At 47.7% G+C, this 136,278-nt stretch overlaps 2 protein-coding genes, 1 long non-coding RNA gene and 1 other non-coding gene across 9 annotated transcripts; 1 reads left to right on the top strand and 3 right to left on the bottom strand.

The window, feature by feature from the left end:
• Positions 1 to 19,739: 19,739 nt before the first annotated feature.
• LEMD1 (LEM domain containing 1) lies at positions 19,740 to 80,822 on the bottom strand. 6 transcript variants are annotated; one of them, XM_054522120.2, is made up of 8 exons: positions 61,818 to 61,970; positions 60,506 to 60,625; positions 59,274 to 59,396; positions 56,274 to 56,338; positions 31,026 to 31,102; positions 28,485 to 28,621; positions 23,877 to 23,925; positions 19,740 to 21,777 (listed from the first exon to the last, which is right to left on the bottom strand). In XM_054522120.2, exons 2-8 carry the CDS (start codon positions 60,585 to 60,587, stop codon positions 21,720 to 21,722), a joined length of 591 nt encoding a protein of 196 aa, XP_054378095.1. In that variant the 5' UTR covers positions 60,588 to 60,625; positions 61,818 to 61,970; the 3' UTR covers positions 19,740 to 21,719. The 6 variants fall into 6 exon arrangements, with proteins under 6 accessions (XP_054378095.1, XP_002809603.2, XP_054378103.1 ...); XM_002809557.4 differs by lacking the exon at positions 61,818 to 61,970 and adding an exon at positions 62,039 to 62,170 and having other exon boundaries at positions 19,741 to 21,777; XM_054522105.2 differs by lacking the exons at positions 19,740 to 21,777; positions 23,877 to 23,925; positions 61,818 to 61,970 and adding an exon at positions 80,651 to 80,822 and having other exon boundaries at positions 28,140 to 28,621.
• A 180-nt stretch (positions 80,823 to 81,002) lies between these two features.
• BLACAT1 (BLACAT1 overlapping LEMD1 locus) lies at positions 81,003 to 81,104 on the bottom strand. The gene has a single exon (XM_054522135.1). It carries the CDS (start codon positions 81,102 to 81,104, stop codon positions 81,003 to 81,005), a length of 102 nt encoding a protein of 33 aa, XP_054378110.1.
• A 10,716-nt stretch (positions 81,105 to 91,820) lies between these two features.
• Positions 91,821 to 96,084, bottom strand: LOC129048205 (uncharacterized). The gene is made up of 2 exons (XR_008510376.1): positions 95,995 to 96,084; positions 91,821 to 95,728 (listed from the first exon to the last, which is right to left on the bottom strand). It is a non-coding gene; the product is annotated as an uncharacterized LOC129048205 (long non-coding RNA).
• Positions 96,085 to 114,317: 18,233 nt separating this feature from the next.
• TRNAK-UUU (transfer RNA lysine (anticodon UUU)) lies at positions 114,318 to 114,390 on the top strand. The gene has a single exon. It is a non-coding gene; the product is annotated as a tRNA-Lys (tRNA).
• The last annotated feature ends 21,888 nt before the right edge of the window (positions 114,391 to 136,278 follow it).

Raw genomic sequence — 136,278 nt, 5'->3', positions numbered from 1 at the left:
TCTATGGCAGCTTTCCCACTACAACAGCAGAGTGGAGTAGTTGCAACAGAGAGCGCATGGCCCGCAAAGCATGAAATGTTTACTCTCTGGCCCTTTACAGAAAATGTTTGTGCCCTCCCCCGCACCTTAGGCTGTTTTAAGGGAACAAGGGGAATGCCACCTTATTCTTTTTGTTTTTTGTTTTCTTGTTTGTGTGATACAAGGTCTCACTCTGTCACCCAGGCTGGAGTGCAGTGGCACCATCGTGGCTCACTGCAGCCTCCCGGGCCCAGTCAATCCTCCCGCCTCAGCTTCCTGAGTAGCTGGGACTAGAGACACGCACCACTTCCAGCTTGCCACCTTATTCTTGACAACGTGCTTCGCACCACCGTGGCATGTTAAGTTGACACGGCAATATCTAGTGGCAATAAAAGGAAACGAACATTTTGAGGGCCCTTCTTGTATACCAGGGACATTTACTCTGTTTATCACATAATCTCTACAACAACCTTGAGAGAAACAAGCACTAAGAGGTCTATTTACATAAGGAAGGAATGGGGGAGATTAGGAAACTCACCAAAGCTGTTAGAGTTAGGCAGAACAGGATCCTGGATTCAAACTCAGATCTGCCTAACCCCACAGCCCACATCCTCTCCAGGCCACCATGATTCTAAGATGACCACCAGCAGCCCAGCGAGGACCCACCCAAATGGCTGCTGGTTTGGGCTACCCCCATGAGCAGGCAGGGCAATTGGGACTTAGGCTTTAGGGACCCAGGCCCCACCTCAGCTCCCTCCACCTCAGAGCCTGGTCCTGAGGATGGGCCACAGACAAGTCAACAACAGTGACAGCTCCACATCAGTGCCATCTCCCTTTTCTTGCCTCTTTCCTCAACCTTTGCTATCTATTTTCATCACCTTTTAGCTTTCTTTGGAAAGATTAAATTTGCATTTAAATAGAAAACCTCTTGAATGACTCTGATGTAACTTTAGGTACTAATTACAAATTCATTCCTCTTTAAATATTAAGGCACTTCAGTTCATCTCAGGGGTGACGGACAGCAGCAGAAATGCTTGGTATTGGTGTGTAATGAATATTGAGCTGTTTATTGCAAAGCGCTTACAATCCCTCACCAGCAGAGGGCAGACAGGAGATGTTCTCAAGACCTATATGGGAGATGTCTTGGGAGCCTAAAATCTGCTAAAAATAAATATCTGTAAGCAATAATCGTTGAGAGAAACTGGAAGATGGCCAGTGGGATGGAAGCTGCTGGGGATAGGGTGGGAGCACCCAGAAGTCCTCAGGTTGCCAGTTTCCTCAGTTGCTTATAAGTGTCTCAAGGCAGGTGCATTTATCACTCTTTCCCATCACCAAAACTAATGCCTGGCATTCAGTGGGGACCCAAGGAATATTTGCTGAATGAATGAGGGAATGAATGAATGAATGGATGAATAAGGCAATTAATCATGATGAGCGAGATCATTCATTCAACTACTATAATGAGTCAGGCATTGCACTTGATAATTTACGTAAGTCTCTTTGTTAAATGATTGATTCCTTTGGATTTTTCCCAGAGTCATGCAGATGACACACAAATTCTCCTTTCTTCTGAAGAATTGCACTTGGTATTTTACCTACTGATTTCATAGGTGACAAAACAAACTCAGAGAGGTGAAGCGATTAGCCTCAGAGCACCCAGTTCAATCTGAAGCTCAGCCAGGACCCAAACGCTGGTCTCAGGCTCTGAGCCTGGCTCTCTGTAAAGTGTATCACTCCCTCTCATCCTGGTGCTAGGCTGGTTATTCCAGTGTTCACAGTGTCACACCCTAATCTTGGCCCTTGTCCTCAAGATGCTGGGTGCCCAAAGTCCAGTCCAGCCTCTCAGCCAGGCTTAATGCCTGGGCTCCAGCCAAACCACTCTATTGCCTGATGCCCAATAGGCCTTTCATTTCCTGCCTCCATACTTGGCTTTGTGCTCTCTGCTTCATATGCTCCTTCCTGCTTGTTGATATCCTATTCATCCTTCAGGGCTTGGCCTGAATGCCACCTCCTCCATGCCTTGCATGATCCCTGTAGGCAAGAGTCATTTTTCCCGTTTCTATAGAACTCCATCTGTAACTGTGTTAGCATGGTAATGACCACCACTCATTATTCTCAACACCACACTACATTCTTTACATATTTTGTATAATTTGAACCTCATAAAAAGTCAATAATAATAACAATAATAATAATCGTTAACAAGTATGTGGTGCTCAATATACATCATGAACTGATCAGAGTTTGATGTGTGTGTGAGTTGTGTGTGTGTATAATTTAGCCTATAAACTAGGTACTATTATTATTGTCATTTTACAAAGGTGAAAACTGAGACTTAGAGAGGTTAAATGTCTTGCCCAAGGTCACACAGCCAGAACGGGGATGGGACATCTAGCTTGCCTGGCCCCAGAATCCCCATACCTGTCTATGTAGATATTCTTTCTTACCAGTTGGTAAGCATCGGAAGGCAGGAACCATGTTATGTGCCATTGTTGTTAAAGCACAATCCCTTCGGAGCCAAGCCCAGCAATGTGTATGTACATAGTAGATAGTCCATAAGTTTTAAAAATCTTAATTTTAGACCCAGGGGGCATGTGCGCAGGTTTGTCACAAGGGTGTATTTCGTGATGCTGCGGTTTGGGTTTCTATTGATCTCGTCACCTGGGTAGTGAACATAGTAACCTAATAGGAAGTTTTTCAGCCCTTGTCCCCCTCCCTCCCTCCCTCCCTCCCTCCTTTTTGAGTCCCCAGTGTCTATTGTTCCCATCTTGATGTCCATCTGCATCCAGGGTTTACCTCCTACGTTTGTAAGTGAGAATATGCAATATTTGGTTTTCTGTTTGATATTCCATAAAGTTGAGCTGAATTCGGATCAGAAGCCAGAAGTTCTGGAGGTTGGCTGTATGTTGGTCAGTCTGTGCCCTGGACAGCAATCTTTGGAGTTAATTAGCTGGGTTAAAACCAGATAGGAAGGAACCTTTAACTTCAAATCTAGAGAGGCCCAGCTGAGGAGAAAAGGCCCTTGGAGACCCTTGCCCCTCCTGACCCCCATGCCAACCTGTCTGACCTGGACAGCCCTCCTTTCACAGACACCACTGCCTGTCTCCCCACCAGCAGGCACTCAGAATGCCAAGACATCACTCTGCATAGATGGATTGAAATAAAACTTACCTGACTAGGGGGAAAAGGAGGACACCCGGCGATCATCTGCAAAAGACAAAGAAGGGGAGGGGCCGGGAGAGGGTCGAGCAGGTGTTGGCTCTGAGGCTCGTCCTAGGAGCCGGCTAGGAATAGAGTCGGCAAGGTCCCCAGGGTCCCCAGGGCTTCCTCCACAATTGATGAGTCCACTGCTGCTGCCTCTGGCTGATCGACTGGGATGCAGCCAGGCCCCTATGCACAGGGCATGGGGCCAGCCCCGCCCTGAATGCACAGAAACTTGGGGTCCCTGAGTTCCAGGAGGCGTGACCCCCCTACTGAGAGGGCCTCAGCCAGCTCGTCAGAGCCCCACTGTCTCCGCGCCTCTCCCTCCACCCAGTCTCAGCTGCAAAGGCCCGCTCTGCGAGGAGAGCGGGTGAGGGGGCGGACACGCTCACACACACAGACAATAACTGCCATGGAAACTAACCAACAAAAAGAAGATTTAGGGAGCCGGACTCCTCTGCCAGATGGGAGAGAATGGAGGGAAGAGAGAAAGGGGCTGTCCTTTGCAACGCTGCCAGTTATGCAAAGGGCAAATGTGCACCTCAGCCCTAATCCAACAATTGCAGATTTTTCCCTCCTCTGGGGTGGGGCTGTGGGTAAAAGGCAGAGAGGTGGGTTGACCTTTTTATATGAAGGTCCCAAACAGCCACCCCATACCTTTGCCTTTCCATGCACAGAGGAGGCATCAGTGTGGTCCAGCTTGGGTTCGAGATTCCTGAGGAAATGCTCAGCACTGCTGGCAAAGCGAAACTCGTTCCACAAAGCAACGTGTTTTACCAGGTCAAGCTGAACCTCAGGGGAATTTGATCACTTTACTTGGGCAGATGGCTTGAAGGACTTTCTTAGATGAAAAGCCCAGTGTTTAATGGGTAGCAAAACAAGGCTTTTCTTCAAGCCTAACCTTTCTATCCATGATGTTAAAGCTGACTGCCCATAGTTTAAAGAAAGCTGGGAATGGAGTGGGGGCTAGCATCGATATGGCTTTCCTTCCGATGGCGTTTAGTTTTGTTTGGGGAGATTTTTCTCTCTGGGATAAAAGAAAATCTAATGAGGGAACTTAAAAAAATTCTCTGGAGGTACTGTAAGGGAAATAAGGTAATCTGAGCACCAGAAATCCTGCTCTTTTTAGCTGTGTGACCTTGGGCAAGTTTCTTCGTCTGTAAAATGGGACCAATGGGGTTGTAGAGAGGATTAAATGAGGTAATATGTGTAACGTGCTTAGAACTGTACCTGGCTCATAGTATTTGCCATTATTATTGCTATTGTTGTTAATCTTTCTGATCCTCCCGTTCCTCAGCTGTAAAATTGAGCCAGTGACACCAATCTCTCATGGATTAAGTATGAGGATTAATCATGCCATTATAACTGATGGAGTGGTGGTTATAAGGGTGTATACATTTGTCAAAAACCATCAAACTGTGGGTTTTATTGTGTGTAATTTATAACCTCAATTTTTTAAAGTATAGGTTTATATCACCAGGTAAAGCAGCCATGAGTGTCTAGAACACAGGAAATATTTATTCCCTTCTTCCTCCCTAGCCATCTTTTCAGGAAGAGAGGAAAGAGAAAGTGAACGTTAGAAGTAAGAAGTAAAATAGAGAATTGCTGGGTGCAGTCGCTCATGCCCATAATCCCAGCACTTTGGGAGGCCAAGGTGGGAGGATCACTTGAGACTAGTCTGGGCAACATGGCAAAACCCCACCTCTACAGGAAATACAACAATTAGCTGGGTATGGTGGTGTTTACCTGTGGTCCCAGCTACTTGGGAGGCTGAGGTGGGAGCATCATTTGAGCCTGAGGAAGTCAAGGCTGCAGTGAACTGAGATCATGCCACTGCATGCCAGCCTGGGTGACAGAGTAAGACCTTGTCTCAAAAAAAAAAAAAAAAAAAAGTAAAAAGGAGCATTGCATAAGAAAGAGGCCATATTGATTTTGTAGGTAATGGGCCACCTATTGAGACTCAGTTATTCTGGCTATTTCCTGAGTCTTCAATATCAATCTGTCAGCTGCAAAGGCAACACCTGGGTAACTGAGTTGCCTTTCTTAACCCTGTCCTATTTTCATATCCTAGTATAAGAAAGTGAACTGCACTGCAGGGTGCTTCCTACATCTGTTCTGGAAGCCTTTTCATCACTATTACTTCTCCACCACAACTATCCCTTTGTCTCCCAGACTCCCTGCTGGGCTGCACTTTGGTTCCTGAACAAGGCGGCCTGGGGACCATTGGCTGCAGGGTGTCACACCTAATGAAGTGTTGGCCAGGGCAGACAGCTGTCCATCAGAACAGCCCACGATGAACTGAGTTAGACATACCTGGAAGAGACTGCTACAACCTAATTAAAGAGGAATTGTGTGCGTGTGTGTTTGTGTGTGTATGTGTGTGTGTGTGTGTGTGTGTGAAGGGACTGGGAGGATGGAGAATAGTATGTAATCAAGAATCAAGTAAAAGTCATCCCTGGAGATAGACTACAGACCTCAAGCTAACAGCTTGCCTGAACCATAACTGCTTGGGTGATAGTGGAGATTGGAGTCATGCTGCCAAGTGGTCCCAAACCAAAGGGAAGCTTGCTGTTTGTCTCTGTTTGTTCTATGTGGTGAAGTCTATAAATAAATAAATTAGATAATTCACATCCAAGAACAATTTAAACTCAATTTGTAAATATCCATTCTAAGCAAGTATGGATGGGCGATGGCTCTTCTATTTTGTTTGGGGTTACAAGACTGGAAAAGAGGCAACTGTGGCCGGGCGCGGTGGCTCAAGCCTGTAATCCCAGCACTTTGGGAGGCCGAGGTGGGCGGATCACAAGGTCAGGAGATCAAGACCATCCTGGCTAACACAGTGAAACCCCGTCTCTACTAAAGATACAAAAAAAAAAAAAAAATTAGCCGGGCATAGTGGCGGGCGCCTGTAGTCCCAGCTGCTCGGGAGGCTGAGGCAGGAGAACGATGTGAACCCGGGAGGCGGAGCTTGCAGTGAGCCGAGATCACGCCACTGCACTCCAGCCTGGGCGACAGAGCGAGACTCTGTCTCAAAAAGAAAGAAAAAGAGGCAAATGCAAAGATGGTGATGAAGAGGCTTCAAAGATGAAATCCTTTCAGGATCATGGCTCTCATCCCTCCAGAAATGTTTATATCTAGGGACAGGGAAGAAAGGAGGATGAGTTCAGATTGTGATAACTAAGATAATCACTAAGATGATTGTAGCCCTACATTACAATTCTGAATGTCAAACCCTGGAGATGAAGAGGTCTAACATTTAGCTCAGAACCTTTCCAGTGATGAAAACAAACAATGACTCTTTTGGCATTGGTCTGATATTCAGTGACAGAATAAAGTTTGTTCCAGCCGAAATTAGCAGGCTAGGGTCCAGGTTAAAATGCAAACAAAGAAAGCAGCCCAGAGGCAGCTGGGATTCTGGGACACAGATAAGTCACAAAGCTGGGTTTATCTGCAGGGTTCAGGATTGATCAGCTCAGTGTATATTTCTAAGGCTCTTCTCTACTCAGCCACCCCTCCCCACTCAAAAAACAAGAGGCCTACACCGAAATGTAAAAAGGTGCTTGATCTAAAATCCTGCCTAATTTAAGCTCTGCTCACAAAGGAGGCCAGAGAGCAGAGGGAGGGGTGGAAATCAAATAAGTAAATGTCAGCCCTGCAGTTGGGTAGAAGCCATTAGCCAGGCAGAGCATCCAATTAGAAGCCATTGAATTAGAGCAGTGAAAGAAGGGCCTCACGTCAGAGGGCACTGCGGGGAGGGCCGGCACAAGTGGCCAGGAAGGAACGCGGGGTGGCGATCAATGGAGGATTACCGGAAGATGTGCAAATGGCAGGAACAGATGCCTTCCAAATGACAGGGCACCCGGTCCAGATACTCTACATAAAATGCCCACATGGTTCCTTTGTCCTCCCCCAAATCCTGTCTGAGGGAGTCCAGCCATCTCATGGGCTATTTTGGAAAACACTGCTCCCTTTTGCCTCAACCCAGAGATAAAATGGGCAGCTCTCAGCCACTCTCGGATTAATCTGAACAGACAAAGAAGGGGAGCAAATCCCTTGGCAAATGGTGCCTGGGAGATTTCATTTTTCCACTTTGCAGTACAAAACTACTCAAATAGATGCTAAAATACAAAGCGAAGTTTGTTCACATGGAGATGTTTTCATTTAAAACTATAATATTATTTTATTTTGTAATCAGTAATTGTCAATGCTCAATCTTTTTTTTTTTTTAACAAATTCTTATTTCCTTGTTTAGAGAAGAAAAAGATTCACATTTCCTTCCTTTCCCCTAAATTAGAAGATTTCAGATTCAGTCTCTTAGAAGTCATGTAATTTGCCTGTGATGCCCATGTGCCACTGAGCCTAGAACTTTAGGGAGAAAAGTCCACTCTGAAAATAAAAATAGAAAGTAGTTCTGATTTAGGACAATCGAGTCTTACGTATTCATTTAACAACCAGCTAATGGCACCTCCTGAGTACGCAGCATGAGCTGGCAGAGCACATTGGTCTGGTGCTCAGGAAGCTTCCAGGCTCAGGCGGGGTTTAAGACACAGGGCTCGCCTCCGCAGAGTGGAAGGAGGCATGTGTTACGGGACACACGATGGGTCCGCTCTTTGCACTTTGGGAGTGGAGAGGAAGAAGTAATCATAACTATCAGAGAATGCCAGAGAAGACCTTGTGGGAGAAATGGTCTTTGAGCGGGGCCTTTGAAGAGGTGTCAGATTTGGGCCAAATTGAGCTGGGGGCATTCCAAGCAGATACGGTGCATCCATGTTGCAGACTGGAATGTGGTTGAGACTAACTGTAGGGCTGCCAGATACAACACAGGATGCCCAGTTAAATTTGAATATTTAGGATATACCAAAACATGACTTGTTGTTTAAAATTCAGATTTAAGTGAGTATCTCTTACCCACTGTCTATTTTTTACCCCCTGTCTATTATTCCTAGACATTTCTTTTTGTTTTTGGTAGAGTTGGGATCTCACTTTGTGGCCTAGGCTGGTCTTGAACTCCTGGACTCGATTGAACCTCCCACCTCAGCCTTCCAAAGTGCTGGGATTAGAAGCATGAGCCACCATGCCTGGCCCAACATTTTTATTTCCTGAATCTGGCAACCTCATGACAAGAGCAAATGACCACTCTCATACTTGGAGTCTCCTGCAGCCTGCCCAACTCCAAAGCTGCCTTGTGAGTTCTGAAAGGAACTGGGAATGGCAGCCCTTGCTTGGATGTCATGTTAGAGGACTAGGCACTGTGGTTGACACCTGTAATCCCAGCTACTTGGGAGACTGAGGCAGGAAAATGCTTGAAGCCAGGAGTTTTAGACAAGCCTGGGCACCATAGTGAGACACCTGCAACACCTCCCACCCCCAATCTCTATCAAAAAAAATTAGCCAGGGACAGTTCAATGTGCGTGTAGTCCTAGCTGCTCAGGAGGCTGAGGCAGGAGGATCACTTGAGCCCAGGAGTTCAAGGCTGCAGTGAGCTATGATCACACATCATTGCATTCTAACCTGGGTGATAGAGTGAGACCATGTCTCTTAAAAAAAAAAAAAAAAAAGAGCAGAGCTTCTCAGAAGGCAGTAGAGAGTCCTTGAAAGTTTTTGAGCCAAGAAGTGAAATGATCAGAGCAGTGTTTGGAATATTAATCTGGCAGCAGCATAAACAGTGTTTAGTCCAGGAGAAGAGTTTCGTGATAAGGAGACCACATAGTCTTCCTTTGTGATTATTTGTGGGGCACCTACTATGTGCCAGACACAATGCTAAACACCAATGGCATGATGGTGAAAAAGAAATTAACAGTTCCTGTCCTAGTGAAGCTTATGACTGAATAAATTAACAAGCAATTGATTTCAATAAAAGGAGGTGCATTTCATCAGAGAAGAACTTGGCCTACTTAGAAGATTATCAAAATAGCCTACTGGTGAGAAGATGAGGACCTAAATTAGGGTCATGGAAATGGGAATGTATGATGTTTTTGCAAAGCGAGATTTTAGAATATATTCAGGATATGATCACGTGATTTGACTCTTAATTACAAGCATAGTTGGAGCAGGAGAAAAACAGATCATTAAAATCCAGAGATAACCCCAAATTCCAATTACTCAGGCGTTTCATGCTTCTCTCTCATCCATGGGTTATGACTGTGTTTGTGTCTTTATGCACACACAAAACAGTAAAGCATAGTGGTTTCGAGAAAGAGCTTCAAAGACCTAAATATAAGAGCTAAAACTATACAACTCTCGGGAGAAAATATAAGCAGAAATCTTAATGACCTTGGAGTAGGCAATGGTTTCTTAGATATGACAGGAAAGCACAAGCAACAACAGGAAAAAATAGATACATTGTAGCATGTATCAGTACTTTCTTTTTTGCCTAACAATATTTCATTGTATGAATATTCCATATTTTATTTATCTATTCATCAGTTGACAGGATTTCTTTTAGGGCTGATAAAATGTTCTAAAATTGATTGTGGTGAGGGTTGCACAAATCCATTTGGCAAAAGCCATTGAATTGTACACTCTAAATGGCTGAATTGTATGGTGTGTGAATTATTTCTCAACAAAGCTGTTTTTCTTTTTAAAGAGCAAAGGCTTGAGCATCAGATAGATATGGGTTCATATCCTAGTTCTCTGCTCGACCTTGAATAAATCAACTCTCTGAGTCTCAGTTTCTTCATCTGTGAAATCGGATTATTATAGTACCTATTTCACAGGACTGTTGAGAGGATTAAATGAAATAATGTGTGTAAAATACTTAGCACAATTCCAGGCATATAAGCTTTATTATTTGTTTTATGTTGCCTAGGCTGGTCTCAATCTCCTGGGCTCCAGTGATCCTCCTGCCTTAGCCTCCCAAAGTGCTGAGATTACAGGCGTGAGCCAGTGCACCCAGCCTATAATAAGCTTTTAATTAATGTGACTTATACTAGTAAGGTTGGATGAGTAGCAACTTTAGTGTGTGACCACAGACCATCCTTAATTCTAGCACCTTAAGTTATACAAGGGTGTTCCCTGGAAACTTCATGGGACTAGGTATACATTTAGGGAAGTAACAGCTGTGCAATCCCACATATCATTTCAAAGCCAAAAAATAGAGTTCTCAGTTGTTAAAACACAATCCTCAGAATTAAAAACCAAAACTAGACGACACTCAGAGTTAAACCAATTCTGGCTTTGATAGCCAAACTCAGTAGGGGGTATTTATATTAACTTCACATCCTTTGAATGGAATTCTGTGAAGATAGGTAGATATGTGATTGACTAAAAGATGGTATAACCAGGAACAGAGCAGTAAGAAAAAGTTCTGTCATAATTTTCATAGCTTCCACATATGTTTGTTTTCCATCATCTAAATGTGAACTGTAAAAATTAAATACTTGTATTTACACATACAAGTTATACTGTGAAAGCACAGCTGCCTGTGAACATATGAAAAGATTTGTTAACTAGTTTGATTGGAAAATAATGTAAAAAAAAATCTTAAGTAGCAACTTTCACAGTTTAAATTTCTTTTATTAATCCTCTTGTCCAACTTAAGTGAGGAAAGGCTTACAAGTAAAGAGAAGATAAACAACCAAAGGAGACTGAATCTAGATAAGAAAGTATCACCTGCATTAATAATAACTACTGAGGTAATAACTGCATATTATTATTATTATTATCATTTTTGAGACAGAGTTTTGCTCTTGTTGCCCAGGCTGGAGGGCAATGGTGCAATCTCGGCTCACTGCAACCTCTGCCTCCTGGGTTCAAGCGATTCTCCTGCCTCAGCCTCCCAAGTAGCTGGGATTACAGGTGTGCACCACCACACCAGGTTAATTTTGTATTTTTAATAGAGACACAGTTTCACCATGTTGGCCAGGCTGGTCTTGAACTCCTGACCTCAAGTGATCTACTCACCATAGCCTCCCAAAGTGCTGGGATTACAGACTTGAGCCACTGCACTCGGCACATATTATTATTATTATTTGACTAGTCCCCTTTTTTTTTGAGACGGATACTCACTCTGTTGCCAAGGCCAGGCTGGAGTGCAGTGGCGTAATCTCAGCTCACTGCAACCTCCACTTCCTAGATTCAAGGGATTGTCCTACCTCAGCCTCCTGAATAGCTGGGATTACAGGCATGAGCCACCATACTTGGCTTATTTTTGTATTTTTAGTAGAGACAGGGTTTCACCATGTTGGTCATGCTGGTTTCAAATTCCTGACCTCAAGTGATCCACCCACCTCAGCCTCCCAAAGTGCTGGGATTAAAGGCATGAGCCACCATGTCTGGCCTATTTGACTAGTTATTACAAGATGTTTTCTATATATTATTTACTGCCCAAAACTTATGCAAGGGATATATATATATATATATATATATATATATTTATTTATTTTTATTTTTATTTTTATTTTTTGAGATGGAGTCTCACTCTGTCACCCAGGCTGGATTGCAGTGGCACGATCTCGGCTCACTGTAATCTCTGCCTCCTGAGTTCAAGCAATTCTCTGCCTCAGCCTCCTGAGTAGCTGGGATTACAGGCACCCGCCACAATGCCCTGCTAATTTTTGTATTTTTAGTAGAGACCGGGGATTCACCATCTTGGCCAGGCTGATCTTGAACTCCTGACCTCATGATCCACCCACCTTGGCCTCCCAAAGGGCTGGGATTACAGGCATGAGCCACCATGCCCGGCCGCAAGGGATATATTTTAATCCCCATTTTATGTACTTAGTTTTTGAGATGGGGTCTCACTCTGTTGCCCAGGCTGAAGTGCAGTGGCATGATCTCAGTTCATGCAGGCTTGACCTCCCGAGCTCAAGTGATCCTCCTGCCTCAGCCTCCCCAGTAGCTGGGACTACAGGCATGCACCATCATGCCCGGCTAGTTAAAAAAAACAAAAATTTTTTTTGAGATAGGGTCTTACTATGTTGCCCAGGCTGACCTCGAACTCTTAGCTCAAGTGATCCTCCTGACTTGGCCTCCCAAAATGTTGGGATTACAAGTGTGAGCCATGTCTGGTCCCCCCCCATTTTATATAGATAAGAAAGTGGAAGCCTAGAGGTAGTTTTCCAAAATCATAGAGGTATTAAGTGGCAGCACCAGACCCTGAGGCCCCTGAGTCTGATTCCATATAGAAGCTTCTCCTTCTACTACACCACACCAGGCCCCAGTAATTCTTGGCCTGATTTGCCAATGACGAAGAATCTTAAAGTCATACTCTCACTTTTTGTCTGAGCAAAACTCAGTTGAAAATGTTTAACCTTCTCTAAAGTGGTCTTCATCAAGGCACACTGATGCCTGTGTCTCTCTCCTGGAGATGCTGATGTAATTGGTCAGGGCTGCAGCCTGGGCATCGGAGAGCATTAAAAGGTCCCCAGAAGATTCTGATGGGCAGCAAGGTTGAGAACCATTCACTTAGGGGAATCTGTGCAGTAATGATTCCATGCCTTTAGTCCAAACCTGCATCATGAAGGACTCCGAGGAAGCGCCCTGATTCCACTTAGCTTTGGCCAGATCAGATTCACTAGTGAGATGCTGGGTCTTTCAGATAAAGAAGGAAAATGTTCCCTTACCATATCTAAGGCATCCTAGCCGACTCTCCTGTCGTAGGCTCCTGTTAGATAAGAAACCCAAACCCCGGGCTCCAAGCCAGCAATCCCAGGGTCAGGCGATTGTTTAACCAGTTTAATTGTTGTGTGAACAAAATGTACCACTGCAGCAGTTTCTGGAATTTGATCTCAGAGGGACCGGCTCTCCTCTCACCTCTGCCTGGTGGCCTGAACAGTAAAGACAGCTGATTAAGCATCCTAGTGCTCTTTCCTCTGGCTCCTGTCTGGTCCTCCAAGAGCAAGGGATGGCTAAGCTCCAAAACAGGCTGGGAGAATCGGTGTCATTTCAGGAAATAGACAAGAAAGACATCAAAGGAGAATGAGGGGAGTATGATTAGGAGCTGCAGGAGACAAACACCCACGTGGCTTTTCCTCTGGGGTTCTCTATTGTTTGCAAAAACCACAATATTAAGACACTCTGCCCATTGTGGGGATCATGGAAAAGAAAAGAATTTTAATATTCTGAGTTTTAGTCTTCATGTTAACATAAATCAAAATAAAAAATCCATCCTCCCTTTTTCCTTTCAGTATCCACGTATTTTTTGTTGTTGTTGTTGTTTTTTTGCGACGGAGTCTCATTCTGTCACACAGGCTAGAGTGCAGTGGTGCAGTCTCAGCTCACTGCAACCTCTGCCTCCTGGATTCAAGTTCTTCTCGTGTCTCAGACTCCCAAGTAGCTGGGACTACAGGCACAAGCCACCATGCCCAGCTAATTTTTTGTATTTTTAGTAGAGATGGGGTTTTACCATGTTGGCCAGGCTGGTCTTGAACTCCTGACCTCAGGTGATCCACTGACCTCAGCCTCCCAAAGTGCTGAGCCACCAGACCTGGCCCCACATATGTATTAATACCTATTTTTAATCTCAAAATAACTGACCCAGAAGCCTCAACCATCCAGAACTAAAATTTATGAACTTTGACTCATGCAGCAAACATTTAGGCCCTCATTTTGAGTCTCTCAGATTTCTTTCTGTTTTTTTGGAGTGGGGGCGAGGGGCAGGGTCTCACTCTGTCACCTTGGCTGGAGTTCAGTGGCATGTGAATAGCTGGGTCTACTGGCATAAGCCACCATGTCCGGCTAATTCTTTTATTTTATTTGTTGGTAGAGATAGGGTCTCACCTCACCATGTTGCCCAGGCTGGTCTCAAACTCCTGGGCTCATGCAATCCTCTGGTATCTGCCTCTCAAAGTGCTGGGATTACAGGCGTGAGCCACTGCACCCGGCCTATTTCATTTTAATTCTTATTAAAATTATATTTTCAAATGTATCCCAAATATCCTTTATTGATCTCTATTATCTGCCGGCCCTGGGCTGGGCATTTAAGAGATTGATAGATAATTAAGACATCATCCTCATGCCCTAAGAGCTCACAATCTAGTTGAAAGCTACACATCTGCAATTTACCACGTGACAAGTCAGGCTAGGCCAAGAGACAATAATGACAATAAAAACCCAATCGATTCTCCTAAGTCTGGTTAGAGGATTTCTCCAACCAATAGCAGATTAGAGTCAGAAAATTCACATGCAGGGAAAAACTGTTTGAGATGGCTGACCGCCTGGAAGCAGGGGAAGAAACAAACAAAACCAACAACTCAGAAACACAACAGCCTGGCACCGGCTAGTGTAGAGGCAAGTGTCTTACAGGCTTCTGTAGTCCCCTGAAGACATCCCTATTTTAGTATGGTTGTAAAATAACATCTGTAATAATTACAGCAAGAGTTATTGCTAGGTGCTGTACTAAGTGCTTCAGGATAGACTATATCCTTTAGTCCTCACAACCACCCTATGAGATTGATGTTGCTTCTCCACTCCAGATGAAAGATCTGTAGCTCAGCAAGGGCCCTCAGTTGCTAGGTGTGGGGTCAGAATTCGAACCCAGGTCTGTCTCCCTTTTCCACTGCGTCCCTGAAATGATGCTCATGGTTATAACTTCAAAAACACATAAGAGTTGGCAAGGACTGAGCAAGGTGATTCATGCCTGTAATTCCAATACTTGGAGTCCAAGGAGGGAGGATCACTTGAAGCCAGGGGTTTACAACCAGCCTGAGCAACATAGGGAGAACCCAGCTCTACAAAAAATTTAAAATTAGCTGGGTGTGTTGGTGCATGTCTGTAGTCCTAGCTACTCCAGGAAGCTGAGGTGGGTGGATTGCTTGGGTCTGGGAGGTCAAGGCTGCAGTGAGCCATGATCGTGCCACTGCACTCCAGCCTGGGTGACAGAGCGAGAACTTGTCTCAAAAAAAAAAAAAAAAAAAAAAGAGTTGGTAGGAATATCATCTAATTCAATGTCCTCAAAGAAAGGTATAAATTTCAGGAAGATTTCCACCAAATATTGCCCCCATAACACTGTCATGTGTAGGGTTTTGTAGAAGCAGAGCCTCAGACAGGGATCCAGGCATATGATTTATTGCAGTAGTCTCTCCAGAAAGACCTATAAGGGGAAGGAGCCAAACAGACCTGTGGTCCCAGGTAAAGTCTAGCCCTGGCCTGATTCACAGTGGATGGGTGGGGTCTTCTGGAGCATAAATAATATTGCAGAATTATCCTCTCCCCACCTTAATGCTGATTTATTTATTTATTTATTTATTTATTGGAGACAGAGTCTCGCTCTGTCCTCCAGCCTGGAGTGCAATGGCACGATCTTGGCTCACTGCAACCTCTGCCTCCCAGGCTCAAGCGATTTTCCTGCCTCAGCCACCAGAGTATCTGGGATTACAGGCATCTGCCACCATGCCCAGCTGATTTTTGTATTTTTGGTAGAGAGGGTTTGGTAGAGAGGTTTCACCATGTTGGCCAGGCTGGTCTTGAACTCCTGACCTCAGACAATCCACCTGCCTCGGCCTCCCAAAGTGCTGGGATTACAGACATGAGCCACTGCGCCCAGCCAATGCTCCCCCTTTTAAAAATCAGGGTCTCACTCTGTCACCCAGGCTGGAGGGCAGTGACACAATCTTGGCTTACTGCAGCCTCAACTTCCTGGGCTCAAGCAATCTTCCCACCTCAGCCTCTCGAGGAGCTGGGACTACAGGTGTGTACCACCATGCCTGGCTGATTTTTTTTTTATTTTTTGTAGAGATGAGGTCTCCCTAGGTTGCCCAGGCTAGTCTTGAACTCCTGGCCTCAAGTGATCCTCCTGCCTTGGCCTCTGAAAGTGCTGAGATTACAGGCATGAGCCACTGTGCCCAGGCCACATCAGTCCATCCTTTGGCTGTGGGCTGCCAAAGGGTATAAGGGAGTGGGTGGGTATAAGGGAGTAGGAGAGGCAGCATCCATCATCTGAGGACAACTCTCAGGAGGAGAGGGGCACCCATGAGCCATTAGCAGCCAACCCCCATGCCGCCGAGGTGGGTATGCTGAGCCAGGGAAGGGGATCTGGGTAGAGCACCAAAACTGCAACCATCCAAACACTCAGGACAGGTTATAATCATCTGTTTATGGCTCTGCTTCCCCCACTATTTGGTGAGCTTCTTGAGGGAGGGGAGAGTGTCTTACTTGTTGTTATATCCCAGCTCCTAGCACAGTGCGCAGCACATAGTAGGCTCTCTATACTTGCCAGCAGAATGATAAACAGGAGAAAAATTGTCATGGCTCTCAAACAGATAAACTGTAATTGTCTCGGGAAAAGTGCTGATCAAAAGAGGCATTGCTGGGCATAGGGCCACACTGAACCACATGGGTGGTTGGGCAGAAAGGCTCACTGAATACAGAGCCTACAGCCTTCCCATAGCCAGCAGAGCAGAATTTCCTGAGAATGCAGATCTGTTTATCTAAGCAGTACTTCTGCTTCCCTACTTAGGGAGAGCATAGCACATCCAAAAGAACCTTTTGATGGCTTCTTACAAGCAAGTGACATCTGCGCTGTCACTGAGAATTAATTGTAGAAAGTCTAGCCTAAGGAAATGCTCAAGTTTCTCCTTTTTGCTACCAGATTTGGTATAAGCAGGCATCGAACTGGCAGATGATTAGTGATATGTTCCCCACACTTCTCCAAATGGCCTACTTTTGCTTTTGCAAGCAACGTGCCACCTTTAAATGAAGCTGCTAGCAAATGCAGAATGCTGCCTATGTTGTTGTGCCAAGTTGCAGTATCAGGCTTATAAGTGAAATACAGTACAGGCGACCTCTAGAATCTGCATGGCTGCTACTCCTCCCATAAAGTGTAAAACCCTTGTACTCTAGAAGCTTACATATTGGGATGTATTTTCCACACTTGTCAAAAATCAAGAAAGATGCATGATATCATCTGACTTCTTCTTTTTTTTTTTTTTTTTTTTTGAGACAGGGCCTTGCTCTTTCGCCCAGGCTGGAGTGCAGTGGCACAATCTCAGCTCACTGCAACCTCTACCTCCCGGGTTCAAGCAATTCTTCTGTCTCAGCCTCCAAAGTAGCTGGGATTACAGGCATGTGCCACCACACCTGGCTAATTTTTGTGGTTTTTTTGGTAGAGACGGGGTTTCACCATGTTGGCTAGGCTGGTCTCAAACTCCTGACCTCAAGTGATCCGCCTACCTCTCTGCCTTCCAAAGTGCTGAGATTACAGGCCTGCACCCGGCCTCATCTGACTTCTGAATATGGTAGTGAGTGTGGACATCAGATGTAGTAAGGAAGCTGGTTTTACACCAGAAATTAAGAGAGCAAAGGCATAGAGTGTGATGGGAGAGGAGGTGAGAACTGTTTCACTAGGTCTCCATTGAGAAAACTAAGAAAATAATGATAAGAATTAGTAGAATTCTTGAGGTAAAAGTGAGTTTGGGGCTAGAAAATGCACATGTGTACCCCAGATCTCTGATAGGCTCTGCCAGAATGATGGCAGTGTTGATGCCATTGCACCTGCCTATAGGTGAGTGTACCCTGCCTATGCTGGCATATTCTGTCTGGGCTCCCATAGGCACACAATGTAGAAGGTCAATAGACTTATCCAGATAGTTTGTCTTGGCCAGAACCTGTTATTAAGGGAGATGTGTGGGGGTGGGAATGCTGGCAAACGAAGAAAAAATGAAAAGTAGATGATACAGACTGGTTACCTATAGAGAGGTAGAAAACAGAATCTCATCTGCAGATGTATTTTGTTTGCCCACAGTTTGTTGCTTTTTAAAATTTTGAATTAGTTGCCAATTTAAATAATTAAGACATTTCACATAAATATCCAGAATATTCCCTTCCTCTTGAAAAGTCTAATCACATTCCTGCATGGCATGGCTTGGCTGGGCTGGGAGCTACTACCTCCTCTGTACGCTAGGCAAGACTGTGGGCTCACTCATACAAATGACCCGACCCCCATGGGTGCTTGAATTTGAGACTCCTGATACTTTGAGTGAATGTTGTGTATAGTTGCTTAGTTTATTTTATAATATATATTGTGAAAGGCCAGGCACGGTGGCTCATGCCTATAATCCCAGCACTTTGGGAGGCTGAGGCAGGCGGATCACCTGAAGTCGGGAGGTCGAGACCAGCCTGGCCAACGTGGAGAAACCCCATCTCTACTAAAAATACAAAATTAGCCGGGCATGGTGGTGCATGCCTGTAATCCCAGCTACTCAGGACTAGCTGAGACAGGAGAATCGCTTGAACCCGGTAGGCGGAGGTTGCGATGAGCTGAGATCACGCCATTGCACTCCAGCCTGGGCAATAACAGCAAAACTCTGTCTCAAAAAAATAGTGGTAAAATATACATAACAAAATTTACCATTGTAACCATTTTTAAGGGTACAGTTCAGTGGCACTAAGCACATCCATGCTGCTATTCAGCCATCACCACCATCCATCTTAGAACTTTTTTCATTCTCCAAAATGGATATTCTGTACCCATTAAACAGTAACTCCCCATTCCCCACAGTCTCCAGCCCCGGCAACACCATTCTGCTTTCTATCTCTGTGAATCCAACTACTCCAGGTAACTCATGTAAATGGAATCAGATAGTATTTGTCCTTTTCTGACTGGCTTATTTCACTTAACGTAATGTCTTTAAGCTTCCCCATTGCATAGTTTCTGGCTCAGATCATTCTGGTGCTCATCTTACAGATGAGGAAGCTGAGGCCCCACAGGAGCCTTCCAGGGCAGAGGTAGAATTGGATCCTGGATCTTCTGCTCAGGACACTCTCCCCAATGTTGCCCCGTTGAGGTAAACTGAGGAATGGAGAGACCAATATGGCAGAACAGGAGGATATTTATTTTAAGGCATGCACCGGCTCAGTGGATTCACATCCAAAAAGCTGAGCTTTGAAAAAGACAGAGCGGGGTTTTTATAAGCGGGCTTACAAAAGGAATACAAAGGCAGTTAACCATATAGTGCATAACTTGTGGCCTTGCATAGCTGGTGGCCTTGTAGCTGAGTCAAAAGAAAAACAAGAACTAGCTAAATACAGACATTTGTAAAACACAGTTATGCTTAAGAAGCCAGGGAAAGGAGTAACAGTAAAGGAATTTGTCTTTCTCTCTTTTTTTTCCTTTCAACCTTGCTCTGGAGGAAAGAGTGGGTGTCTGGAACCCATTCCTTTGGCCTTGGCTTTTCGGACAGCGTTATCTTATAACTGTCCCTGAAGTGAGCTGCTAAGCAGAGGAAAACTTGCTTCTTTTCTTTTTAACCCTTGCCTTGCTTGTTACTTTTCTTGGAGTGAATGAATGCATATTTATTTTCAAATTTCTGCCTCAGCCCTTCTTAGACCAGATCTCACCTTTCTTTTCTAGTAATGCAAGTGAGAGCAACGTGTTCTTCACAGCAGCAAAGCCATCCCTGTTCATACATGTGGAGTTGCCCTTCTCTCTGTTTGCCAATTTGAAGGGTTGCCCAACATTAATCTGGGAAGGGAAAAAGAGCTGCCTCCTAATCAGAACAGTAATGAACATTAATAATCCATTCTCCTTCAAGGGACAAATTTTAAAAAACCCAGTAGCAATAAACTAAAAAAAAAAAAAAAAAAAAAAGGACAAACTCATCCTTTCGCCTCCACATATTTTTAGCTAACTCTTGAACCCAAGGAGGATTTTACCAATGGCTCTCCAGGAATTAGAGTTGTCACACCAGTCTCCTGTTGCCAGGAAATGAGGAGAGCTGTCCTCATCCACATCTGCAGTACCTAGAATAGCCCCCTCTGGCTCTCCAGAGATTGATTCATTAGGCAGGGTTGTGTTTAGGTGACGCCCACACACGAGAACATTCATAGAAGCCATCATTTCTCAGTGAATGCGGTCCTGTAAATGCTGGCGATCTTGTAGCAGTGCTGATTAGCGAGTTGCTGCAACACCTCCGCATATTTTTTTCCTGCTCCTCACTCACCTGCTTTGTCAAAATGAACAAGAAGGAAGCATGATTGGGCTGTGCACCGAGGCGGCAAGGAAGCCCTGGATGACCCTCTTAACAGGTTCATTTCTTCTTGAGCAAGCTTGTTAAAAGTTAGCATTGCTTAACACAGGCTAATTGGCTTCCCTTTCATTTTCTTCCATCCAAGTTTCTATCGGGAATCTTCCTCAGAATAAAATGCCAAGTTGGTTAGGCACTTTCTTATTTTAGTCTTGAGATTACGTTCTTGCTTCAGGAAAGAGTCAAGTTTAATTTTACTTCCAAATCAGCCCCTTCTTGTTACTCTAATCAACAAGACTTTTCTTGGCTGGGAGGTAGGGTTAGGGGAGGAAAGGAAGGGAGGAAAAAAAGCAAGAAAAACAATCTCCTAAACATCAACAATCATTTTTCTTGCATGTAAGATTAGCAACTACTATAGATATAAACATTGTAGTCTAGCACTTCTTTATTTATGACTGTGGCAATGAAAATAACTTGGTACTTAACCAATTATTTTTAAGAGGTGGTAGCACAGTATTTCTTTGAATGTCGAAGAACAGAAATAGAGCCTTTAAGAATTTCTTCCATCTGCCACCCTGAATATTGACTGGGTAGAGATTTAAACAACATGCATGTGACAGAATTGGCCTCATTGCCCCATCTGTAGAACACAAGCCTGTGAAATCCAGTGTGTCTGTGTGACATGCAAGTAGCTCAATCCTGTTTCTCCAGCCAGGGCTCCACTTCATTGTTTGGCCATGGGATGGAGAACACCTTTGCTGGGTGGCAGGATTGACCCTGCTGTAAATAGAGACATTTATAGGAATGAGCACTTTGGATGCCATGGGAATGACAGCGTGTTAGAAGGCTAAACACTGCATAATGAGGTTGATTGGGAATGCCTTTCAAAAGCAGTTTGCTCATTTTAGGGACCTCTCATCACAGGGATAAACAGGAGGCAAAATCTGGGGTATTGGTTTTGTGGTTTCAAATGTCTATTTGAGTTGGAAACTGCTCAAAATGGAAATGGGCTCTTTCTGGAGGTAGCACAGACATCACTTCAAGAGGAGATCCAGAGATGATTAAGATACAGTCTTCCACACAAGGAGCTCCAGGATTTGTAGGGGAGGCAGACGAGTCATTGAAATTGAAAAAATAAAACACCTCACTGGCTAGGAGTTTGCTCTTGACAAGAAGAAATCAATCTCTAGACTGATTCTCTTCCTATTGCTGAGACTAGAGCCCTGCCTTGGAATTTGATTTGGCCCAAGGTCAAGAAAATCTCAAGATCACGGGTCCTTGGATAGCTGGGATGGGGGTGGGTCAATGACTCTGCTGTTGGAGAAGGCACTGAGGTAAGGCCAGTTTTTTATGTACCAGGTCCCCAGCTGTGCTCTAGAAACTGCAGAAACAGAACGAAGCATAAGATTTGAAAACAAACAAATACACTCCACACGTTGGAAGCAGGAGAAATCTTGGCATAGTATGCTGTTGTGGAGTGAGGGAGATTTTTCTCTGTCTTTATATAGATTCAGGCAGGATTGTGTCTGAGACCAGCACTACGTCTGAATCATTGTGGGCCGCTGGGAGGGAGGTATGGCTGTGCCCTGTATGGGGGTCTCAGGGTGGAGAATCACTCTGAAGGATTAAAGGTGAGGCCCTTGGAAAAGGATGAATTCTGAAACAGAAAGCAAAGCTAGCTGCTTCAAAGCACTTTTAATGGGATTAGCACTTTTTATTTTCCTAGGATTCTGGGAATGATTCATTTAGCATTCGGTGTTAAGGTTCTTCCCTCCCCACATTTCAATTTCATATACATTTTCCCTTCCATCTAAAATGTCAGAAAAGCCTGTTACATGTAACACAGCCTGTGTCACTGTATTGTGGAGAATGTAGGGACAGGGCAGCAGTGGGAGAATTGGCCTGGCCTGCATCAGCTGTCTGCGGAGGTCAGCTTGATGGCAGTGATCCTAGGACGTCAGTCAGTCCCCACTCCCTGGACCTATTTTCCCCAAATTACCAGGGACAGGGGAGCCTTAAAGAGAAGATCATGGACTGGGTGCAGCGGCTCACACCTGTAATCCCAGCACTTTGGGAGGCCGAGGCGGGTGGATCACCTGAGGTCAAGAGTTCAAGACCAGCCAGGGCAACATGGTGAAACCATATCTCTACTAAAAATACAAAAATCAGCTGGGTGCGGCGATGAGTTCCTGTAATCCCAGCTACTTGGGAGGCTGAGGCAGGAGAATCACTTCAACCCAGGAGGCGGAAGTTGCAGTGAGCTGAGATCGTGCAACTGCACTCCAGCCTGGGTGACAGAGTGAGATTCTGTTTCAAAAAAACAAACAAACAAAAAAAGGATCATAAAACACTTGGGTCACATCACAAATACTCAAAAAACAGGGCAAGTGCATTCTTAGAGTTTTCTAAGCAGAGAGGTTTTAACTGTTCCTCTTCACTCCCGATTCCCCTGTCCTATCTATTTGCACTGAGCAATTGCAGCCACAATTCTGTTCTCCCTGGGAGCCCCACAAAGCTATCTCAGCCACCGGCCAGCAGCTCATTATTCCTTGTCTGCTGCTTTTGCTCCAGTAGCATTGACCCATTCACTGCCTGTATCAAAGGCACCCACGTTGGGCTGCCCACATCTGTTGCTGCCAATACACTGCAAACTGACCTGTCTCTCCCCTGTCCCAAGTCCCTCAAGGGATTCAGCACACAGCTCCTTGGTTTGGCCCCTCCTTAGAAGCCTGCCTCTCCAGCTCTCAGGCAGGGGACTGTGGCAACTGACACAGAAGACGTTCAGGGAGGCAGACACTGTTAGTCCTTAGAAGAGTTCCTTTTCTTATGCATTGGCTTCCATTAAAGCTCAAACTTTAACATGGACCATATTTTCCTTCCTATGGTCCCAAGACCCTCCATGATCTGAATCCCACCTTCTTTTCCAGCCGCATCTCTCCCCACCCGCTACACTCTCTTGTGGCTCCCTAAACCTGCCATGCGTCTCTCACACACCAGTCTTTGTAAATACTGCTCCCTCGCCTGGCAGGCTTTTCCTTTAGCCTCGCCCACTTTTCCCTTATTTGGACTGAGTCCTACTCATCCTTCTGGCTTCAGCTGTGATACCACTTTTTCTAGGAAGCTACCCCTGTCTACTCCCAATATAGGAGAAGGTTGCTCTTTTGTGCTTCCAGGGTACCCTATGCCACCATCAAAAGGATGTCACTTAACACCGTAACATCTGTTGACTTTTCCATCTCTCCTGTCAGACTGTGTGTTCCTTAAGGGCAGGAACTATATCTTATACTGATTTAAAAAAATTTTTTTAGAGACAGAGTCTTGCTCTGTCACCTAGGGGGAGTGCAGTGGCACAATAATAGCTCACTGCAGCCTCCTCGAAATCCTGGGCCCAAGTGATCCTCTGGGCTCAGCCTCCTGAGTAGCTAATTTTTCTTTTTTTCTTCTTCTTCTTCTTTTTTTTTTTTTGTAGAGACAGAGTCTTGCTATGTTGCTTAGGTTGGTCTTCAACTCCCAGCCTCAAGTGATCCTCCCACCTCTGCCTACCAAAGCGCTAGGATTACAGATGTGAGTCACTATGCCTGGCTGGTTTTATTTGTCATTTTATTGCAAGAGAACAAGAGTTGCTAATCGATTGTTGAATGGATGGTGCACATTGCCTGGGACCAAACTTGTATGCCTTGAGTCTCTTCTTTTAAGACAAGTTTTTCTCCAAGAAGGAACACGTCCCCATTGCACTTAGGTTCCTGATAGACTTACCTCATTGGTCCTCTGGCCTGAGTTTTAGAGACTCCTCCTGTATATGGATCTATTAGAGATAAGAAAAAAACAAAAGTGTTTTTTTGTTTATTTGTTTGTTTTTGGGTTTTTCTGTTGTTGTTGTTTTGTTTTTTTGAGACACGGTCTCACTTTGTCACCCAGGCTGGAGTGTAGTATCGAAACCATGGCTCACTATATCCTCAACCTCCAGGGTTCAACGATCCTCCCACCTCAGTCACCCAAGTAGCTGAGGCTACAGGCATGCACCACCACACATGGATAATTTTTGTATTTTTTGTAGAGACAGGGTTTTGCCATGTTGCTTAGGCTGGTCTCAAACTCCTGAGCTCAAGCAATCTGCTCGCCTCAGCCTCCCAAAGTGTTGGGATTATAGATGTGAGCCACCATGCCCGGCCAACCAAAGTGTTTTCTCCTACTCCCACCCACCACAACACTTCTGACACCAGATGTGTGGGTTTTCTCCCCACACACTAAGCAATTCTGACACCAAATTCTCCATCAAACACCAACTGGATGCCCTATAATTTAATTCAATTCCAACACCGTCTGCCTAGGCCTACAGCATCAGATCCCACAGGTTCGGGGCTCAGTCTCAGAAGACTGCCCCCCACTTCCAACGCCAGTTACGAGCCCTACGTTGTGACCTGTGCTTCTGAACAACCGGCTATAAATCAAGGTTCCTAGGACCCTCTCCTTGGGTTAATTTGCTAGGGTGGTTCACAAAACTAAGGGAAGCACTTTCCTTACATGTATTGGTTTAATAATAAAGGGTGCAGATGAGCAGCCAGATGGAAGAGACACGCAGGGCGAAGCATGTGGGAAGGGGCGCAGAGCTCCATGCTCTCTCCAGCACTCCACCCTCCAGGCATCTCCATAGGTTCAGCTACCCAGAACCTGCTTCTGAACCCAGTCCTTTTGGGTTTTTATAGAGGCTTCGTTATGGAGGCAAGATTGATTAAATCATTGGCCACTGGTGATTGACTTAACCTTCAGTTCATCTCCCTTTCCTGGAGGTTGGGGGGATAGGACTGAAAGTTCTTACCCTAGAATCCTGCTTTGGTCTTTCTGGTGACCTGTCCCCATCCTGAAGCTATCTAATGGTCCCCAGCCACCAGTCATCTCAAATAGCATACAAAAGACACTCTTACCACTTGGGAGATTCCAAGGGTTTTAGGAACTCTGTGCCGGGAACCAGGGGCAGAGACAAAATATAAATGTTTTATTATATCACTATATCACAGCATCTGATAGGGATGGACCACCATAATGCTTCCCAAACTTTAATTTGGGTAGGAATCACCTGGGATCCTGTTGAAATGCAGATTCTGGCTCAATAGTTGGGATGGAGCCTGAGATGCTGATACTGCTGGTTGGGAACTCACACCTTGAATGGTCAGACACAAAAGTAATTGTCTTGTGCAGTCTCTTTAAACTGATTCCAGAATTCTAACATAAAAGAACTGGGAAAAGTTGAAAAGAATGGAGGAAACTTTCTAGGAGTTTTATTTTTTATAATGTTTGGTTTTATTAAGAACAGATGTTTTGGTGGAGCGCAGTGGCTCACACCTGTAAACCCAGCACTTTGGGAGGATCACATGAGCCCAGGAGTTCGGAACCAGCCTGGGCAACATGGTGAAACCCCATCTCTATAAAAAATACAAAAAAATTAGCCAGGTATGGTGGCGCGGGCCTGTAGCCCCAGCTACTCGGGAGGCTGAGTTGGGAGGTTCGCTTGAGCCCGGGAGGTGGAGGTTGCGGTGATCCACCACACTCCAGCCTGGGTAGTAGAGTGAGACTCTGTCTCAAAACAAACAAACAAAACAACACAACGGAAGTTTTCTCTTTTCAGTGCATGTGGCCACCACTGTAGGTTGGCTGTGCTTACTCCTAAGACCAATCCTCTTCTCTCTCGTCTGTCTAACACAGAGGCTGCCAAGGCTCCAAAGCCCACTTTCTCAGCCTCCCTTGCTGCTCAGGATGAAATATGTAGAGCTGGAGAAGAGACATGGTTAGTCCTTATGTCCTGCTTTAAATGGTGATGTGATGGCCATTATCTGGATCCTTCATGGAATTTCAGCCGTTCCAAGGTGTCAGGCCAGTGTCTGGGATTCTCTCAACCTTTCGCTTTTACAAAACCCTGGGAGTCGGACAGCTGCTGCAGCTCAGTCAGACCAAACCTCTCTGAATACCACCAAGAACCGGGTCAGTTTCACATCTCCTTGATCATAACTTTTTCTGCAGTTGGTTTGTTTGAATCAGAATTATATTACATTTTTGGTCATTTTAAACAATATTGGACATCTTAAACTCTAGACTTTTTTTTTTTTTTGAGGTGGAGTTTCACTCTTCTTGCCCAGGCTGTAGTGCAATGGCATGATCTTGGCTCACCACAACCTCCACCTCTCGGGTTCAAGTGATTCTCCTGCCTCAGCCTCCTGAGTAGCTGGAATTACAGGCACGTGCCACCACACCCGGCTAATTTTGTATTTTTAGTAGAGACACAGTTTGTCCATGTTGGTCAGGCTGGTCTTGAACTTCCGACCTCAGGTGATCCGCCCACCTAGGCCTCCCAAAGTGCTGGAATTACAGGGTTGAGCCACAGCACCTGGCCCTAGATTTCTTTTTATGAGATAAAAATAAATCTCTTACTAGAGTTTTATGATCCTTGCATTCAAACTGTAATACAGTATGCAGTTTTTCAAAAATTTCTTCTTGTTTTTTTGTTTTACAGGCAGGGTCTTGCTATGTTGTCCAGGCTGGTCTCAAATCCCTGGCCTCAAGCGATCCGCCCACCTCAGCCTCCCAAAGTGCTGGGATTGCAAGCATGAGCCACCACATCCAGACGGAATGCAATTTTTAAAAATTAATATTTATATTGTCTCATTAGCAAACTGATACACACTGTTTACGGAAATCTCTAAAAATATTTAAAAAGTAGAAATGGGGGAAAAATTAGAGCTCCAGTCACTGAAGTACTCTTAACATTTTGACATATTTTCTTCCAGTGTTGTGCAGTTGTGATAATATGGTACAACAAATTTGTGTCCTTTTTTGTTTACCATTAAAATGAGCACCTTAAGGATTTCTTTTTGGAATGATGAAAATATTCTAAAATTTATTGCGGGAATGATTGCATAACTCCATGAATATACTAAAAATCATTGAACTGTAACTCTCAGTAGGTGAATTATATGGCATATAAATTATTTATCTCTCTCTCTCTATATATATATTTTAAGAGACAGGGCCCAGGCTGGAGTGAAGTAGTGTGATCACAACTCGCTGCAGCCTTGAACTCCTGGACTCAAGCAATTCCCCTATCTCAGCCTTCCACAATAAAGCTATTTTTAAAAAAATTTTTAAATAAGCATTTTCAGGCTGGGCGTGGTGGCTCACGCCTGTAATCCCAGCACTTTGGGAGGCCGAGGCGGGTGGATCATGAGCCTGGGCTATTGCCCAGGCTGGAGTGCAGTGACACGATCTCTGCTCACTGCAACCTCTGCCTCCTGGGTTCAAGTGATTCTCCTGCCTCAGCCTCCCGAGTAGCTGGGACTACAGGCGTGCACCACCACAGCCGGCTAACTTTTTGTATTTTTAGTAGCGACAGGGTTTTACCATGTTGGCCAGGCTGGGCTTGAACTCCCGACCTCAAGTGATCCACCCACTTCGGCCTCCCAAAGTGCTGGGATTACAGGCGTGAGCCACCATGCCCAGCCTTTGGTGCTTTTTTGTACCTAGAATTAGCTCCTCCCATATTGTGCCAAAGTGTAACATTGCTTAAGCATTTATTGAGTGCTTGCTACAAGTCAGGTGTGGACCACACTAAGTCCACTACTCACATTATTTCCTCAAATTCTTCAGCACCCTAAGAGGCCTATTCTACCCCTATTTTTGAAAGCTGAAATTGAAACTCCAGGAGGACAACTAACTCACCCAAGGTCACGGGGCCGATAAAGAGAGGAGCCGGGTGCCTACACAGCTCTGCCTGGTCCCTGAGGCCATGGTTATTACATTCCTTTTTCAGATGGTAATTTTTTAGAACCTTGCTAAGTTTCAAAGGCAAAAATGCTATCCTGTTCTAAATTGTTTTCATGGTGTTGGACATTTCTTTGTGTTTACTAAACTAGACACGTTCTTCTGCTGTAAATTAGCTGTTTCCCAGAGTTAGCTATACAACTGGAAGAGTGAATAAAATGCGACCTATGGCTTGTCACCATAGTTAGAAAGAAAAACGCCAGACAGTTTCCTTGTTTGACACCTGCTCAAATATGGAAGCACTTTTAATGAGAGCTGACATGACTTGGGGGATTTCCTAACCATCATGCTTTTAACACAGGTGCCTGGTTCTCCCATTGGTTCCTTTCACCTGGCTGAGACCAGATACTGATCTGTGAGAGCAGCACAGTACAAGGGAAGGCTCCCTGCAAGGGAGGGCTGCAGGCTAGGCTGGCCCTTCAGGGTAGTGTTTTGGTTCTTTCCCGAAGCAGGAGGCCTCGCTTGGAGCATTGCTTTGCTCCTAAATTACTTAACCAAACAGCGACTTATTTTCCACAGTCAGGTAGACAAACACCACAATGATGAAAATACCAAGCACAGCAAGCTTCAAGCCCACTGGGAAACCTTCTTCTCTCCAGCTCTCGATAGTCTTGTCTTCCTCGCAGTAGTCTCTCTCTTTGGTGATAGTCCCATGTGTGATTCTGGTGCTTGGTGCTCTTGCAGCCCACCTGTGAAAACATCAGTGGCTCTTAGGATTGTGGACAGCTCTGGTGCACCTGAGCACCCCCTTAAAGTGAAGCCCAAGGGTGCAGTCATGGTGGGGCTTTAGAGGTAGCCTCTCCTCACTAAAAACCTATCCTAATTTTTTTTTTTTTTTTTTTAAGACAGGATCTTGTTCTGTTGTCCAGGCTGGAGTGCAGTGGTACAATCACAGCTCACTGCAGCCACAACCTCCTGGGCTCAAGACATCCTCCCACGTCCGCCTCTCGAGTAGCTTGGACCACAGGTACATGCTACCACACCCAGCTAATTAAAAAAAAAAATTTTGTAGGCCAGGTGTGGTGGTTCACACCTGTAATTCCAGCACTTTGGGAGGCCAAGGCAGGCAGACTGCTTGAGCCCAGGAGTTTGAAACCCTGTCTCTACAAAAAATATAAAAATTAGCTGGGAATGGAGGCTGAGATGAGAGAATCAGTTGAGCCTAGGAGTTCGAGGCTGCAGTGTGCTATGATTGTGCCACTGCACTCCAGCCTGGGTGACAGAATGAGACCGTGTCTCCAAAAAAATTAAAAAATAAATTTTTTTGTAGAGACAAGGTCTCACCATGTTGCCCAGGCTGGTCTCAAACTCCTGGGCTCAAGGGATCCTCCCACCTCAGCCTCCCAAAGTGCTGGGATTACAGGCATGAGCCACTGTGCCCAGTCTCTAATTTCAACAAGTGATATTAACAGCATATTGGGGGATATGAGGTCTCTCTTCTTCATTGTTTCCACCCACTTGTGTACCACTTCTTAATGCCGGCATAAAGCCTGACTTGGCACAGGCCTTGCAGATCCCCAAGTCCCCGCTGGGAAATTGTATAAGTGGATGGGAAGCCTCAGTACTCAGGCCCCCTCCTTCCTCCCTTCTCAGGTACAAACACCACCTTTCAGGGTGGAGAGGAGAAGCGCCTTTGCAATCTGCTTATTTTGCACTTAAAAGGGCAAGAGTACTTTCTGAAATTTTTTTGGGAGAGCCTTATGTTTCCACTAGTCTAATTCTGCAAAACCTGCTGAAGTTTATTCAGAAGTTAGGAAACTCTCCAGAAAGCTTTACTTTCTGACTAATACAATTGCCTGTCTTGAGCTTTTATTTGAACTACCTACTCTTTTTATTCGTTTTTAAAAATTGATACATAATAGATTTACATATTTGGAGGTATATGTAATTTCATATTACATACCTATTTTTTTGAGACAGGGTCTCACTCTGTCGCCCAGGCTGGAATGCAGTGGCGTGATCATAGCTCACTGCATTGCAGCCTTGAACTCCTGGGCTCAACTAATGCTTCCGTGTCAGCCTCCCAGGTAAGTGGGACTGTAGGCACATACCACCACGCCTGGCTAATTTTTAAATTTTTCTGTAGAGACAGGGTCTCACTATTTTGCTTAGGCTGATCTCAAACTCCTGGCATCAAGTGATCCTCCTACTTCAGCCTCCCAAAATGCTGGGATTACAGGCATAAGCCACTGTGCCCAGCCAACATGTGCTATTCTGATACCTTCATATAATGTGTAAAGATCAAATCAGGGTAATTGGGATATCCACCACCTTAAATATTTGTCTTCTCTTTATGCTAGGAATGTTTAAATTATTCTCTTCTAGCTATTTTGTAAGTGTTCAATAGGTTATTGTTAACTAAAGCCACTCTACTGACCTACTGAACCCTAGGTCTTATTTATCCTATTTAACGGTGTATTTATATCCTTTTTTTTTCTTTTTTTTTTTTTTGAGGCAGAGTCTCGCTCTGTCGCCCAGGCTGGAGTGCAGTGGCATGATCTCGGCTCACAGCAAGCTCCGCCTCCCTGGTTCAAGCAATTCCCCTGCCTCAGCCTCCCGAGTAGCTGGGATTACAGGCGCATGCCACCACGTCTGGCTAATTTTTTTGTGTGTTTAGTAGAGATGGAGTTTCACCATGTTGACCAGACTGGTCTCGAACTCCTGACCTCAGGCAATCCATCTGCCTCGGCCTCCCAAAGTGCTGGGATTACAGGCAAGAGCCACTGCACCCAGCCTTATATCGTTTAAATTTTTTTTTTTTTTTTTTTTTTTGCCTCTTGCCCATATTCCAAGACACAAATAGAAAGAAATGTTTCCAAATGGCTACACATCAGGAGACTTGGGCTGTGATCTCAGTCCACTGTGTCTTTTGCCCTGTCCTCCCAATTCTCCCGGGCCTATTTCCTTATCTCTAAATATGAGCAATGAACTAGAAACTTTGGCTTTGAAATTGTTGGATATTACAAATCTTTCTCCTTTCTCAACAGATTATTTTCAGGCTAAACCCTTAACAGAAATCTGAATAATTAGTTTTTTCCAGAGCTACAGAATACAATAATATCAATTTCCACATATGCTAAAAAACATCATTACCTTCTTCCCTTGGAAGGCTTATAATCCAAGCAATAGGTATCTACAGCTTTGGGTTTAGTGGTGGAAGCCTCAGGCCACTGATAAACAGAAAGAAAATGTCAAGAGGAATTTGTTTCCAATGTCTTGTACAGATAACCTTGGTTTTTATTCTAGAAAAAGTCACATAATGTGCCAAAAGTTTTTGGCACATTAGGTAGTTTGGTACTTTATAATACAGACTTGTTTGTCTTTATTCAAGAATTAGCAAAAACATCCAAGTTCTATGGAGTAATATTTTACTTCAGTGACTCGTGTGAGAACAATACACGTACAAGGGACTAGGGCCACGTGATGAGAACAGCACTCTGTTCTTAAATATCAGCTCTATTTTGCTGCTTTATTTGTACTTTATTGCTTGGAGCTCTTTTTTATGAGCATGCATCATTTTCTACAAAGAATAAAGTAATTTTAACAAAACAAGTTGACTATGAACAAGGACTAGAAAATAATTTAGGAAAATGAAATGTTGCTTTGTAAGAGAAGTAGGACCAATTGTAGGGGACTCCTGGGAATGTGAAGATGGGGTGTCAGATGATGTTGCTAATTCTATTGATCAAGCGCTAAGCCCCATTTACCCATTAACTCACTGAGGCCTTCCAGTGAGCACCACCTGCGAGGGAGCACTCCACCCCTATCTAGTAAGCACTATTCTGTTTTGGAAATGAGTCTGAGACACAGAAAGGTTAAGTAACTTGCTAGAGGCTACACAGTATTATCAGTGGAGAACTATGTGCTTGGACTACTCCACTAGACTTCTCTCTACCCTTCAGTTTCTAAAAATAATTTCCCCCTATAGGAAATCTTGATTACTCTCATCCACTCAGATCACTCTTCTATGCTATATTTCTTCAGCCCTAATATACACATTTTGTACTGTAGTGTTTTGTTTGTTTGTTTGTTTTTGGAGACAGAGTCACCCAGGCTAGAGTGTAGTGGCACGATCTTGGCTCACTATAACCTCTGCCTCCTGGGTTCAAGCAATTCTCCTGCCTCAGCCTTCTAAGTAGCTGAGATTACAGGCACACTTCACCATGCCAGGCTAATTTTTGTATAATATTTTTAGCAGAGACAGGGTTTTGTCATGTTGGCTAGGCTGGTCTCAAACACCTGGCCTCAAGCAATCCACCCGCCTCAGCCTCCCAAAGTGCTGGGATTACAGGTGTGAGCCACTGTGCCCAGCCCTTATGTTTTATTTATTCATTTAACAATTATTTGTTGCGTGCTGCTGAGTGCCAGGCCTGACGCCGGCTGTGAAGATTTCAGAAGGGCCTGCCAAACCGTCCCTGTCCAAAACAGCTCACTACCAAGCATGGTTATTTTGTAAGTGTTCTGCACTGGCTTCCTTCTTCCCTAATCAGACCATCTGTTGGATCTCATGGAGCTGTCTCCTGTTTCTCTGTAATCAAGCCACAGTATCTAACATTTGGGGCCACTGGTAACTTGCCGTCTACTCCCATGCTGGAAGCCCAGGACCCTTGAACATAAGAGGCGCTTTCTGACACCTGCTGTGCTGTCAGAGCCTGCAGGCTGCAGACAGTGAGTCGGGAACTGGGGAATTCCCAGGAGTGGTAGAAGGAGCTGGGACTCGCGTCAGACAGGGAAAGGACTGACCGAGACCAGGACAGAACAAGAAGCACAAGGAAAGTCAAGAGGAGAGTAATGACCGCAATCCCAAGGTAGACTGGACTGGAGTGTCTGGAGGGTCCGACAGGAGAGGGGCATTTGTGTTCATCACGGAGCTACCAGGAGAAAGGAGAGCCTGGGTCTTAGCAAGGATGTGCTCAGGACACAACAATAGAGTGGACCCCTCCAGTGAGTGTGGACTATGACCTACGGCAGTCCCAAGGGTCCCAGTGCAGGGTGGGCTGGGGAGGGCACGGCTTGCTGTAGCATCACGCACTGCTAGTCACCATCTACCCAGTACAGGTCACCAATGATGGAACAGCTACAGCCTCCTCCCCTTCTCCTGTACTCCCTGTGCCCCCTTCTTTTTTTTTTTTTTTTTTTTTTTTTGAGACGGAGTCTCGCTCTGTCGTCCAGGCTGGAGTGCAGTGGCGCGATCTCGGCTCACTGCAAACTCCGCCTCCCGGGTTCACGCCATTCTCCTGCCTCAGCCTCTCGAGTAGCTGGGACTACAGGCACCTGCCACGATGCCCGGCTAATTTTTTGTATTTTTTAGTAGAGATGGGGTTTCACTGTGTTAGCCAGGATGGTCTCAATCTCCTGACCTTGTGATCCACCCGCCTCAGCCTCCCGAAGTGCTGGGATTACAGGCCTGAGCCACCGCACCCGGCCCCTGTGCCCCACTTCTTAAACATGTTCTCAACAGTGGTTTAGCGATACTCAAGCAAGGCCTTTGCATATGTGGGAAGTTGTGCACCATGCAAGAGTGCCACATGCAAACAGCACATCTCCCCGTGTAGACACTATAGATTTACATACCCTTACCACATACCCTTCCAGGAACAGGGAAGCAAAGGCTCTTGAGGAAGAGATACTTCAATTTCCCACAAAGGTGCTATGTGGGTTAGTGTTGGCATGCTCACCAAGAGATATTTCAAGCTATTTCCAAGGGTATTGGAAAAAATCATTTATAAGCAAATTCTTTTTTTACTTATGGAAAATTTTAAGCATATACAAAAATAGACAACAGTATCATGAACCTCTACATATCCATCACATGCAACTTCTTTTTAATTCTCTTAAATTTAAAAATAGATACGTGAAATAAAGCATTTGGGGTAGAAGTTCATTGCAAAATCAAATGATAGAATTTCACAGCTCCTAGGCAATCAAGTACTCCCCTTGTGCCATAAGGAGATTTACGCCTTTTATTTCCTTTTCTTTTACAATTTGTTTTCTTTGTTATCATTCATATGTAGAGTTCTCCTGCAGTATGTAGAAGGTGGACATTGTCATTTTCAAAAATGGAGTAATTATGGCCTATCTACCTCACTGTGCAGCTATCAATAATGATTACTATTATAAAGACCATATAACAGGGAAAAGGGTTATTGATTAGTGTTAATAAACAGGGTATAAATTGTACATAAACAGTGATGTCTACTGTGTAAACATATACTAGATATGCATGTAAACAAAAACTAGAGGTAAACTGAAAAAATAAAATCAGTTTTTGCATCAAGTGGTGTGTTTGCAGTTGATTTATATTTCGTCTTTTAAAAAATTCCATTAATGCTGTTATAATATGATTTTCACTATAAACAACATTTACAGTGGAGCTAAAAAATATTGATGTTTATTAAAGCAGTGGCTCAGCGAGGGTAAATGGCATCCAGGAGACACATAATATCTTTGCTCTCTTCTCCTTAGGCCCAGAGCTAGAATCTGCAAAGACGGCTGTTTTAGCAAAGCATTTGGAGCCCAGAGCTGGGGAATATGTGACCCTCTCTGCTTTTCCACCCTCTTCGTTATACCTCGGCATTCAAGTCTGAAAATTGCACCACACTCCCAAGGCCTGAAGCATATTGCTGGCCACAGCTGTAGTTAGTTATAAAAGTAGTAAGTCAGAGATATGCCAATACAACAAACTGTGACTGTCTCACTACAACACTAGCTAACACGTATATGGCATTCCCTGTGCACCAGGCACCATTCTAAGCATTTTACATCAGTAAACTAATTTCATTCTCAAAACCACCCTATGTGAAAGGTGCTTTTATTGTGCCCATTTTACAGATGAGAACGCTGAGGCATAGAGCATTTAAGTAGCTTGCCCATGCTCACACAGCTGGTGAGGCAGTGGAGCCAAGAGCCCCACAGTCCCTGCCCATAATCACCACATGGTACTGCAGCATGATAGTGGAGGGAATTAGAAATACCATGTTCTGAACATCTATTATCTTGGGCATTTAACGTACTTCAATTAACTTAATCTTTCTTTCTTTCCTTTTTTTTTTTTTGTGACAGAGTCTTGCTCTGTTGCCAGGATGGCGTGCAGTGGCGTGATCTCGGCTCACTGCAATCACCGCCTCCCGGGTTCAAGTGATTCTCCTGCCTCAGCCTCCTGAGTAGCTGGCATTACAGGCGCGAGCCACAACACCCAGATAATTCTTTTGTATTTTTAGTAGAGACGGGGTTTCACCAGGATGGCCTTGATCTCCTGACCTTGTGATCCACCTGCATCAGCCTCCCAAAGTGCAGGGATTACAAGTGTGAGCCACCATGCCTGGCCAATTCACTTAATCTTTCTAACAACTCTAGGAGGTAATTATTGCAGTCACCATTTTACAGAGGAGGAAGTAGAGGCTTAGGGAGCTGAGTTATTTGCCCTAGATAACACAATTCATAAAAGGCACAGCTATAATTTAAACCCAGATATTCTGGCTCCAGTGCTGTAAAAAATATATGTCTATTATTATAGAAGAACTCATCATTGAAAATATGTCAAAACATGTTTTTAAAAACTTTTCATTAATTAATAAATTATCAAAATCATTAATTTCCTATGGAAGTAACATTTTTAGCCAGTAGTTCCATTCTTAATTATCTCGGATGAATTGACATTTTCATAAGGATGTTTTTTTCCAGGTGGACTATTTTGTGCTAATTCTGGCCTACTTAGGTATATCATAGTCAGTCTGAAATAATATTGCGTATGATATTTTATGTCATACTGTATCACATTATAGTTAACTACAAAACACTGGGCTAACATCCAGAGCCAGAAAGAACAATAATCATTTTGTATTCTCATTAAAATCATCAAAAAGTACATTTGCTTTTTTTTTTTTTTTGAGATAGAGTCTTGCTGTGTCGCCCAGGCTGGAGTGCAGTGCCACAATCTCGGCTCACTGCAACCTCCGCCACCCGGGTTCAAGCAATTCTCCTGCAACCTCCGCCACCCGGGTTCAAGCAATTCTCCTGCCTCAGCCTTCTGAGTAGCTGAGACTACAGGTCCATGCCACCATGCCTGGCTAATTTTTGTATTTTTAGTAGAGATGGGGATTCACTATGTTGGCCAGGCTGGTCTTGAACTCCTGACCTTAAGTGATCCACCCACCTCAGCCTCCCAAAGTGCTGGGATTACAGGCGTGAGCCACCGTGCCCAGCCTACATTTGGTTTTTTAAAAATAATCTACCTTGACTAAAGCCATCACTAACTGTCCATAATGAAATACAAGTTTCTTTGCATTTCCACAAGACATATATTTACCGTGTAGGCTTGAAGCTGGCCAAAATTTCACAGGCTGACACCTACAATTAAGGGTAGTCAAGAAAAGGATGCTGAGAGCCCAGTTTCCTACCCTTTCTTTCGCTTGTTCTCCCAAGACTCCTTACTGCTGGACTTGGAGAAGTCAGAAGGCAGGGATGTCCCTGAAGCTTAGAGATGGCATTCTCTCCAAACTGAAACATAATTCATTCTCCAATTGCTCTAATTCAATAATGCAATTACTTCTTAAAGGCCTATATGTAGAATTGGACACTTTTACAAATGACATAGCAAACTGGAAGTTCTGACCTGCTTACAGGCAGAAAAAAAGAAAAACTTCCTTTTGATTTACAGACCTTTAAAACTGAGTTAACTCCAAATCCCTTTATTGACTAAAAATTATTAAGTTAGTAAAAGATCTATAATCATAGCAGATTTTACTTCATTGTTTTTGCCTGAATCCTGATATGATAAAGCTTTTATTTAAAACGTTGTGTTCTCTTTTTTTTTTTTAACGTTGTGTTCTCTTAACCCAAGTAATGATTTTGAATTAACTAAAAGGCTTTAAAAATTATCTGCACCACATTAACAAAAGAAAGGTTAAAAACCTTATGATCATCTCCATTCCTGGTTTTTAAAAAATCTTCTAGTAACCAGGGGAGGTGGCTCACGCCTGTAATCCCAGAACTTTGGGAGGATGAGTCAGGTGGATCACTTGAGGCCAGGAGTTCAAGACCAGCCTGGCCAACATGGTGAAACTCCACCTCTACTAAAAACACAAAAATTAGCCGGGCATGGTGGTGTGCACCTGTAATCCCAGCTACTTGGGAGGCTGGGGCGGGAGAATCGCTTGAACCCGGGAGGTGGAGGTTGCAGTGAGCTGAAATCACGCCACTGCACTTCAGCCTGGGTGACAGAGCTACACTCTCTCTCTCAAGAAAAAAAAAAAAAAAACTTTTGGCAAACCAGGAATAGGAACTTCCTTAACTTGATAAAAGACATGTTCGAAAACCTACACCGTAAGTCATACTCAAAGGTAAAATATTAGAAGTATTTCCTTTAAAATCAGGACCAAGGAAAGAATGTCCACTGTCATCGCTCTTCACTAGTATAATAAAAAGTCTTACCCAGCACAGTAAAACAAAAAGAAATTAAAGACATACAAACCAGGCTACAAAATAATCTGCAGAAAAAGTATTATAATTGCAAAGAGTTTATTGTCGTAAAATCAATATACAGAAGTCAACTTCATTTCTATACACCAGTAACAATTTAAAATATGCTTTAAAAGAGGTCCTATTCCCAATGGAGCAAAAATTAAAAGCCTACCTACTAATAAAGCTAACAAAAGATGAGCATATCCTTTACTAAGAAAATTATACAATCTTACTGAAGGACATTAAAGGAAGTTTCAATAAATGTAAAGACATTAAAATACCCATTTAAATACACAGGACACAAAGATGGAAACAATAAGCAGGGGATTCCAAAAGGGGGAGCGAGGAAGGCAAGGGTTGAAAACATAGTATGGGGTACTATGTTTACTACCTGGGCGATGGGATCATTAGAAGCCCAACTCTCAGCACCACACAATATACCTGTGTAACAAACCTGCGCATGTACCCCCTGAATCTAAAATTTTAAAGTAAATAAATAATCCATTAAAAAATACCGATGTATATATGGAAACTTGATATATGACAAGAACTAACATTGCAGCTCAGAAGAAAAAAAAATGGACCATTGGAAAACAGTATTGGGAACAAATAGGGGTGGATGTACTTCTCTCAATTTATTCTGCTAAGTACAGCCAATCCCCCTGGACATTATACCTATAACAAGCCTATGAAGACTCTGAAAGATATAGAGAGAAGGTCCACAGGCCAGGGAGGTTGAGACTCAGAGAAGACAAGGTGGCGAGTTCCCGGGTTTTTTTTTTTTACCTTATATATCCCGGACTGAGGGCTGAAGGAGCTGACAACCTGGAAACACCAGGGATGCAGGTGAAAAAAAGCTCCCGGAAAAGCCAAAAGACAAGGAAAAGGGCAGCCTAGTAAGACAAAAAACTTTTTGACGTTAACTGCCCTGTGGCAGCCAAACTGCCCATCTCCACCCCTACTAGCCAAGATGCATGAGAAGCCTGGACTTTCACCCCCATGTGGCAAACCCTCCTGCTCCCCGCCTGGGTGGTGTCAATGGAGCCCACATGGGAGCCCTCCCAGCAGCCCAGAAGTAAGGAGGCATCCCCCGCCTCCACGCACACCCCAAGGTGTCCCCAGTGGGAGCCTGGACTTTTACCTCCACCTGGCAGCAAAGAGGCAGTGCCCCTCTTTTCCCACCAGCATAGAGTCAGAGAAGGTCTGCTAAAACAAGATTTAAAAGCCACCCAGAAGGCTGGGTGTGGTGGCTCATTCTTGTAATCCCAGCACTTTGGGAGGCCAAGGCAGGTGGATCACTTGAGGTTAGGAGTTAGAGACCAGCCTGGCCAACATGGTGAAACCTCGTCTCTACCGAAAAAAAAAAAAAAAATAGCCAGGCATAGTGACAGGCACCTGTAATCCCAGCTACTCAGGAGGCTGAGGCAGGAGGATTGCTTGAACCGGGAGACGGAGGTTGAAATGAGCCAAGATCGCACCACTGCATTCCAGCCTGGGCAACAGAGCGAGACTCTGTCTCAAAAAAACAAAAAACAAAAAACGAAAACCATCCAGGGTCTCATGAGGGGAGACCATAATAGACACTGACATCAAGATGACACAAATGTTGGAATTATCTTACCAAGATTTTAAAGCAGCTGTCATAAAATGTTTCAATGAACAATATGAACATGTTTGAAACAAACGAAAAAATATAAACTCTTTGCAGAGAAGTAGAATATATAAAGAAGAACCAAGTGTAAATTTTAGAACTGACAGCCTGTGCAGAAAAGCGAGATCCCATCTCTAAAAATAAAAGATAAAAAAAATTAGCCAGGCATGATGGTGTGTGCCTGTAGTCCCAGCTACTCGGGAGGCTGAGGCAGGAGGATCGTTTGAGTCCAGGAGTTTGAGGTTAGAGTGAACCATGATTGTGCCACTGTACTCCAGCCTGGGTGACAGAGTGAAATCCTGCCTTAAAAAAAAAACAAATTAGAACTGAAAAAAATACAACCAAAATATGGACTCGATGGCAGAATAGAGAAGACAGAGAAAAGAATCAATGAATTTGAAGATAGAACAATTTAAATCACCCAAGCTGAATGACAGAGAGAAAATAGAAAAAAAAATAAACAGTGTCTCAGGGTCTCATGAGGCTGTAATGAAAGACCTAACATTTGTGTCATCAGAGTCCCTAAAGGAGAGAAGAATGAGGTGGAGCTAAAAAAATTTTTTCAGAAATAATGGCTGAAAATGTCCCAAATTTGGCAAAAGACATAAATCCACAGATCAAGAAGCTGCACGAACCCAAATCAGATAAACCTAAAGAAATCCATGCCAAGACACATCATAATCAAACTTCTGAAAACTTTTGTGCAATAAAGGACATTATCAAGAAAGTAGCCGGGTGTGGTGGTGCATGAGAATAGTCCCAGCTATTCAGGAGGCTGAGGCAGGTGGACTACTTGAGCCCAGGAGTTTGAAACTACCCTGGGCAACATAGTTAAAAAGACAATGTATAGACTGGAAAAAAAACTTGCACATCATATATCTGGGGTCTATTATCTAGAATATATAAAGAATTCTTACAACTCAAAAAGAAAAAGAAAACCCAGTCTAAAGATGGGCAAATGACTTAAACAGACATTTCTTCAAAGAAGATATAGAAGTGGCCAATAAGCACATAAGATTCCTTACAATAAGATAATGACATATCTTGATATAATGATGTCATAAGATAATGACATCATTAGTCATTAGGGAAATGCAAATCAAAACTACAATGAGATACCACTTTATACCTAGTAGAATGGCTACTGAAAAAAAAAAAAAGGCCAGCATGGTGGCTCACACCTGTAATCCCAGCACTTCGGGAGGCCGAGGTGGATGGATCACTTCAGGTTAGGAGTTTGAGACCAGCCTGGCCAACATAGTGAAACACCATCTGTACTAAAAATGCAAAAATTAGCCAGGCATGGTGGCAGGCACCTGTAATCCCAGCTGCTTGCAGGGCTGAGGCAGGAGAATCCCTTGAACCCAAGAGGCAGAGGTTGCAGCGAGCCGAGATCGTGCCACTGCACTCCAGACTGGGTGGCAGAGCAAGATTCTGTCTTAAAAAAAAAAAGGAAAATAGCAAGTGTTGGCAAGGATGTGTAGAAATTGCAACCCTCATACATTGCTAGTGGTAATGTAAAATGGCCCAGCCACTGCGGAACACAATTTGGCACTTTCTCTGAAAGTCAGACGTAGAATTATTATATGACCCAGCAATTCCACTCCTAGGTACCTAGCCAAAAAAATGGAAATCAGGTACTCAAATACCTGAACATGAATGTTCATAGTGGCACTGTTCACAACAGCCAAAAGATAGAAACAACCCAAATGTCCACCAATGGATGAATGAATAAATAAATTGTGGTATATACATATAATGGAATATAATTCAGCCATAAAAAGGAATGAAGTGCTGACGCAAATACGTGGACAACATAGATGAACCTCAAAAACCTTATACAAAGCAAAAGAAGCGAAACACAAAACATCACACATTGAATGATTCCATTTATGTGAAATCTCCAGAAGAAGTAAATCCATTAAAACAGCAGATTAATAGCTGCTGCAGGGGTAGGGTGGGGTGGGGGTAGAGCTACTGGGGGGTAACTGCTTAATGGGTATTTTATTTTAGAGTGACAAAAATGTTTTGGAACTAAAATAGAGGTGGTGGTTTCACAGCATTTTTAATGTACTAAATGCCACTGGATTGTGAACTGTATTATTTGTTTGTTTATTTATTTATTTATTATTATTATTTTTTTGAGACGGAGTTTCCCTCTTGTCGCCCAGGCTGGGGTGTAATGATGCAATCTCGGCTCACCACAACCTCCACCTCCAGAGTTCAAGCAATTCTCATGCCTCAGCTTCCCAAGTAGCTGGGATTACAGGCGCCCACCACCACACCCAGCTAATTTTTGTATTTTTAGTAGAGGCGAGGTTTCACCATGCTGGCCGGGCTGGACTTGAACTTCTGACCTCAGGTGATCCACCTGCCTTGGCCTCCCAAAGTGCTGGGATTACAGGCATGAGCCACCAAGTCCAGCCTATTTATTTATTTATTTTATTTTGAGACACAGTCTCGCTCATGCCTGTAATCCCAGCACTTTGGGAGGCCGAGGCGGGCAGATCACGAGGTCAGGAGTTTGAGACCAGCCTGATCAACGCGGTGAAACCCCGCCTCTACTAAAAATACAAAAATTAGCAGGGCGTGGTGACGCGCGCCTCTAATCCCAGCTACTCAGGAGGCTGAGACAGGAGAATCGCTTGAACCAGGGAGGCGGAGGTTGCAGTGAGCCGAGACAGCGCTACTGCACTCCAGCCTGGGTGACAGAGTAAGACTCCTTCTCAAAAAAAAAAAAAAAAAAGTTAATTTTATGTTGTGTAAATGTCATCTCAATTTTTAAAAATCTTGGTTCTTGTCATTGTACTATGACTATATAAGTGATATTATGTCTTTATTCTAAGGAAATACATACTGAAATTTTGGGCAGAGGTCAAAAAAACATGATGTCTGCAGTTTGATCTGAAATAGGTCAAGGAAAAAAGATAGATAAAATTGTAAAACACGGATGGAAAAATCTTAACCATTGGTAAATTTGGGTATGGTTAGATTCAATATGACCATGTAAGAATTCTTTGTTGGAAACTTTCTGTAAGTTTGAAATTATTTCAAAATAGGCCAGGCATGGTGGCTCATGCCTGTAATCCCAGCACTTTGGGAGGCTGAGGCGGGCGGATCATCTGAGTTCGGGAGTTCAAGACCAGCCTGACCAACATAGAGAAACCCCGTCTCTACTAAAAATACAAAATTAGCTAGGTTTGGTGGTGCACGCCTGTAATCCCAGCTTCTCAGGAGGCTGAGGCAGGAGAATTGCTTGAACCCAGGAGATGGAGGTTGCGGTGAGCCGAGATCATGCCATTGCAATGTAGCCTGGGCAACAAGAGCGAAATTCTGTCTCAAAAAAAAAAAAAAAAAAAGAGAAAAAAAATTACTTCAAAATAAAAACTACAAACATAAGCACATTTAATTTTTAAAAAGCACCAAGAAGAGAGTAAAAAGACAAGCCAAAACTACTGGAAGATGCATGCTACACATATAGCTAACAAAAGATTGGTAACCACAATATATAAGAAGCTCCTATAAATTAACAAGAAAAAGATAAACAACCTAATAAAAAATGGGCAAAAGACATGAATAGGCATTTCACAGATGAGAAAACACAAATGACCAATAAATGTGAAAAGATGCCTAAACTTATTAATAATAAAATACATAAAAATTGCAATAATAAAATACCATCTTACACCCACCACTCTGACAAAAATAAATCTAGCAATGCTAAATTCTGAAGAAGATTTAGAACAATGGAGCATTTTTTTTTTAAGACAGGATATTGCTCTGTCGCCTAGGCTAGAATGCAGTAGCAGGATCAAAGCTCATTGTAGCCTTGAACTCCCAGGCTCAAGCCATCCTCCTGCCTCAGTCTCCTGAGAAGCAAGGACTGAAGCTGGGCACCACTATGCTCAGCTGATTGTTTTCTTAAATTTTATTTTTAGAGACAGGGTCTTGCTATGTTACCCAGGCTGGTCTTGAACTCCTTATTTGAACTCCTCCCCCTTTGGACTCTCAAAGTGCTGGGATAATAAGCATTAGCCACCATGCCCATCCCCTGGAGTTCTTAATATATTGCTGGGGAAAGCAAAAAATGGTGCAACCATGTTGTAGAGCAATTTAATATAATCTCTTAAGTTGAACATGTGTAGACCCCTTCCATTCAGCAGTCGTACTTGTAGGTACACTCACGCAACCAGAAAAAAAATTCTTACACATATACACACTGGGTCCTGAACCACAAAGTTTGTAACAGCATTGTTTGTGTTAGAAAAATTTGAGAATGATCCAAATGTCCAACAAATATGGAATGAATAAAAATGCTTCTCCAATAATTCTATATAGCAGTGAAAATAAATGAACTAAAGCTACCAATAATGACCATGTAAGCTCACAGCATGATGCTCCATGGTAAGGGAAGCTGCAGAAGAAAACTTGCAGTATAATATCATTTAAATAAAGTATAGACTCATGAAAAACTAAACTAAAGTTTGTGGACACTATAAAGAAAAGGGAAAGAAGGATAGGTAGAAAATTCAGGTTAGTGGTTGCCATGGGGGAAAAGGAAGATGTCCCAAGAGGGATACACTGGGGGCTTCAGCTGACTCAGCAATGATTTATTTTTCAATCGTTTGGGTGGGAATCCAACTTCTCATTACGTAATTCTTTATTCCTTTTCATACGCATAATGTATTTTATTGTAAAAGATTTTCAGACACAGTTTTTTCCTCCCCACTCGGGCAAATTCCAGCTACCAATCTGCATATGTCAGCCCATTTCTAACTGTGCTGATTTCTGTGCCATGGTTCTAGTTTGTGATTGGAAGGTTCACCAAGAAGTGCCTCCCATGGACTCTCACTACGTAGCAATCATAAGACGAGCCTTTGCTTCCATGGGAAAACAGATGTCCCGAGTCCTTCTGCAATACCATGGAAAGGACACTGAGGGGAGCTATTTCATCACTCAGGTGCCTGGTCGTTTTTTCCTCCCCTGTGGCCTTCTGATATAATGGAGAGGGCAACAGAATGGAAATTAGGACACTAGATTTCTATTTCCAATTTTCCTCTAATCCTCTATGTGGTCTTGGGCAAGTCATATTCCCTTTCTGCCTGTTTCCTCATCTGTAAGATAAATCACATAGCCTCCTCCAAGAAGGCTGGGCAACACAGCAAGACCTCATCTCCACAAAAAATGTAAAAATTAGCAGGGTGTGGTGGCACACACCTGTAGTCTTAGCTGCTCAGAAGTCTGAGCCCAGGAGCTCAAGGCCATGGTGAGCTGTGATCACACCACTGCACTTCAATCTGGGAGATAGAGCGAGACCCTGTCTCAAGAGAAAACATTATCTATAATAAATCATTCCTGGACTCATGAATTGTAATGAACAATGCCTAGTGCTTACAAAGCCTTGACAAGTCTAAGAGATTAAAAATAACTCAGGGGTGCTCATATGGGAGGTACAACAGGAAACTCCTCTTCCTAAAATGAAGACATAGATCCCTACTCACAAAGCAAAGTATAATTTAGCTAAAGCCCGTACTGGTGTATTCTTAGACAAAAAAGAAAAGAAAGCTGAGTTTTCTAAACAAATCCATATTTTTTTCTACAGGAGAACACCACTGCTCATAATTCAGTTTTATGAAAATAAGTAAGTTTACCTTTATTATCATCTTGCAATCATTATAATCAGTGTTTGGTTCCACTATTTCCTCCTACTGCTCTTGAATTTCAAAAACTGGGTTCTATTACATGAAAAGAAATCAACATTTAATCAATCAGATCAAGATATATTGATCACATCTACCAGGAGGTCAATATTTTTAGAGAAAGAATGTTAAATTACATTCCTTGTAAAGATGGCATTTAGCAGCCCCCTCAGCACACGTCAAAGGTAAGAAGAAAGGGCTTATTAAGTAGTTAAGAGACTATGTAATTTTCTCTTCACTTTGACCCAACTTGAATATACAACTACTATTGGGAATAAGGATGTTTTTCAATTAATTAAGAAACTATTAGAGAGATGTTTAACATCAGGTCTTCTAAAACCTGTATATACTACTTGAATCACACACTACTTACTGGTAGTCCTTTAATATATATTCCCATGATACACTAGGCCAGCGGGTGGCAGCCTTTGGGGTGGGCCCTGCACATGCTAATGTAGGCTTACAAGGTATCTCATAAGCAACAATAGAAATTGAGGCACAGAGAGTTAAAATCCCATTAAAGTTTTGGCAGAAAGACATTGAAATAAACTTACAATTTGAAAGGAAAAGTGAGACCTGAAGTTTTCCTTCCCTTCCTTTATCGTCCCCTGGGGTATCAGTATGCTTTGCACACTAAGAAAGGAGGCAGAAGGGACGTGAACATAGAAGTGTTGGCATGCCTGGAGGCCAAGAAATGGAGTGGTGAGGTTGTGGAGGGTTTCTGCCTGCCTGGTAGTAGAAGAATTAGAGCAGTGGACGGGGTAGGGGGACCAGCATGGACACATTAGTGTGCCCTGGGGCAAGGAAGAGGGACAGTGAGGGGAAGGAAGAGGGCTCTCTTGTAGTAGGGGCTGCAAGGAGGTGTTGGTATGTTCCGTGGTCAAGGACGTAGTTATGGGTGATATAGAGAAGGAAGTGGTTATTGTGATTGGGTGATTAGTTACACTGAGAAAATTAGAAAATTGAGGCTGAGTGTGGTGACTCATGCCTGTAATCCCAGCACCTTGGGAGGCCGAGGCGGGTGGATCACCTGAGGTCAGGAGTTCCAGACCAGCCTGGCCAATATGGTGAAACCCCATCTCTGCTAAAAATACAAAAATTAGCCGAGTGTAGTGGTGCACGCCTGTAGTTCCAGCTACTCGGGAGGCTGAGGCAGGAGAATTGCTTGAATCCAGGAGGTGGAGATTGCAGTGAGCTGAGATCACACCACTGCACTCCAGCCTGGGCAACAGAGCGAGACTCCATCTAAAAAAAAAAATTAGAAAACTGAGTGAAAATGTAAATACAGTGAGGCTAATGGAATCTATAATCAGAGGATAATGGAATCACTGTCAGAGAAGTGATTTTATAAAAGTGAATGATTAGAAAGAACATTGGATTGTTAGATTGCAATTGGAGATAAATCAAAACTCACAGTTTTTAATTTTATGTATACTTACATAAAAATAGAGAAGTATGTGTGTATATGTACATAGATACATACACTTATTTTCTAGCTCTGTCCACTGAAAAGGGCCTAGAAGCAATGATACTCAGTAGAAAGGCCCTCACTGAAGGCCTAGATCTTGGTTTTCAAACACCATCTTGTGAAAGGAATCAAGGCTCCTGGGGCAGGAAAAGTATAAGATGAGTCTGAAACATCTTTTTATGCCAGAAACCAAGGAAGTGCTCAAATAATGATGAGGAATGATGAGGACATGTCAAAAGGACACAGTATCTATCCTGAAGGGGCTCCTACTAGCCAAATCTGGGAAAATTTGAGTATGAAAATAGTGATGTCAATGGATACAACTCATTGGATGAAAAGAAATCAATGAATTCATACTTACATGAACCAATGAGTGAGCAAGTTATTGAATGAATAGGGAGAAAGGAAAACGCTTCTTACAGTAGAATGCCAACTAATAAATGTAGAAGGACTGATAGAAATAGAAAATCTCAACAGGCCATCATCACAGTGGAAGCTGATTCAGGCAGAGTGTTCTACAGATGCTAAGGCTAACGAGTGAGGGTCTATGAGGAACAATATGTTGGTGTCATTTCAGAATATCTCCCCACAGAATGCTGTTCAATTACAAAGGCAAAAATAATGTTTTGGGGGTTTTGTTTTGTTTTGACACAGGGTCACTTTGTCAACCCAGACTGGAGTGCAAGGACACAATCTCAGTTCACTGGAGCCTCAATCTCCTAGGCTCAAGCCATCCTTCCACTTCAGTCTCCCAGGTAGCTGGGACTACAGGCACGCGCCACCATGCCCAGCTAATTTTTGTGTTTTTTGTAGAGAAGAGGTCTCACTATGTTGCCCACTATTGAACTCCTGAGCTCAAGCAATCCACCTGCCTTGGCCTCCCAAAGTGTTGGGATTACAGGCTTGAGCCACTATGCCTGGCCAAGAAACCTGACAAACATCAACTTTTCCAGGTAATTAAGGTTAACATTACTAGCAGTGGGACACAGTGACATTGTTTGTCCAGTGGCGATGTAATGAGAAGAGCACAGCGCCATTTCTAAAGAATTCCTGCTGAGAACGCATGGCCTCTAATACTAATCAAAAGGAAAAATCAGACAAATCCAATTTGAGGTTCACCCTTGTGATGTTGTGACACAATAAGAAATATACACTTGGTCTTCTGTCCCCTCTCCTGGCACAGAGCTCCTGAAGCCCTTGTAATTTCCTGAGTAATAGGTGTGATAGAAGCATCTTTTATTATAGTATTTTTGTCTTAGTCCCAGGTTCCTGACACAAGAACTTCTAAGGACCCTTGGAATCTCTGGAGCTACAAGAGTTATCTTTTTGTGTGCTAATGAGTTGACTGGTGCCCAAAGACCCTTAGATAGCTTCAAAATGGGGTCTGGTCCTCAGAAAGACCAACCATGCGATTAGAAGATTTGAACTTGGGGCTGGGCATGGTGGCTTAGACCTGTAATCCCAGCACTTTGGGAGCCTGAGGCCGGTGGATCATGAGGTCAGGAGTTCAAGACCAGCCTAGCCAACATGATGAAACCCTGTTTCTACTAAAAATATAAAAATTTAGCCGGGTGTGGCGGCACGTGCCTGTAATCCCAGCTACTTGGGAGGCTGAGGCAGGAGAACTGGTTGAACCTGGGAGGGGGAGGTTGCAGTGAGCTGAAATCGCACCATTGCACTCCAGCCTGGGCAACAGAGCAAGACTCCATCTCAAAAAAAAAAAAAAAAAAAAAAAAAAAGATTTGAACTTGGAGCCCCACCCCCGACCTCCAGATAGAGGAGGGGAGCTGAAGGTTGAGTTAATCACTGATAGCCAATGATTTAGTCAATCATGCCTAAGTAACAGAACCTCCATAAAACTCCTAAAAGACAGAGTTTAGAGAGTTTCTGAGTTGGTGAACGCATTAAGGTACTTAGAGGGCAGCGCGCCCAGAGAAAGCATGGAAACTCTGCGTCTCTTGCCCTAGACCTTGCCCCCTGCATCTCTCCCATTGGCTGTTTCTGAGCTGTATCCTTTAAAATACACTGGTAAGGAAAGAGCACTCCTGAGTTCTGTAAGCTGTTCTAGCAAATTAGCAAATCCAAGGTGTTGTGGGAACCCTTGATTTTTAGCGAGTCAATTAGAAGCATGGGAGACCCAGGACTTGAGATTGGCATTTTAAGTTGGGGGCCGTCTTGTGAGACTGAGCCCCTTAACCTGTGGGATCTGACGCTAACTCCAGGTCTATAGTGTCAGAATTCTACTGAATTGTTGGACACCTGGCTGGTGTCTGGAGAGTTGGAGAACTGGTTGGCATGAGGAAAAAAACCCACACATTTGGCATCAAAAGTGTTCTGTGGGTAGAGATAGTTCCTAGTAACCCTACAGAATGAATGGCCTGTACTCTTGAAAACTGTCAAGGGCAGGAATGACAGGGAAAGACTGAGGCACCGTGGCTCCAGATCGAAGGAGAAGGAAGAGATGATAACTAAAGAGAGCATGTGTTCCTGGAGTGGTTGAGGGTGAGAAAGCAAAAAGACATCGTTGGGACAGTTGGTGAAACTTGCATGGGACCTGAGTACTGGCTGGAAGCATTGAATTCGCGTGGATTTCCTTATCTGGAGGGTCGTATGGTGGTTACGTAGGACAGTGCCCTTTAGTAGGCAGAATACTTACTGGGGAGCCCAGGGGCTTCATGTCTGCAATTTGCTCTCAAATCATTCAGAAAGAGACAATGGTAGGGTACACACACACACACACACACACACACACACACACCTCAAATGTGGTACAAGGTAGCAACTGAGGAACTGGAGTGGAAGGAATGTGGGGGGTGTTTGTACTATCTTTGCAGCTTTCTGTAAGTTTGAAAATATTTCGAGAGGTGTGGAAAAAGATTTAAGAACTTTTTCTTTTTCTTTCTTTCTTTCTTTCTTTTTATTTTTTTTTGAGACAGGATCTCACTCTGTCACCCAAGCTGGAGTGCATTGGCGCCATCACGGCTCACTGCAGCCTGGACCTGGGCTCAAGCCATCCTTTCACCTCGGCCTCCCAAGTAGCTGGGACCACAGGTGCACACCACCATGTCCAGCTAATTTTTTTGCAATTATTGTAGAGATGGAGTTTTGCCATGTTACCCAGGCTAGTCTCAAACTCCTGGGCTCAAGTGATCCCCCCTCCTTGACCTCCCAAAGCGCTGAAATTAAAGAAGTGAGCCATCAAGCTCAGCTAAATTTAAGTATAAGATTAAGAAGGAGTCCCAAATACTGGGAGGGCACATATGACTTAAACAAACAAACAACAACAACAACAACAAAAACAAAGCCTCTGTGACCCAGGCAGGAGTGCAAGTGGCGTGATCTGAGATCCTGGGTTCAGGTGATCCTCCCACCTCAGCCTCCCAAGTAGCTGGGACCACAGGCGTGCGTGCCACTATGCCCAGTTAATTAATTAATTTTTTTTTTTGAGACAGAGTTTTGTGCTTGTTGCCCAGGCTGGAGGGCAATGGCACTATCTCAGCTCACTGCAACCTCCACCTCCCGGGTTCAAGTGATTCTCCTGCCTCAGCCTCTGGAGTATCTGGGATTACAGGCATGCACCACCACACCCGGCTAATTTTTCTGTATTTTTAGTACAGATGGAGTTTCACCGTGTTGGCCATGGTTGGTCTTGAACTCCTGATCTCAGGTGATTTGCCCGCCTTGGCCTCCCAAAGTGCTGGGATTACAGGCATGAGCCACCGTGCCCAGCCCCCAGTTAATTTATTTTTATTTTTCTTGTAGAGATGGGTTCTTGTCATGTTGCCCAAACTGGTCTTGCACTCCTGGGCTCAAGTGATCCTCCTGCCTCAGCCTCCCAAAGTGCCGATATTACAAGCATGAGCCACCACATCCAGCAGAGTCCATATTTTTGATACGCATATTCTTTGTTTCCAGAGCTCATTTTCAAGTTTCTTCATGATAGGATCTATGCCTTTTTCTGCATTTATTTTCTTCATCAAGAAAATCTAGCACAATGTCCTGTATTCAATAAATAATTGTTGACTCACAAGCTGAGACCCAGGGGTGGAAACTCTGTTGCAACCTTTCCCTGAATGGTCATCCCTTCACAATGATCTAAGCATCATCTCTCAAAAGACTACATCAAGGTACATCTAAGAGACAAAGTATGTGGTACAGAATAGGAAGTAGAAAGAGAGAGATCATCAACATCAGTAGAGGAAAGCTCCTTTCAGTTCAGCCTACAGGGACTGAGTAACTCCCTGCCCCACCCCCAAATGCCTGGCATGGAAGTCAATGCAGAGGAGTCAAAGTATGGGTTTTCACCTACAACATTTTACAGCCTGCGGCAAAAGCTCCTGGGCAGGGGTGGGGTGGAGACTGAATGAAAAAGTAGCGGGGCATGGTGCCCCGTGCCTGTAGTCCCAGCTACTTGGGAGGCTGAGGCCAGAGGTTAACTTGAGCTCAAGAGGTCAAGACTGCAGTGAGTTATGATGATGCCACTGCACTCCAGCCTGGGCAACAGAATAAGACTCTGTGAGAAAGGAAAGAAAGAAAAGAAAAGAAAGCAAAGGAAGGAAGGAAGGACAAGAAAGAAAAGAGAAAGAAAGGAAAGGAAAGGAAGAAACAGAGAAGGAAAGAAGGAAAGAAGGAAATAGAAAGAAAGAAAAAAGAGAAAAAAGAAAGGAAGGAAGGAAAGAAAAAAGAAGGAGGGAGGGAGAGAGGAAGGAAGGAAGGGAAAGAAGGCAGGAAGGGAGGGAGGGAAAGAAAGGAATGAAGGAAAAAGAAAGAAGCAAGAACAAAGAGAAAGAAAGGAAAGAAGGAGGGAGGGAGGGAAAGAAAGGAAGGAAGGAAAAAGAAAGAAAGAGAGAGAAAGAAGGAAAGAAAGAGAAAGAAAGAAAGGGAAGAAAGAAAGAAAAGAAAGAAAGAAAAGAAAGGAAAGAAAAGAAAGAAAGAAAGAAAGAAAAAGAAAAGAAAGGAGGGAGGGAGGGAGGCAGGGAAAGAAAGGAAGGAAGGAAGGAAAAAGAAAGAAGAAAGAAAGAGAGGGCCAGGAGCGGTGGCTCACGCCTGTAATCCCAGCACTTTGGGAGGCTGAGGAGGGCGGATCACAAGGTCAGGAGATCGCGACCACGGTGAAACCCCGTCTCTAACTAAAAATACAAAAAATTAGCTGGGCGCGGTGGCAGGTGCCTGTAGTCCCAACTACTCAGGAGGCTGAGGCGGGAGAATGGTGTGAACCCGGGAGGCGGAGCTTGCAGTGAGCCGAGATTGTGGCACTGCACTCCAGCCTGGGCAACAGAGCGAGACTCCGTCTAAAAAAAAAAAAAAAAAAAAAAAAAAATGAGAGAGGAAAGGAAGGAAGGAAGGAATGTAGGAAGGAAGGGAGGGAGGGAGGGAGGGAAAGAGAAAGAAAGAGAGAGACAGAGAGAGAAAGAAAGAGAGAGAGAGAGAAAGAAAAAGAAAAGAAAGAAAGAAAGAAAGAAAGAAAGAAAGAAAGAAAGAAAGGAAGAAGGAAAGAAAGAAAGAAAGAAAGAAAGAAAGAAAGAAAGAAAGGAAGAAGGAAAGAAAGAAAGAAAGAAAGCAAGAAAGAAAGAAAGAGAAAGAAAGATTCTTGGGCCCAGACCCACAGAATGTGCAGGCTGGGAGGGAAGATGAGAAGAGAGCATGCAGGCTGGGAGAACAGAGTAAACTGAGATTCCGGCAGGGATGAGCATGTTGTGTCTGGGAGAGGGTAAAGAAACACCCAGGTGGCCCAGGAGGGCTCAGGAGTACACACCTCCCAGGGCCAGCTGCCCTCTGGTTGTTGGATGCAGCAGCCCTCTGAAGATGGGACACAGATATAAACACTTCCACCCTTGGAACCGCTCCCAAACCCAGGACCATATGCCCCCATTTGCCCAAGATAGTCCCAGTTTACTCCTATTGTTCCAGCATCCCTTCAGGTTAGTGTCCCTTTTCAAAAGCATACTAGTCAGGATGATAAATTATATGGCCACCTTACTCAAAGCCCACTTTATGTAGCCTAACATTGTAGATTACTCTGCCTCCCTACCAACCAATCCCAAATCCCATTTTCCCCTCTTTGGTAGAAGGGCACTTAGAGACTGAGTTACACATACTGACTTAATGTCCCACTCCGTTATTGGTAACATAAGCTGTGTCTAGTGTCTTTCTGATGGAAAAAATCCCCAATTAAAAAAAAATTTGACCTGGCTTAATGAGTGGTTTTAACGACCAAATCCAATGGGCTGCATATGTGATTTGATAAAGCAGACACATACAGTGTTAAACAGAGTCCAGAAACTGCATATTCCATATCTCTAAGTGGTTTGTATTCCACTAGAAACCAACCAAAAATGAGAGGAAAATGTGGTATTTCAAAGAAATGCAAATACTACCTATCTAGGCACTCAGAAGACTGTTAGGTACAAACAAATGCTCTTAAGTAATTAAAGTCTACAGCGTTAGACAAGTGTCTCAATAAACACACCTTCTATCACCTTTTACATGGAAATGCGAATGCTTATTTACATTTACTTTCAGATTTAAGGATGAACAGATGTCTTGAGGCCCTTCTGAGAATGAAAATGGCTTATATAAATCCTTCAAATCAAAACATTTTATGCCATCACAAACTTCCTATTTAATTCTATTGCCAATTCAAAATATCGATGTGGTTTTATTTCAGTTTTATGTAAAGCAGAGACTGAAGGCCACTGGTCCTACCTGATGCATTTTCAATACTCAGGTTGCTTTTTCTGCTGTAGCATCTTTGCAGGAACTATATTAAAGGGTTTTCTGCAGAACTGAGGTTTACCGAATGGAAAGGATTCCTTTAATGAGCTATTTGGAAGTTAAAATATACTTTTAGAAATTTTGGTATGGTATCAGAATTACTTCATCACATTTGAATTATGTTTAAACGGGAAGCTGAGAAGCTATAGCATACATGGCAATGTTTACTTGAAGATTTCTTTTCATTTGTTTAAACTTAGCAACTAGTTTAAATACTAGACCATATTTGCAAACTAACCTTTTTGCCATTGGAGCTGTTTGGTAGATCTGGTGAGGTGAGCTTTGAACTCCTACTATGTGCAAGACCCTGTGATAGCTACTAAATGAGGATAAAATATCATTTTATTTTTTATTTTAATTTTTATTATTTTTTTGAGACAGGGTCTCGCTCTGTCACCCAGGCGAGAGTGCAGTGGTGTCATCATGGCTTACTGCAGCCTCGACATCTCAAGCCTCAAGAGATTCTCCTACCTCAGCCTCCTGAGTAGCTGGGACCACAGGTGCGCATCACCATGTACAGTTAATTTTTACAATTTTTGTAGAGACGAAGTGTCACCATCTTTCCCAGGCTGGTCTCAAACTCCTGGGCTCAAGCCAGCCTCCTACCTCAGCTTCCTGAATAGCTGGGATCACATGTGTGTGTCACCATGCCCAACTAATTTTTTTTTTTTTTTTAAGATATGAAGTGTTGCTATGTTGCCCAGGATAAAATGCCTTTTTTTTTTTTTGAGAATCTCCTCTCACTCTGTCACCCAGGCTGGAGTGCAGCTGCACAATCTCGGCTCATTGCAACCTCTGCCTCCCGAGTTCAAGTGATTCTTGTGCCTCAGCCTCCTGAGTAGCTGGGACAACAGGCACATGCCACTATGCCAGGATAATTTTTTGTATTTTTAGTAGAGACAGGGTTTCGCCATGTTGGCCAGACTGGTCTCGAGCTCCTGGCCTCAAGTGATCCACCCACCTTAATGCCATTTTAAAAGGACTCACAGAAGTGGCTACTGAGATATTCCTTAAAAGATCACAGGGTTGTAACAGGAAGAAAAATGTGGTAGGGGGTGAAAAGAGTGAAAAGAATTTCAGGCATAAAGAACAGTTGAAGTAATGTTCATGGGAAGACAGTGTGAGAGGTGCAGAAACAAGGTAAGCATTTGTTGGGTTGGATGATGAGGGAGATTAAGTTACAGGAGATACTGGAGTTGATTCATAGTGTATAGCAAGTTTGCATCTTGTTTTGAAAGTCTCTGGGCAAGTCAGTGACATGATTAAATCTCTGCTTGTAGATCTGAACTGGAATTGGGAAAAGTTAGAGGCAAACACAGGAGGATTTTGCAATTGTTCAAATAAAATAATAATATGGAGGCCGGGCGAGGTGGCTGATGCCTGTAATCCCAGTGCTTTGAGAGGCCAAGGCAAGAGGATCACTCGAGGCCAGAAGTTCGAGACCAGCCTGGGCGACAGCATGAGATCCTTGTCTCTCCAAAAAAAAAAAAGTTTTTTTGAGATGAGTTCTCATGCTATTGCCCAGGCTGGAGTGTAGTGGTGTGATCATGGCTCACTGCAGCCTCGACCTCCCAGGCTCAAGCAGTCCTCCCACCTCAGCCCCCCCAGTAGCTGGGATCACAGGTGTGCACCACCACACCCAGCCAGTTTTTTTCTTTTGTAGAGACATGGTCTCCCTAGGTTGCCCAGGCTGAGTCTTGAACTCTTGAGCCCAGGCAATCCTTCGACCTTGGCCTCCCAAAGTGCTGGGATTACAGGGGTAAGCCACCATGCCCGGCCAGAATTGTTTTTCAGTTACCCAGCTGTGGTGGAGTGTACCTGTAGTCCTAGCTACTTGGGAGGCTGAGGGAGGAGTATTGCTTGAGCCCAGTAGTTCGAGATTACAGTGAGCTATCATGGTGCCACTGCACTCCAGCCTGGGTGACAGAATGAGACCCTGTCTCTAAAATAAATAAATAAGTAATGTGGGTGCAAGCTAGGATAGCAGCAGGGGGAAGAGACAGAAGGGATGGATTTTTAAAAATCATTCAAATCCCTAAGACTTGGCAGCTCTTTCTATGTGAAGAGCTGCAGGGAGGGGGCAGTCCAGTAAATCCAAGTCTTTGAGCCTGGACAGTGGGGAGGTGGTGGAACCATCAGGATAAACCCAGGTCACAGATGCAGGTTTAGGGTGGGCTGAAATGTGCATGGTCATTCCTGGACACCTGAGCCTGAGATACAGGGGGATAACCATGGGGAGAAGAGTGAACATGTCTGTGTAACCCACAAAATGTTCATGATGTTAGGTAACCATTTGTCAAATGAACGCAGGAAGAAGTGAGGAAGGAAGGGAAAGAGAAGGAAAAGGGAGGCGCTTCCCATTAGGCGGTTGGATATGCAGACCTGTGCCTCAGGAGAGAAGCGTGTGTGGGGCCGCCACAAAGATGGGGTAAGTGAATGACACTGAGCAGAGGCTGAAGGAGGAGGTCTCAGGCACAGGCACATTGGGAGCCAAGAGGAAGACAAAAAGTCAGAATGAAACAGAGATAGAGAACCAAGAACCAAGGAGTGGCAGAATTCTGAAATCTAAGAAGGCAGGCATCTCCAGATAAAAACGGTCAGAGGTCAAAAGACAGAAAAAGTCACTAGAGTTGGCACCTTGGGGTTCATTATTAAGCACTAGTTATGGGCTGTGTTTGATGCTCAGAGATTTACCTGCCTTTCACTTAGCATCCACCCTGTGAGGGTAGCACTGCTGTTAAACTGTGCTAGGAGGCTTAGATCTGTTCACTGACTTCCCCAAAATCACGCTTCCAGGAAGCTGAGGGCAGAAATCCTAAGCCAGTTAGGCCTCACCCCAAAACCTGTAACCCTCACACACTTGGCCATGTGCTTCAATACGGTGCTGGGGATAGAAGCCAGATCTTAGGGGCTAGAAAAGTGAACGGGATGGAAACTCACATTTATTCTATGTTCACTGTGGGCCCAGAACCGAGCTGAATGCTATATGTGAATGTAGACAACAGATAGTGAAAATGGGGAGGAGGGGGTGACAGCTGGGGAAAACAGAGTGGTGGCTTTTTTAAGAAGGGGCAGGAGGGACCCTGTCATTCTGGGTCCTCTGCTAGATCATGGAAATTTTTTCATCATACAGAAATCTGCATTAAAATGATCCTCTTTAAACTAGGATTTTACCACTGTAACAGAATGTAGTGACTTGCTATCCCCTTTCTTAATACAGATGAACAGAGCTACTCCCTGTTTTTAATACACGGGTATAAGTATTGAGGCATTAGAATGGTACATACTTTTTTGAGTTTCTTGCTTTTTTCTGTTGAGAGTATGATATTTCCTTGCAAAATGATATTAAGCTCTGGATCATGGGAAACAAAAGGAAAATAGGCCATGAGAACATTTGAGCTAGCAAAGGGAAAAAACATCAATCATCAGGGTGAATTCTCTCAATCAGAGGACATTTTTGCAAGGGGATGAAAATTCACGTGGCTCTTCTGATGGGAAAGAATATTTCTCCTGAGCTGCAGCAGCCTTCGTGAAACAGACTTGGGCCTTCCTCTGGGAATAAGGCCTGTCATGTTTGCATGCCTCCAAGAGAAATACACACGCTGGCTGCCCATCTGGGCAGCTGTTTGTAGTCTAGTCATTGTCCCTTTGAACCAGCTGTAAGCCCCGTGCATCCCTGAATGCCAAGATAGGAAGGGAGGATTTTCTCCTTCTGGATCCAAAAAGGCACCCAGGCAAGGCAAGGCCAGACCTGTGCTAAAAGCCTTTAAAATTGGGGGAACTGCTAGGGATGGAAAAGGATGTTGTTAATTAGCCTGCAAAGAAGAATTCTGATAAACCTAGAGGAATGGTGGAGTTGCACATCCATTTTAAATGAGCTCTCCAAGTTAAAAATATTTGGAAAGTTTGAAAGCAGTTAGATAATTTAAAATGTGTCTCCCCGCTGACAAGACAGTCAGTTAGTGAAAATGAGAAAAATCAAACCCACTGATTGTTTGGATGACCTCATACTCAGCCTCAGGTCTAGGACTCCCTTCACCTCCACCTCCACTACAAGCCCATTCCAGGACTAGGTGTTTCCATGAAAGGAGAAGGCTGAGTCCACGGGATACCCCCCTCCAGTTCATTACAACTCCTCCACTCTAGTGGTACCAGTGGCTATGAGACTTTTCCAACGAGCAAATTCAAATATCTGGTTCAAACCTCACTTGGAGAACCAGGTTTGCTACTTGTGGCGACCACAGAATTGCATTACAAGGGTAGGACTGAATCAACGCTTCCACCTCGACCTGATGGCCCGTAGTTGGCTTAGATCAGGTAGGCACTATCTAAAGCAGTGGCAAACCTTATAAACAGAAGGACCAATTTTCTCCTAGCCCTAGCATCAACGCACTTCTGTGGAGGGCTACATGCTGGGACCCAGGACGGCGGGGACTGAGACCACAACAGCTTAGTTTTGTAGCTTTAACCCAAAGTCCTGGGCAGTCGTGAACAGTTCTGAAATCTTCAACCTGGCACTGCTTTTCACCAGAGTGCTGGTTTGGTCTCTTGAGCCTCTCCCCAGGGCAGGAAACAGAAGCAGCCTTGGATCTGGGACAGGACTCTGAACACAATCTACAACCAGGAGAGGCCTGGAGTAGCCACTTTCCCTGAGGCACCCCCATGCTAACTGCCTGCTCAAGGGCCAGTGAAGTTTATCCCTAAACCTTGCCATCCTTTTCAAGTGAGGCCAGTGGTGCTAAACCCCTAGGGAAAGCTTTCAGTATCTGTGCCGCCTCCAATGTCGGGATTACAGGATTTTTCAGAGGGCCCCAGGCACTTGCATGGTTTATCCAGTTTTTAATTTGAACTATATGATATTGTCCTTTTTTTGTAGATCAGACATGGTAAAAACAAAAATGTAATGTGGTCACATCCTCACAATAGAAATTATGAGAAAAATGTAGGGTATGGAGTGGAAAGAGCAAAGTTTGGAGAGCCAGACTGGGTCCAAATCTCAGTTCTCTCACTTTCTTTCATCCAACAAACACACCAAGTTCCGCTATGTTCCAGGAGCTGGACACAGGGTGGTGACAAAGACAGATGGGTCCCGCTCTGCATGGCCCATGCTAATGTATGCTTGTCTTCTGGGGCTGCTTCCGAGCTCAGTGATGCTGGGCCAGTCACTTGGCCTCTCTGAGCTTCTACTAAGTGCTGTGCGAGTTAAATGGGATGATGAGCATTCGGCCCAGGTTGCACTGGTGGCCTTCAATAAATGGTAGTTCCTGTCATTCTACTGTGGCTCATAGAGAACTCACAATAAATATTTGTTGAATGGAAACACCTTGGAATGTGTTGTGGGAATCTCCAAGCCCTTCCCCTAAGATCCCTGAAGCTAGAAACCACTGCAGGAGAATGGTGTACCCGGAGCAGGGGCCACTGTCAGCAAAGCCCAGAGATCCTGGAGACCCCTGTTCCCTACTCACTCCGTGACCTGAAAGAGACCAGCTGCTGTCAGTTGTCATATAAATCAGGAGGGCAGTCAGCACAGGAGGGGTTTCAGGGAGGTAGGTATAATCTGGTTCATCTTTTTTTTTTTTTTTTTTTTTTTTTAGACGGAGTCTTGCTCTGTCCACTGGGCTGGAGTACAGTGGTGCGATCTTGGCTCACTGCAACCTCCGCCTCCCTGGTTCAAGCGATTCTCCTGCCTCAGCCTCCCGAGTAGCTGGGATTACAGGTGCGTGCCACCACTCCCAGCTAATTTTTGTATTTTTAGTAGAGACGAGGTTTCACCATGTTGGCCAGGCTGGTCTTGAATTCCTGACCTCAGGTGCTCCGCCCGCCTCGGCTTCCCAAAGTGCTGGGATTACATGTAGGTGGGAGCCATCAGTGTGGCTCATCTGTCTTAATAGGCATAAAATCATTTAATCTCCCCAAAATAATCGTCAGATTTATTGACTGAGGCAAAGCAGAGGTTGAGACCTCAAAGGAGGCCCAGAATTCACCTGTAGGAATTTCTGATTGTAAGGCATCACCACACATTTGGCTCTAGATAGTAAAAGGACATGCACGTTGAGCAGTCATTCCCCCAACTTTCCATCCAGTCAAGTCACCGGCGTGAATACAGATGTGAAGTTAACAGATTCTTTTTACAGCCCAGGGGCCTATTTTCCAGGTTCTTTGTGCAAAGAGGCCACATGGCTATTTCACAGGTCAGGCTGCACACTGTTTAAAGCTGCATAAATCATGCTGGACAAGGTATTAATAAGTGCAAAGTTGCTATCTAGCAGTACAGCTTATGATGGTACCTTCACTGTCATCACTGTCCTGAGCTCCGTCCAGCTCTCTGGGTCCATTCATCACAGGTGATGCACAAGGAGGTGAGACCAACAGTTGTACTAACTTTTTTTCATACAACTTTCTGGTGGAAGCTGAGGAAGAATTTGGAGAACAAATTAAATTGTTCTGTTTTTTGTATATGAGCCTACTAGGTTCAAGGTATTTCATAACTCAGACTTTTATTCTTATCCCTTACATTATTGGTTAATTACGGCTTTTTTTTTTTTTTTTGAGACAGGGTCTCACTCTATCTCCCAAGCTGCAGTGCAGTAGCATGATCTCAACTCACTAAAGCCTCTGCCTCCCAGATTCAAGCGATTCTCCTGCCTCAGCCCCTCCAGCAGCTGGGACCACAGGTGCGCGCCACCACACTTGGCTAATTTTTGTGTTTTTAGTAGAGACGGGGTTTCGCCATGTTGGCCAGGCTGATCTTGAATTCCTGACCTCAAGTGATCCACCCGTCTCGGCCTCCCAAATTGCTGGGATTACAGACATGAGCCACTGCGCCCTGCCCAATTATGGCTTTTTAAATGAGGTAGACTTATAGCTATTCAACTCTCTCCTTCCTTTCCACACACTTAGGTGATACCTGTATGGATTAACCACAGAGTCAGGCATTGGACACATCTGAGAACACAGACAAGGCTGTGCATCCTATCTATGGGGAATACAGATAATAAATAAATAGTTAACAGGGTCTACATACTAAAAACAAAACAAAAAATTGAACAGCATAATAAAGAGTAACTGGTTTTTCACTGATGAAAAACACCCAATCCATGGGCTGGGTGTGGTGACTCACACCTGTGATTCCAGCACTTTGGGAGGCCAAGGCAGGTGGATTACTTGAGGTCAGAAGTTCCAGACAAGCCTGGCCAACATGGTGAAACCCCGTCTCTACAAAATACAAAATCATTAGCTGGGCATGGTGGTGTGTGCCTGTAATCCCAGCTGCTTGGGAGGCTAAGGCAGGAGAATCGCTTGAATCTGGGAGGCAGAGGTTGCGGTAAGACAAATACCCACTCCTAATCTGTAAATAGGATTTGGGTATACTTACTGCCTCTTCCCTCTTTGTGGTTTTCTGTTTTCTCTATGTTCCTATTTCTGTTTTAATGGATTTATTGCATATGTTCCTTCTATTGTAAGTTGTTTATAAACCATAAATGACAAGTCTGTAATATTTGCTGCATATTGTACATACGTAGTATTGGGCCAGGTGAAAATCCAAGCTTCTCAAGTTGGTTCTGCAATTTACAGTCACTCAGACACTTCACATCCACCATGGTGATAGAAGTTTGGCCTCTTTTCTGATGGTAGAATCCTTGAAATAGCAAAACATTAAATTCATTAAGACAGCCTTACCAATAAGTACTAAAATGTTACCAATCCACATAAGTGTTTATAATCCTATCTCCCCAACCTCCTAGGTGCACAGGCAATAAAGCAAAAATCAACACTTTCTAGTTCTGCCATAAATCCCTGCTGGGATTAGTTGCCTCCAATGTAAAACTTTGGATGGGTGTCATTTTCCCCAGTGTCTTTAGGGCTCAATTATTTATAACTGTTCTGTTCAATGAATATGAGAAAAATCTTCTGGACAAAATAAACAGATATTTCCATTACTGCTCAGGAACTCTGAGTAAAACTCAAGCTCTGAGAAGATAAGAAGTTAATTAAATATGAAAGAGCTGAGAGGTTTTTTTTTTTTTTTTTAGTGAGTTAAATAAAATTATTTATCCCTGCCTTCCTTTTGATGACAGGACAGAGAGTACAGAGCATTCAGTTATTGCAAACAGTAGCAGCTTTCACACTTGTAATTTAACTCTGAACATAACAAGATGGTAGTTTTTAATTAACCACCAGCAGACTTAGTAATTGCTGAATTGGCATTTGAAAAAAAGTCAGCTATTCATTCTCTGGCCCACAAATTGATTCATATAGATTTATGCAAATCTTGATATGGCTTTCCAAATCTGCACAACCTCAAATTCAATCAGTTTTATCCAGTTGATCCCTTGATCTCCCTAAGTTGACCCTTCTACCTACGTAACAAAATCCGCAAAAACACAGACCCATTTGTCCAACCTTTTAACGGAGATTTTTAAATTTTGGAGTTTATTGTACCACATTTCTATCATGTTTCAAGGCTTTTTAATACTGCAGTGAAAACAACAGCAAGATAATTATTCAGCATAGGAGGATCTGGACCAATTTTAAATAATGACTTTGCTTTTGTTGGTGATCAATCAATGTCCAATTAGGAAGAACACTGTATACAAGCTAGAAAAAGTCGTGAATTGTTATATATAATAGGGTTGTTCTGGAATGCCTAGTTTGACAGTTCTCTACTTTAAAGCCATGCTTAAAGAGAGTTACATTCTAGCACACATAGTAGGTACCTAGTAAATGTTAGTTTCCTCCTTTTCTATGTGTTTGGGAAACTGACTTAACACTTTCAGGCCAGTGGGAAACAAACTAATGCTAGGAAGAAAAAGGACAATGCATCTCAGCACCTTAGATTTTTTTTCTTTCTTTTTTACTGGAAGCTTCCTTCGGCAGATCCTATGACATTTGTTCCTGAGAACAGCTGTCTGTTGTTTCACCAGCTTCCCAAAAATAACCTCCAATAGAGCCCTCATCAATTTCAAGTGACACTAGACAATTGCCTAGAGGGAACACACATATGGAAGAAAAATATTCAAATGGAATCCAACTGGATGATTAATTCACTTACCCCTTCACATGGTTATCTAAAGTCTATGCAATCGAGTTGGTTACTAAAGCTGGGTGAGTTTCACCCTGAGGTTTCCACTAGCAACCAGTCCCTTTTTGCCTGTTAGATATTACGGTAATCATAATACTGACAGTGTGACATCAGTAACCCCCATAGCAACAGATTGATGTGCAAATCAGATGATTAATTTAACCTAAGTTCAAACAGAAGGAGGTGCTGGTCGACTTCATAGGCACACTGCCGTGATAAAATGTCAAGAGATGCAGAGAAGTTATCATTATGCACAGCAAGTAAGGAGCTGCTACCAGACCAAATGGTGTCAAGAAACGAGGAAGAGAAAGGAGAAATCAAACAAACTCAACTGTCTAGACCACCCATCAAAAGGCCCATACTAGTAGTTGGGCAATTTGACCATATACTCCAGGGAAAATAGGAAAGTGGAAGAAACCTATATTAATTTGTTAAGGATTATTCAATTAAGAAATAAGAAATCAGGATGGAGGGCAGATAAATAATAATACATTGCAGAAGTCTGATGGATTTGGCCTTTTCAAAGCATGTTCGTATCATCTTATTTCATCCTCTGGATACTCTTATAAGACAGCTGAGACAGATATTATCACCTACATCGCTAAAGCCTACTTCTTGTTGTTGTCTTATTTTGTTGAAGGAAAGATCTGTGAGACTATTAGCCTGCATCTTTCAAGAAAAACTGCTTAGATTTTAAAGACATGTGCAAGACAAAATGTAACTGTGAGAAAACGTAATGCCTTCATTAAGTTGCAGGATAGAGGGAATGATCTGAAAGGGGTGAAGAGGACAGTGGAGACAGCCTGCTTAGAGTCAAATCCCAGTTCTGTCATTTACCAGCTGGGTGACATCACATCAGGTAAGTTACTAACTTCACTGTGTCTCCTCTTCTTTGTCCATAATGGGGGATAATAAAAATGGTACCTGTTTCAAAGGGCTATGTTATTCAACGAGTTTTAATACACATAAAGTGCTTGGCACATAGAAAGCATTATACAAATGTTTTCCATTATTCTACTCATGAGCCCTAGCCCCAGAAAGTTTCCACATCCAGTATCTTCCTCAGGAGGCTTCATCTCATTTACACTTGCCCATGGGAGTTTCAGTCCTTTCCACATTCTGGGAAAGAGCTGAACGTCTTTGGGTGGGTGGTTATGAAGGCTCATTGAGTCTCCCAGGCTGTAGCTCCAAGGGCTATGGCTCCACAGTTTCTGAATAGAGCATCAGTTTTCAAACAAACATGTAATGCAAACATTTACCAACATCCAAACATTGCATTCACCAAACAAAGACTTTGAAAATTGACACATTTGTTTCCATCAAAGCAAATAAATGATAGGCTTGGGTTATTAGGAGGCACAAGCATTTTGTTTACGTTTCCCAGAATTGCTTTCAACAAAAAAGCAGCCAGCAGGTGGAACTGCTTCCATTTAAACAGTTAGACTATTGGGATGAAACAGACATTTCTAAAATATTTTCTTGGTTAAATCTCTGGGGTTTAAAACAAGCTAGGTAGAGAAGGATTAAATCAGATGATTTCAGTCAATATCTATGGGTTGCCCCCTATATTATGTGCAAACTATTCTGCTTGAAATTATTCTCTTGAAAATCCACCAGCATAGTTATGATTCTATTGTCAGCATTATTCCACTTATGAATTCTGTACTCTGTGCTATCCTGAAATATTTGGTTTCATTGTTTGCAGCACACCATCTTCCTCAGTTTTATCTGTGCAGTCCTGAGCATTAGCTTGTTTTTTATTTTTCACTCTCCCCATGGCTGCAAAGATATTTTATTCCATTTCTTGAGGGAAGCAAGTTTTAATTGCCAATTGAGTAGGTATTCAACATGATAAGGTATCTAAACCCTGAGAGCTTCCTCCTTTCATTAAAATGTAGATCCAATTTCTCTTCCCTTAATGCCACATGCTGTTATTAAAGTGAAATAACGGAAATAGTAAAAGCCAGATGTCACTTCAGTCTCAGGTTTGACGTGGGGCACAATTTCCTCTCCTCAAATTTAATCTTCGAGTTATTTACTAACCCCATTCTTTGGAAGAATGCACAATTTAAATGTAAATGCAATTTACATAGGGGAGAAGATAGTAGATTTGCAGTTTCAATTGCCAATAACCATTTGCAAAAGGAGAAATCAACTAAAGCAAAGATCAGCAGCTGTCAGTCTAAAGCCCGCATCACTCACCATTCAAAGATAACTTTCCTCCTGAAGCCACCTGCCTCTGAGTCTCCACTATGCAGGCAAAAGGAAGTGGAAAGCAGAGGCATTTCCCCAGATATTTCAGGCTGAATTTACTACTGACGGGAGGGAAAAGGGAGGAGTTTGGGTTTCAGTGAGCTGATCTGGTTGGTATCATTGTTGAAATCATTAGCTGATCAATTTCTTTCAAAAATTATTTATTGATCATCTCCTGTGGGATAGGGGTTATGCTTGGCCTAAATCAAGGAGAGGTAGAGGAGAATACAAAGATGCAAAAGCTATAGCCCCTCTTTCAAGGAGCTGTCTCCTTAAAGAGAAAAGGAAACAAATAGCTACAAAAAAATAAGATAAAGTGTTAAAAGAATGCTGCAGGAGCCCAGAATCTGAACTGTAAGCGTCCAAAGGTACATTAAAGCTGAGACTTCGAGGATGAGCAACAGTTTGCCCTATAAACAAGGGGCTGGGGACAGACATTCTAGGGTGTGGTGAGCAAGACGAGAAATAAGTCAGGTTGAATAGGTGGATCCTTCCAATTTGTGAAGGATCTGGTGTGTCATGCTAAGGGCTCTGCCTTCACCTCTGGGCACACGTAGAAGTTTATAAGTAGCTCATGGTATAATTACACCTAGTTTGATATCGAGTGGAGGATGATTTGGTAAGGAACAGTCTGGAGGCTACAGGACTCCTTCGAGGTTATTACAACACTCTAGAAAAGAGATGATTCCATTTGGGGGAGGACTAGAGAGGAAGATACACGATTCACGAATGATTTAGAAGGCAGAATAGCCACAACAGGATGGCTGATTATGTGTTTCCTCTTCACTTCACTTGCATAGGCACCATCTCAGTACAAATCTTTTGTCTCAGCCATGAGCCTGCTTACATAAGGAACCATATGGAGTTTGGTCTACACAGCACTGACACTTTAAAAATTATTCTGCACTTGCCTAGTCAACCCTTGATTATCCACACCACTTGAAGGCAGCAGCAATGCAGATAATCCATAGCCCTCTTCTATTTGGCTTAGGAATTAATTACACCTTTTAGAGCAAATTTGCTTTCCTAATTAATCTTTCCTAGGCTAATATTAAAATTAACTAATATTCTCTGAGCCCACGCCAGCTGGGCAGGGGAAGTGGGGACGTGGGGAGGGGGAGGACAGGGAAGTAGCTCAGGCTTAAGCTGAGCAGCAGGAGGATGCCAACACCACATTAAAATTCACCACGGATCATCCGCAGAGCTCGTGAGCCAGGTCTAGCTCGTTGAGAGGTGGCTGTATAATTAAAGACTCAAACCCCTTGGGAGTTCAGTTACTGAGCACCTACTACATACCAGGCACCCTGCTAAGGCTGCAGATGAGGAAACGAGTGAGCCCAGTAGACTCTACTCTACTCACAAGGAGCAGCCGGTGTAGTGGGGGAAATGGAAGAGTAAACAGAGCTTTTACTCAAATGCAGTGAAGGTTCTGGCAGAAGCATCTTCCCTTCAAAAGCATGAGGCATGAACAAGGTTGACGGAGGGAAAAAAACAACAAATGTGTATAACAAAGGGGAAAATGCTGCCTAATTGTCATTCTATAACATAATAGCAAATATGCTTTTAATAAAATGAGTGCATATAATTTCCCCTTTCAATAATCCAAATTAGTAAATTCTTTTTATATGGAGTAAGATGTGATTTTTCCTAGCAATTTTTGAAACTATGATACTCCAGTCCCAAGGTTTCTTACGTAGTGCCTGGAGCTGCCATGGAGGGGTGGCGGACACAGAGCAGCTCCACTCCAGGGGAGCCAGAACAACTCCACCCTCACCTGTTTTACACACTGGACTCATAAGAAGAGTACACTTAAAGGAACACTTTCCCTGCTATACAAAGTTAGGAAGATATCCTTCTACCCTATTTTCTGAGCTGCTGCTTAAAACCTAAACGGTCCTAGCCTCCCGTCCTGTCATGAAGGCAAATCAGACCTTTGATGCTGGTAAACATGAGCTGGGGGCTCCTTTCCTGGTATCCTATGAGTCCTGCATACAGAGATTTATGATAATAAACCGCATGCAAGAAATTTTGGACAACCCACAGGGATAGATAAACATGTAAGATGTAGTTCTTCAAACGGATTACATTCTAGATGGAGAAACCAACCAGAAACACACATGGGCAAAGGTAAGAAGTGAAAGTTCATAATCATATACCAATACAGTGGTAGCCATAAATGCCGAAGAAGGTCAGAAACAGAGAAAAATCTCCCCTGGTTGGGGGTGGTGTTGTTCAGGGAAAGCTTCCTGGAGGAGGTGGAACTCAGAGTGGGAAGAACAGGTAAGGTCTGCATTGGCAGGAAGCAGAAAGATGGGCATTGTAGGCAAAGGCATGTCATGAACAAGGCTTGGGGGTAGAAGTGGGGATGAGAACAGGCTGGCTTCAGCAAAGGATGTGCTTTAGCTAAGTGGATGAATATGGTTGAACTGGCTTACAGAGAGCTCCAGGATTTCCCTGAGCGTGTTTAGGCCCCCAGGTCCCTTCAGGTTCCAGGATCCTTCCAGTCTGGGGCCCTCTGCAGCTGATGATGGGTTGCCACTCTGGAGGCTTCTGAAGGAGGGTGTTCAGGGCTGTCAGGAAGAGTAATCTAGCAAGGCAGGGCAGGATGGGAGAAAGAAGGCAGGGAAGGAGACCAAGTATGTCCCTCACCCCAGTCACTCTGTGAAATGATAATGAACAGTAGTGGAGGAGATGCCGGGAGGCTTTCGATTACCAGAGTCACCAACCAGGAGCTCAGGAAACCCCAGGGGACCTTGAGAGGCAATTTCAGAGTGGTTAGGAGAACAGGCTCCGGGGTCATACTGCCTCAGGTTGTATCCTGGATTTTTGTATCACTGCCTCCATTTGTGTCACTTACTAGCTAGGCCCTGGCTTTCACATCTGTGAAATGGAAACATAGTCATAACAGTACATTCCTTCCAGAATTTTTAAGGACTGAGTTAACACATCTCAGGAGCTAAAAACACTGTTTTCTATAAGTGCTCACAGTAAGCGCTCACAAGTGTGAAGTGTGAGTAAGGCCCCAGGACGACAACATGGCTCTGGGGTCCTGCACTGGGATTCTTGCTGACGAGAGGACATCACTCATGATTGGGGCATCTCCCCATCTCATTTGATATCATAGCTCACCCCTTTACCTGGAAACTCAGGGAAACTGAAAGTAGCTTCTCGTAATAAAGGCCAGTCAGGATCTGCTTTTTCTCAAAAGAACATTTGAGAAAGAGAGAGAGAGAGACAGAGACAGAGAGAGAGAGACAGACAGAGAGCACACTCAGGGGAATGGGTTTCCACCGCAGTACACATGGTAAGGAGCAATGTTATGAAATAGGAGACCACACAAACCAAGACGGCGAGGACGTTGTGGGACATCCATTTCTGTCCTTAGAATCCAGGAGTGTTGCATTCCCATGGCTTAAAGGAGACTCTGTACCTGCAGGGATCTGAAGACAGTCACAGAAAGATAATAAAAGTGGAAGAAAAAGAAGACAGAAAAAGCAGCAGCATAAAATGGAGAAAGAATGAGGCTGAGATGGAAACTCTCATGGCTGATACATAGTCTGTACGTGCAGGAGGATCTCCGAATTGACCTGGCCTTCTAGCAGCCATACAGAAAAAATCTAGTCAATTCCATACTCATGAAATGGAAACAAACAACTGTTCCAGAGCATTATAATGGCTCCTGGTACTAAGGAGAAGTGTGGATGTTGCCTGAGGATCCCAAGTGTGGAAGGCAATTGGGTGATTGGCAATGGGTGAGGCTGGAAGTCTGGCAGAGGGCCAGACGGCCAAGGGCCTAGGAAGCAGGATAAGGAGCTCTTAGGCTTTATCCTAAGGACAGTGGGGGCCACTGAAGATTTTATGGTGGTTTTTTGTTTCCATAATTTTAAAACATTTAAAACAAACAGAAGTCAATTACAAACAAGTAAAGTCAAAGCATAATGAAACCCACATATACCCCTCACCCTGCTTCAACAGTTGTCAACATTTTGCCAATCCTGTTACCAAAAAGCTTGGAGCAGGGGAGTGATGCCATGACAGTTATCTTTGAGAAAGAGCCCTTGAGGTGCTATGGAGGGGATGAGAGGAGGGTGCAGGACTGGGTACAGGAATATCGTTAGGTTGCAGCAAACTATTCCTTCATTCATTCAACAAATATTTCCTGAACCCTACCACATGCTTTGCACTAATTTTGGTGCTGTGAATACAAGGTTAAATAAAGCAAACGAGGTTCCTGCCCTCCTGAAGCGTATTGTCCTAGGAGGGAAAAGCAGACACACAAGCAAATGGAGTGAACAAGAGCTTTTCAGAATGTGATAACGAGGCAGACTGATGTGACAGGGAAAGGCTTGGGAGGAAAGCGCTCTGATTTAGACTGGATAGTCAGGGAGGACCATGTGCGTGTTCCTGGAATGGCAAGAAAAGTCAGGGAGGCTGGCGTAGCATGAGAGAGAGGGTGGTAGACTGGAGAGCAAAGTGAGAAAAGATGCTGGCTTGGTCTAAGTAACTAGGTGGGGATGAAAAGAAATAGATTTGAGAGAGATTTAGGAGGGAGAACCAATAGGATTTGAGAATTTGGTGACCTATCAAAGGTGGGGTGGAGAGTGGAGAGTGTCAGGAGTGAGTCAGATTTCTGGCTTGAATATCTCAGTAAACTGAGGTGCCCTTCCCTGAGACAGGGAAGAGACATCATGGGAAAAGTCCAGATCTCCACATGGCTCCCTCACAGCCTTTCAAAGTGAGGGCCTGGCAATGGGAAGCCACTTCCACCGCCAGCCCCAGTCAAGTAACCAGCTATCCATGCAGCTTCTGGATCAGACAGTTGCCTCAAGCAATTCCAGGTAATCATCACCACCATCTCTACCCTCCACAGGTGGCCCCAACCCACCTCCATCTCCAATGACCTAGAGAGTGTGGAAGGACACTTCTGGTCCAGTTTAATTTGTTTGGGCAGCGGAGGAGATGAAGGAGATGCTGCACCTATTTTAACACAGCCTTGTGGGGAGGGTGGGTACGTTGAACTGAACCAGAGGAATATGATATCCACGCTGGTGGTGTGTTTCAAAGGCTGATCTTATCATGATGGTAGGGGTCCTCTGAAGCCCTGTCAATGTCTCAGGACATTTTGTGGCTTGGCTCATTTCAATGCCGCATTGTATCAGGCAGACATGAGGGCTGAGATTTAAAAGGATCAGGATTTTGCTGGGAGGCCATATGCAGGTCTGGGCTAGAGGGAAATCTGGAATTAGAACATCCATTATGCCCTCACACTGTGACTTTTGCATGGTGGACAGATTTATTAGAAGAGGCATAAAAGATGGCCTGTGGAGATAGCCGGGGTTGGGGGAGGAAGAGACCCCCAAATGCAATCTAAACCGGAGATCACAGTGGCTAGCACAGGTGTCTGTTTCTGGAAATGACTCCTCTACTCTCCTTAGCATGCTTTTTAGCTATTATCTGTCCTTGCCGCACCTTGCCCGAGAAGGGCATCTTTCTCGGCTATTTTGATGTTGGGGGGGTGGGGGGAGCAGGGACAGGCATTTGGGGTCATTGTCTGGGAATGAATCCTGGACAGCAGGAGGCTGCTGCTTTCACTCCTCATCCCCATCATCTGTCACCCAGCGAGGGCAGCCGGCAGCCAGGCCGCGGACTGCCTAATGAAGACAGAGAGGTGGTTCCGGCTGTGCACAGGTGCCGCTTCCCCATTAACAGAGGTGACATTCCGAAACACTACTCATTACAGAGCAGACATTGGACAGGGCTGGGACACATATTAATGGCAGCAGGGCCAGCCAGCGTCTGTCTCAAATCCCACTGCCCCTGAGAGAGCAATCGAGAGAGCGAGAAAGAAGCATCCTGAGTGTCAAACCAGCAGGCTCCTCACTTTGCAGAGAAAAATGAATTCTTGCCACATAGAAGGCCAAGTCATTCTCTCTGCTGCTTGCACACCCAAGGGTCCTCGGCTTCAGGCCCGCCCAAGCGCTGACCAGCTCCCGTAGAAGCCCCCAGCTCCTTCCCTGTTAGGAAGGGCTGTGCTACAGACGGCTGGGTGGAGGGGCATCCTCAAATCAGACCTGAATCTGAATGGAGCCCATGAAGTCTTGTTTTAGAGATGGGCATGGACCCCAGTTGTAACTAGGAAGTATAGAGGGAGGCTATGGAGAATTTCCAGACGGAGGGTTGTCAGGCACTGCGTGGGAGAGTGGGGTAGGGGTGGACAACCAAAGTCATCCAGAGGAGGTAAGAACAAGACAGATCTCCCTCCTGGAATGGGATGCGTGGTTCCCATGAGACAGGAGAAAGCCGCTCATCACCTTGGAGGACCAGGAATGGCCGATCACGCGGACGCCAACAGTTTACGCAGCTCCCCAGCTAGGTGCAAAGTGGCCAAAGGAAGAGCCGGTCTTTCACACGCACACCTCCCCGCCCACACTGCCCCAGGAGCTTCCCACTCAGCCGGGGGACCCCCAAGCAGCCGGCGAGGCGCACTGCGCACGAGCACTCAGGCCGCCGCTCCAGCCGCCCTCCCTCCGCAGTGGGGCGCCCCGCCCCCGCGCCGCTCAGTTTTAAACCCGCAGCAGACGGAACTCGACTTAAAAATAACTATTTTGACAGTTCAGATGTAAATATGTGAGTGACGCGTGGGGCTGTTTTTCCTTCACACTTCCCCTCACCCCTCGTTCCCTACCCCAGCTCAATTCGGCAGAGGCTGAGATGATGGGAGAGCGCCGTCTGCAGGATGCTCCCTAAAATGCGGCAGGAGGAAGAGACTTGTCCTAGAGCGCCCAGCGAGCTTGGGGGTGGGGCGGAGGACCCCAGCTCACTTTCACCGCACAGGTCACACGCCTTTTGGGGATAAGCAGATTTACACACTATTTCTTGTCTATTACCTGAAAAAGGAGACGTTAGCCAACACACAAGTGAACTAATTTAATCATTCCTGACCTCTCCATACCCTGTTTTCAGTTCAATTTGACCTGTGCATATTGACTGAATGTCTACTTCGTACCCAACACCGTGCTAGATGAAGTGGAACATGTGACACGTGCAACATGCACACTTGCGATTCCTAATTTTTTCAACGAACCTTCCAGTTAACTCATATTGAACACCTGCTTTGTGCCAGGCCGGGAGCTAGGTGAGCACTTGAGCACAGGCTATCTGACTTGACCCCTGCAAAAACTTGTGGGTATTATTATCTGCATTTTCCATATGAAAAACAGAAGTCTAGGGAGATTGAGTGACTTCTCTAGGTTGCCACAGATAGTAAAGACAACAAGTCTTGTGCTCCTCCCTCCGTAGCCAATTGAGTGGAAGGGTGGTGGAGGCAGAGTTCCACCCACTTTCTAAGTAGGGGAAACTGAGGTCCAGACAAAGTCCCATGTCTGTCTGGTCACCAATACACATTTTAGCTGGGGCAAAGCCAGAACAACAACACAGAAGCTTTTTTCTTTTTTCTTTTTTTTTTTTTTTTTTTGAGACTGAGTCTTGCTCTGTTGCCAGGCTGGAGTGCAGTGGTGCGATCTTGGCTCACTGCAACCTCCGCCTCCCGGGTTCAAGCGATTCTCCTGCCTCAGCCTCCAGAGTAGCTGGGACTACAGGTGTGCGCCACCATGCCCAGCTAATTTTTGTATTTTTAGTAGAGATAGGTTTTCACCACGTTGGTCAGGATGGTCTTGATCTCTTGACCTCGTGGTCCACCCGCCTCGGCCTCCCAAAGTGCTGGGATTACAGGGGTAAGCCACCGCGCCCGGCCAACACAGAATCTTTAGGATTACCAGCCTGCAGTCCCTTCCCAATCTTCTGGCCCCAGGCAATGTGGTGGGGCGTGACAGACACCATGTGATGTCTTTGAGGTTCTCACTGTCTCTCTGGAAGAAGGGTAGGGAAAAGGTAGCAGGAGAAGAGTTAGAGAAAGGAAGAGGAAGGGAAAAGGAGGGAGGAGGGCTGAAGAGTGGACAAGCATAAGTGTGTGTAGACATGCATGGCCTGGCCAGGTAGTGCAATGAGATAGGGAAGTTCAGAGAGCCCCCAGCCACTCCTCCTTTGTGTGCTCCCGGTCTCCCACCGGGTGGGGCCTCTCCCTCCTTGGCCCGGTGTGCACTGCTCCCACGCTCTTTCCCCTCATCCTAACAAAACCTGCTCCAAGAGGGAATCTGAGGTAATCACTGATGCTGTGGGACAAGTGCATGAAAACTGCCCAGTGTTTGCTTCCTTTCTGGGTTACAAACCCCAAGAGATCAAAAGCTGAAGTCAAAGAGGGGAAGCACTCATGAAATTTCAGATGTCAGACTTTGGAGAGGAGAGGAATTTGGGAACAGTATGGCTCACCTGTGACAGAAGAGGCTTCCTATCATACCTGCCGGCAGGGTCATTGCTAGCTCTGTCCGTGCATACATACAGCCATGGGCAGAAGTCTGTAGACGCTGGCAAAGAAGAGAGGAGGGTCCCTGGGAAATCCCACCTCAGCCAGGCACAGTGGCCCTTGCCTGTTATCCCAGCACTTTGGAAGGCCAAGGCAGGAGGATAGCTTCAGCTCAGGAGTTCAAGACCAGCCTGGGCAACATAGTAAGATCCTGCCTCTACAAAAAACTACAAATAACTAGCTGGGCATGGTGGTACATGCTTGTAGTCCCAGCTACTCAGGAAGCTGAGGTGAGAAGACCACTTGAGCCTGGGAGGTTGAGGCTGCAGTGAGCCATGATTGCGCCACTGCGCTCCAGCCTGGGCAACAGAGCAAGACCCTGCCTCTAAAAATAAAAAATATAAAAATTCCACCTCTTCTGTGACGCCTTCCCTGATTCTTCCCTACTCTACAGTTGTGTTCTCTCAGGCCTCTGAAGCCCTGGAGCACTTTGCTTGTACTTTAGCTGAGGCATTTTTGAGGCTTGCCACATTGTTTTCTAAATTATTATTAAATTGGCCAGGCGTGGTGGTTCACACCTGTAATCCCAGCACTTTGGGAGGCACTTTGGGATCACAAGGTCAGGTGTTCGAGACCAGCCTGACCAACATGGTGAAATCCCGTCTCTACTAAAAATACAAAAATTAGCCAGGCATGGTGGCACACACCTGTAATCCCAGCTACTCAGGAGGCTGAGGCAGGAGAATGGCTTGAACCCAACAGGCAGAGGTTGTAGTGAGCTGAGGTTGCACCATTGCACTCCAGCCTGGGCAACAGTGTGAGACTCTGTCTTGGGAAAAAGAAAAATAATATTAAATTGTGAGTTTCTCGAGGGCTGGAGCAATGTCTGGCTTTCCTACATTTCTCCTGCAGCCCCTCCCACAGGGCTTTGCATAGGGCTGGGACTCAATATTGATAGAACAGATTCAGTCAACAGCAGTGCACAGCATACATTTCCCCATGCAAGAGGGTGAAGGCTGGGGTGCAGACAGCAGAGGGACTGGGACAGGCATCTTGGCGGACTCCTGAAGATGGAAAGGCTTGGGGTCATATCTGCCCCAGAACACTTAACACTTAGTGAGTGCTTTGTGCTAGGCGTCATGGTGGCTGAGCCTGCAAAAGAGGCAGCCAGCCCTCTCAGGAGCAGTCAATCCACCGCTCTAAACAACAGCTGCCTGTGTGATACTTGAGTCTCATCCTGCCCCAAATCACTTCTTGCCTTATAGGAGACTGGCTTTGGGGTTAGACTTGATGGCCTGATCTCTCTGCCCTCTCTCAGGGCTTCCTGCTTCATAGATCATTGGAATCTCTGTTCCCCCCATCCAAGTGGAGTTATGACATAATAATTCTTTTTCAAACAGCTTTATGGATATATAATCACATACATGATGTAATAATTCTTGTTCTTAATGTTATGCCATCTTACAGCATCTTTCTCTCTTTTATGTCTGAAAATTCCCATGTGTTCTGTGAATACAGTCTTCAGTTCTGAGAAGCCCAACTAAGCATTCTTTTCTTTCTTTTTTTTTTTTTTTTTTTTCTTCTCTTTTGAGACAGGGTCTCGCTCTGTTGCCCAGGCTGGAATGCAGTGGCATGATCTCTTCCCAGGGTCAAGGGATCCTCCCACCTCAGCCTCCCAAGTAGCTGGGACTACAGGTGAATGCTACCATGACTGGCTAATTTTTAAATATATATATATATATATATATATATATATATATATATATATATATATATAGTAGAGACGAAGTCTGGCTATGTTGCCCAGGCTGGTCTTAACTCCTGAGCTCAAGTGATCCTCCTACCTTGGCCTCACAGGCATAAGCCAGTGCACCTGGCCCCTTCTCTTTCTTAAAAGCACCTTTAAGACTACATGATCACATTGTAGTCCTAAACCACCTTCCATGTTCCCCATACCCACCCACTGTAGCTGGCTTTATCCCGCTATTATTTCTGAGATGGTAAGAGGCATGAGGCCTGGCTTCCTTCAATTTAGAGATAGCACAAGTGAGGCTCACGGAGTTCCAGGAGACCTGAGGTGTCTCCCAAAGCCTCCTTCTTGGCCCCAAAACCTCACTTTATGTCCATTCTCCTGACTCTTCCCCCCAGTCTCCATTCTCCCTCCTCTCAGCAGATTTGATGGAAACAAATGTTTAGCTTCTGCTGCTGCAGTGTATTACAGTGCGAAATAAACACGGATGCCCCTTCTACCCTGACCAACATAATCCATTTACTGCAAAGGGATATAATAAAGTCTGTTTATTACAGCAATTAACAGAGCAGCGTTTGCCGGCATGCTTTTCAGTGGCAACCAGAAAAGTGCTTACTCCAGGTGCATAGATTCGGGAAACCATGCAACTTGAGCCAAAATGAAACCAATTAGAGGCTTAGTAAATGGGTTCCAGCCACCCCAGGAAACTTAACCATCCACGAGTCAGTTCAGACGAGGTAGAACCTCAGTGCAGGAATTTAGCATGATATAGATTGCTACTTTACAGAATTAATCCAGACCTGTCGCCAGGGTCATGGTCTTGAGGATGTGAAATGTATCCACCCAACACAGCCACCTAGGTGCTGGGTTCAAATCTCGATAAACTACTTAGGGGTATATAGGTGGGGAACGTTAGCACCATTGACTCTCAGGGGTCTTTTGCCACTGCCATGTGGGGACATAAGGAGAGAACTGGAAGCTGGGCCAGAGGGAACAGACAGAGAAAGAACAGAAATCCTTTCATTAGACCCTGTCTTCAAGAGCCTGGATTAAAATGTGGCCGTCTTGAGTAGGGGTGGGGAGGAATCTACTTTTCAGCCTGGAGAATATATGCTATTTTGCTTTAGGCAGAAAGACTGGACAAAGACATGAAGCCATTTGTTCCGGTTCTTTGGTGGAGGGACAGAAGAAAGGGAAGTACTGGTTTCAATTCCCCAGTGAATCCGATTGCTAATTAACCAAATTTAATTATCTATCCCCTTTTAGGAGGGCAGGGGTTGGCTTATACCACCAACAGGACATTCTTCAGAATGAAGTTTAATTTGCCCAAGAAGGGAAGTGGCTGCAGTGTCATACCTGTGTAGGAAAAAATCCATCCTGATTGGCAGCTCTTTTTTCTCTGGAGCAGTCTCTCAGGGAGACCATGCGGAGTTTTGATCTAGAAAACATAAATCCGGGTGCCTGAGCCAGGTAGAAAACCAAAGGCTCAAAAGGGCAGAGACAAACCCCTGTTAAACAGTTCCCTCTGATTGAGAGGTGACCTAAGGGGTTCCCCTTTTCTCCATCAGTTTTTCGCATCCTCAGGCCTCTGGGAGAAGATGCTGTGTTAAAGGATGAGGGCAGAAGCCAGCCTGGCCTCTCTGGAACAGAGAAAGTTAGAGCTTTGAGCATCATGAACAACGGGATAAAAATAGCAGTGTTGCCATGGCAACAGAGGCTGGGAGAGTCCTGAGGATCTGTCTGGGTCCTGCCATCTCCCCCTCCTGCCTTCCTCCCGCCCCTCAGATGGAACACTGGAATGAGCTGAAGGAGGAGAGACAGCTGCCCCAGAAGGGAAAGAGACAGCCCAGCAGCCCACGAGGAAAACCCTTGAACTCCAGACTTGGGGGGGGGGCGGTTTCTGCCAGCTCCTGAGCTGCCCAGGTCTGGGAGCTCTTGGCTTTTGCAATTTCTTCCTCAGTATGACGACTTCCTCCAGGGATGCCCTGGGCAGCTACCGCTCACCCTCCTGGTGGATGGTTCTGACCTCCTGGGCTCCTCTGTGAAGAGTCAAGGTTCCTGTTTCTTCTTCATGATCTATAGTTCCTATCCCATGGAAATTTAGAGAAGGGAACCCAGGCAGACTGGCCACAACAACCCCGACACAGTGGGCACTGACCACTCCAGGGATGGCCTGGGGGTCCAGAGGATTCACCCTGACAAGCCAGACACCCTTGTCAGCAATATGGACTTGGGGGGCTGTGTTTGTGTTGGGAGCAGGGTGATGATGGTGATAGCTCTCTCTTGCTCTTGCTTTTGGGTCAGAGAGATAGAACATTCATTGCTTGGGAACAGATTCTGTTTCTTGGTTCTTGTGGCACTGTCAGCTTGATCACCTGCTGGACATAGCAGCCACCTTCAGGAGGAACACCAGACTTCCTAGACCAGCCTGCAAGGAGCCCACTGAACTCAGCAGCCCAGAGATTTTCTCTGGCGAAAGCCCACCTTTGCAGTTGTGAACCAAGTATCTGTCTCCAAAAGTTCCAGCCACATCTGGGCACATCTGATAAGTGTGCCCTTTATAATGCGTGCCTTCCTGTGAGGTAGGGAGGAAATGGGACTCATCGCCACCTGTTATGGAGGAGGCTGGGAGGGAGGAGGCAATTTGCCAAGGTCAGGAGTCAGTCATGGCAGAACACTGGGGGGTTGTGGCTCTCCATCCAGAAACGATCACCAGCACATTCCACCACCAGCACATCCCCAGCCACTGGGCAAAATGCATATTCAGTCTGTAGACAGGACAAACTCCAGCCTGAGGTACTTCCCCTTGCAGAAGGCAAGGAATGAGGTGGGGTGGTTTGATCAGCATGGAGATGGGCACATGAGGAGCTGTGCAAAGGGAAGCCCATAGGTTACATAACGAGCAGAACGCCAGTCCTTGAGATCTCTTCTAGAATCACTTAAGCATCTATCTGCAGGTGGTTGTGGTGGTGGTGGTGGTGATGCTGTGTGTATGTGACAGAGAGAAAGTGAGAACGTACATAAGAGTGGCACCTGTGATGGCCTAGACAGGACCTGGAGTCAGAGTCTAGGCCAACTGACTTACTCCCCTTGGGCCTGGCTGTAGAAGGGAAGAGAGGCAGAACTGCAAGGAGTCCTGGGCCCTGGCTAGGGGAAGATTCTAGCAGAAGCTCTGGATGACTTGCCTTTCCCTCTCACTCCCCCTCTCACTTCTCAGAGCCACCATACCACTTCCATCTACCCTCCTGGTATGTCTGTTGTCTGCACAGAGTGCATCTATGAGGGCAGAGGAAACCTGCGACCCTCTGGTTCCACAACCCTATGCCCCACTGAGGCTCAACTTCCCAGACTCACAGAGCCCTGGACTCCAAAGGAGACTTAAGAGGAAATTCATGTAATCCTCTATTTATAGTTGAGAAACCTGAGTCTCAGAAATAAGACATGACTAGTCTAAGGTCACATGGTCATTAGTTTCCAAGCAGGGCTAGAAGCCAGGAGATCTGGCTCCCAGCTCAGTGCTCCTTGCATCCCACTCTAACACTTCATGTGTATTTCAGTTAGTTAATTATTGCTCTTTTTTTTTTTCTAAAAATAACAGTCTCCCTATATATTTCTATGAACCCATATGCTACATGCAAAAAGCCCTTCCCTGGGAGCAGAGAAGGAAATGACATTCTAATGAAAAGGTTTCAACCTGAGACAAGAAACCCCTTGGGTCCTGTGGACCAGGGTCCTAGGCAACACTCAAGTCACAAAGACCCTAAGCACCCTTCACACTTCTTGATCTTCCATTCAACAGCCTGAAGCCCAAGAGAGAAAATGGCCATGGGAAGTCCTCGCTTTACAGATGGGGAAAACTGACCCCCTCATCCATCTGCAAGGAGGAATCAGTGCCACACAGCAAGAACAAGAGGCCTGATCTCCTCCACAGAATCGTCTACCCATGTGCCCCTCCCTCACCCCAAGAGCTCAGGGCCCCCACCTCAAGGTGGAGTCTCTGGGAGAGAACCATGGAGAGAGGATGGGGAGGCAGGGCAGCCAGGCCCACCCCAGAAGGAGCAGAAGCCTGGCCCGAAGTCAGAGGCCCAGGGCGCAGGGTCTGCAAATGCTGGGGCTGCTTTGGCCTTTTCCTATTCCCTGGGCTCATCCAAGGGCCTAGAGGAGGGCACAGGTGTCCAGACTGCTTCCTGAGATGCTAAAAGGAGCAAAGTCCCCATTTCCCTGAGAAGGAAACTGAGGGACAACAGAATGTGGGGTTGGGGTGTGCCTGGCTGCTATCTCCTACTCAGACAATTCCAGCTGCAGTGCTGGCCCCAACCTCAGCCCTGGGTGAAGAAGAGGCTGCCAGCTTGGAGGCAGAGGACAACTGGACCTCCACTCAGAACACTTTGACCTTGGGACCCCACCCATGTTCCCAAAGCCAGGGCTCAAGATATCTAGTATCCCTCTAGAGCCAAGGGAGTTCTCCCGGGGGAGGAAGCTCTCTGGATGGGCTCACTGCCAAACCCCTGCAGCTGCAATCCCTGCCAAGATCTGAGAGGCACACATGGGGAAAGCTCTCCTTGGCCACCCGCTCCCCAGGACGTACTTTCTCCACTTTCCTGACCTGTCCTCTTGGTGAGCCCGTGTGGTCAGGACATAATACCCAATACCTCTGAGTCTCCGGGGATACAATTTCATCCTCTGCCACAGAAGTGACTTCTCTAGGATTGCAGCCTCGCAGGTGACCACTAGGGACACACATGCCCTCCAGGAGGCTCTCTGGCCTCTGTATCAAGGTAACTTTTCTGCCCATCTCTTTGCCTCATCCAAGGCCTCTACTATCCAAGAGGACAAAGAACCAGGGAGTTTTTCTTCTGTCCTTTGTGACCCCACTGGCCTTTATTGCTGAATCTCACTGTTCCCTTGAGGGAAGGACTTCTGTTTATAATTCTTTGGATATAAAAGGAAATAACAGATTGTAGAAGGTGGGGGCTGGGAGGTAGGGGCAAAGGAAGGGGTTGGAGGATGGGAGGAGGAACTCAAGCTGTGCTCAAGCCTCATAAAGACAACCTGAATCCCACCAAATCTGCCCAAAGCCCAGGAAAGGCCCCTGAGTGTGGGCATGAGCTGGGCAGGCAGAGGCTGCCAGCATAGAATGTGCCTTTGCTTCTCCCAGGTTCTGGGCGAACCAGCCAAGGAAGCCTTTTGCCCTCCCTAGTTGCCCAGAGAGGCCCACATTCCAAGGAAAGAGGAGCCCAGACTCTCCTATCTTGGGGCCTTGACCTCTCTACCCAGGTCACCTGTTTATCTGTCAGAAGGGCTATTCTGTCCCTGGGGAGCTAGAGGGGGTCTGACTTTGTTCCTTGGCTGAGCTGTTTCCTGATGAGGGAGAACAGGCTTACAGAATCTGCCTGAAGCATCTCTGCCGCTGGCATTCCTCTCTGCATGTCTTCTAGCCCCGGAGAACTCCAGGATCAAAGACAAAAGGCTAAATTATACCAAAATGGGGGGAGAGAGGAAGGAAGAAAGAAGGAAAGAGAGAAGGAAATGCTTTTTTCTTTTGCTTCCTACCTCCTGGAAATGGGCTGGGGCTAAGGGTAGAGGCTGAAGCTGGAAGGTTGGCTGGGGTGGGAGATGAGGGGAAAAGTCGAGGAAGGTCCTAGAGGTCCCCCTACCCCAAGAGTTTCCACTGAAGGCACTACATACGATCGCAGTTCCCTCTATGGCTTCTGAGGAGAGAAGAAAAAGGCAGGGGAGACAGGATAATCGAGGGAGGGCACGACTCAGTCCAGGAAAGGGGTCCCTTGGTCTGGCCACGGCAAGGCAGTCCCTGAGGAGGGGAGTCAGGGCCTGGGGAACAGGCCTCCCAACATCTGTGATGCTGGCAAGGAGGCACAGGCATCATGAACGTGGGTGGGTCAGGACTGGGGCTGGAGGAAACACTGCTTTCTGGAGAGCAAGAACAGAGGGAGCCACGGAGCCGCTGGCCACCTCTGCCTTCCTCCTCACCGGGCTGGCCACCTCAGGCCTGGCCCCACCTGGCCCAGGAGGATGCTGGCAGGGGGCTGGAAAAGGACTCTTGCCCCAGGTCCTGGAATCCCAGGAGAGTCTCACACTTCCACCCTGGAGGCCTTCTCCAGGGTCAGGGCTGCTGGAGGTTCTCTGCTAGAGCAGCCAGTTTCCCATTTATCAACAGCTCTCCTAGCCCAAGGCGGCACATCCCTCATGCGGTTACCCTGAGAAGAGTCCCCCGAAGCTGTCAGGGCAGGAAAGAAGTTTCGCTCCTTGGCCTCCCTGGGGCTTCTCAGTCTCTGGAAGGCATGCGGCAGGTCCTGGGGTTCCCCCTTGTGTGGCTGGGGCCTCTCTCCAAGGAGGGCTGAGAATTGGAAGCTAATGGGTGTGGGCATGAGGAGGATGAGAGGCACACAGGAGGCTGATGCCCTCGGGTGAGAGTCAGGCTGAGAAGAGCACTGGCTAAATCAAGACTAAAGATACACACATGGCTTCCTGCTCCAAGCCCCAGCCAGAAGCGGGCACCATCAGGCCTGGGACCTGCTGGGGGCTTGATGGAGGGGCCCTGGTTCTGATCACACCGCCGTCTCCCGCTCTCTGTGAACTTCCTCCTTCTTCCTCTTCATTTTGCAGAAGCCGTGGAGACCACAGAAGCAGGCGAAAGTGAACTGGGGCATGCCCTACGCCAGGCTGGGGGAACACTCACCAGAGATCTGCAGGGAAAGGCAGGGGAGGGAGAGGGGAAGGAGAAAGGCAGGAAGAGAGAAGCAAGCTGGGGTTAATGCTCCCACAACCCTCTGGGTCTGGCCCAGCCATTGCCACTCCCTGAGGCAGCCCACTAGGTCTCTCACACCGGCTGGGGGAGGAGTCAGGCCTCCAAACAACAGCTCTTTGAAACCTCAGTGTTTCCTGATCTGTGTGGAGCTGATGTCATTCCTCACATTGGAGACTGGGTGAGTCCAAGGGAGGAAAGAGAAGGCCCAGCTGCTGCCTCCTTTTTTCCCCTCCCACCCGCTCTGCCCCACCTCATCACCATACACCTGTGGTTGGGGAACAGGAAGCAAGCTGGCTTAAAATAGCCTCTGGCTTGTGCCACCTTCCACCAGGTTCCAGCTGGGGGCTTCCACTCGCTTCTGCAGGTTGCACACACGACAGGCCCTCCTCCATCCAAATGCGGACCCCTTCATCCAGTGTAGCTTTACTTTGACACCTGGGACCGAGTCAGATTCCTCCCTTCCTTAACAACCCCAAGTTGTCTGACACCCTAGGAAAGCCTATAGGGAGCAAGTATGCCCTTCCTTTGACTGCTCAGAGCAATGCAAATCCCATCCTCACCATGCAGAGAACAGACAGCAAAGAGGGTTCTTTTAGCCAACAGGCTCTTTTATTTAGCACCTATGCTGGGCAAAGGGGTTGAGAGGTAGATACAAAAGGGTAAAGACATGGTTTCTTCCCTGGCACATAAGTCTGAGGTAGAGGCTGAGGCTGGATCTGCCCCAGCTGGACACGTCGTCCCCCACCTCTAGCTGACCCGGCCCTCAGCAGGAGCCAGGGGCCGCTCTGGTATCTGTGGCAGTCTGGCTGGGGAAGAGAGGGAGCTTCGGGAGCTCAGCTTCAGTCTGCAAGAGTATCCCTTTCTCCAAAGGCTCATTTAGGTTTCCCTAGCCTTAGCCACCTGCAGATTTTTCCAGTTCACCTCTCTGCCCTTCCTCTGCCCCTGGGCCTGTGGAAAGGGAGCAGAAGTGCATTCAAGCCACTCAAGCGGAGAAGCTGAGAACAAAGGAAGGAAAGCGCCCTGCATGGAGGTCAGGCCCGGGCCTGGTCTGAATCACCGCTCTCTCCAGGAAGAACATGGGGGCAAGCAGGTGAGTGAAGCCCAAGTGCTGCGGGGAAGGAGGGAGGCACAGGGCTATGCCAGAGGGGTTTGGAATAGGGAAGCAAGAGGCGCCTATTCCAATAGAGCAATTCCAATCTCAAGCAATAGAGATTGCATAGGATGTCCTGGGCTACCCTAGCAAGGCACATGTGCAAAGTGGTTTCACTGCCTTTGAGGAACGTGGCATGGCCCAGGTGGCGGCTCTCTGGACAGTTCCACTGGTCTGGACAACCTTGCCCTTTTGGAAAAACTTCCTTTGTGTTTCTCCAGACAGAGCCGAGGCCCACACCGAGCACGGTGCCCGGTGGAGCCAAGTCCTGTCAAGATTCTCCCCTCCCTCAGCCTCTCAGCGTCCCAGTAATACAGCTAATAGCTGTAATTAATAGGTGCAATGCATTTCCACTGGCCAGCTGGATGGGCAGGAGGCCCAGCTTGAGTCAGCCTGGGTAGGTAGGCTGGTTATTTAATAACCCGATTTCCAGCATCATTTACACACCCACTCTGGTGGAGTATATATAGTTAGCAGAGAGCAACCTCCAGGATATATATAGAGCCGAGACACAACTACTATATTTCTAGATCTATCCCCTGCAGCTATCTCTGGATCCCTCCTGTGACAAACCTAGAGAGAGACAGGGATCCAATCTGGGACTTAGGTGGCCTGGGTTCTATTCCTGGCTCTGATGCTAACATGCTGTGTCATCCTAAGCAAGTGGCTACATCTCTCTGGGCCTTCATTACCTCACTTCAGCGTACCAGGAGATTAGGCAAGGTTTAACACTAAGACCCCAAACCTAAGGGGCTGGAATCCTAACTTGATCAGGAAAGAGGGAGGGAGGGCAGGTGGATTCCCACGTAATCAGTTATTGTCACTCGTGCACTTCTCTTGCTGGGTGTGTAAGTCAAGGGTATGATCAACAAAGCATTCCCATGATTATTGAAAAATACACGGGGAGAAATTGACAGGCACAAGGCTAATCTGGGAAGGAACTCACAACTAAAACAAGCCAGGCAGGTAGCAGCCCCACAAACAGGTCAAGGTACAGCTCAGGGTCTCTGGCCCCAGGGTGCATCGATCCCCTTCCCTTTTCACCCCAGTTCCTTTTCAATGACTGTTTTTTCTTAAAAACAGCAAAATATACCCCCTTAAATAACCCGTTCCTCCCCAGAGTCCTTTGGGGAATTTAAGAAAATCCTGGCTTTTTTTTGCTCAGCTTGTCACTGTAGGGAAGGATGGGGTATGAGGTCACAGGAACAAGAACCTACACATCAGAGGAAAGAAGAGCTAATGAAGCTGGCCAGGAGTTGGGCTAGGGGCTGCAGCCTGGCTCTCGAGAGGTGTTCGAGGGCTGGCTGCCTCAGTGGGATTCCTGGGTCCTTGTATCTAAGAGCAGAAAGTATCATAAACAGGGCCTGGTTATTCTGCTCAGATCTTTGCTCTAAAGTGCTCTGGTTATCCTTCCTCTTCTCTAACAGGATCTCTAAAAGGGTCCTCACTGTAAGGTGCACAACTCCATGCCCTGGAGGCTGCCTGGGCTCTGTCTGCAGCATGCAGATTGCTGGGCCAGCCCCTGAAGTGGGGGGACATGGGGCAGAGAATTCCAACCCATTTCAGTGTCCCTGCCCACTGTGAACCCCACTCCTCCCTCAGAGTCCCCAGCAGCAGGTACATGGGGAGTCTCTCTGCCAGGCTGTGGTCTCTGCTCCTCTCTGCTTTGCTCGGGCAGGAGTCCTGTGACTCTCTTCCCTGACTTTACCCCTTCACCCTTGGCAGAGGGCTCTAGTACCAGCTGGAGGCTCCCTGAAGTCAGGTCCCCTTGCTGCGTCTATTTGAGGGGGAGGAGTCTGGAGTAGCATCTGGGTCCACTCCCCACTCATCAGAGCTCATCATGGGAACTCCCCTCCCATCCTCCCCCTCCTTTTCCATGCCCATAGTCCAGGAGGGACTAAGGAATGGAAAAACAGCCCCCAGAAAAACAGAAGCCCAGAATAGGACGGAGAGGCAGGGTGGACACTGGACAAACCTCCTGCTACCACACAGTTGGCTGCATCTGACTGCAAGCTGTTGGCCCTGGCTTCTTCCCCATCCTCCTCTCTGGCTTTTTCCCAGCTCAGGTCCAAGACGGTTTACGGTCTGGGGGCACAGACGATGCTCTGCCCAGCCAGCTTTGTGGGAGCCAAGCAGAAGAGATGCCAATCCATAGAGCATCCATCCTCCCCCACCAGTAGGAGGTTCCTCGGCCTCCCTGCTGATCCCTTCCTTTTGCCTGACCCCCACATCTCTCTGTGCCAGATACTCTCCCGGGGTCCTCCAACCCTTGCACCTCTGGCAAAAATGGGGCAGTGAGTCAGAGACAGCATGAACATGTGGAAGAACCAAGAGAAAGAGGAGACTCAGAGCAGGCCAGAAAGTAAGATAAAGAGAAATCCAGGGCCCCAGGCTTGCAGACCACAAACTCCTAGGTGTCTCGAATTTTGGCAATGTCCTTCATCAAAGTGGGCGGCAGCGGGGGTGGAAGGCTAGGAAGCTATTTAAAAGTGTTGGGGCATGCCAGGAATTCTCTGATAAACAAGAAGAGGGATATTGCGCCCCCCATGACCCATCCCTTCATCTCCCAAGGCAGAGAGCAGAGGCACTCTCAGCAAGGCAACCCCCACCTTAACTCCCTGCCACCCCCCACCCCAGGTAAAGGGCAAAAGAGAAGTGACCCAGTAAGGAGGGTGTGCCCTCGACGCCTCTAGAACAAAGCTGAGCCCTCCGCCCCCTCCCCGGCTCCCTTAGCACCGCGCCTCAGTAATTAAAATATGAATTCACCTTCCCTCCCTGAGCCATTCATCACTGCGAAGGGAAGCAGCTGCGGCTTAGGAGACCGGATTTGGGGGATTAGCTCGGGCGGTGGAGCAGACACACCAGGAGAAAGAATTAAAAAGGAAGGGGGTGAATTGGGTTTTCTCTCCCCACCTCCTCCCTCTCCCTCTCCCTCTGGCCGCCACGGAGCCTCCTGCCCCACCCCTTCCCCCAAAGCCTAGCCTCTGCAGGTTTCTGGGAACTGTAGTCTACAAGACCGTGTTGATAAACAGGCAGGCCAGGGGTGGGTGGTGGCACAAACTACAGATCCCAGGACTTCTTCCCGGAGTTGGCACCAGCAAAACTGGGCACAGACCTCCAGTCTGGGAGAAGCCCGCATTCTCCTTGGAGGTTAACTCCTTCTTGGCCTGCTTGAGCCTGAGCTCTAGCCTCTGGCTCACCGAGCTCTCTGGAATCACAGGCCAAGGCCTCTGCCTCCAGTGGCCTTCAGAGACCACAGACCCTAGCTTGCCAGGCCAGCGGCCCTTGTATCTTGCTTGCCCACCTATGGAGAAAGCTCCCTCCACTTTTCCAGACTGCAAGGGCAGCCAAGCATTCTCAGTGGTTCTGAGATTCTTGGGAGCTGGAGAGGTCAGAGCAGCAATAGTCCTGAAATGTCTTTGTGACCTGCACCCAGGGTTTTCCAGCCTGGCTCGGCAGAGGCTGGCCCACTCTAAGAATGGGCAACATGACAGGCAGCAGCAGCTGGGAACCTGGTGGACCAGACTGTCAGCGCCAGAATGAACCCCAAAGGTCAAACTTTAATGTCAAACTTTTGAAAGATGGGGACAGAGACTTTTTTTGTCCCCAATAGTCTTTATATTTAGGAAGGAGTAGGGCTTAGCAGTCAAACTCTATTTCCACTAAAAATGGAACAAATACAATAAGAGAGAGTCATCTGAATTCAGTGTTGTTAAACATGGGCCCACTCTCGCAAGGGAGGCCTTATGCTGGGTATATCTGAGGACTGTAAAAAAGACTTAGATCGCTGGGAATAAAGTTTCAGCCGTCTGCAGGCAGGGGACAGGACACACACAGCCCTCTGATCTGTGAATCCTCCAGGGAGAAGGGGCATGAGGGCAACTTGCTTATTCAATGTAGTTGAACAATCATGTGGAATATACAATTGCTTATCTTCTCCAGGCCTGTCCCATTGGCAGTAGCCAAGAGAAAAAGAATAGAATGGAGATCCACCTTTGTAACCCCCAGAAGAAAGCCAGGCCCAGCCCCAGCAAAGCGAGGACTGTCTCGGGTGAGTTGCTGAGCTGTGGGCTTGCTCTATGTCCCTGCTGGTGGCAACTTACCTCTTTTACCCCATCCATCTTTTCTCCCAGTTCGCACTTCATTCAACAAACATTTACTCAGCCATCCCTATGAAGTCCCTTGCCTTGCTAAAGCTTTACAGAGGTATAATCTCTGGAATGGCTCGTCTGTACCCTTCCTCCCAGGCCGAGCCCAGTGCTGGGGACTACCCAGGCAAACTGAACAACAGGACTCCTGGGAGGGGCCCAGTTGCAGGGGGCAGGAAAGGGGCATGGCTCTAACCTGGCTTTCCAGTTAGGAGATCAGGAGTTAAGGGAAGCAAATCAGGTGCCTGGACAGCCTCAGAGCAGGGTAGGGAATAGGATAGGCTCACTGTGGGCCCAGGGCAGCTGGACAATGAGGGAGGTGGAGGAAGGTGCCAGCCGTCTCTGAACTCTGGATGAGAGAACCCACAGGGCAAGTAAGAAACCCTGGCCAATTCTCATGCCTTGTTCCTTTCACCATCTAAGCTGGGGCAGGAGGGGAAGTAGCCTGGATCAGCCCCAGCAAAAACCCAGCTGGCTTGGGATTTCTCTTTGCTTCTCCTATTGTTCTGATCCCCCCGCTCCCCCCGACCTCCTGTGGGAAAAGCAAAACCAGTGATGGACAAAGGGTGATTGGAGTTGGGCCACGGGGCCAATTTGTGGACGTGCATCCAATAGAGATCTCGTGAGAACAACCTCCCGTATGGGTACAGCACTCCCTGGTTTTCAGAGTACTTTCCCATGCACTGGCGTTGACTCTCTCAATACGCAGCATGATGTGCTAAGAGCATGGGTTTTGGCACCAGACCATGTGGGTTCACGTCCCAGTTCTGCTCCTTCCTATCCATATGAACGTGGGCCAATTTCTTAGCTCCCTGTGCCTCAGAATTCTCGTAAGTAAAATAGGCTAGCAGTAGATAGGACTGTCTTGAGGATGAAATGGGTTAGCGCAGGTAAGGCGGTTAGAATCATGGGGTACATAGTAGGTACCCAGTAAATGTTGGTTGGTGAAATTAAGGGCTCTGAGATATTATAAGAAACTTGCCTTCTGATTGTCAATACCAAATCTAGTGCTTTCTATGATTCTTCAGTGACCTGTCTTAGACAGACTGGGGACTGGAACAGTGGGTAGAAGGCAGGGTACAAGGATGCTTCCTCTTCCACCACAGCCACCTGTTGGAATCTTCCTGGATGGGAGGGATAAAGTCAGGCCGATTTAAAAGGGGGCAGGGGAAGGAATGTGGGAGTGGAGACAGGCATAGGGAGGAGCCAGGCAAGCTGAGTGACAAGCATGACAGGGGCAGGGAGGGCTGGTGCCCTTCACACACCGCAGGAGGGGGCAGCTCCTGGAGATGGTAGCACACCAGGAGCGAGGGACCCTGGAGTCCAGCCTGTCGCCCAGAGGGAGGGCCTGCCTTCCTAGTTTCACTCTGCAGATACCTCCTCTTCCCTCGTGGCCGGCATGGAGTGTTCCCATTTCAGCCTCAGAAAGAGTCCAGAGGTCTCCTTACACAGAAAAAAGGCTGCGGATTCCAAGCTGACCTCAGAGAAAGGAGTGAAGGAGTGAGGTTTTCCTGGAGGCACTTAGCAAAGGCCCAAGTCTTCATGGCCTGAGGCCCTTGACTTCAGCCCCCAAATCTCTGGCCATAAGCCAGGCCTCAGTAACTTGGCAAGGGGGAAGGAACCGACTCAGAAAGCTCAGCACACTCTGAAGGTCTCCTTCCTTCCTCAGAGGGAATCTCCCTCTGGAATCACTGGCCCAGTCTCTTCATTCCAGAATGAAGAAACAGGGCCAGAAGGGAAGTGACTGGGCCAAGGTCACAGGGCCTAGCCCCGATCCCAGGTTACCAGATCCTGTGATGTCCCACCCCCAAGCAAAGCCTCCTTCCTTCTGGTGCCCCTTGGTGGCTGGCTCCGAACCTGGTCCCATGGGAGGTGCAGCTGCTGCAGGAGAAGGAGCTTGCCCCTCACTGTAGCCCATGGCTTTTAGCCCTACATGAGTTTGGGACAGCAATCACATAGGAATGAAAAGCCATAGGCCACAGCAGAGTGGAGGGGTCCAGCGGCAGGAATCTCAAAGGGAAGAGAGAAGCTGGGGCACCTGAGAAGCCCTCACTCCCCTTCTCAGCACCCCCGACCCCAGACCCACCCACACTGCCTCCCTCCAGGACTGGGCCCCCCAGGTTAAATTCTCTCACCATCCTCCACCACCTGCACTAAAGCCATCCCAGTAATGAGTTTCCCGTTCTTGCCCTACAAAGGCCTCACACAATGGTCCTCACTCCAGGGTATGAGGAGGGGTGGCTTCCTGGCCATAAAGGACCTCCTCAAATTCCCTTAATTAGCTTCCAGCCCCCTGCCCAGGGTCCTTAACTATCCCTCCCCTAGAGAATAAGGCCGGATCTTTTCAAGGCTGCTGCTGCCAGTACCCAGGATGGGGGGCCCCAGGTTAGGCTCCCTCTTTACAAAGCTTAACTCTTTCTAGTCCAGCCACTGGAAGCACAGAGGGCAAAGGAGGGTCTGGATAAAGGAGGGCAGCGATGAGGACCTGCCCTTTGTTTAGAGAGGTAAATAGGTTTCTTGAGTGCCCCCAGGGGTGGGGGCTGGGCCACCCTACCCAGACCAGTCTGGGTGGTTACCGACAACACCCATTCTTGCATAGTTTAGAGGAGAGTGAGATCTCCGTCTCCAGATCTGGTTGGAGTCAGAAAGACGGCTTCAGCTGAAACCTCCCCAAGCTGAGGGCAGCTCACTCTGGAGCCGTCCCTGACAAGGCTGTGGGAGGGGTGCGCAGTGCCCTGCCGCTGTCATTGGCAGGACATGGGGGTTAGCACAGACATCTCTAGGACTGGATTGAAGAGCTGAGTTGAGGGGAACCAACGTCTCAGGGCCCTGGAAAAGGTGTGTTCTAATCACAAGTACCATTTCCCCACCCCCTCCTCTGTGACGGGTCAGCTGCAGGCATCAGCTTCAGAGAAGTGGGCCTCTAGGGCTCCTGCTAGCCCAGGCTCAGGAAAGCCCCAGGGGCCTCAGACCTCTCCCAGGGGCCCCCAAGATGGTAAGAGGCCCCAGGCCCAGATCAGGCCCTGCCTCTGCCAGGGAGTAGCTGCCACTCCCACCCCAACTGTACCCTCAGCCCCAGGGCCACACTTGCTGGCTCCCTGCACAACCCTGGTTGAAGCAACCTGCTTTCACTGGACAGGAATCCTGCATTCCCCAACAACAGCACAGCACAGCACAGCACAGCACAGCACAGCACAGCACAGCACAGCACAGCACAGCACAGCACGCCCCTCCACACACTCCAGCCATGCCCAACCTTAAGGGCCAAACAACCAGGCAACCTGCAGCCTCCCACCTGAACTTTGGGTCATCTGCCCCAGCCCCAACCCCCTCTGGTTCTCCTTTCCTTCCTCTCTCATGGGCCCCCAGAACCCCAGACCCAGGCCCTGCATAAAGCCATGGACTCTAGGCAGAATGCCCTCAGCTCCCTCCCAAGGGATGCTGGGCCAGGGGCTGGGGGTCCCAGGGCTGCTCACCTGGCGGACTCAACAAGGCCCCCTTTCCCTCGCAGTCCTCCTCACAATTTCCCGCAGAGCCACTTCCTGCCTTCCAGGCAGCCACTCACTCCTCCACTCACCCCCAGAAGCTCCACGCCCCAGCGAGGGCAGGCCTCCTCCCTCCCCCTGCCCGCCCACCACCGGCCAGGGCTGAGCTGTACCCAACTCAACTTGACTCACTTGTGACCCGCCCCTCCCCCAGGCCTGAGGACGGTGGGGGTGGGGGCGGGCTGGGCAGGCGGAGCAGTCAGGTATTCCTTCAACCCTGACTTGGGCCTGAGTAACAAAGGTCTCATTGAGCCTCTGGCTGTCTGGTCGGTGAAGCACAAACCTCTTGTATCTACTGGCTTTTGATCTCACTCCCTCTGAACCAGCCATGTATTACTCACGTCCCCCTGCCGGGCTATTGGTGCAGAGGGGCTGTTTGGTCCCTCCCTCCCTCCCCATCTCCTTTCTCTCCTTCCTTCCCCTGCCGCTCCCCTCCAGCTTTTTTATAGTTTAATTTTTGGCAGGAGACCTGAGACGGCTCCCTGCAGGCCCCCTCTCCTGCCTGGCCCCCCCTCCCCTTCTCCGCAGCCCTGGTTCCTCTCCTCACCCATACCCCTATTCTGCTCCCAGCACTCCCCTGCCCTGGGAGGACAAGGTCAGCACTTGTCTGTCCTTCCATTTCCTTTCTCAGACCAGCCTGGCCCCCTCCACCCACCCTCACCCAGTCCTGCGCTCGGATTCCCAGCCATAGCCTGCCAATCCCAGCTGCCTATCCCTGGGCACATGAAGGGCTCAGCCCCTGGCCTGCCTACCAATCCCAGCCCACCTGACAAGCCCCAAGTAAGCTGTGGAAGTAGGGCATCTCTCTCTAAGGTGTGTCTGGGCCAGAGGGACTGGGCTGGGGATGGAGGTGGGGACAGCCATCATGTCTCAGGCCGGACTGAACCTCACTTGGAATATGGAGAAAGAGGAAGCAGGTCAAGCCTCACCTCCTTTCCCGAGGAAAACCCTGCTTCCTCCAATCCCGAGAACCTGGGCAGTGAAAGGCCACTGCTGGGCGAGAACCTCGAGGACTCCCTCTCCTCAAGCTGGGGCCATGCCCACGATTTCTGTCTCCTCTGTAGCCACCACAACCTTTCTGCAGCTTGTTGGTGGTGAGAACTGGGACCCAGCAGCCCAAGGGGCCCAAGGGATATCCACTGTGTATAAGGGCCACCTCACAGGGCCACTGGAACATTTTCTCTTTAGCTTCCCCTGGCTCTGTCCCCCAGGATCCCTTTCCTCCTTGGCCACTCCAGGGAGAGAGGCAGTCACCTTTGAGGTCTGAGCTCTCCCCAGAAATGCCAACAGATGCTAAGAATTCCCATGGTGGCCAATTCTAGAGCCTTGCCCATCCCCCACACCTACCACCAGCGGCCTCCTCTCCACTTCAGGAGTTTCCACCCCTCCCTGGTCCTCAGGTACTCCCATTCAGCCGGATTTGGGAAACTTCTGCCCCAACAGAGGCCCTATTCTTTCTGCTGCAGGCTCCCATTGTCCCTCATGACTCCACACATTCTTGGGCCTCTAATGAGAAGTGGAGACAGCCACCCGCCCTGCCTGCCTGCCCTTGCTGTCAGCACAGCCTGGGCCCTGCCGCCTGTGGCAGTTGCGGAGTGTGGTCGGGGGGCGGTAACCAAGAGGGAATAAAAGGAGGTGGGAGACAAAACAGGAGTGAGGGGGAGATGGAACTGAGAAACACAGAACGGAGACACTGAGAGAAATTGTGAAGAGGACAGAGGTGATAGCAGATGGAAATGTAGAAGAAACTCAATAGGAGAAAAAAGGAGAGAAGCGGAAAAGAAACTTTTTTTTTTTTTTTTTTTTAGTGAAAACTGTGTCATGCATCTAGGTCCCCCTTAATGATAATCTTTCAGTAACACAAATATTTATTATTATTCCCACTTAGTAGATGAGAAAACTGAGGTTGATGGAGGTTACAACTTGCCTGGATGGGCATTTTTTGCTCTTAGAGGAGAGGGTAGGAGAAGCCTGAGAGAGAGAAAGCAGAGAGCCAGAAAAGAAGAATGCTGACAAAGAGAAAGTGGAGGCAGAGGTGAAACACAGGCAGAACCGGAGGCAGCAGGGAGAGATGAGGGGGCCTGGGGGAAGAGGCGGAGGGAGGGCTGGGGAGAAGAGACCTCAGGTGTCCCTGGCCTGATTGGCTGGCGGGTGTGCCCTCCCCTCCTCTGTAGTAACAAGTCCCTTAATCTTAGTGCAAGCTGCAGAAGCCAGGTCCAGCATGAAAACTAAAGCCTGTTTTACTGGGGAGCAGGCTGCAGCAACTCCCTTTTTAGGGAGCCCCCAGTGCTACCATTTCCTTCAAGGGCACACAGTCACCACCCTGGACCTCAGCCCACATCAGGGCACTGGTTGGAGATGGCTCTGGTTGAGGCTAAGCCAGAAGGAGAACTCCTTTGCCAGAAAAGTGAACCATTACCCCTCCACAGCAGAGAAAGTCACAGAGGGAAGGGCCAGGGGGGCAAACTGGGCTCAGTCCAAGAAAGGAAAGAAGTAGGACTGTTCCAACAGGAGCCAGTGGGCTCCCTGTCACCAGAGATCATCAAACACAGGGTGCACAGCCACTTCTCAGACTCACTGCCTGGCACACAGTGGCTGCTCAATAAATGGTAAGCTAATGTAGAAGGGATCCTTGCATCTGGAATTAAGTTAGACAGACAAAACCTAAGGTCCCAACACCTCCAAAATTTCATGAGTCTACGTTGGAGCTGACTCGTCCTCTCAGAGCCTTTCACAGACTTATGTACCCTTTGCAGGGACTTAGAGCTCAGCAGACCTGTCTTTGCCCATGGTGGAAGGGAACCAGGACATTAGGAAGATACTAAATAAAAGCCACTTGCTTTTACCACCCCACATATACTCCAATCCAAAAAGACTAAATCAGAAGCATTTCACATTATTCTATGGATGTTGGCTGAATGGTATAGGTATACATTCAATGAATGAATGAATGAATGAATGGCTGATGAAGCTTGGAAACAACAGCAAGAGATCTAAGTTCTCCTATATTTCAGGCTTGGTGTGTGGTTGAAGCTCCCTTATGCCTGTCCCCTCAGGGAAGAGAGTCCCTGGGCTGGAACAGGTTATGGGGTGTGAGTGGGCAGCAAAGCCTGGAAATCTAATTCCACTCACATAGGGGTGGGAAGGCACTGCTGAAACTTCAGAGAGCCTCAGGGGATCTGATTCTGCTATCTGCCCCAAACAAGCCTGCAGATTTGGAGTTGTGGTTGAGACGGATCTGTGGATGCAGTCCCTGGCCCAGAACCAACGCATGAGAAGGCTAGTTTCATGAAGATGGACCCAGCAGGCTCCCACATACATTGTCCTCCAGACCTGCACTAGATCAGCAGTGTGCTTGCTACAGAGAAAGGCCACTAGGTAGCCTTTCCCCATGACTCCGGTCCCCTCTGCTCCCAGGTTCCATCTCTACTCCAAAGGATGGACAGCTCAGGTTCCCTCTCATTTAACAGCTTGGGAGCCCCCAGCCCCCTGAGGTAAAGTGGGGTGGGCACTGCTCCACTCAGCAGGAAAGCACAGTTTTTCCCCCAAGGGCCTTCTCTAGTTGTTCCAGGAGCCTCAGTTCTGAGCCTTCCCAGGCAAACAGAGGGAGGTCCTAGCCTGGCAGCCCTGGGCTCTTAGGGAAGGGAGAGACGGGAGACCTGGCAATAGTCCCAGGCAATGAAGATAGCAAGAGACTCAGGGGCAGGAGAGCAAAGACAGGCAGAAGCTGGGGGAGTCTCTGCAGCCTGGGTACCCCCAGCTTCTGCATCTGATCTCCACTAAGCTCCAAGCTTGGGCTGTGGGAGGGAGGACACAGGGAGGTTCTTGTGTTACAAGAATCTAGCCTCCCCAAGTCCAGGACCCAGGCCACAGTTTTGCCTCTCAGCCAATAAAGCTGTTAAAGAAAAATATAAGAATGGGTCATTGGCAAACTCACATGCATTTCAACCTGAGCAATTTATGAATATCAAAATGTCTCAGTGTCTGCCCAAGCATTATTCCTGCCCCCACCCCTTTTCTTCCATGTCCCTCCTCAACAACCATGGGGTGATGGTGCCCCAGCCTAAAGAACTATGGAGCTGGGGCTCTCCCAAGCCCCTGTGGAGTACCTCTTGGAGGAGGCGGCAGACAGAGATGAAGGGTGGGGAGAATGGCTTCAGGGACACCACTCATTTATCAAACATGCACTGGGCATATACAGTGGGATGGGCACCGTGCTAGGCACCAGGAGACAGCACTCAGTGAGGCCCAGCAGGCAGTCCAGTGGGAAGACAGGCCCATATGCATATGACTGCAATTCAGAGCAGTCACGTCAGCAGGACTGTGGTCTCCCCCGCCACCCAGTCTTCATGTCACCTCTTCCAGGGTTACACTGAACTTGATCCTCCCTAGTTGAGGGTCTCTCCTTCCTCAGGTAGTCCCCAGCTCTGAGACTCCTGGATGTTCTCTTTGTGTGTGTGGAATGCGTGGGATGGGGGTGGGGGTGGTGGTGTATGGGCAATGGGAGGGGCCCTGAGTCTCAGAGAGTGCCCATTACTACTTGGAGGAAGTGTTATCTGGTGTTGAGTGTGTGTGTGTGTGTGTGTGTGTGTGTGTTAGAGAGATCCTCTTTTCCTGCCTCTTGGCAGCCCCAGTGGGGCAATGGAAAGCTGGCATTGAATGACTGAGAGATAGAAGTTGTTTGCAGCCCCAGGCCTCCGTTGTGTCCTCCTGGAGGGCATAAGCCGCCAAAATTACCCCTGAAGGGGGTTTCTTAGAGGACAATCCCTTTCCCCTCAATTCAGAGCTCTTTGACCAGGGGTTCCCATCCCAGCCTCAAAAGAGCTGACTTTTCCTCCAAAGTTAGCCCTTCTTAAGGCTCAAGTTGAGAAAAGTTGTTCACTGGCAGATTAAGGTATGTAAAAAAAAAAAATCATCAGGAAAGATTAAATCAGACCAAAAGAAGAATTTGTTAATGAGGGTTGAGGAAAGGCAGGCAGTATACAAGCACTTGCAAACGGAGGCTGTGGAATGTTGGTCGGAAGGGAGGGCTCTCCCTTGGGCCCCCAGACGCCCTCTCCTGACCAGCTCAGTACTGGCAGGGCTGGCCAGCTCTTGTTCCCCTGGGGCACCCTGTTATGGACCTTTTCTCAGGAAGGGGAGCAGCTATCCTCGTCTAGCTGCCTTCCTGGGCCCCCACCCGGCCCGAGCTCCTCCTCCAGGTGGGCTCCCAGCTCCGGTCTTTCTTAGGCACGCAAGGGCCCCAGGGATGGGGAGGCAGTGGGAGGCAGGCTTACGGCCAATAGGTCTGGCCAGACCTAGACCCCACAGACACAATGGCTAGGAAGGACTCTGATGTGTGTGGGGAGTAGCTGGTGTCTCCTCTAAGCCTGGGACCATGTTTGCCTCCACATATACTGGAGTTGGTGGTTTTGCCCACAGACATGGCTTCTCCCAGGCCCCAAACTGGGGTCTCCTGGGGCCCTCTGTTCCAAGGGTACCAGACAAACATATGCACAGGTGTCACAAACCCCTGATCCCTATCCCCTTTACAGCCCCTTCCTCATACCACTCCATACCATGGAGTATAAAGGAAACGGAGGAAGCACTCCAAGCGGGTTTCACTCAGCGGGGACAGGAGGATCGGCTACCTCCGGAGCCAAGGCTCCCTCTCACACTCCCCAATCCCACCAGCGGCAAAATCCTTTAAAAGAAACAAAGGCAATGGGGGCGGGGAGGGGGCTTCCTCTTTGGTCGACCTAGGGCTGCGGTTGACGCAGCCCGCCGCCGGTCAGCTTTCAGGTGAGTGCCTGAACCCGCATCCCGCCCATGCCTCAGGGACCCCTCTTTGCCCAGCCAAGCCCGGGGCGGGGAGGAAAGTCCCCCTCAGCCGCACTCGGGCCCCCAACCCGGCCAAGGGGTCGCCAACTCGCAGCACTTTCTGCCTGTTTGTTTTCTCTCAGTACTCACAGTTTAGATGCTAAGCCGGCTCCTCTTGCACTCACTTCCTTTGTGTCTCTCTCTCTCTTTCTCTCTCTCTCCCCCTCACCAATCTCTTTCTTCCCTCCTTGTCCGATTCTCTGCTGTAGCTTCCAGTAGAGAAAAATAATTATTCTTCTCAATGGGTTCGCACGGGGCGCACGCACACACGCGCGCGCACACACACCCCGCCGAGGTACCCAATCAATGCACAAATCTTCGGGGTCCCTTTAACCTCTGCGGATGACTCCAGGAGTTAATTATGAAGCCTATTTCGGCGCGGCATAAATATGCATTAAGGTAGGAAATGACAACCGATACGCTGAACTTCAGGGAATTGGCATTTAGACGGACTCCATCTCGCCGCCCCCCACTCCCTCCATGGCCCCACGAGCCACCTCCACAGCCTCGCGCCTTCCCGGGCACGCAACGCCTATCACAAGCTTCTACCCGGGTTTCAAGGGGCCCCTGTGGCGGCGTGGGCGCCGCGCGGCTGCCGGGAGACCCCCTCGTGCGCCCTCTGCGGTAGGGGCAGACCCTCAGCCGGAGCTTCTTCCTTCCCCACCCCTGCAGGCCCGGCCCAGGCTGCGACACCCCCAGCACGGGTTCAGCCTGTGAACAAACTCCGAGCTCAGTACTCGGAGGAACTGGCGAGAGCGGGACGGCTACCTGCCCGCACGCCCGAGTTCCGAGCACAGCTAGAAAGACCGGGACGCGATTCAACTCCCAATCCGGTGAAGCCACCTCGCGCCTTCGGGTCCCGCCGCCCCCGGCCGGTCCCGACCCGCACACACATGCAGGCATTTGCACACGCGCGCGCACACACATGCGCGCACATGCACACACACATATGCACACCCTCGCGCACACAGACACTCCCGCGCGCGCTCACGCCCGCACACACTCAGGGTTTTAACAAAGGAAGAGGGGCCAGCGCTGCCTTACTTTTGTCTCTCTTCTCTCTTTTGCAGCCCCCCAGCCCCGGGGCCGGCGTGCCCGGCCCACCCCGCCCTCCGCGCCCCCCCGACGGCCGCGGTCGGCCGGCATTCCGGAGCAGCGCGTCGGAGCTGCAACTTCGCGCCTAAGCGCCCGCACCTCGCAGCCCGGCGGGCGGGAGACAAAAGCTGCGGCGCCGCCGCCGGAGGCCGCGCGGCCAAGGTGTGTTCGCTAATTGTCAGGAAATGTGTGTGTGTGCGGCCGGGAGCCCGCAAGGGCGGGGGAGGGGACGGAGGAAGAGGAGACCCACCCCTCCTACCCCCGCCACTCGCCAGCGCCGGGTACCCGAACCGGGATTAGAGAATAAATTATCTGCTCTCTTCTCATTGGGCTGTGGCTGAGGACGCCGTCGGCGGCGCCGGGCTGGGAGCTCTCCCGGCTCTTTGCATTCACCGCACAGCTCCGGCTTGCCTCGCTTCGTGGAGGCCGAGAGCCTGGGGCCTCGGCTCCAGACACCAGGGGACACCAGCCGGCTGGCCGCGCCGCCCCGCCCCTCCCCTCCCCCGCCACCCGGCTGAGCCTCAGCCCCCTCCCCTCCCAATTCTGGCTTGGGTCTTGGGGACGAAGATACTAGGGAAAAAGGCCCAGAGGCCGAAGATCCCAGTGTCTTTCCTCCTCTCCCGCCCCGCCCCCTTCCCAAGGAGGCGGAAGTGGGGGGGGCAGCCGGGGTTGGTCACCTGAGCCCAACCCGCTTCAGTTAGAGAGGGCTTTTAGAGCCCTCGGGAGGATCCCTTCAGTGACCACGGCCCATGTCCTGCCCCACACACAATGACAAAGAAGAGGTGGCACTAAGGATCTTTGCTTTTCTCCTCTCTCCAGCCCCCTCAACTGCAGTCCAATATTGTTACTAATTTCCTGGACCTTCCTTGGCCCACCTTGGCAGACAGCTCATTAACTGCCTGGAAGGAAATGCCCTCTGGTTCAAAGCAGCTTCCTGCCAAGAATTCATTCATTTAGCAAGAAATATGCAGGATCCCCCCCCCACCACCACCACCCGTGCCATGACACGGGCTGGGTGCCAGGAATGCAAAAGAAGAAGATCCAGATGAGACAATCATGTTTTAAAAAAGCAACAAATACTGGAGTCAGAGGTGTTACCCCAGTGTGAGAGGTGCTAAACTAAGGTACAGGCAAGGTTTGAACCCAAAAGGCAGGATTGAGTAACTTCAGCCATTCATTCAATAATAATGTAGCGTGTCTTCCATACCAGGCTCTGTGCTAGGCATTGGGGGTATACACAGGTGAACCAGTGCGTGTGGTGCCCAGTCCTCTGGAGTGCACAGTCTGGTGGAGAAGATGGACACTGACTAGTGCCATATGAGCTAATCAGGAGACATTTGGGGAGTGTGAATAATGGGGACTCTTACTCTTCACTGGGGAGCCCAGAAAGGCTTCTCTGAGGAATGAGATCTAAAGGATGAAAGATAGCTGGGTGGAGATGGGATAGTGAGGGGCAAGGGAAGAGTTCTGGTCAGAAGGAACCTGTAGAGAGGCCCTTGAGCTGCTAGTAACTGGCTCATGAGAAAGCAGTGAATCGTCCAACTTGCAGAGGGGGAGCACACAACAGAGCGAGGTGGGCCTGGGAAGGACCTGCAGGAACTAGAGAGCTGCCCAGAGTAGTATTTGCAGATGTAATCTAGGCAGACTTCTCCAGGTTCCAAAGACTAATGTTTTGAAAGAGGCTTACCTGTGTGTTGCTCTTTCTGAGCCCAACCCCACACTGTAGTCCCCTTTAACTTCTAGTGTCTGGTGGTTGCAATTGGACCAACTTTGTCCCTGCTGAAGACATCCCCAAAATAAAGAACATAGATGATGACATCCCTGTTTCAACCTGTCACTCCCCGGTGGCCTGCACCACTCTGTTTACCTCCTCATTTAGTGACCATTGGCCTTCACCTGGGGGAAGCTATCAATAGCACTGGGTAGACTCCTTTCTATGTTCTGGGATTGTATGCTTTCCTATACATTTACTATCCCTAGATTCTCACAAGAGCCCTGAGAGTTAAGTTTATCTCCGTCGGACAGATAGGGAAACAGTCAGAAAGAGGCAGTGGCTTGCTTAGTACCATGTACAAATTCATTGGCCAGCAGAATTGTTTGGCTCCCTGCCTTTTCTCTACTAGACTTCAGGTATTTGCTAGCCTCCCAGCTTATCCACGAGCCCGTGATGGTAGGGGCTAAGGAATCCCCTGCCTCTACCAGAGCCTTCAGCACCTAGGACAGGGCCCTGCACACCCAGGCTCTGGAGCTAACCCTGCTGATGTGAGTGGCTGTGGTAGAAGGGAAGGAAATGATTAAATGGTAGATTTGGGAACATGTTATAGCAGAAACTGTTTGGGCTTTGGACTTAACATGCACTTTGATGGGAATTGCCACTGTTACCAACATGCTCTGAGCCATGGTTCCCTCATCTGCCAAATGGGATTTAAGATATCCATCTGAGAAGGCTGTCGTGAAGATTAAGTGAAATTGTATCTGTGTGGAATGTCTATGGAAAAATACACAAGACATTGCTAATGACAGGTACTTCTGGAAGGGGACCTGAGTGGATGGGGCACCTACTTTCATGGTTCCCCCTCTAGCAGTTGTGATGTTGTACCATGTTGCATGTATTACCTTTCCAAAATAAATAGTGAAATACTTTAATAATATGTAAAACAACATAAAAACAATACTAAAATAGGCACTCCTTGCACTTTTGTTGAACTGAATGGAGTTTTGTGGTTTGAAGCACTGAGATGTATTATCGAGGAAAATCACAGGGTCTCCTTCAGAAAGTGATGTTGGCCTGAAGGTTTGCACAGTGCTGTGTCTTCAGGCAGGGGTGAAGATGGCTAACCAGGTGAGATGTTTTCCAGCCCAGAAGTTCTACAGTTCAAACCCTCGTTCACAGAGGTAAATAGCATCCCAGCAGGCTCACTTTCTATTGAGAATCCAAATCCCTGCAGGTAATAGGAGATGTGTGGGGACAAAGCAGGAGTCATGGGGAGGAAAGGCTGTGGGTCTGGGCAGCCCCTCAGCGGCCCCATTCTGTCCAGAGAGGATAAGGCAGAGAGAGACTCCTGATCTGCTGACCTGGTGCTGCTCTTTTCTGGCTTAGTGAGCTAGCTCCCTGCCCAGCCACCCTGTGGCCCCAAAGAAAGCTGAGAGCAGCAGGTGCAGAGCCTAAGGAGGGGAGTGGGCTTTCTCCTGTTACCCTCCAGGGATTGAGGTCCTGGGACAGTGCAGGGCAGCCATTCATCAGTCAGCACAAAGAGACACTCTCTCAGCCACACAGAGACTAGGTCGGGTCACCTCAGACACTGGGGCATAAGATCAGTGGGAAATTTAGAGGCATCTTAAAAAAAACCCTTTGGGCTCTCACATCTAGTGGTATTGGTGGAAGGGTTGGGACAGGAAGGAAGCATTCTGTGGGAGATCCTGGGGAGGAAAAGGCAAAGATAGGCCCCAGCTTCAGTGAAATGGAGGAGGGCAGGTGGAATCAGAAAGGCTAGAAAAATAGGAGTTGGATGGGCACGGTGGCTCATGCCTGTAATCCCAGCACTTTGGGAGGCCAAGGTGGGCAGATCACTTGAGGTCAGGAGTTCGAGACCAGCCTGGCCAATATGGTGGAACCCCGTCTCTACTCAAAATAAAAGGAGTTAAAAGAAATAGAAATAGCCGGGTGTGGTGGCTCACAGCTGTAATCCCAGCACTTTGGGAGGCTGAGGCGGGCAGATCACCTGAGGTCAGGAGTTCGAGACTAGCCTGGTGAAACCTCAGATCTACTAAAAATACAAAACTTAGCTGGGCATGGTGATGTGCACCTGTAATTCCTGCTACTTGGGAGGCTGAGGCAGAGGAATCACTTGAACTCGGGAGACGGAGGTTGCAGCGAACCAAGATCGCACCACTGCACTCCAGCCTGGGCGACCAAGCAAGACTCCGTCTCAAAAAAAAAAAAAAAGTGAAATAGAAATAGAAATAATTTATTCTGGAGAAGAAGCAACTAAGAAGGAAAAGAAAGGGAAGGCAAAGGCCCAGGACTGGGTGGCCATATTTTCATCTAAAGAAAAATTGTGGCTGTTCCTTTTTCTGCCCTGAGCTTCCAGAGGAGGGAAGCTCTCTGTTTCCCTTCGGAGGCAGAGGGTGCAGTGTTTTAGTCTGGGGCAGGGATATCCTGCAGCTCCAACTTTGGACAGGTCACCTTACTGACCCCTACCTTTGCCTCCTGTCCCTCTTCTACTAACTAACACGAAACACACTGTAACCCAGTCCCTGGTCAGTCTTGAAAACAGGGATAACTTACATCAGAAGGGACAAAATGCAAATGCTTTCCTTGCTAACCAATCAGAAGTACTTAGAAATTACCGTCACTCACAGCATCCTGAGTCTGTTGTGTGTAGCACAGTGGGCTAGAGCCTATTCTTGTTACGGTCACCAGAGCATTAGCTCTGGGATCCAGATAGAAAGCCACAGTTTTCATCAATGAATATGTCATGTGCCTAGCACAGCACCAGACACTTCATGGATACAAGGATTCATTTCATTCATCCTTTTCTTCAGGAGAGTCCTCATTGCCACCTAAGAGTCTGGACTGTGTGTAGCTTTAACTGACCATCCACTTTCCTGGATGACAGTATCAGGCATGGCAATACCATCCCTCAACCCATACTTCACTGACATAATAAATACAAATGGATGCAAACAGGTGAGAATTACTTCATTTTCCCATCACAATCCACCAACCCATCTACACAATCTCTACTCATATTCTCTGCCTTCCCTGCAGCTGTAATAGATGAAAAGTCTCCATTCCTACTTAGGGCCAACTCCTGCATTTTTGCACTGGATCCCATCCACTCTCACTTCTGTGTCTTTGCTCCTTGAAATTATACCCTGTCTTTCCTGAATCATCAGTTTCTCCTTCAACCCTAGATCATCCCCACATACAGAAAACATGCCTTAATGTTGCCTACCTTAAAAAAAAAAAAAAAAAACAGCCGGGCGCGGTGGCTTAAGCCTGTAATCTGAGCACTTTGGGAGGCCAAGGTGGACAGATTATGAAGTCAGGAATTGGAGACCAGCCTGGCCAACATAGTGAAACCCCATCTCTACTAAAAATACCAAAAAATTAGCTGGGCATGTTGGTGCGCACCTGTAATCCCAGCTACTTAGAAGGCTGAGGCAGGAGAATCGCTTGGACCCAGGAGGCGGAGGTTGCAGTGAGCCGAGATCATGCCACTGCACTCCAGCCTGGGTGACAAAGTGAGACTCCGTCTCATAAAAAATAAAATAAAATAAAATAAACTTTCCTGGCTCCCACACCTTTTTCTAGGTAATAGCCCTTTTCTTTATCATTTTACAGCAAAACTCAGGATAGTTCTCTGTAATTATTCTACACTTTCTTACCTTTATTCACTCCTCAGCTCACTCCAGTTTGACTTCTGTCTTCACCACCCTGCTGACACTTCTCTTGTCAAAATCATCGACAGTCTCCATCTTGCAAAATCCAAAGGCTGAAGCCAGTTCAATTTCACCCATCGTCATAAGTGTGTGACATAATTGACTGCGCTCTCCTGCTTCCAACTCTTCCCTTGAGACACTACCCGGTACCCCTGCCTCACTGGCCATACCTCTGTCTCTCCCTGGACTCTTTTCTCCTCTCAATTCTCCCAAACCCACTCTCTAGGCAATTTTATTCCTATGGCTTTAGAAACCAAGCTCTCTCCTAAGCTCCAGGCTTGCATATCCAAATGCTCATTTGACCTCTTCACTCAGCTGTTGTATTAGCTTCCTAGAGCTGCTTTAACAAAGTACTGCAAACTGTGTGGCTTAAAATGGCAGAAATGCGTTGTCTTACAGTTCTAGAGGCTAGAAGTTCAAAATGAAGGTGTTGGCAGGGCCAGGCTGACTCCTCTAGGGGAGGATCCTTCCTTGCCTTTTCTAGCCCCAGGCGTTCCTAGGCTTGTAGCAGCATCACTCCAGTCTCTGCCATCTTCCTCACTGTGAGACCATCTTCTCTCTGTGTCTATGTCTTCATATGCTGTTCTTCTCTGTGTGTTTTTGCTGAACTTGATCTCTTTTTTTTTATTTTTTTTTTGAGACAAAGTTTCACTTTTGTTACTCAGGCTGGAATGCAATGGTGTGATCTCGGCTCACTGCAACCTCTGCCTCCCAGGTTTAAGCAATTCTCTTGCCTCAGCCTCCCAAGTATCTGGGATTACAGGCATGAGCCACTGTGCCCAACCAATTGATCTCTCTCTCTCTCTCTTTTTTTTTTTTTTTGAGACAGAGTTTCGCGGTTGTTGCCCAGGCTGGAGTGCAATGGCTCCATCTCAGCTCACTGCAACCTCTGCCTCCTGGGTTCAAGTGATTCTCCTGTCTCAGCCTCCTGAGTAGCTGGGATTACAGGTACCCACCACTACCCCCAGCTAATTTTTTGGTATTTTTAGTAGAGATGGGGTTTCTCCATGTTGGCCAGGCTGGTCTCAAACTCCTGACCTCAGGTGATCTGCCCCCCTCGGCCTCCCAAAGTGCTGGGATTACAGGCATGAGCTACCACACCGGGCCGATCTCTTTTTATAAAGATGATAGTTATATTGGATTTGGGCCACCCTCATGACCTTATCTTATTACATGTGCAAAGACCCTATTTCCAAATAAGATCACATTGACAGGTATTGGGAATTAGGACTTTTTTGGGGGAGACACAAGTCAACCCATAACAGATGTCCACTAGGAACTTTGAATTTAACATGTCCATGATGGAATTCTTGATTTCTATACCTTTTGCTCCCAATCGCTCCTCCTTCAGTAATAGGACCATCAGCGCTGTCCGAAAACGTAGAGAACATCCTTGATTCCTCTCTTTTTCTCACCCTCCCACAGCTGATCTATCAGCCAGACCCATTGCTCAGATCCAACCACTTCTGTGTGTCTCCCTGGCTGCCCCTTGAGTCTAGTGTTCTTGCCCCTCTCCTGGCTGACTGCGCCAGCTTCCTCCCTGGCCTCCTGCTTCCACTCATTCTTCCCACTGCAGTCTACTTTCCATCTAAAAGCCAGAGTGAGTGTTTTAAAGCACAAATCAGATCACATCCCTCCCACTGCTTAAAACCTTCCAAAGACTTCTTACTGGAATTAGAATAAAATCCAAGCTTCTTAACTTGGCTTATGAGGTTTTACACGGTCTGACCCTTCTTCTCTCGTTTACTACAACTCTCCCCCACACTCACCTCCTCTCCAGCTGCACAAGCCTTCCTTCTGGCTCCCCTGAACATTCCAAGATTGTTCTCGCTGAGGGCCTCACACTTGTTGTTCCTTCTGCCTGGAACACCCTTCCATCATCTTGGCATGAATAACTTTGTCTCATCATTCCAGGTGTAGCTCAAATGTTACCTCCTGAGAGAAGCTCCCTATTGCAACAGGCACTCTCTATCCCCTTACTCTATCTTACTTTATTCATAGTTTTATTTCTAACTGAGGATGTTTTATTTATTGGCTTCTATGTTACTATCCGACTCTCCTATTAGAATGTAAGGAGCCCCAATATCTACAGCAGAGTCAGTACATAGTAGGGCCTCCATATTATTTTTTTTATTATGATTATTTTGAGATAGAGTCTCACTCTGTTGCCAGGCTGGGGTGCAGTGGCGCGTTCTCGGCTCATTGCAACCTCCACTTCCTGGGTTCAAGTGATTCTCCTGCTTCAGCCTCCCGAGTAGCTGGGACTACAGGCATGTGCCACCACGCCCAGCTAATTTTTGTATTTTTAGTAGAGACAGGGTTTCGCCATGTTGGCCAGGATGGTCTCAATCTCTTGACCTCGTGATCTGCCTGCCTCAGCCTCCCAAAGTGCTGGGATTATAGGCAAGAGCCACCATGCCCAGCCTGGGACTCTATATTATTTATTAAATAACATAAATTTACTACTACATGCCAGGCACTGTACTAGGTATTGCTTTTGCAATAAGCAAATGGTAAAATATGTTTGTTTTCGTTTTTGTTTTTTGAGACTGAGTCTTGCTCTGTCATCCAGGCTGGAGTGCAGTGGTGCAATCTCTGCTCACTGCAACCTCCACCTCCCGGGTTCAAGCAATTCTCCTGCCTCAGCCTCCTGAGTAGCTGGGAGTACGGGCGCCCACCCCACGCCTGGCTAATTTTTGTGGTTTTAGTAGAGATGGGGTTTCACCATGTTGGCCAGGCTGGTCTCGAACTCCTGACCATGTGATGCGCCCACCTTGGCCTCCCAAAGTGCTGGGATTACAGGCGTGAGCCACCGTGCCCGGCGGTAAAATATGTTTCTTCTTTATGAACAAGACAGTGACCCTTCCCCTGGGGAGCATGTCCCAGAGAAAACCAGATGCTGAACAACTTGTTAGCAACATTATCTCTGAGGATTGGTAAGTTCTTTGTCTTGGGGCCACAGAAGTTTCTCCAAACCTACACTACTCCTGACACTTTCCTGCCTCCCCATCTCAATAGATGATCTTGCTTTCTACTTCACAGAGAAAACTGAGGTCTGGACCAGGAACTGTTGCCCCAACCTATTTGCTTCCCTTTCCTCCTTTCTGCCTGCCCTTCTGGAAAGAGTGTGGGCTTTGCACTCAAGCAAACACAGGTGCTAACTGTGGGTTTGTGAGTGACCTTGGGCAGATTACTTAACCTCTGAATCTCAGTTTTCTCATCTGTAAAATGGTCATGATAACACCTACCTCATTAGGTTGTCCTGAGGATTAAACGAAACATCCTATATCAACATGCCTGTCTTTTCATAGTTGCTCAGGAAATGGTCCATTCCTTTCTCTGCCCCGCTCTCCCCAGCCACCTGATGAGATAAGTGCTATCCTTCCTGTTTTACAGGTGAGGAAACTGAAGGCAAGTCTAATGATGTTCAAGTCTGTCAGTTAACTTACCCAAAGTCACATGTTGCTAAGTGGCAGGCCCTGAGTTCATTCCATATCTCAGACTCCAGCCCCAGGGGATTGCGCTGCTACTGCAAAAAGCAAATGCGAAGACGATCTGTTGGCATTTTAATAATGCCGAATTAATTCAATTTAAAGATTGTTCCTTAGTCTGACATTTTGTCCATTCTCTCTCTCTCTCTCCCCACCGCCCTTAGTGTTGTTAGAATGTCCTTTATCTCTCTTTCTCTCTTTTTTTTTTTTTTTTTTTTTGAGATAGGGTCTCACTCTGTCACTCAGGCTGGAGTGCAGTGGCACGATCTTGGCTCACTGCAGCCTTGGGCTCAGGTGATTCACCCACCTCAGCCTCCTGAATAGCTGGGTCTACAGGCATGTGCCACCATGCCCAGCTAATTATTTGCATTTTTAGTAGAGATGGGGTTTTGCCATGTTGCCCAGGCTGGTCTTGAACCCCTGGCCTCAAGTGATCTGCCTGCCTTGGCCTCCCAAAGTGCTGGGATTACATGCGTGAGCCACTGTGCCCAGCCTAGAATGTCCTTTGTCTTAAGAAATGATTATTGTATTTTTTCCTTACTTGGAAAGAAAGCTAGCTATACAACATCCACCCCCTGCATTACAAAACTGCCTTAAACAGCCTAGGTAGGCTGCCCCTCCTTATCTCTGACAGAGGGCTAGCCCCAGAATGTCTGTATTAGAGGGGCTAAAGTTGGTGCTTTGGTTGGGAAGAGGAAGTTGAGGAATTGTCTAAAAGCTAGTTACATAACTATTAACCTTTTTTTGAAGGAATTAATGGAGAATTCAGAGAAATCGGAGCTTCTACTCCACCACCCTCTGTCATTGCACTGCCCTGGCACATGGGCACAACGTCTTCTGAGAAGGGACACAAACTGCTCAGACATGCGGCATCCTCCCTGTAGTCCTCCTTTCCTGGCCGGTTGGAGAACGATCTCTACCTTTCTCTTCTGAACAGCTCCCAGCATGCTCCATGGGGAACATTTTGGATTTGAATGAAGAGCATAAAAATGTGGTCAGCATATTGGCCTTGGTATTTGATTTTCTTTTTTCCATGCAACTGGCCCCAGGAGGTGACTGACAAGTTGGGCCAAGTGCACTGAAAGCCCTGTCTCGGCTGGCCCATAACTCCTGAGCTGCACAGACCCCTAAGGACCCCGTGAGCCGGCAGAGAGCCATAAATCCGGCAAGCTGGAGGCTGCGAGCTCACTGATTGCACTGGGGAAAAGCAGCCTGATCTGATTGCTATGTGAGCTGGAGAGAGAAAAGGTGGTAACTGGAGTGCTGGAAATACAACGACTTTGGAACAAAATGAAGCAACAGAGGAATGGCAGGAGGGACTGTGGTTTTCTCATCTGTACAACAAAGGGGCTGGATTGGACTGCATCTGAAGCCCTTTCATCACAGAAATTCTGTATTTCCCTTTGTAACTAAGGTCAAACAGATGTGGGAGGGTGTCAGGATGGGAAAGCAAGATCGGGGGACCCAGAGAAGCCAGAAGAGGCAACGAGGAGGCCGACATATTTACTGCCCAATTACTATCACATTTTTTGGTGTGTATGTGAGACAGGGTCTCACTCTGTCTCCCAGACTGGAGTGCAGTGGTGCGATCTCAGCTCACTGCAACCTCCGCCTCCCGGGTTCAAGCGATGCTCATACCTCAGCCTCCTGAGTAGCTGGGATTACAGGCACACGCCACCACACCTGGCTATTTTTTTATTTTTTTATTTTTAGTAGAGATGGGGTTTCACCATGTTGACTAGGCTGGTCTCGAACTCCTGGCCTTAAGCCACTCACCTGCTCAGCCTCCCAAAGTGCTGGAATTACAGGTGTGAGCCACTGCACCTGGCCAACTATCACATTTAATTCTCAGAGTAACAAGTGAGATAGATGTAGGTATCCCCATTTTACAGAGAAGAACACTGAAGTACAGAGGCTACATTAATATCTCAAGGTCACAAGCCTCCGTGCTCAGGCTGGGATTCCAACCCAGGCAGTCTGACCCAGAGCCTGCACACTTGGTCATGAAGTCTTCTTGCCTGAGTATGCAATGTGACCAGGAAAACCCTGGAGGAAACATGTACACAACTTGTGTTTCCTTACTTTTAAGGGTAAGAGTGGAAAACAGTCCCCATGGAGTAGATTGTCCAAAATACACATCAGTCTTCTGGGAAAGAGGAGTGTGTGTGTGTGTTTGTGTGTGTGTGTGTGTCTGTGTCTGTGTGTCCGTAGGGGATGTAACAGACAGAACCAAGAAGTGTGTAGGTGAAAATATTTAATAGGGATGAATGTAAATTCCTGTACCTGGGCACAGAATCCCCACTATATGAAAATAGAATAGAGAGTTAGGATCAGAAAGCATCAATTTAGGGGCTTCACCTAACAGCAAGCTCAGGTTGAACACCAGTGTGGTGAGGCTTCCAGAAAAGCCCACCACAGGGCTGCATCAACAGAAGGGAAGTGTCCCACGCCAGGACAGAACCCTTAGAGCATTCACGCTAGGTTGAGTTCCAGGCCACTTGCTATAAGACGGACAGAGCCAGGCCGGAGAGGATAAAGAGGAGAGCAACAGGGATAGAGATGGACATCTGAGGAAGAGGTAAAACACTCACCAGTTGAAAGAACCAGGCCAGACATAGTGGCTCATGCCTGTAATCCTAGCACTCTGGGAGGCCGAGGCAGGTGGATCACCTGAGGTCAGGAGTTCGAGACCAGCCTGGCCAACATGGTGAAATCCCGTCTCTACTGAAAATACAAAAATTAGTTGGGTGCAGTGGTGGGCACCTACAATCCCAGCTACTTGGAAGGCTGAGGCAGGAGAATCGCTTGAACCCAGGAGACAGAGGTTGCAATGAGCCAAGATTGCGCCACTGCACTCCAGCGTGGGCAACGGAGAGACTCTGTCACAAAAAAAAAGAAAAGAAAAAGAAAGAACTAGGTGACATTGTGCAAGTTACACCATACATCACAACATCAGTTTTCCTATCTGCAAAAGCGGTTTATTAGTAGGGTCGGCATAGAGATTAAATGAGAAAGCATGTCAAGTGCTTAGCTGGGGGCCGGACATAATAAACGTTAGCTGCACCAGCCGTTATTAAACCCTGAGCATGCTCACCTCAGACAGGGGGTGCATCAGGGACATGGCTGGAGGATCAAGGACAGGGCTCTCCATGGCACCGGTCCAGAGTCACAGCTCTGCGTGGTAGCTTAGTGAAGCCAAAGGCCCCACAAGTTGTTCCTCATCCTCTGACATGAGTCCTGTTAAACGTCAGCAGCCCATTCTTCTTGGTGGTAGTGAGTTCTCTTGGTGATCAAAGCAGAAAGGTGTCTGGCTAGCAGTGTTCCCTCCTTTTGGGCGGGCTAGTTGGTTGGGCAGGGAGTGCAGGGGCCATGGGACCAGCAGGGCCCCCAGTGACTGCCAAGGTCCAAGGCATCTCCTGCTGGCTCATTCAGCCCCCTCCTGTCCTGGTCCTTCCCCTTCCCCACCCCACAGCCCCATCTTGTCCTCCTCCACCCTCCTTGCTCTCTTGCTGGGAGCAGGGACAGCAATGCTAGTCTCCCCTTTGACTCTTTTCTTGAGCATTGGCTGAGCATCAGTTTCCTACACTGGCAGAAGCAAGGCACACAGTAGGCTTTCAAGGACAGAGAGGAGGACTGAATGATTAGAAGACAGCAAAGTACATCACAGGCTGTTGGGTTGGAAAGCACCTGCAGCATCACCTAGTTTAATCCTTAGACTTGGTGGTTTTCTAACTGTACTGAGCATAGAATTATTTGTGGTAGATTGTTTAAATGTGGTAGATTCTGGGGCCCTGCATACTGAAATACAGTCTCTTGGGTGGATTCCCAGGAATTTCATTTGTAACCAGCTCCAGCAGGTGACAGCCCATGCAGGTGGTCTGGATGGACATTTTGAAGAACACTGCTATGATTCCTGACTTCTCTCCATATTTCTACTATATTCCTGCTACATAGCCATGACAAAACTCACAGAAAAGAGTTCACAGAACGCCTCTGCTCTCAACTCATTCACAGTCTAGCTGGAGACAGAAGACAGCCACAGGAGCAGTTAGTGCTCAGGTCCTGACCGAGGGCCTGCCATGGGAGTTCAGAGGCAGGCTGGCCCAGCTCAAGGCTCCAGGAGAAGACAAGGTTTGAGCAGGGCCAGGATAACCAGATACGGTTTTCTTCCCCAGTCAGCTAAGATCTGTTCTTAGTGGAGGTGCTCAATTAGCCAATCTCATGAATTCTGCATGTCTGACCGACTTTCATCCACCTCCCTCTCCTCCCTTCAGATGGAGCCCTCTGCTCTCTGGGATGTAATTACAATATCTGGCCTGTTTTAATGAAGGCAAAAATATTCAGTATTTGTGTGCGACTTCTCCCATGTTGGAGAGGGTGGGAGGGGGCAGGGCGGGGAGGCGGGGCTTTGGGAGAATGAGAGACTAATAACCGCACCTTTGCATTACCATCTAGCGTCTCAGTTCACAAAGTCTATTCACATGTATTTTCTCATGGAATCTATGGCCCTACCACGGCGGCCAAGTGTTTTAGAACCATTTGTGCCAGCAAGGTGTGTCTGCATGGTGTTTTAAATGATGTTGACATTATGTCAGCTCAAGTAAATCAATATTTCCATGCCAACCAACTCATCTAGCTGAGAGTTCACATACCAGGATATCAGTTAACTTACATCAAAAATGTTTCATTAGGAAGTCAGTTTTTATTTCTCTTATTGTTTATGGTGATGTTCACTGACCTATTCCTAGCATGTTACACTAACCTTGAACCGCTGACTGGAATAAGCACAATTATTTTACAAACCACTAGAAAAATAAAGAGCTTTATTAGTTACTATACAACCATTGGTTGTAAACTATGTGCCAATTTCAAAGATACCAAAATTTGAAAAATAATGCATGTTTAAATCTGCAAAATGGGCCAGGCACAGTGGCTCACGCCTGCAATCCCAGCACTTTGGGAGGCCGAGACAAGCAGATCACTTCAGGTCAGGAGTTCAAGATCAGCATGGCCAACATGGAGAAGCCCCACCTCTGCTAAAAATACAAAAATTAGCCGGGTGTGGTGGCAGGTGCCTGTAATCCCAGCTACTCGGGAGGCTGAGGCAGGAGAATCACTTGAACCTGGGAGGTAGAGGTTGCAGTGAGCCAAGATCATACATACCACTGTACTCCAGGCTGGGCGACAGAGCAAGACTCCATCTAAAAAAGAATAAATAAAAATAAACAAATAAATAAATCAGGAAAATGGTCTAGGTGACAATGAACACAACAATAAACATTAGTCCATCTGACTTTGGCACATGAATTTTTTTTTTTTTTTGAGACAGAGTCTCACTCTGTCGCCCAGGCTGGAGTGCAGTGGTGCGATCTCGGCTCACTGCAAGTTCTGCCTCCCGGGTTCACGCCATTCTCCTGCCTCAGCCTCCTGAGTAGCTGGAACTACAGGCACCCACCACCATGCCTGGCTAATTTTCTGTATTTTTAAGTAGAGATGGGGTTTCACCACGTTAGCCAGGATGGTCTCGATCTCCTGACCTTGTGATCCACCCGCTTCAGCCTCCCAAATTGCTGGGATTACAGGCATGAGCCACTGCACCCGGCTGGCACATGAATTTTTTTACTCAGCATTGATCCCAAATTCAATAGCAAATGGGAGAGGTACAGAAGGAGAGAGGTGAGAGGCAGTTTTCAACTTATCAAGCTAGAAGCTCATAGACCATTTTTCTTATGCTCTATAAGAGCATAGAGACTTAAAATTTTACAGTTCCATTTCATAGGTGAAATTATCAGTGCTCCAAGACATACATGGCTGCTCAAGGCCACACAGGTAAGAGTGGCATGGAACTCAACACTAGGGCTTCTGCTTCAAAATTCAGTGTCCTAAACAACTCAAATTCCATCAACTGATGGGTGAATGGATAAACAAAATACGGTATAACCCTATGGTGGAATATTATTCAGCCAGAAAAAGGAGTGAAATACTGATACATGCTACAACATGGCGAACCTTGAACACATTCTGCTAAGTGTAAGACATCAGACACAAAAAGCACATGTTTATTTATATGAAATATCTAGAATAGGCAAGTCCACCGACAAGAAAACAGATGAGTGGTTGCCAGGGGCTGAGAGGAAGGGGGCAATAGGGAGTGACTGCTCATGGGAATGGGGTTTCCTTTTGGGGGGATGAAATGTGCTGGAACTAGATGGTGGTGATGACACACATCCAATGTACTCAGTGTCACTAGTGGCCGGGCGCAGTGGCTCATGCCTGTAATCCCAGCACTTTGGGAGGCTGATGTGGGCGGATCACGAGATCAGGAGTTCAAGACCAGCCTGGCTGATATGGAGAAACCCCGTCTCTACTAAAAATACAAAAATTAGCCAGAAGTGGTGGTGCACGCCTGTAATTCCAGCTACTCGGGAGGCTGAGACAGGAGAATTGCTTGAACCTGGGAGGTGGAGGTTGCAGTGAACCGAGATCACGCCACTGGACTGTAGCTTGGGTGACAGAGCGAGACTCTGTCTCAAAAAAATAAATAAACAAAAAATAAGTGTCACTAGTGGTAAATTTTATGTTCTGTGTATTTTGCTACAATTGAAAGAAAGGAAGGAAGGAAAGAGGGACGGAAGGAAAGAAGGAGAAAGTAAGAAAGAGAGAGGGAAGGAAGGAAGGAAAGAGAAAGCAAGAAAGAGAGGGAAGGAAGGAAGGAGAAAGCAAAAAAGAGAGAGGAAGGAAGGAAGGAAGGCAAGAAGGTAGGAAGGAAGGAAGGCAGGCAGGCAGGAAGGAAGGAAGGAAAGAAGGAAGGAAGGAAGGAAGTCAGGGAAAATCGAATATTCCATGTTCCCTCCTCCCTGGTACTGTGCAGCCCTGGTCTGCAGGCTAGCACAGCAAGTGCCTACCATGCAGGGGGCACTGAATAAATTGTCGATAGAATCGGTGGTGGCCGCTGTTTTAGAGAATTGTAGGAAATCCCCAGCGGAAAGACAGTGCGTTGCTCTGGAGGTCACAGTCAGGAGGCTGGGGGTGGAGGTGGGCAGAGAGAAAAAGAAGTGAGAAAAGAGAGCTGTGGAGAGACAGGCAAATGGGAGAAACAGGGAAAAAGAAAAGAAAGAAGAGAGAAAAGTGGGGAAGGGGAAAGGGCCTTCTCTTCAGAGAAAGCGGGGCAGGAAGGAGAGAAGAGGGTGGGCTGAGGTGAGAGGAGGAAGGAGGGGCAGTGGGGAGAAGCTGAGGCAGCTGGAGAGCTAATGTGCCAGAGGAGAGGGCACAGCGGGCACTTGGCAAGCCCACTCCCCACCCCCTGCCCGGGTTGTGCTTCTCCTCCTCCCACAGGAAGATGAGCAGAGCTGGCCTGGGATCATCTGTCTTCATTACACCATCCCCACCAGCCCCGTCACTTCTTGCCAGAAAACTCATCAATATTCCCCTGTGGCTTGCCAGACCCAGCCCCTTTCCTCCTCTGCCCCCACCCCAGCCCCCCAGCATCCTCCAAGGCCATGTGCCTGGACCATCTGATGAGCACACCCCAGTCCTCCGCTCCGGGGTACCTGCTCTCCTCTCTCTCCTCAGCAGATCCAACCATGGCCCTCCCTCCTGGCCGCAGGGTCTCTGCTAGGGAGGAAATGGACACATTCCCTGGAGCTGTGGAGAAGCCTTCCTGGAAGCCAGTCGGGCTGAGACGGGCTATCTCAGTGTGTCAGCCCCATGGGGAAGACATTCTTGACCCGGTGTTTGAAATTTCAAAGCACCCCCCAGCACTTGGTATCCCTTGCATGTACTTCATTTTTCTCTAGTCTAAACCCTTGACCGTTGTCTAGTATGGGCTCTGTATGGATAACCTATAGTGCATATTTATGTTGTTTATTCGTCTCCTCCTTGTAGAATACTCTGGGAGGGCAGGGCTTATGTCAGATGTGTTCACTGCTGCATACCCACTCCTAGGACAGTGCTGGGAACATAAGTGGAATGAATGAGTGTTGCAGTGTTGGGTTTGGACGCCCAGCAGCAGTGTTGGCACCTTCTGGGTGCCTAACAGCCTCACTAAAGATTGGGATAGGGAAGTTTCAGTACTGAAATCCAATGGCTTCAATACCAAGAAACAAAAGCAGAAACCAGATTTAAAAACTCCTCTGATTCTCACCCATCCAGTGGCCTCTGTTACCTTTAGAATAAAACTCAAACTATTTCCCAACCTGGCCCAACTTTATGAGGCCCCTGGCTGCATTTTTCATCTCATTTCCTACTAAGCTCTGCCTCATTCACTCTGCAGAAGCCACTGTGGACCTCTTGCAGCTGCTCCAACCTTTGTCCCAACCTACCAAGGTTATTCCCCACTCAGTGTTTTAGCACCACAGCCCAGACTTTAATACAGGCAGGTGAGCCCGGAGAGCTCAGTTGGTAGAGCATCAGACTTTTAATCTGAGGGTCCAGGGTTCAAGTCCTTGTTCGGATGTCCTAGTTTGGCTGGGCACGGTGGCTCACTCCTGTAATCCCAGCACTTTGGGAGGCTGAGGGGGGAGGATCACAAGGTCAGGAGTTCGAGACCAGCCTGGTCAGTATGGTGCAATCCTGTCTCTACTAAAAAGTGCAAAAATTAGCTGGGCATGGTGGCGTGTGCCTGTAATCCCAGCTACTTGGGAGGCTGAGGCAGGAGAATTGCTGGCAGGGGGAGGTTGCAGTGAGACAACATCGCGCCACTGCACTCCAGCCTGGGCGACAGAGTGAGACTCTTGTCTCAAAAAAAAAAAAAAAAAATACAGGCAGGCAACTGGCTTCAGACAGCCTGTCCCTCATTCTATTTAGGTCTCAGCTAGAATCTCACCTCCTCAGAGATGCCTGCCCTGACCACCTGAGCTAACACAGTATCCCCCATCCCTCTCCATCCCCTGACCTGCTTTTTCGCTTCTGGTGCTACCTGACTGTACAGTACATATGTTTGTTTATGGCTCTTTCATTAGAGTGTAAGCTCCATGAGGGCAGGAACTTTGGTTCCTGGAACCCAGGTAGTAGATGCTGTTGGTACTCTGCTCACCTCCTTTGCTCTAACTACAGAGTGGTGCTTAACCATCCACCAGCATCTGCATTTCTTTGCCAGATGGCTTTCTCCTGCTGTGCCTGCTTTGCTTGCCTTGTGATATGGCTTGGCTCTGTGTTCCTACTCAGATCTCACCTTGACTTGTAATAATCCCCATGTGTCAAGGGCGGGACCAGGTGGAGATAATCGAATCATGGAGGAGGTTCCCCCATACTGTTTTCATGATAGTGAGTTCTCACCAGAGATCTGATGGTTTTATAAGGGGCAGAATTCCCCCTTTGCTCAGCTCTTATTCTTCTCCTTCCTGCCGCCATGTGAAGAAGGACATGTTTGTTTCCCCTTCTGCCATGATTGCAAGTTTCCTGAGGTCTCCCCAGCCCTGCAGAACTGTGAATCAATTAAATCTCTTTCCTTTTTAAATTACCCAGTCTCAGGCAGTTCTTTATAGCGGTGTGAAAACGGACTAATACACCTTGCATCCAGCAAAAGGTAATTCTCAGGAAACTAACACACAGCCCAGAAACCCTCAACCAATGGCAGTTAATAGCTCTCGGTTAGCAAGTATTATTACTAGCATACTTAGTGAACCTGAGGTATTTTGAGTATAAACAAGTGTTATAAGTAGAGGAAGGGATCCTACTAGTGTGTAAAATAAGAAGTATGAGCTTGGATTGAGGTGTTATGGTTGGTTGCCTCAGTGGGTGAGGTTGATTAGGGTAGAAACTAATCATTGCTGGGAGCTGGAGTATAACATACCTCTACCCCTTTGTTTCCGTTCTAACCTGGCTCCCAGAGTTACTCAGTGGCCTTGAGGTTTGAGGTTTGATTACTCCCAGGGGTAATTTGCCTGATAATGATACTTTATTGGCTGCCTTCCCTTCCCAGTTTCCCTTCCCTATTCCACTCCTGGTATATCCTGGGATCACTTCCTAAATAAAATTCTACAGTTAAAACTTTATTTCAAATTGGAATGCTTCATACGTTGCTGGTGGGAATGTAAAATGGTGCAGCTGCTTTGAAGGATAGTTTGGCAGGCTCCTAAAATGTTAAATATGGAGCTACCATATGACCCAACATTTCCACTAGGTTTCTATACCTGAAAGAATTGAAAACTTATGTCCGCACAAAAACTTGTACGTAAATATTTATAGCAGCATAATCCATAATAGCAAGAAAGTGGAAACCACCCAAATGTCCATGAAATGGTGAATGAATAAGCTAAATGTGGTACATCCATACAATGGAATAGTATTCAGCCATAGAAAGGAATGAAGTACTGATACATGCTACAACATGGATGAACTTTGAAAACATTATGCTAGATGAATGAAGCTAGGCACAAAGGGCCACATACTGTATGATTCCATTGGTATGAAAGTCCAGAACAGGGAAATCTATAGAGACAAAAAGTATATTTGTGATTGCTAGGGGTCAGGGGAAGAGGAGCATGGGAACAATTGCTAATGTGTATGAGGTTTCTTTATAGGGTGATGAAAGTGTTCTAAAATTGTGATGGTTGCACAACTCTTAATATACTAAAAATCACCATATTATACACTTTGAAGGGATAAATTATATGGTATGTGAGTTACATCTCAATAAAGCTTTTTAATTTTTTTAAAGCCATTGTCTCAAGGTTCACTTCTTGGGAAACCTAAACTAGGATTCCCTAGAACTTAGAATTGTGCCTAGCACATAGTAAGTGTTTAATCAGTGTGGAAACACATGTTGAATGACTGACTGAATATTGAACAACAGCAAACTCACGTTTAACATGTCACACACACACAACTGCTAATAGAACCATACCTCCATTCTCACAAGCCAGGCTTCGACCACCACCTCATTCCCTACTGGAAACATCAAGTCTGGCAGGCATGTCCGTTTGGAATTGTTAGCTTGTGAAAGGAGAGGAGTGGTGTGTATGTGTGTTAGTGAGATGGTGAGGGAGGGAAAGGGATGTGTGTGGTGTGTATGGGGTTGGGGGTGTGTGTGTGTGATGTGTGTGTAGTATGTGTGTTGTGAATGGTGTGTGTGTATATATGTGTAGTGTGTGTATATGTGTGCGGTGTGGTGTGTGTGTATGCGTACAGTGTGTGTATGTAGTATGTATGTTATATATATGGTGTGTGCTGTACATATGCCTGTGTGTGTGTATGTGTGTGGTGTATGTGTGGCATGTGTGTGTATACGTGTAGTGTGTTTATATGTGTGTGGTATGGGGTTCCTGCAGCAGGTCACTGTCACTCTGCAGGGTGTCCCCACCCGCAGGGGTTTGGCCGACATCCTCAGCCGTCCATTGGTTGGCCAGTCCCATCTTTTGGGGTTCAAAGGCTGAGAAGAGAAAATGGAGCCCAACCCTGAGCAGGTTTAGAGCAGAGGACACCCCTCACCCATGATCCAACATTCCAGACCCTTTCTCATCTGTTAGCAAGAAAGCCAGTCCTTGAGGGACTTAGAACACTCCCATCACCATTAGAATGGGCTTCCCAACATCTATGACTCAACATCCCCCTCAACTGAGTGAGGCTGTCAGATCCCTGCCCCTATCCCCCACCCCTACCTGCCAAGGCCTAGCTGAGCTCCAAGGGTGAAGACCCCGTGGCCCCATGTGTGCCCTGCGAAGCTGTATGTGGGGTGAGGAGCACGCTGGTGAGCAGGGTGTGAGCCCTGGGACTGTTGCGGCCCCGTAAGGTTCAGAGCAGGCTCCTTCCCACCTTGGCCCCGGTCTCCTCGGAGTGTGGTGAGGCACAGGGCTGGCTGCCTGCTGACATTCCGAGTCCTTCCAGCAGGGTACATCTTCTGCCCTTCCCCCTGAGGGGGTAACCATCAGGACTGCCCCTCCTTCCTCAAACCCTGGCAGTTCCAGGGGTGCCCTCTGTCCCAGGCCTGGCCTGGCCAGCTGCCCCCTCCATTCTGCAGGGCCATGTGGGCTCCCTCTAGCTGTCCCTGGTCCAGGCGTTCAGTGGCAGAAGTGTAAATCCTCTAGGCTGGCTCCAGACTCTACCTGCCTGGGCACCTGCTTCGGAGGACGGGCCTGCCTTTCCCACCCCCGGCAGATGGCCACTGCACCTTGGGATCTGCAAGCAGGAAAAGCAGCACCAAGCGTCCCCTGACTGGGCCTCCCTTGGCCCTGGCCCGCTTCCCTCAGACCCCTCCCCAGGCAGCGTGCCCCCGCCTACCTGTGGGCAGCACTGGCTGTTGGCCCCAGCCCATCCCAGTGCTCATTCTGATGGTTAAGTCAGACGTCACTCCACAAATATTTTTGGCCTCCTTGCTCTGAGCCAGGCACTGTGCCAGGCCCTGTGCCAGGCCCTGGGGATACCAAGATGAATGAGGAAGCTAGAGGGTACTGCCCACAAGGACTCAGGAGAGCAGAGCAAGTAACACAGAACGCAATGTAGTAAAAGCAAGGGCATTGTTCATAAAACAGAGCTAACCACATGCAGGCACTGCTGTAAGCACTTTATGTATATTAGGTCATGTAGTTGCACAGCTCCATGGTGCGGGTCTCATTACAAATACAGAAGCTGAGGCTCAGAGAGGTGAGCACATTTGTCCAGGGCCACCCAGCTAGTACAGGGTTGAGGTAGGATTCAAACCCAGGCTGTCCAGCTGTCCAGCTCAAGCCTAGCTTTTATTTATTTATCTATTTATTTATTTGAGACTGAGTCCCACTCTATCACCCAGGCTGGAGTGCAGTGGTGCTATCTTGGCTCACTGCAACCTCCACCTCCTGGATTCAAGCGATTCTCTTGCCTCAGCCTCCAGAGTAGCTGGGATTACAGGCGTGCACCACCACACCCGGCTAATTATTGTATTTTTCAGTAGAGGCAGGGTTTCGCCACGTTGGCCAGGCTAGTCTCAAACTCCTGACCTCAATTGATCTGCCTGTCAAGGCTAGCTTTTAAACAATGTTAGATTGCTTCCAGATGAACCCAGGAGGAAGAAGCTCAGGGGGCATCTCTGAGCTGCCTGGAGAGGTAGTGAGGGATCACCGGGCAGCTGGCTTTCTCTTCCCAGAGGCATTGAACTGATTTAAATATGGCTCTAAACACAGTGAGCTGGCAGGGGCCTTGGGGCCTCACAGTATTAAGCCCTTAATGGTGCGAAGCCCTTCCAGGTACTAAAGGGCAGCAATGTTGGCCCTTGGCATGGGAGGGCAGGGAAGGAGGAGGGCCATGGTGCCAAGAATCTGTAACTACAAGACACCGTGTCTTAAAAAAAAATTTTTTTTTTAGAGACAGGGTCTTGCTCTGTTGCCCAGGCTGGAGTGCAGTGGCACAATCTTGGCCCACTGCAGCCTCAAACTCCTGGGCTTAAGCCGTCCTTCCACCTCAGCCTCTCGAGTAGCTGGGACTACAGGTGGGTGCCACCATGCCAGGCTAATTTTTTAATTTTTTGCAGAGGTGGGGTCTTGCTATGTTGCCCAGGCTGGTCTCAGACTCTGGGTTCAAGCAATCCTCCCACCTCAGCCTCCCAAAGTGCTAGGATGACAGAAGTGAGCCACTACTCCTGGCTAAGACACCCTGTCTTTGGTGCCAATATCACCACATGTGCAGAGGGCAGTCCTGGGGGTCCCAATGAGGCCTCTTCCCCATTTATTTTATTCATTCCATTATACTCGATACTTTCTTGATCACCACACTCATTTCATTGCCTATCTCCTAAGTCTCCAAGTTTCCCGGGAGCAGGGGCTGTGTGTGTATTAACCAAGGTCGTGTCACCTGCAACAAGTACCATGCATGGCATAGAAGATAATGACTTAATGAAGTTGCTGAATGAATGGATGGATGGGTGAAGAATGGGCGAGTGGATGAACGTGAGCCTTCCAATCACCCTGGGAAGTGGAGTAGGTATTATTATCCCCATGTCATGGGCCCTGGGAAGTGACATGGCAGAACTATGGGACCAGATCCCTGTTCTGACTCCAGCCCAGGGAACACTGTTGGGTCACTCTGGGGGCAGGTCCCTAGGGTCACAGGAACCAGTAAAGGCCCAAACAAAGTTGGGTGTGGAGACCTCTCACTATGACAGCTCCTACTTTCCTTCTCTGTTGCCCCTTCCCTCTGCTGGGCCCCCCAGAAGTCTGTAGTCCCTTTCCCTGGCCTGGCCCATCACTGTGTGCTTGATGCCCATACTAGTGGAGCAGACACGTGGCCTGGGGGATAAAAATGTGGGGTTGTTTCTTGTTTTTTTGAGATGGAGTTTCGCTCTGTTGCCCAGGCTGGAGTGCAGTGGTACGATCTTGACTCACTGCAACCTCTGCCTCCCAGGTTCAAGGGATTCTCCTGCCTCAGCCTCCCGAGTAGCTGGGATTACAGGTGCATGCCATCACACCTGGCTAATTTTTTGTATTTTTAGTAGAGACGAGGTGTCACCATGTTGGCCAGGCTAGTCTTGAACTCCTGACCTCGTGATCCACCTGCCTCAGGCTCCCAAAGTGCTGGGATTACAGGCGTGAGGCACTGCGCCCAGCCTGGTTTGGTTTTGAGGCAAGTTCTCACTCTGTCATCCAGGTTGGAGTGCAGTGGTGCAATCTTGGCTCACTGCAGCCTCGACCTCCTGGGCTCAAGTGATCCTCTCACCTCAGCCTCTGGCATAGCCAGGACTATTTTTGTAGAGATGGGATCTTGCTATGTTGTCCAGGCTGGTCTGGAGCTCCTGGGCTCAAGCAATCAATCCTCCCACCTCAACCTCCCAAAGTGCTGGGAGTAGAGGCATGAGCCATCACACCTGGGCACGGCATGAAGGTTAACATGTATCCACAGGACCATGGTGATGGGGAGGGGGTTGGGGTGGTGGGGGGTGGGGGGGCGGGGTGAAGATTCATGCGTAAGCACCCTCACTCCTCACTACAAACTCTCAGAGAGTTCTGAGAACTCTCCAGGAACAATGTTGCATCCATTCCTCCCACACATATTTATCAAGGGCCTCCTGTGTACCATGCAGGATTTAGGCACCAGGAACCCAGATCCGCCCTCGAGGAGCTCTAGTGCAGCAGGGGAGACAGAGAAGAAAGCAGGCAGCCACACGCTAGGGACAGCCAAGCCACGGGGGAGACCAGTGGCTCTTGGGGGTGGACTGAAGACTGCAGGGTGAAGTTATCCCTTTGAGGGGCCCAGACACTGAGCTGAGAAATGTCACAATTGCTAGAGAGAGAATTACAAGAAAAGCTGAGCTGCGGATGCAAACATGTGAGACAGAGAGGGGCAGGAGAAGAAGCCAGGCTGGCAGGGGTGGGGGGGTAATAATCCCAGTTCTAGCTGCTTCTACACAGAAAAACTCATTCAATCCTCACAACAAGTCTATGAGACAGGTACTCTTAAAATACCGATTTCATAGGTGAGAAAACCATGGCACAGAGAGGTTCCGTGACTTGCCTCGGACACACAGCTAGAAAGTAACAGGTAGGTTTTTTTGTTTGTTTTGTTTTTGTTGTTTTTGTTTTTTTTTGAGACAGAGTCTTGCTCTGTCACCCAGGCTGGAGTGCAGTGGTGTGATCTCAGCTCTTGCAACCTCCACTTCCCGGGTTCAAGCTATTCTCCTGTCTCAGCCTCCAGAGTAGCTAGGATTACAGGTGTGCACCACCACACTGGGCTAATTTTTTGTATTTTTAGTAGACATGGAGTTTTACCAAGTTGGCCAGGCTGATCTCGAACTCCTGACCTCAAGTGATCTGCACGCCTTGGCCTCCCAAAATGCAGGGATTACAGGTGTGAGCCACCGCACCCAGCCACAGATAGGATTTGAACCCAGGAAACCCGGCTCCAGCATCTGTGCTTCTAACCACCATACTGTGCGGCTGTGGCAAGCAGGAGTCAAACCATAGACACCCTTTTGGTCATACTAAGGAGCCTAAAATGCTCTCCCATGGGATGGGGTGACCCTGGAAGTTTGAACGGGAAAGAGGGATGAGGTTGGAGGCCGCATGGAGGATGGGTTTCAGGGGTGAGGCGCGAGGGCAGCCAGGAGGCTGTTGCTGCAGCAGGTGAGAAGAGGGCCAAGGCAGCGGTGGAAGAGGACAGGATGAATTTGAGAAAAACCAAGAAGGTAAACTTGGCAAAATGTGTGACTGGCAGGAAGTGAAAGCTTGTGAAGAGGGAGGTGTGAAGAGGGGCTTTCTGATCTCTGGCTGAGTGCTTGGGGGAGGGTGCGCCACCGGCCAGGCCACCGAACACAGGAGAAAGGCTGTCGGAGTGACGCTGAGTTGAGGTTGGGGTGTGTTGTCTTGGAAGTATTTGCAGGACACCCAGGTGGAGGTGCACAGCAGTCAGTAGAACCCCACAGCCCTGCTGCTACACCAGACCCATCTTCTCCCCACCCACCCTGCCTCTCCCCCAGCCCCATCTTCCTCACCCCCCACCTCCTTCCACCCTAGAGCCACCAGATTCCTGGAAAGCCCCAGTGCTTCCTCTGGGTTCCCAAGGCCCTGCACCTGTGTGGCACCAGGGCCTCCTCCCTGAAGCAACAGTTTGCCTCCCGTGGAGTGGGCATCGCAGATCCGCCCCCATTTCCTGCCTGCCCTTAATGTCCTCAGATGCTGGGATGGGACTTTTCTAGTCTGTTTTCCCCTGGCAGCAGTGGGGACTTGATCTCCTTCCACGTTGTGTGGCCACAGCCGGTGACTCCATCCCCGTCAAGTGAACCAACACCGAATTGAGGAAGATCCCGTGCCGCTCTGCACACTGATCCGTTGCAAGTCTGCTCATCAGGGTTCCTAGAGGGCAGCCACCTGGGCTGTGGCAGGGAAAGAACTGGGTGTGTAGGGGAATCAGGAAGGGGGATTTGTGGCAGACAGAGCTTGGGATGGGATGGGACCCAGGATGCCTGGGAGAGACCTCTCACCAGAGGTCAGGAACCTAGATGCTAGAACCCTGGCCCTGCTACTGCGCTGCTGTGTGACCTTGGGCCTTGGGCATGTTACCTAACTGCATGCATCTCCTCTGTCATACTCAGGCTCAACAGCATAGCCTGGCAGCCGTACACTTGGGCTCTCGACCTCCCTGTCTCACCCTCCTGCAGGGCGGCCTCTCCGCCATCAGGACAGGGGAAGCCCACAGAGCCACAGTGAGCAGTGCTGGAGGGGTGGGCGCCTGGCAGAAAACCCAGCAAGGTGTTTTAGCAGCAACAGGACAATAGAGCGGCTTAGCACGGGGAGCTTATTCTGCTTATTTTCCCATCTGTGTGTCGGGACATGCCAGGGCTGGGTGTCTACATTTCGGTAAGCCTCTTGCTACAATAGCATTCTCAGCAGCTTCAGTCACTTAAACCACAGCAGTAATCCGCTCAGGAAGAGCCCAGCCCTCACCGCAGCAGCCCGGGGGGCCGTATTTGGGGCAGGAAGCCCGTCTGCCTCTGCAGCCACTCCTATTGCCTGCCTGCCTCTCTTTCCTTGTCCAGTGTGTCACCTTCAGATGCCCTACAGGCCCCCCAACAAGGGTGGGTCAGTCAGTGGGAGCACTGATGGGTCCCTCCAAGCTGAAGGGAATTAGGTTAGACACGAGGAAGAACTGTCCCAGTGTTGGGGTGGCAAGTAAAGAGGAAGGTTGGTTTCTTTTTCCCTAAACAGTTTTAAAAATATTAGCTATTCTTCTATCTGAGGTACAATCAGGTGAGTTTGGCCTGGGGGCAGGGAGATGGCCACTGAGCCCCTGGAAAGGAGTTGAGTGGGGCTGGGCTTGGGAGAGGGAGGGCTACAGCAAAGACATGGGTGAGGAGGAGCTCTGGAAATAGCTCCCCCAAGGGGAAACAGCTCCCTTTCCCCCTTGAGGTAACTGATCAGACTGGGAGTTCTGAGTCCTGGCTGTAGGGGCTGCCAGATTCTAGAAGACTCTCTGACCCGCAGGTTCCTTTTCTGTCACACAGTTTTTGAGTAACTATAAAACATCTCTGGGCTGGGTGCAGTGGCTCACGCTTGTAATCCTAGCACTTTGGGAGGCTGAGGCAGGAGGATTGCTTGAACCCAGGAGTTTGAGACCAGCCTGGGCAACATAGCAAGACCCCATCTCTACAAAAATTAAAAAAAAAAAATTAGTCAGGCATGGTGGTACATGTCTGTAGTTTCAGCTATTTGGGAGGCTGAGGTGGGAGGATCGCTTGAGCCCAGGACGTCAAGGCTACAGTGAGCCACGATCAAACCACTACACTCCAGCCTGGGCAACAGAGCAAGACCCTGTTTTCCCTGACCGCTCCCCCTCAGAACCGCTCCCCCTCAGAAAAGCCTCTGATCTGACACTCTCAGCATTTGATGCTATTCACCCCTCCTTCCATTTTGAAATATTCTTCCTTAATTATTGAAAGCAATATTCTTCAGGCTCTCTTGCATCATCCATAGGAATTAGAAAACTTCTATTTGCAGGAAACAGAAAACCTCTCTACCTAACAGGCTAAAAAATACAGGACATCTATTCATTCACAAATGGTTCCGGCAAGGACTGATGGAGCAACTCAGGGATGTCACATAGGGCTAGTTCTTTCTTTCTGCCCCTCTGTCTTCCTCAGCCTCATACTCCCTCCCAGGCTGCTGCTCTTGGTGCCACCTGCCTCTTCCTTCACACACTGATAGAAAGAGCTTCTTGTCCCAGGATGTCATTCAAAAGCCCTGTAAGTCTCTGGTTGGCAAGACTTAGGAGACATGTCCCCCTCGAATCAATCATGATACCATGTGCTCCACTCCACAGCCAGAGATCCCTTCTGTCCCCAGAGTTGCCAGGATCTTCCAAATGAAAATAGGAGCTGCTGAGGTGGGGAAGGGGACTGGCCACTGGGGAGACCTCAACACATACCCTTGCCCTGACCCCTCCCACCTCTAGTTCTCTTCCTGCCGGCCTCAGCCTCCCTCTCCACACTGGTTCCCCCGACATCTAGAGTCCCTCCCTGGCTGCAAGACCATGCCCTTGTGGCTGACTCCCTCCTCATCCACACTGAAGCCCTGACTCTCTTCCAACATCCTGTCCTGTATCTTGATCTGTTCACGAAGCATTTCTACTTGATGTCCTCAAATTCGCCCTCATATAAAAAGAACTAATGGTCCTTTCCCTGACATCACACGCCCGCCCCCTGACACACACACACACACAAACACACACACACACATGCACACATTGCTTGACTCTCCAGTTATTCCCATGTTGGACTGGTCCTTCTCCTTTACCCGCAACATCACGTCCTGCAGGACACCCTGGCAGTTCTCCGTTGCATCTACAATTAGTTACCTTAAGCCTGGGCCATAGAAACATACTCCTCTAGTCTACAAAAATTAAAAGAAAAATTAGTCTACTCTTCAGTCCCAGACATGCTCCCAGTCTCCTCCTCACTTGGATGTCAGCCTTCCTGAAATGCCACTGCTCCCTGTCCCCCCTCCCTCAAACACCTTCAATGACTCCCCATCTCTCACATGACCAAACTGACCTCCCTTCGCCTGGCATTTGAAGCTCTTTGAGAACCAGCCTCCTCTAACTTGATGGGCTTCACTCTGCCGTCTGGTACAGATGTCTGTCTGGTTCACCATATACCTGGAAAGACCCTGAGCGTTCCTGCCTCTTCACTCTCCTGTAGCTTCCCAAAGGCCTCCATGCTCCTGGGAGCCTTCCCTGACCACCACAGCCTCACAGTCTCTCTGTCACTGTGTGGGTCAGTTGCCTGGCCCTCAGAGTCACTGCCCAGCCTCACAGTCTCTCTGTCACTGTGTGGGTCAGTTGCCTGGCCCTCAGAGTCACTGCCCAGCCTCACAGTCTCTCTGTCACTGTGTGGGTCAGTTGCCTGGCCCTCAGAGTCACTGCCCAGCCTCACAGTCTCTGTCACTGTGTGGGTCAGTTGCCTGGCCCTCAGAGTCACTGCCCAGCCTCCCATTTTTGTGTGTGTAGAACCGTCTGCCTTTGTATTCCCAACTGCATCCAAAGCCCCTTGAGATAAGAGTCGCTGTCCTCAAATGCCCTGGGGGAGCCTGTTCTTGGTAGAAATGAGCTCCTGTGCATGGAAGCACCTTGTACCATTCTGAGTTCTGAGAGGGCAGAAAGGGTGATTTGGTGTTTTACCAGGGAGGATGTCAGGAGCAGGACCATTGAAAGAAACTGCAGACATTAGAGCCTCCTCAGGGAGGGTGCGGTTGTTAAGGGCAGCCTGCTTACAGGAGAGAGCCACAACCTGGCATCAGAAGACACCAGCTACGACCAGGCATGGTGGCTCACGCCTGTAACCCCATCACTTTGGGAGCCTGAGGCGGGCGGATCACCTGAGGTCCAGAGTTCCAGACCAACCTGACCAACATGGAGGGACCCAATCTCTACTAAAAATATAAAATTAGCCGTGTGTGGTGGTGCATGCCTGTAATCCCAGCTACTTGGGAGGCTGAGGCAGGAGAATCACTTGAACCTGGGAGGCGGAGGTTGCAGTGAGCTGAGGTCAGGCCATTGCACTCCAGCCTGGGCAACAAAAGTGAAACTCCGTCACAAAAAAAAAGGAAGAAGAAGGAGAAGAAGAAGGAGGAAGAGGAGGAGAAGGAGAAGGAGAAGGAGAGGGAGGAGAAGGAGAAGAAGAAGAAGAAGAAGGAGAAGGAGGAGCAGGAGGAGGAGGAGGAAGAGGAGAAGGAGGAGGAGAAGAAGAAGACACCAGCTACGATCCCAGCCACCCTGCTCTCCAGCCGTGGGATCTTGGAGAAGTCACTTAGCCTCTCTGAGCTTTGGTTTTCTCACCTCAGTGAAGGGGTATCATGTTACCTGCTCTGCCTGCATCCTTGGGCTGTTGGAGGAGCACATAAGGCAATGTGCATGGAAGGGCTTTGCAAAACTCTGCAAATAGACTGGCCAAGGAGTGTTTATCCAGTGGCCTGGCCTAAGTCTGGCCTGCCAGTGGGAGAGGGGAAAGGGCAAGAAGGAAGCCTGGCCCGCCCCCAGCGGGAGGCTCTGCGCCCGTCTGGCCCTCAGCAGGCCATGGGGAGAACAGGAGCTGATCAAAGGCCAGGGTTGTAAACAGCAGGGGAGGGCACCTCTCCCCAGGCAGGGGGACCTGCGGACCAGCTCCATCTGACACCCTCCTGGACGCCAGCAGGACCTTCCTGCCCTCTAGTGGACATAGTTAGGAGGTGCACCCACTCCTGAAGCCACGCTGCCTGCGGACTGCCTGGCCTAACAGCAGCAAGATCTACAGATTGCAGGATGCCATCTGGCACCAACAACTGTGGCATGAACTTTGTTATCTTTTGGAATTCTCAACAACCTTTCAAGGTTTGCATTATTATTCTCATCTTACAGAGGTGGATCCTAAGGCTTAGAGGGTATGGAATCACTCAAAGCCATAACGGTGGGGCTGGGCTTCCTCTCCGCGCCAGAGGGTGTGTGGAGGGGGTGTCTGAGTCCCTCTAGGCCAGGTCTCATGGAGCCGGGGGGGCGGAAGATGTGGGCTCATTGTCAGGAAAGCCAGGCACGGTGGCTGATGCCTATAATCCCAGCACTTTGAGAGGCAAGGCCGAGGCAGGAGGATGCTTATGCCCAGGAGTTCGAGACCAGCCTGGGCAACATAGTGAGACCCCATCTCAAAATTTAAAAAAAAGAGAAAAAAGAAAGAAAGAAAAGAAAATCAGGACAGGTGGTGTTCTGGCAAAGGCCTCCTGAAAACCCACCCTCTTCCCCTCTGTCTCTGTCTGCAGCTTGAACTTCCCTTCCAACATGGGGGCCGAATCTGTGGCCCATGACCCTTATCCTCTGAGGTGGGGTTGGCAAGCTTTTCTGTAAAGGGCAGGATAATAAACATTTTAAGCTTTGTGGGCCTTGTGGTTTCTGTTGCAGCTACTCAACTCTGCCATTGTAGCAGGAAGCAGTCATAGACAATGCATAAGTGAATGAGCACGCGGCAGCGTTCCAATAAAACTTTATTTATAGACACTAGAATTCAAGTTTTTATATAATTGTCATGTGCCATGAAAGATTGTTTTTCTTTTTGGATTTTTTTTTTCAGCCACGTAAGAAAGTAAAAACCATTTTTAGCTTTCAGGCAGTCCAAAAACAGAGGCAGGCCGTGATTTCCTGATCCCTGCCCTAAGATGCAGGAGTCCATCTCTGAAGTATTGATACTTCAGCTCTTCTCATGTGACTGTTTCAAGTCCCTTTCCCTTGTTCCATTTCTTCTTCCAGTGCCCTCTGTGATGCCAGAACCCAAGGTTCTGCCCTCAACTCTCTGTCCTCTCCATTCCAGGGGACTTTTCATTCCGTTATCACAGTTGGCCGCAGGAAGTGCCAGCACATGCCCCTTTGCCCTCACTCCTCAGCCACAAAGCCTTTTCCGACCACCGACAGCTCACTCATCCTTCAGCTTGCCTCACACCTCACCTCAACATCTGTGTGTTTTAAGAGCCATTTGCTCTTAAAACAGTGGCTCACACAACACTTTGGGAGGCCAAGGCAGGTGAATCACCTGAGGTCAGGAGTTCAAGACCAGCCTGGTCAACATGGCGAAACCCCATCTCTACTAAAAATACAAAAAAAATTAGCCAGGCCTGGTGGTGGACGCCTGTAACCCCAGCTACTTGGGAGGCTGAGGCACGAGAATCACTTGAACCCGGGAGGTGGAGGTTGCAGTGAGCCAAGATCGCACCACTGCACTCCAACCTGGGCAACAGAGTGAGACTCTTAAAAACAGAGAGAGATAAACATTTGGGAGTCAACTGAGTATAGATCAGGGTTATCCAATCTTTTTTGCTTCCTTGGGCTACATTGGAAGAAGAACTGTCTTGGGCTACATATAAAATACACTAACAATAGCTGATGAGGTTTTAAAAATCTCATAATGTTTTAAGAAAGCTTATGAATTTGTATTAGGCCACATTCAAAGCCATCCTGGGCCACATGCAGACCACGGGCTGCAGGCTGGACTAGCTTGCTATAGGTGGTCACGTAGCTGTGGCGAGGATGTCATCACCCAGAGAGAAGTTGAGTACCAGGGACAGAGTCCTGAAATACGCACACAGGGTCAGTCTTAACCCTTGGTGGCCAGGAGGTGGCAGTATATGCCACGAAGGGGTGTTCTGAGGGTCAGGAAAGGGGCACTCAGGAGAGAGAAGCAGATCTCCCAAACTTCAGATTTACCTCCTAGTTGGGCAGTGGTGCGTGGCACCTAGGTGGTGTGGGGAGTAAGGGATGAGGCGGGTGGAGATGAATCAGAGGGAAGTAGAAGTATGTGTAGCTTTCAACTAAAAACTCACTGGAGGCTAGGCTCTGCGGCTCACACCTGTAATCCCAGCAATTTAGGAGGCTGAGATGGGCAGATCGCCTGAGTCCAGGTGTTCAAGACCTGCCTGGGCGACATAGTGAGACCATGTCTCTACAAAATTTTTTTTTTAAATTAGCCAGGTGTGGTGGTGTGCACCTGTGGTCCCAGCTACTTGGGACTTGGGAGGCTGAGGCAGGAGGATCACTTGAGCCCAGGAAGGTGAGGTTGCAGTGAGCCGTGTTCATACCACTGCACTCCAGCCTGGGCAACAGAACAAGATCTCCTGTCTCCAAACAAAAGCAAAACCAAAAACCTCACTGGATGGGGATCAAGATGTCACATTGCGAGAAGCACTTAACTAGGAGCCCAAAGGGTAGGGTATCTAGGTTCAAATCCCAGTTCTACTGTTTACTAGCTGTGTAGCCTTGGGCAATCTATCTAACCTGTCTGTGTTTCAGTTTCTTTGACTGAAACTAAAATAGGGGTAATGATAGTATCTATCTCCAAGGGTTGTGTGAGTATTAGATTAGTTGATATACAAAAAGTTTTTAGAACAGTACTTGGCACATATAATGTGCTTATAAATACTAGCTATTAATGTTATTATCTTTAAAATCATCCCTGAATGGGAAACCGTCCAAGTCCCTCTTTCCTATGAAGAGGCCCCAAGATCTAAGTCTGGGACTTAGAAAGGTACCAGTCATGTAAGATCAGCTGTTGGGAGAAGGGTCCTGGCAGACATGTACCACACCATGCCATTCCAGGAGCCTCAGACTTCAGAGGCCATGCCAATGGAAGGACAGGGTCAGAGCCACATACCTCCTTACCTTGATGTTCTTTTTACCTGACCAGGGTTTAACACTTCCCTTTCTCCAGTGTCCAGGAGGAACTGGATCTGGAATAAATCTAAATGTGTGTGTGTGTGTGTGTGTGTGTGTGTGTGTGTGTGTGTGTGTGTGTGTTTGGTGCAGGTGGATAGGGGTGAAGTCTCTCTTCTTCCCTCACCCTTCCAGTTTGTCCCTGATCATGAAGTCAAATGGTGAAGTGGAAAGACCCCTGGGCTGGGCATTAGGTTACCCATGTTCCAGTCCTGGCTCTGTGACTTTGGGCAACTTACTTTCCCTCTCTGACCTCAGTTTCTCAAAGGTCCCTTCTAGCTGAGATATTTCATAATCTTTGAGTCAGCCTATGATTCTCCTCCCCAAGTCCTGCAGCTGCACCTCAGCCTCTTCTTCCACTGTCCTCTCCCTCTTCACCACCCCCCAACTCCAGTGTCCTTGCAAAAGGCTGCTAGATCCAGAAATGGCTTAAATCGTCTTTCGAGACACAGAGAGAGAAAGAAAGAGAAGACAGACAGCCTCCCGATTTTCATTTCCCCTACAGTGATGCTTCTCAGGGGTCAGTAGATAGGTCAAAACTGCCAATTTAGCAAACGCCTGGGCCCCTGGGAATAGGAGTCTGAGAACAGGTATGAGGCAGGCACTGCGGAGGTCAGTTGTTTCCACGCAGGCTGTAGTGGAGGGAGGTGGTGGGCTGAGCTCCAGCTCCTGGAACGCCTCCCAAGGTGATCATTTCCTGACCTTGCTGCTCAGAGCTCTGTGTCTGCCCCGGCCTACAGCCCTCACCCTAGTGGGTGGGGAGGGGCCACAGCACACTGCTGGGGACCGGCGGAAGATGTGAGTCCCTGGGAGCTGGAGGCCTCCAACCTTGTGAGGCATTTAATATCTTGCTGTTGGGCTGGTGGCATCAGGGAGACCACCCTTCATTGCCAGAAACCAGGGCTCAAGATTCTCCCTCAAAAGTCCCTCCCCTCAGAACAAGCAGGGGTATGATCTGCTTTCATCTCCCTGGAGGTGCTGGGGGCCGAAGGAGAGTTGCGGTTCTGTCTGGCTCACTCTGATTTCTTATAAGCAACAGCTAGATGCACGGAGGATAAGCAGAGAAGCATTTCCTGGGCAGACAAAATCATGAAATGATGAAATGGTGGCTTGTTTCATAGTGTGGGTCACAGGTAGTCCTTTCTGGATTCAAGGAACGAAACCCACACCAATAACCCACATGGGCTAGATAATTTGCAGGATCTGATGCAAAATGAAAATGCAAGGCTCCTTGTTGAAAAAGTATTAAGAATTTAAACAAGAGAACAATAAAGCATTAAAACAAGCAGGAGGCCCTCTGAGTATGGGGCCTTTCTGAGCACAGGCCCTGATAGACTGCATGATGCGTGCCCACTGAAGCCAGCCCTGCAGAGAACTATCATTTCTTAAGCACCTACTATGTGCCAAGTTTTTTATTTAATTAAATTAATTAATGAATTTATTTTTTGAGACAGAATCTCACTCTGTCACCCAGGCTGGAGTTCAGTGGCACAATCACGGCTCACTGCAGCCTTGATCTCCGAGGCTCAAGTGATCCTCCCACCTCAGCCTCCCATGTAGCTGGGACTACAGACACGTGCCATCATGCCTGGCTAATTTTTAAATTTTTTGTAGGGACAGAGTCTCACCATGTTGCCCAGACTGGTCCTGAATTCTTGGGCTCAAGTGATCCTCCCCATTCAGCTTCCCAAAGTGCTGGGATTACAGGTGTGAGCCACCACATGTGGTCCGTGTTATATGCATTATCTCATTTAATTATGAAACAACCTTAGACGAAGGCATGACGAGGTTCTCTTTGTGGATGGCTTGCCCAATGTCACATCTGCTCATGAGTAGTATCGGAATCCAGAGTCTTCTGAGGTCAGAGCCTATGTCCTCTCTTGAGTGGTGTTGCCTCTGATTCAGAGTCTTTAGGGGCTGCCAGGAAGCAGGCATGCCCCAGAGGATGGGCACGCTGAGGTGTGGCGGAGACGCCCTCCCGAGTTTGACTTGCCCCGCGCTGGGCTGCTGGCATCCCTCCCTGGGTCGGGAATCTCCCTGGGTCTGGAGCTGTTACAAAAGGCACACATGCTTGGGACTCAGACCTGGATGCTCTGCCTCACACTGAGTGACTAGGACAGTACATAACCTCTGTGAGCCTCAGTTTGCTTATCTGTCAAATTGGCTAACAACAGCGACTTCGTGTTGTCCTGAAGATTCACTGTAGTCTGGTATATAAGGTGCCTGACACACAGTAGGTGCATGGCAAAGCCCGTTCTCCTCAGGACAGCACACCACTGCCCCCTCCCTGCCCCCACCCTCTCTCCTCAGCAAGCCCCACCCCACCTGCGCTTGCTGCTTTTGAAGCACGCCAAATTCACTGTCCCTAGGGCTTCTCCCCGAGGCTGTACTGGTAAGGGAGAGCTCCTGGCTGCCTCTCCCTGAAATCACACTTTGAGTTCCAAGATTCATTGCTAATCACACCAGGGAGAATTTGATTACGATGCCAAGGGTGGGGAAATCACCAAGTTTCTGGATTCACCAGATTTCTGGAGTGGCCGTGGCCTGACTCCTTTCTGAGGTGGCAGCCGTGGCCCTGGTACTCATGGACCACCCGCTTCCATTCCTCACTGAGGGTCTCACTCCAGTCCCTGGTCTTTCCTCCTTCCCATCCCCTTTTAGGGAAACCTGCAGGCATCCTGCAGGCTGCCCCTTCCTGCAGGACGGCCTCCTTTCCCTGCAAGTCCCCCGCTGGGGAGGCTCCTTCTCCTCTCAAGTTGGTGGTCTGGGTTTCTCACCTCCCGGCTGAGGTTCCTCATCTACTTGGCTTCACCCCTCTCAGGGACAGTTCCCTGGGGACAAAGCTCCCTTCCAGTCCCTTCCCCAGCCCATGTCAGGAAGAGGAGGCAGATGGTTAGGTGGGGAATACCCAAGGTCTGAGAAAGCCTCTGGCACCAGAGAAAATAGCAAACCCTCCCTTCCCCTCCCCCAGACCCAGCCAACTGCAGCTCCGGGCTGCCTGGAGTGACACCTGCCCCTTTGCCCTCTTTCCAGGAGTAAATATTGGATCAGGTTCAGTCACCAGCTGTTTGACTAAGAGCAAAGTCAGTTGTGGGATCATGAATGGCTGGGATCCTAGGGAAGACATGCTGAGAAACATCAGTGCCCCAGGGGACCCACGGGAGAGCTCCCAGAGCAAATAGTAGGCCTGGGGAAGAACAGATTCTGGCTGACAAATCCCTTTGTTTCCCTGGCTATACCAGGTACTGCCAGATACCAACCTGCAGAGCTAGGCTGGCCCCTGGAGGAGTGGCCCCCTGGAGTATGTCTTTCTTGCCAGGACATTTGGCATAATGGTCTGATTTGGAGGCAGCTTGATATATTCAGGTATTGTACCAGGGAAACTTACCAGGTACCACTGCCTGGCCACTCAGATAGTGACACCTGGTAGTAACTGACACACTCAGGTGCATTTTAGTTGGATATACCTGTTCATGTGGGTGTGGGCCCCTGAGTCTCGCTGATCATTCAGGGGTGTCTGAGCTGAACAGGCCCAAGATCTGCCCCATCACTCCGCTTGCATTCCCGGGAGGCCCTGGTAACTCGAACCATTCTGGTCCCAGGGCTCAGCCGAGAGGAAAAGGAAGTGTGAGTCTAAACCCCAACCTCTTCCTCACTGGTCCCGATGTGGTTCCCACCTTGCAGCTGTCCAGACTGTTCCCAGGTCCCGACCCCTCCCTGTTCTGCCAGGCCCCACTCCTATCCCTGGGGCCACACCTGGCTGCTCTGTGGGTCCCAGCCCCTCCCAGGCTTCAGGGAAAGGGGAAGCTGGTCTGGAAGGAAATTAGGGAAATTAATTGCAACTCCAGGAAACAATATCCCCAGGACTCGGCTAAGGACTCTGTGCTGGTCCCGCAGGCAAGGGAACTTGGTGCCTCCAGGCTGAGGTGGGGGCATCACAGCTGTCTCTCCTCAGTCTTGGGCACAGGTCCCAAGCCTGGCTAAGGGCTGCTTCTCAAACTGAGCTTCTGAGTGAGGAGTGAGAGGAGCACAGCCTGCCCGGGCATTTCTCTGGGCTGTGCTAACCTCAGAGGACAACACTGTGAGTCACCACCACAAGTCTGTCCTCACCCCTGCCCCTAGGATGGAGGGAGGCAAAGAGTGAGTGGGGGAGGCAAGGTCTGGGGCCAAAAATCAGTGTTGGCCTGGGGCCAACTGGAGCCAGAAGAACCACCAGGAGAGAAGGGCAGGGGCTGGGGGAGTTTCTGTGCACTTTTCTGATGCTGTCAGCAGAGTTAGTTCCCTGGGCTCTAGCTGAATACCGGCACCAATGCAGCAGTTCAGTTTTAACATAAAATGCCATGCAAATGTCTGCCAAATAGCATCCACATCTTCTACCCATGCCCTGGTTTCAGAGGCTCTGGCCTCTGGGTCCCCTGTCTCTGTCTCCAGTAAACTCGCCTGCTTCCCTGTGTTGCACGATTTTCTCTCAGGCTCTGTCCTTCCCTATCAAGATCCAGCGGCTGGAGCTGGAGCCTGGCATCATCCCGGCCCAAGCTGCCCAGGTGGGACGACGAGAGAACTCAGAGATGGGGATGCAGGTGGGGATGCTCCCCTCCCCAGGCGCCAGGCAGCTGCCCTCTCTCCTCTGCTTCTGCTCCCATCCTGACTCTCCCTGGCAGAAGCAGTTAGGTGGGATTCAGAAGCCTGGAGCATCTTCTCCATCCTCCCTGGTGGTCACAGTTGGCAGGAGACAAGTGGGCAAGCAGGGCAGGCTAATCACTTGTCACCGCTTCATGGGGACATCTTTTAAATATTTGTTCAAAATAGGTTTAGAAGAGATGCCAAGGGCTTTGTGAGGTGGGCAGAGAAGAACTGCCGGGGCCAGCCTTGGTCCCTCTCCCCTCCCCAATCTGGTCTGTGTTCCTCACCCAGCAAGCAAGAGCCCTGCTGTGCAGCCAGTCCCACCAGCTTGTCATTAGAGAAGTCACCACAGTGAGGGGCTCACTTACAGCTTACACACTTGTCAAACAATTTCATTTTTCCTTTCCTTTTCTTTTTTTAGAGACGGGGTCTTATTCTGTCACCCGGACTGGAGTGCAGTGGTGCGATCACAGCTTTCTGTACCCTTGACCTCCTGGGCTCAGGTAATCTTCCCACCTCAGCCTCCCCGGCAGTTGGGACCACAGGAACACGCCACCATGCCTGGCTAATTTTTTTTTTCTTTTGAATCAGGGTCTTGCTCTGTCACCCAGGCTGGAGTGCAGTGGTGTGATCTCAGCTCATTGCAACCTTGGCATCCCGGGTTCAAGCAATTCTCCTGCCTCAGCCTCCCGAGTAGCTGGGATTATAGGCTTGTGCCACCATGCCTGGCTAAGTTTCGTACTTTTAGTATAGATGGGGTTCTGCCGCGTTGGCCAGGCTAGTCTCGACTCCTGGCCTCAAGCGATCCACCTGCCTCAGCCTCCCAAAAACTGGGATTACAGGTGTGAGCCACTACACCGGCCTAATTTTTTTTAACTTATGGTAGAAAGAGGGGTTGGGGCCTGGCAGGGAGGCAGTGGGGGAGGGACACTATGCCTCACTATGTTGTTGCCCAGGCTGATCACAAACTCCTGGACTCAAGCAGTCCTCCTGCCTCAGTCTCCCAAAGTGCTGGGATTAGAGGCACGAGCCACTGCACCTGGCCCCAAACAATTTCTCCAACCACACATCTTGATACTTTCCAAGGGCATTCTGTGCACCTGCCAGCTGGCCACCCCTTACCCCAGTTCTGGCTACAAGGCCCTTTGGGGGCCACCTTGTCTAGCAACCTGACAGGGCCCCAGCATGCATCTCATCAGCCCTTGTCTGGCTCCAAACCAATGGAGTCTATGTGGGTATGCTCAGATGTGGGCAGTGGAGTGAGTAGATGATCTCAGACAATTACCCTCTTTCTAGGACCTCATTTCTTAAAGTTGAACCTCAGAATCTCCTGCAGAAGCCAATGTGGCCCATTTGCTCTCTTGGTCTCAGGCGTTCAGGTAGGAAGAAGGTGGGACTCCCTCCTCTCATTCCGTGCCCTTTCACTTCCTGTCCCAAATCTCCTCCCAAGGTCATGGGAGAGCCCTGGGCTGTCTGCTCACAGCTCACTCCTAGAAGCAAGGCCTCACCTTGGCTCTGTCCCTCCCCCACTGCCTCTCTGTCCCCCACAGGAGGGGCAGCGGGTGCCTCCACGAGGTTGGGATTTTGTGTTTAATTA

The sequence above is a fragment of the Pongo abelii genome, chromosome 1, assembly GCF_028885655.2.
Source record: "Pongo abelii isolate AG06213 chromosome 1, NHGRI_mPonAbe1-v2.0_pri, whole genome shotgun sequence".
Lineage (NCBI taxonomy): Eukaryota > Metazoa > Chordata > Mammalia > Primates > Hominidae > Pongo > Pongo abelii.
This window is presented reverse-complemented; position numbering and strand designations above follow the sequence as displayed.

Coding starts and splice junctions, on each gene's coding strand:
- LEMD1 (XM_054522105.2), bottom strand. CDS start 80,822: ATGCCCACACCCATTAGCTTCCAATTCTCAGCCCTCCTTGGAGAGAGG. Junction 56,339..59,273: donor GGACAGTGATGACAGTGAAG/GTACCATCATAA, acceptor CCCATGATCCAG/AGCTTAATATCATTTTGCAA. Junction 31,103..56,273: donor AAAGCAAGAAACTCAAAAAA/GTATGTACCATT, acceptor TCTGTTTATCAG/TGGCCTGAGGCTTCCACCAC.
- BLACAT1 (XM_054522135.1), bottom strand. CDS start 81,104: ATGCCCCAGTTCACTTTCGCCTGCTTCTGTGGTCTCCACGGCTTCTGC.